We start from the raw sequence: 117,746 nt of genomic DNA, 5'->3' as shown, positions 1-117,746 counted from the left end.
TTCTCTCCTTTTCCTGTCCATGCCCTAGATACGCGACCATTGGCATCTGGCACAATTACGCTTATCACCGCACCACTCACCCTCACTGTGGGACCCATACACCAGGAAACCTCACCTTCATCACCACCTCACCTTATCATCACACAAGGTAATCCTCCAACTTCTGTGGCTCCAGCGTCACAACCCCACCATATCATGGTCGAGCATGAAAAATAGAGTACCAGTCCCCACACACCAACACAGTCGTGAAAAAGGTACGACAATGCCTTAGGAGGCTGAAAATATTTGGCTGCACCATTGAGAGCATCTTGACTGACTGCATCAATGGTTAGAATACGTGGACAACTACAAATACCTAGGTGTCTGGTTAGACTGTAAACTCTCCTTCCAGACTCACATCAAACATCTCCAATCCAAAGTTAAATCTAGAATTGGCTTCCTATTTCGCAACAAAGCATCCTTCACTCATGCTGCCAAACATACCCTTGTAAAACTGACCATCCTACCATACCTCGACTTCGGCGATGTCATTTACAAAATATCCTCCAATACCCTACTCAACAAATTGGATGCCGTCTATCACAGTGCCATCCCTTTTGTCACCAAAGCCCCATATACTACCCACCATTGCGACCTGTGTGCTCTCGTTGGCTGGCCCTCGCCAAACCCACTGGCTCCAGGTCATCTACAAGACCCTGCTAGGTAAAGTCCCCCCTTATCTCAGCTCGCTGGTCACCATAGCATCACCCACCTGTAGCACGCGCTCCAGCAGGTATATCTCTGGTCACCCCCAAAACAAATTCTTTCCAGATTCTCCTTCCAGATCTCTGCTGCCAATGACTGGAACAAACTACACAAATCTCTGAAACTGGAAACACTTATCTCCCTCACTAGCTTTAAGCACCAGCTGTCAGAGCAGCTCACAGATTACTGCACCTGTACATAGCCCATCTATAATTTAGCCCAAACAACTACCTCTTTCCCTACTGTATTTATTTAATTTTTCATTTTTTTATTTAGTTCCTTTGCACCCCATTATTTTTATTTCTACTTTGCACATTCTTCCACTGCAAATCTACCATTCCAGTGTTTTACTTGCTATATTGTATTTACTTTGCCACCATGGCCTTTTTTTTGCCTTTACCTCCCTTATCTCACCTCATTTGCTCACATCGTATATAGACTTGTTTCTACTGTATTATTGACTGTATGTTTGTTTTACTCCATGTGTAACTCTGTGTCGTTGTATGTGTCACACTGCTTTGCTTTATCTTGGCCAGGTCGCAATTGTAAATGAGAACTTGTTCTCAACTTGCCTACCTGTTTATATAAAGGTGAAATAAATGAATAAATCTGACCACAAGACGCTACAGAGGGTAGTGCGTATGGCCCAGTACATCACTGGAGCCGAGCTCCCTGCCATCCAAGACCTCTATACCAGGCGGTGTAAAATAACAATTGTCTAAAGACACCAGCCACCCAAGTCATAGACTGTTCTCTCTGCTGTTGATTGGCAAGCAGTACCGATATACCAAGTCTGAAACCAACAGGACCTTTAACAGCTTCTACCTCCAAGCCATAAGACTGCTAAATAGTTAACCAAATAACTACCCAGACTATCTGCATTGACCCTTTTTGCTCATTACATACACTGCTACTGTTTATTATCTATCATGTTGCCTAGTCACTTTACCCCAACCTAAATGTACATATCTACCTAAATGACCTATCACCCCTGCACATCGACTCGACACTGCTACCCTGTGTATATAGCCATGGGACCGTTACTCATTGTGTGTTTATTCCTCATGTTATTATTTTTCAATCATTTTTCTATTTTTCTCTCTGCGTTTTTGGGAAGAGCATGTAAGTAAGCATTTCACTGTTAGTCTACACCTGTTGTTTATAAAGCATGTGACAAATACAATGTAATTGATTGATTGATAGAATAATACTGTGAACTTGTGAAAATGATGATAATGCCCTTTTAGTGTAAGAGCTGTTTGAAAAGACCGCCTGAAATTTCAGCCTGTATGATGGAGTTTTTTGGCCTGCCTGGTGACATCACCAGGTGGTAAATGAATGAATAGACCAATAAGTTTTCCCCGCCCAACTCCAACCAATTCTTGCTTGAGAAATGAATCTTTGCTAAGAAGCGGTTTTTGTTTATTTTTGGCCATATTAATTGAAAACAATCACAGTAAGAAAAAAACAGCTGCATTAGACCTTTTAATGTTACTTCTGAATCACTATGATAAATACTAGTTTTTCTTGAGTGTATTTTTTACAAAACTGAGATTTACTTTGAAGTCAAAGTGTAGGAATACAGGTGAAATCAGTCATTTACATATACATGGTGGTGTAGCAGGAAGAATTATGTAATTCTGTGAACCAAGAGGTTGTGAGTTCAAATCCCAGGTTGAATAATAATTACTGTATAAATGAACATCTTGATATTGTACACATGAGGCTACAAAGCCATTACATCAGTACCCCTGAAAGTGAACACATAAGCACCTGAATATGTGTAAGGTAATATTCTCTTTTAAGGTCAGTTTGTATTGTTTTTCCTCATGGGAAACTGTGGATTGATAAAGACCGAACAAAACCCCTTTTCTGAATGCTTGTCCTCTATGGCCTCAATGAAGGTTTCATTCCTTTATATCGTCCAGCCCAATTCCCAGCATGCACAACCATTGTGACTCTTTCAACTGGATCTCTCCATTGACTGGCTCATTGTCCAGGCAGGCTTTTGTGTGGCACTATCACTGGAGTGCAATCTTTCACCTGAACACTATAGGAAAATTGCAGTGATATGGCCAGGTATAACATCTGAGGCAACCACATCTGAGAGGAATAAAGCAATGGTAGAGACAAAATATCTAGAACAACAGGTGCTGTGTCAGTAGTAAATTAAATAGTCAGTTCATAAACATTGAATAGATATATTCAATGTTACCTTCTTATTTGTGTAATGAAGAGGTGGTATTTTAAAATATAACAATATGTGAGCTGTTAAGATTTCTCTCCTTTGACAGATAACCACTACTGAGGAAAGTCTTGATAAGAGTAGCAACATACTGTATGGATGTGGTGAGCCTTGGCCTCCTTTGATTGCATGACCTCTTGACCCCAGCCTGTGTTGGAGAGTGTGGGTGTCTGACAGGCCCTGGTTATAGGGCGTTATTGACTCAGGATTTATAAATATTGAATGCACACATTAAGAGCATGGTGGAGGGCGGCCAGGCCATTAGAGTTCTCCAATAAAGAGGCTCTCACTGTGATTGAGTGTTGTGGCTATGGACTGGCTTTTGGTACAGAGAGAGCCTGGTTTGATTTCCAAGCATTAGTATATTCCTGCCTGGCATTACTGGGCATGCACCAAAATGTTTGTTATCCTACTATTAAAGGACTCAGATGCACATTAAATCATTGTTCATTGATAGACATAGATAAGGGATGGGCAACTGGCAGCCTGCGACCCCCCTTTTGTAGGCCAGTCGGGGTCTCAACTTACTGTTGAGAGTTAGAATAATAGAATACATAAAGTGCAATTTCAACCCATGAGCCACTGCGGCCCCTACGATGATTTCCGTTTTTTTGAGGCCCCACCCCCATCAAAGTTGCCCATCCCAGACATACTGTAAATATAACACTTAATGTATGCTAGGACAAGAAATGATAACAACTGTTTATATGGAATAGATGGATGGAGTTCTTCCTTTTAACTAGGTTTTCACATTTTTGAAGAGAGAAAAGGCCAGAAACAAATAATACTACATCAGGAAGCAGATATGTGACTATTGTTATCAGACACGTCAGATTAACAAGGGAATCTTTTGACGCACACAGCGATCGCAGTGGAAATAGCAGTATCATTCTCTGGTGTATCTGACCTCACACTATCAGCATCACCTGCATTATCTTATGTGCCATGACATCTATGCATTCCGCTGGCATAATAAACTGGGATTTGCTGATTCCTGCTCAACTTGCATTCACTTAAACGTGATTATAGGGTGAGATGGTCATGGACACTGTTGCCTTGATGAGAAATTGACATTTTGTGACCTGGTCTCCAGGACCACTCAGAAATCCAGATAAGATGTTTAGTTGTTTTACAGGAGAGGTGCTATTCTTCCCCGTCGCTTCTCTATCTCTGTTTGACCCACTTGATGAGTATAGATTTCACAGGGCCCCCTTTCAGAGTTCAAACTATGAGTTTCAAAACAATACCAACCCCTTATAGACAAAGGATAACCTTGCTCTTTCAATGTATTGATTCTTTATTAACTAGGCGGCCTAATGCAATGAAATGAGGGATTTTAATGGAGCCTCTTTAGGGTGCTTTGAATAAAAAGCTCACGCCATTTATGAAAGGCTACAATGCATTTAACAGGCTATTTTAAAGCATGGCAGTAGAGAGCCATGCCGATATAAAGATCAAAAGGAATGTGCCTCAAAGTCAAATTGCTGTGTCAATAGAGTAAAACAGAACCCCACAGAGATTTGTTGTTGACTATTTAGGGAAGATTAGAAATACGTTTTAAGTTTCTTTTAAAACGTATTTCTAATCTTCCCCAAAAATTGTCAAAAGAAATCTGTGTGCAGTTCTGTTCTATTAACCTGTTTCTGAATCTAAAGGCTAGAAACTACCATGGAGAGAGTGGACATCCCTGGTTCTTACAGGGGCAATCCAAGGTTTCATGTACGAAAGTGTTCTCTGTATTTTATCATTGTCTTTTGCTGTTGTATTTCAGGTAAAGGAAACAACTGAAGAAATCCACAGGCAGTAGCAAGTTTTTTTGTTGTTTTTTTTTACTGAAAATTTTAATAAAACATGACTTGTTCATTTCTGTTTCCATTCCAAATTTTGACATTTTGAATTTTTGTTCCCTGTAAACACATTTAAGCTATGTGGCAGAGTCATAAGTGGTGAGTAAAAGTGACTTGTATACATTCTACAAAACAGAAAGAAAATACTACCACAAATGGAGTCCCTTCCTCCAAGGTTGTCCCTCATGCACATTGTTTCTATTGTATCTTAACAACTATCATATGGGTCACAAACTATTTATTTGACAATACAACCAACAAAGTTTTCTCCAAAAATGGTCTGTATAGATAATTTAAAATCAATATAAAAATAAACAATGAAGTTTGACTTCCCTTTTAAAAAATGGACAGAGAGTCTTGACAGAGTAACAAAACTCTGAAGATACATGTGAAATATATGGACATCGCATTTTATCAAATACAAAAAAAAACATGAAGGCAACAGTTCTTGGCTGAAATTCTGTGCTGCATCACTATTAAGGGCATGACAATTAATACATACATAATGAAAAGCAATATACAAAATATCAGAGATAAATACAATATTTATAGTTGATATGTTACAAAATTTCCCTCAAGTGAGCGCAAGTGTGTATTGGAACGGAAATATGACAATGAACTACTTTCCATTTTAGATGGAGTTAATTTTGCTTTAAATGTTGTTGATCTAAAATAACATGGGGAAAAAAAGACAGATGCATAAATATTTAGCACAATTTTGGCAATCTCACAATATTCTACAAGTTTATAACCACATATAAAACACATAAGGGGATTTGGAGCTAGAAGGAAGAGGATGGCCCTCTTCAACAAGAAACAGACTTCACAGTAGCCTAGGAATGCATTAATATACAGTGCTAGCAAAAAAGTCAAAATAAACGTGGCAAAACACACTTGCTTAAAAGGAAGCTCTAGCCAGGCGTTCTATGTACGCCAGTGTACTTATTGAATCCAAGATCATTTTCACTTTCGAAGATGAATTTCTAGCTACAATAAATTACTCATTTAATTTAAGATGTATGAATGAAACATGACACAATCTTACCCACCCACCCAGCCCCACCCATTTACTTGCATTTGCTGTATTTTATGATTGATTTCTACATTATATATCTCATATATTTTCCAGTTGAAAATCTTAAACCTTCTTGGCCCCACTGTATTTTCTCACACATAAAAATACAAAAAAGTCACATTATAAAGACACACAATTGTGAATCTATTGAAAGAGAGTTAAAACAAAAAAAAACATTTTCTGAGGCAAACAAGTTCATAGGTAAATGTACATCAGTGTTTACATTAAAACCAAATGATGAGTCCACAGACTTTCTTCCAGTATATGGTTCACTGGACAAAGCCCAAGTTCAACCCGATAGGTATGCAAAACGTTCACTCCATCGTCCTTTGTCTTCTTCCAGGTTGATCAAATGGAGAGAAAAAAATGAGGGAAAAAAGCTACAATTGTTGAGTTCCTAATGAAATGTTTAGTCCAAATGTCCAAATTTTAACTCTTGAAATAGTCTTTTAAAAGAAAATCATGTTTTGAATCTTCATTAAAAACAGAATAAGATGTTGACTATATCCTCAGTATTTTAGATTACGCCAGTGTCTTTGCTGTGTGATAAAGGGGTGTCCTGTATCGTGGTGAGAAGATTGGTGCTTGAGAAGATGAAAGTGCATTTACATTGGAGGTACAACCAGACCGGACATAGCTGGAAAAGAGAGAGAGAGAAATTGTATTCAGCAAATTCACCCTTTCCAATGTATTCAATTGGATAAGCAAAACATTTAGCTATTTACATTTTGGAACTTTAAAACAGATGTTAAGTTATGATGTTGTATGTGAGACTGTGTGTATGTGTGCATGTGCGTCTGTGTGATGCGTGCGTGTGTATGTGTGGTGTGTCTGTGCATGTCTGAGTGCAAACCTCTCTAACAGGATCGTTTTAAAAGCCTCCCTCTTGCTCTGACATTTCAGGCCCCAGCAGGCCAGCGTGGCTACGTGTGATATTCCTCCTGGTGTTGAGGTAATGGCAAACAGTGACTCCTAGGAGAGACGGCCCTGCCGACCATGGAACAACAACATGCCACTACCCACAATGCTGTGCTTTTCGTCACTTAAGGACTCAACTGACTCCCCTCAGGCTGATCTCACTCCCCTCAGACTCAGCTGACTCCCCTCAGGCTGATCAGACTCAGCTGACTCCCCTCAGACTCAACTGACCCATCAAATTCAGCTGACTCCCCTCAAATTCAGCTGACTCCCCAAAGACTCAGCTGACTCCTTCAGACTCAGCTGACTCCCCTCAGACTCAGCTGACTCCCCTGACTGATCTGACTCCCCTCAGACTGATCTGACTCCCCTCAGACTCAGCTGACTCCCCTCAGACTCAGCTGACTCCCCTCAGACTGATCTGACTCCCCTCAGACTCAGCTGACTCCCCTCAGACTCAGCTGACTCCCCTGACTGATCTGACTCCCCTCAGACTCAGCTGACTCACCTCAGACTCAGCTGACTCCCCTCAGACTCAGCTGACTCCCCTCAGACTCAGCTGACTCCCCTCAGACTGATCTGACTCCCCTCAGACTCATCTGACTCCCCTCAGACTCAGCTGACTCCCCTCAGACTGATCTGACTCCCCTCAGACTCAACCATTCTCCATACTGAAGATGGAGCCACTGCATTTCACTCTTATTTCCACAGTCACTACACTACTCCAATTTCAAAATCATTATCCACAAGCTTAGACAGAGATCAAAGGTAGTTTCCATTCTTTTACCCAGACCATCTGCTAGGATATCATTAGCAACTCTAGCTTATACAGAGAGTTAATATACTCAGTATTTCACACATTTTGAACAATTAGGTGGCTAGTAAAGTGCCAGGATGAAAAATCATTGAGTATTTGTAGTGTCATGGTTGGAATGCTTTTAAGTTTGCCAGCACAGATGATGGCAAGGCATTGCTCATTAATTTCTGCACAACATGTATTAATAAGTATGATCGTGTAGCAAGATGAACTTTAATTTCCCACTTCATTAAGCTCAATGTTATTAATCTTGGGGCGCACACTACGGCTAAGCTTGTTTTCAAAGCAATCATGTTGGTCATGACACACACAAAACCTAATAAACATAATTACTAAAACAAGTCTGGGAAGGTGTTGTCCTTAGACCTTGGAATATATAATTTGCTATACTGGATGGGTTGTGTGTGTGGTGTGTTTGCATGTCTGCTTATGTTGGTGTGTTTGTGTGTGTGTGTGTGTGTGTGTGTGTGTGTGTACATGTGTGTGTGTCTACATGTGTGTGCCCTCATGCTTGCTTGTGTATTTGAATGTAACCTCAAAGGTGTAAATAATAAATTGCAGACTGTTAAAATGCATATTTGTAATGATTAGTCCCTCACCAAACCGGACAGAGGCATGAGCCGCGGTATCTGCCCAGTAGTCCGAAGGGAAGGGATGAGGGGGTGAGGGGGGCTCACCTTGCAGTCCGTTGCCATTTGCGCTGGTGCAGGAAGGGGGTGGGGAGGCCTGGGGTCGGACCACAGGGGCGAAGGCGCTCTTTTGTTTAACTGCACACAAGATATGGGGGGGCAGGGTTTGGGGTGGGGGGGTAAGAACATGCTATCGGACTAAACTGGGCTGTATTCAGTGAGGTGAAACGTTCAGAACATTGCCTATAGAAATGTAAAGAATAGAGTCTAACATGATTCTGATTCGCTACCTGACAGACAAGTCTAACACAATACATTTCCATCTGAACATTGTGTAACTTTGCTCCCTCCTGAACAGGTCTGAGATGGCAGCTCTACTCACTTCCATATGGAGAGTTGGCAGAGGATCCGTTGAGGAACCCAGGGGAGCTGGAAACTCCCAGGTTGGACATGCCAGAGTTCCCGTAGCCATTCATACTGTTACTGACAGAGTTGTAGCTGGACTGCTGTGGGGTGCTGCTGGTGATATACCCTCGTGGAGACACACTGCTGGTGTTCCGGCTGTAGCCTACCAACAAAGAAGAAGAGGAGGATGGGGTGGTTCAAGGATTAATTTATTATTTAATTCATGACTTACTTAGCTGACTGTGAATGATTCTTGACCACTAAGCATAAGTTCCACTTACCCTGGTCGTTTCCCTGGGACTCAGACACGTTGACTGCTAGCTGGCTGCTGAAGGAGTTGACTCCCATCATGCCGTGGGAAGCTGTGTTGGCGAGAGAGGGGATCTGGTTGTGGTTACGGGGAACGCTGTACAGGGCCTCCGCTATGTCCGCTGCCCTCTTCAGAATGATCTCCTGTGAAACATGGAGGGAGAAGTTAAGAGTTATTGAGCTGCTCTCCCTCAGTCATCCATTATGGTAGCTTCGTTTGTCTGTAAGACGTGTGTGTCTGTCAGTCTGCATACCTGGTTATTGTGGGGCATCCCATACAAGGCTTCAACAAGGTCAGCTGCTCTCTTCAGCAATACCTCCTGATTTAAAAAATAGGAAAGACAGACATTATTGAAATGTTGATGGCAGACTATGTTCAATGACACTGTTCAACAAACACCATGACATGGGATGTAACAATTAGAGTCTTTTTTATTTTTTTACACATATATGTACAATAAGAGGTATTTGTTAGGTGGTTAAATAAAAGTGACCCTGTATTGAGAGGCACCAACACTGCATTAGGCCACCAACTCTTCCTAGAACCACTGGGAACAATGAATAATGTCCCATCTCTTAATTAAACCAGCGTAGGCCTTAAAAACAACACCTCACCCTCTAATTCAGGGCTCGCGTTTGCACAAGAGTTCAGCACTGGAGTCTCCTTTCTTCAGAACAATAAAGTGAATTAGCTTGGGTTAATCTAGTTCTGCCGTAATGACATTAAGACATTTTTCAATTAACCTCTTTGACTGGCTGTTGTAAAGGACTTCACAAATGACTTCCCATCCAGCGAGAGTCTGGGTGCTTGTGCCTCGGGGACATGGATGCATGAGATGTGTTCTTATCCATGTCTGCATGCTTGTCCCTGCTTCACCAATAAGGATTAGCCATGTTGCTTTGGTGCTTAACACTGAGAAGGAGTTGGCCCTGGATCCTGTTCCCTGCTCTACTTCAGAATAGAGCGTGTTAGTGTGCTTTTATCTGCTCTTTGAATTGAGCACTTAATGAAATCATTCATGGAGCACAGCACTGCTTTGTTTAGTGTGATGCTCCAAGCAATATGTTAGGAAAAGCATCTCCTCCACTTAGGAGCATTTATTCTCACAAAGACACGCTTGAGCTATTGCTGTGGTGTTTTATTTGAATGCTTCTTTACTGTCACCTGCTGTATTGCAGCAGTATGTTGACTTTCCGTCAGAACCCCGGTTAAAAGCGATGCAAATCTGTCACTAGAAACATCTCAGATGGCGCTTGTTTTCTTCCCACATTGCGTGTTTTCCTTCGCGGGCCTCAGTAATTTGTGTGAAGTGTTCCATCACTTGGCAATAGCAATCTGGGATTAAGACGGCAGCTGCCGTAAATGAATGTAAACACAGCCATCGCGCCTTCAAACAGCGGCCTCCAAGACTTGGCCTGCGTTTCTAAGGCAGCGCGTATGGAGCGTGTATGGAGTGTGTATGGGCCTCCTTTCATCCCGAAGAGCCATATCTTCCTAAAATCCTTGATTTATCAAGATGAAACGCTGTAGAAGCCACTTCTAGCATGTGCCATGCTCTTATAGAAACATAGAGCTTAATCCACCAAGTTACCGGATGGGTGGCTCTCTTTAAAATGAGCATTTACCTCTGAAATTGGTGTGTATGCGCAACGTTGCATGCATCTAGTTTGCATACAAATAAAGAATTATGGTTGTCATGAAGCAGGTTCACTAAATGAGAGGACCAGCTGTCTTGCTGTGTTCTCATCAGGCAGAACAGATTCCTCTCTTGCTCGATGAGTGAGACAAAGTGTTTTTTCTTTCCTTTTTCCTGCAGTTAATAATTACCAATAATCTATTCTATCATATTTGAAGATCTTCTACATGCCTCTCAATTTCAAACAACAATTAAAGCAATTAAGACTGTCACGTTCGCAAGCCATGTTTCATTCTCTGAAAACCTCCTCTCCATCCTTGTCCATATGGTACTTTGCAGCAGCAACATAAGGACAGCTTGGAAAAAAAGAGAGAAAACGATATTGCCTCTCATCCTTAATCTGTCGTTTACCGCGTGGCGTCTTAACTAACCAAGCTCACTCGCAGGGCTATGCTTAAGTGGTAGCCTAGTCATATCCGAGGATGATGGGAAGTGTGATACCCAATCAACCAAGGAGTTTGTTTTGTTTCCGACGAGACACTTTCACGCGTATCGGCTCACGCTGTGAATACGATTAGCACCGAATGGCGTTCTGAGGGCATTTCCATGTAAATCTGGATACTGCTTCAGCATAAAATGTAATTGGCTTTCTTGTCATGGAGACAGACATATCAGAACCCCATGTTAAATTGAAAACAATTAAAGCCGTAGATGATCTCTTGTTTTGTGACAAAGGCATGACAGCTTTTCTGGTATTCCTTGTTCTACACGTTTTACACATGCTCAACAACTGATCACAGGTCAGCCAAGATCTAGACACCATTAAAACCATCAAATGAACTGTTGTTACCTGACAAAGGCTTGAGAAATGTTGAGGTATTGCATGTTTTACACGGTAGCCTAAAACCCTTCTAAATGTGATTCTCCACATGGTAGATTAGCTAGGATTGTGTATTTATGTTATCACAGTTAATAAAAGCGGGCCCAGGTTATGTAGCTTGGAGTGGTAATGCCATTATAAAACTGTAAGGCAATTACTGTGTTAGCTCTAGCCTGAGGTAATGAATACATTCAGAAGGATAGGGCCATTAGATGTAGGTACTTCAAAGAGCACAAGAATAGACATTCATTTAAATACATGGATAATTGCTTGACATGAACACATTTGTAATATTTATTTTCTCGGAAAAGAATAGGTTTGTGTTCATTTTGGGGGAAAAAGAGAGAAGCGAATGCAATCAATGTAATAATAAAACAATATTGAGTTTCTGCTTTTAATTTTGTAATGAATCTAATTTGTTACAGAAGAAAGGAGAAATTGAGTGTGTTACAATGTGATATCTAGTCTATTTGTCCATTACTGCCACAGGGCACAAAATGGTATTATAAATTGTATTTTTTTTTATGGGAGGAATCTCAAATTGTTTTATAACAAGATCTTAAAAAGGAGGGTGAATTCCTAAGTCTCTGTTCACTTAACGCCATGCCCACAAACAAATCTCCTTTCGCATCACTTGACTGTTCACACTTGTTACTTTCATATTCACTCTGGACTCTGCATTGGATTTTTATATCGCTGCTTGTCCCTTAGGGTCAGTCTGTCATCTGCAATGTTGTCTTAAAATTACAAGGTAAACTTCAATCAGAGCACACTTCCCCCCTTTTTCTCAGTGTAGCAACAATATTAGCGTGCATCCCTTGCAATCCATGAGCACGCCCATATTGGCTTTCTGTCTCCTCACAATTACCACGTGTCTTACTGGTCCTGGGGAAAAGGCTGGTGGAAATCAATAGCGCCGTAATATTATCAACTGGAGGGTGAAGTCATTGAGGGAGGGGGGGCCGGTGTCGATTTGCCTTTCAGCTAATGCATACTTCACCTCCTCCAGCTTTATCTCCTTTTTATAGAGTCTCTTCGCTTCACCTGCAGCCCATAATGTCTCTTCTCTTCACGCAGTATCTCTTCTCGTTCACAATGTACATGCTAGCTAGCCTGAGGCTCTTATATTGAACATTTGCTGTTGAACCCGAGAGGCGACCCTCCGATGGCAAGCTTAACAATGATGAATCACTCTGTAGGATCATTTACTTGGCCCCCTGAACCCCATATTTGGGTCCATTAGAGAGCAAATCAAATATGTATATTGTTTATTAGAAGTGCAGGGTTTCATTTCACTCTGAGCTTGGGCCATGTGAGGGCTGGGGGGAGACCCTGCTATGTTAAGTAAGTAAGCACACTGAGGAAACTCATCTCAGATTCTGAGTGAAAGATTGTTTTATCGCCAAAAGGCATTTTGTTCTCCAAGAAGAAAAAATGGATGCTGTAAAACAAGTATGCATCACTGTATTCCTTGTCATATTCAAATTGTAGATTTGACTTTTTTTGTAGATGTACTGACTAAATTGAGTGTGCAGACAGATAGATACCCAGGGCAGGGAGACTTGGAGAGAAACTCACAGCCATAAAAACTAAGTGAACCTTTCCTTTGGGTTACAAAATGTTCTGTTGAAATTAGAGTAACATTTCATGTCCAGGTGTTGTTTTTCCACGGGGACTAAAGTCTAATTGAAACACTTCATATTGTGCACCAGAGACTGCTGGCTGCGATGTCGTATATCTTCCCATTGACTTAGCCCAGTGTCCATACTACACCACACAGCCTGGTCTTTATTAAATTGTCCGTTGGACGTTAATGATATTGCAGTGTTGCATGCTGGGCTTTAATAGATAAGGTCTTAAAAGGCTTTATGGTCATATTAAAACTCTGAGGTGGTCACCACTTTACTACATGCCAAGGGAGTCTGTGCAAACTAATCAGTCATAATATTACACTTGACGCAACTGGAATGCCAGTTATACCCAATGGGAATTAGCAGGGTCGCAATCAGATGAGCCCAGTAATAGATTTTATCAGAGTCAATCGAAATACTAAGGAATCAAAGAGTGGCTGAAATATGTAGTTTGGTTTTCATGTTGAAATATGCCAAAAAAGTGTCACAAGCATTTGGAAATAAATAGTCTTTCAATACCTTTACTGAGTTCTAAGGAAAGCAGTGAGACCTAACGCATTATAATGTGTCCCTGGCCTTATTAGCCACACTAAAATGGGGGGGGGGGGGGGTTACGAGCGTAGTCATGTAAACAACAGATTAAACCAAATGGAGCTGTGTAGAATGAAAGGAAAACATGAGTGGGGTAATGATGGCCCAGACGACCAGTAGATTATCATCTCCACAGACTACTGGAGAGGAAAGATGTCTGATTGAGCTATTTTACCACATGCATGCCTCCCTCTCTCGCTTCTCACTAAACCAATACAATCCCAAATCAATGCTAGATGGAGGCACCAGAGTGTTTGTATATTGTATTTCTATTTGGTTAAAAGGTTTGAACTTCTTTTGATGTTGTTTTGTTTCTTGGTCTTTGAGGATGTTGTTGGGTTAGCAGCTTTGGTGTGTGTATGGTGTGGTTTGTTGTGTCTGTGGTGTTGTTTTGTCTGTTTTTTGTGAAGATGAGATGTAACACTGACCTTTGGTAACCTCTCAGGGTCACCCGGGTGCCTGGGGATGACCTTCTGCAGCCTCTGGAATCCATAGTCGATGGTTGGCTCATTGAGGGCTAAAAAAATACAAATAAATATCCAATGGTTAGACAATGTGTAGTGAAGTAAATAACTACTCCATAAACCAATGTCTGCAATGCACAGCAACTAGTGGGAATACTCTGTCACAAGTGTCACAAATCCCCTGGTTCCAGGTACATTTTAATTGAGCAAAATAGCCATGATGACATGATGCAGTACATCAGTCTAGAGCAGGTCGCATATCTCTCACAGGGCGCTCTTCTTTTTATCTTCCAGGGAATATTGAGTGCAAATGACATAGTGGGGTGTGTTAATCAAACCAAGCTTTAATAATCTGTGAAAGGCCTGTCCACAAATTGATCTAGCGTGAGTTGCTGTCACTCCAACGCTGCACCTACTGTACCACCCCGCTGCTCTACTGAAATACTACAGCAGATCACACAGAGCGATCAATCTCACCCACCCCTCAAATAGTAATCTGGAGCAGCGAGCCGTATTGGGCTATGAATCAGAGGCACAAAGTAAATGAATCATAAGCCAGACTTTGGTAAGACTAAGGCGTTTTATGTCTGACAGTCATAATGGGTAATTTAAGGCTTCCTTACAGCGCTCACTGATTCTAAACAATCATGTACACCCGTAGGCCAGGGGGGAGGAAGGAGAGAGGAGGGAGAGAGGGAAGGGGGAGGAGGGGGAACGGGGGAAGGAACGACTTAATAGAGAACATCACTTCTCAATGTAGATATAATTTTCAGCAGAGTAACTCAGACGAGTGCGGCGGTGCGTCATAAATCAATGGCTTTCTGTGGAGACTAATAAGAGCTGCCTGCCTCTATTCATTGTTCAGCCTGTAATTTGGCCCATCACTCATTACTCAGCATGTAATTTCAGCATTAACGGAATAAGGCTCGCAGAACCTGCTGAACACGAGAGGACATAAACGCAAACGCCAAACGTACAGCCAGAGCCACTGACATACAGACCAGGGAGCCACAGACACGCACACACAACCTACCAAATCGTTGCTAGACAGGTACAGGGCTGTTGACCACATAAAGTGAGCTTCCAACAACCAAACACACCACACACCGCCCGTCACAACATACACTCCTGGAAATCTGATTTGACATCTCATCATGCATCCCGGAACGACAAAGGTCCGCTTTAGAGCGTGAGGGAACGCCATTTTCTCCATGATAAAGGATTGATCCGTGGTATTGATCTCACATGACAAGGCCCTAGCTGGGATTTTGCCCTCTTTCTTTTGTTATTTCTGTACACACCGCAAGGCGCATGCATGTGTGTGTGTGTGTGTGTGTGTGTGTGTGTGTGTGTGTGTGTGTGTGTGTGTGTGTGTGTGTGTGTGTGTGTGTGTGTGTGTGTGTGTGTGTGTGTGTGTGTGTGTGTGTGTGTGTGTGTGTGTTGTAGCCCTGCCAGACCCCGCTGCCCAGTGTGATGTAAATTGTGTATCTGTAAAAAACACTCCATAATCAGGCCATCAATCATCCCCGGCTGTCAGTAGGCTCTCACTGGGTGATGCATCATGCTCTCCTGTCCTCTGCCTCAGCTGGGGCCTACACTGCACAACACACTACACTCAACACTGCAGCCGGGCATGCTGGGTACAGATACAGTAGCTAGCTACACCACAAAACCAGGGTAATAAAGGAGAAGTATGCATATTTTGGAAGTATTTACAATTACAGTAATCCTGAAGTATGTAGTTTGAAAAACCTTTTTGAGCATCTTGATATGTCAAACACATTTAAACATAGTTGACGTTTAATTCTCTATCATTTCTGTTTGAAAACACTAAATTACTTGAACTACTATGGCGTCTAGGAGGAAAGGGGGCCTAGAACATGAGCATCACATACCACAGATAGTAAACAAGATGTCTCTTATCTCTTGCACTTTAAGATATGGATTAAAGCATGTCTCAAGGTTCTGTGATTGGGGTGCAACTCTGGGCCATGAGCAGTGCATGTCGACGTGTCGCAATCTCATCTATCATGGAGATGATCTTTGTAACAACCCCGCGTAATGAAATTGGTGACACAGACCTCCATCTGCTATCGATTTCATGCAAATGACGTTGACAGCTGATGGAGACTTGCATTAGCGCTAAACGGTGCTGTCAGTTGATGAGTTGACAGTTCTGTAGTCGACCATGTACACACAGAGACAAAAACTGTCAATAATCCTATAAGGACTGATGACGACATATACTGAGCACTTGTATTATTTCTGTACATTAAATATATGATTACATTGTATTATAGTATGTATCATATTTGAGTTGAATAAATTCCATCTAATTTAGGTTGATTTCTTAACAATCAAACTTGAGTTCCGTTTTACGATACATACACCACTATACTCTCTCAAACACCCCCAACGTACCTACCTCCCAACACCTTCTTCTAACCCTTTAGTATATTGTAGCTCTGTACTCTAGGATGCCCTTGGACCGCCAGCATGCATGCTAGCATGAGCTTCATCTCCATCATTCTACCAGCCCAGTGCAGTGTTGTGAGAGGTAAGCTAAGGAGGAGAGGAGAGCTGGAGTAGACTAGGGAGGGGAGCTGGCCCCCCTGCGAGGGTTCTCAGCCACGGTGAGGAAACATGAAACCCTCCACACACATCCCATAAATCCTGCTCTGGGTGGAAGTCTGGCTGGAGAGTGTGTGGTGGTGTGTGTGGGGGGGGGCTGGCACGTTCCAGTCACGACCGCTTCCCGGCCCGCGGCCAATCAATACCACTTTCCTGTTTTAGAGGCGGGTAATTATGAGGTGGAGAGATTGTCTGACCTCTCACCCCTGCTGCATTACTCGGCTGATATTAAGATAAATTGCCTGATTTTGGGTAAACATATGCTGCAATTCAAACTGTCAGCACTGGTTTGCTCAGGGATAATTTGTATTGATCTCCTGGCTTCTTCCCCATTTTGCCTACTGACCTCACGGATAATTAGAGAGAAAGAGACACAGCGAGGTAAGGCAAGGGCTGCATTTCAATACTTTGCCAGTTATAAAGAGCGAGAATAAAGAAAGAGTGTGGAAAAAAAGTGAATGAAATAGACCAATAAAAATGTTCTCGTCTTCTGAACCTGCAATTCAGCTTGAAACACCTTGTTTAGCTCAACTTAGCATTTTCCTCATCACTTATGAGAAGCTGTAATTGTTTTGTGTTCATAATAGAATGTTTAGCACTTAACAATAAAGTCATGCCAATCATTATAGCGTTTTATTTGATGTATAGTTTACAGCTAAAGAAGCAAAATTACTGTCACTTTTGAATAGGATGCACATGATTAAAAAATGGAAATGCCCAGCAGAGTTCATTCTTTGGATGCAAAAGCTGAGTGGAAACTTTATGAATGTTTCAGTAATTTCCTCACTCTAGTGAGTGAATGGTCATGTTTCAGAATTTAAAAAAAATTGAATGCATGAGTTGGTGTGCAGCTGTGACCATATCAAATCTAATTTCAAGCACTACACACACACACACACACACACACACACACACACACAATCTATGGCAGGATTTCAATGGAATTCCTCTCCCTGGCATGTGTACTTCCCGATCGTATTTTGATCTAATGCCCTTAATCTACTCTGTCATCCGTTCATGCTCCTAACACATTCACTCCAGAAGGCTCCGAGCCCAGTGTCTTTGCTTAAAATGCAGAATGGATGGCCAAACATGCATCTGAGCACGGTCTACTGCTCCTTCTCCATGTACTCTAGAAATAGGACATGAGTAACCGCTCTAGAGGAGCAATGTAACATGGCCGCCGTTGGCAGATGAAAATGCTTATATGGCAATACGCCTGCATGCTCTCAGTATGTGGCAGTGTACTGAAGTCATGTACTGTATTGGCTTGCAGTAACAGTCAGTAACAGGGGAAAATGTTTGAGCTAAGCAGTACATTTAAGGGAAATGGTTCCTTGTTAAGTCTGTGGTCTTGGAATGGAAGTTTGCAAAGAGCACTAGCATTCTTGCCAGCCATTATTGGTTATTACGACAACTCTATCTTTCCTGGAGATAAATACTAGCCTTGTTGCCATTTGCCAGCTATTACTAATTATCCTTAACTGCTTGGAGCCTATCTCCACTCGTCCTACACGTCTTTATTTTCTTTCCCTCTACCACAGATTATACTGAGGTGTAGAGGGAGTTGGAAGGGGAGCAGATAAACAGAACGAGGCGAACTAAGTTTTAGTGAGTTTGTAACTTGTGATAGTGTCCACCTGAAGCCTCATGGGCACCTGAGATCATCTTAAAGCTGCAACACAGATATGGGTCACAGATAGTATCACAATCACAACAGGAAATTACATAATTTTACTGAGATGAATAGGATCAAACAGGGATGAAAAAGGCCAATATCACTCTGTGTTATTGAAGGTAAATAGGTGGAGACTTAAACAGGTGATACAGCTGCAGGGATAATATGAGGCATTTAGAGGTCTCACTGTTCAGTAATATACTGTAGATTTCCACTGTGGAGAGAGATCTAAAAGAAGCATACAGTCAGAACCCAACTTCAAACCAAACCAACCAATCTTAACTCACGGCAAACCCAAGCAAACCAAACCAGTGCATTTAACACTGACCATTATGCTCTCCATCCAAGCCAAGCTAACTGGGAGTTATTCCATCTCCAGGAGTCTCAGGTTGAGCAGGAAATTAACATTTCAAAGATCTGCCGGTAAGATGAATCAATAGAGAGAAATCAATGTTCATTGAAATTTCATGAACTTTGAGCTGATACATACAGCGAGATAAAGCGACAGTTACAATTCCACCAGATATTGCTTCTGCAACAGATCAAATCTAATTAACACAGGTTAAATGGAAGGGATGTACTGTATCAGTTCACAATTCCATACTCTCAAAATTCCCTTTTTTCTCTGTATTGGAAATTAGTGGAGACACCTGTTCGCTCCCCTGCGATGACATCTAAAGTGAGTGGTACCCGCCTCAAAGGACATAGAGGGGGACTTTCACACATTCCCGTCCAACAGAAATCAAATGGCCTCCCTTCACAGCTGATTGCAGCCGCAAATTAATATTGTAAAATGAAGATCAATACATGGACGGGGCCAAATCGATGATGGCTAAATTACCGCTGCGTTTTCCCCCTCATTCAAGATGAGTTGTGTTATCCTCTCAAAGTCAATACGGTGCAGCATCTCTCATTCATTTCTCAATAAACTTGAGATGAATTTCAATCAAAGGCAGTGGTGGAAGTGGGTGTGTGGGGATGGGGAATAGGGGGATGGGGATGGAGTTCTTTTAAAGCCCGTTGGGTGTGGAACATAGTGAAAATGGGGCACAGAGGGGAGGGAGGAGAGAAACCTCATCTATCTTGCTGCACAGGACTAATACTGTGCCTTAGTGAGGAATATCAAAATGGAGAACAGTTACCAAACAGACATCATCTAAGATTAAGATCACTTTATTCGTCAATTGTACACAAGGTCCAACTGGTATTTGACTTCTGCTTTTATTCCAACCCCATCTACATATACAGGCTGGAGCAGAGGGTGGTCACACTGGGCACCCGTGGAGTAGTTGTTCTGTGAAGTTAAGAGCCTTGCTCAAGGGCACGCAATAGCATCTAGGATTTGATACCAGCTCACTTCCCACCAGTTTTCTCCCGTCAGACCCAGGATTGGAACTAGTAACCCTCCAGTTGCTGGCTCGCCTCTCTGATCGCTAGTCTACCTGCCACCCCTGTATCTAACAATGCAGTACAATTTATAGAGGTGCCAATTAAATCCAAATCAATGAATAGGCATATCATCCTTACAGAGAAACACCCCTGTACTGATACTATCCTTTAAACTGTAAAGCCACTCCTTGCAGTACATTCTACAGAGGGATGCAATGCGGTAAAACACATGCTCATCTGCCGCCACTTATTTCGATACATTTTCCAGCGCAGGATTTCCCAGGACTGTTAATGATTCCACTGTGTGAAATAATGTCACAGTGTGCTCCTCAAAGTCTACCTGACAAACTGCTTGAAAACGAAGGAGTGGGAAAGCGTGTGTCAAGTCAGCCCTCTAATTGGACGAAAGGACCTTCCTCTCCTGAAACATTGCACATGTTCACAAAGGCTCTCTGGCTGAGACTGTGTAACTAGGTGACGAGTGTCTCAGTCACTCATGAGGAGCTACAGCTAAATACCAGGCTTGTAAATGAGACAGACAGGGGAACTGAGTAACAGTGATGGCAACATCAGCTATCTATACATTGCTCATATTACTACACTACACTCTTAGGTTAAAATAGATGCCATTGGAAGCCCCTCTTATACAGATCTGTTTACATTGTTTACATACCTCTGTGAATGCCTTTGATTACAGTGAATCTTACAGTGTGTCTAGGCCACACCCCATCCCTGACTAGCTGCTACCAAACCCTGCCCTGCAGGGGAGGAAACCGTGAGGAGGCTCTGTATCTGATCTGCTCCAAATCCGGGACTTCAAAGAGAGTCTGGGCTGAAGGGCGGAGGGGAGCTGTAAGGTTAGACCCGATACACAGACTGAACAGCACAAGGCCCGGACTGATGTGCTTTGATAAAGGAGTCCATGTTTACTGAACTGCAGTTTTTTTGTCAAAAGCCAACCATTTCTGCTTGGAGTGCGGCAAAGGGCTTCATTTTAGATTTGAAGACTATATCACTTTGGATCTCTGTTCAACTGAGTGAGGATAAAGAGGTCAGTCAAGGTACACATCAATATTCATTGCATTACATGTAAAATGCATAGCATCTTGATCTGCATTGCTTGCTGTTTGGGGTTTTAGGCTGGGTTTCTGTACAGCACTTTGTGACATTGGCTGATGTAAAAAGGGCTTTATAAATACATTTGATTGATTGATTGATTGATTGACAAGCATTACAGTAAACATCAACACTCAACATAAATGTTCATAATTGTGAGCTTTGCAGTGTAGGATAGCATTACTTTTAACAATATACAGTGCCTTCAGAAAGTACTCACACCCCTTGACTTTTTCCACATATTGTTGTGTTACAGCCTGGATTTAACATGGATTACATTTTTTTGGTCAGTGGCCTACACACAACACCCCATAATGTAAAAGTGGAATAATGTTTTTAGAAATGTTTACAAATTAATAAAACATGATAAGCTGAAAGGTCTTGAGTCAATAAGTATTCAACCCTATTTTTATGGCAAGCCTAAATAAGTTCAGGAGTAAAACTTGTTTAACAAGTAACATAATAAGTTTCATGGACTCACTCTGTGCTCAATAATAGTGTTTAACATAATTTTTTTATGACTACCTCATCTTTGTACCCCACACATACAATTACCTGTAAGGTAAACGCAGATTCAACCACAAAGACCATATCCCTTTGAGCATAGTGAAGTTATTAATTACACTTTGGATGGTGTGTCAATACACCCAGTCACTACAACGATACAGGCGTCCTTCCTAACTCAGTTGCCGAAATGGAAGGAAACTCAGGGACTTCACCATGAGCCAATGGTGACTTTTAAACAGTTACAGAGTTTAATGGCTGTGATAGGAGAAAACTGAGGATGGAGCAACAACACTGTGGTTACTCCACAAAACCTAATTGACAGAGTGAAAAAGAAAGAAGCCTTTACAGAATAACAATATTCCAAAACATGCACTAAAGTAATACTGCAAATAATGTGGCAAAGCAATTAACTATTTGTCCTGAATACAAAGTGTTATGTTTGGGACAAATCCAATACAACACATTACTGAGTACCATGCTCCATATTTCCAAGCATAGTGGTGGCTGCATCATGTTATGGATATGCTTGAAATCATTAAGGACTGGGGAGTTTTTCAGGATAAAAAAATAAACGTAATGGAGCTAAGCACAGGCAAAATTCTAGAGGAAAACCTGGTTCAGTCGGCTTTCCACCAGACACTGGGAGATTAATTCACCTTTCAGCAGGACAATAACCTAAAGCACAAGGCCCTACACTGGAGTTGGTCACCAAGAAAACAATGAATGTTCCTGAGTGGCTGAGTTACAGATCTACTTGGAAATCTATGGCAAGACCTGAAAATAGTTGTCTAGCAATGATCAACCAATCAACCAATTTGACAGAGCTTGAAGAATTTTGAAAAGAATAACGGGCAAATATTGTACAATCCAGACGTGGAAAGCTCTTAGAGACGTACCCAGAAAGACTCAGCCGTAATTGCTGCCAAAGGTGCTTCTGCAAAGTATTGACTCCGGAGTGTGAATACTTATGTAAATTAGATATTTCTGTATTTCATTTTCAATAAATTCACATTGTCATGATGGGGTATTACAGTGGCAAGAACAAGTATTTGAACCCTTTTCAATTACCTGGATTTATGCATTCATTTGACATAACATTTGATTTGACCTTCATCTAAGTCACAACAATAAACAAACACAGTGTGCATAAACTAATAACACACAAATGTTCTTTTTTTATATTGAACACACACTTTTTCCAACCTACATTGTGAATGTTTAAATTATGTGAACCCCTAGGCTGATGACTTCTCCAAAAGCTAATTGGAGTCAGGAGTCAACTAACCTGGAGTCGAATCAATGAGACGAGATTGGAGATTTTGGTTAGAGCTGCCCTGCCCCATAAAAAACACTCACAAAATTTGAGTTTGCTATTCACAAGACGCATTGCCTAATGCGAACCATGTCTCGAACAAAAGAGATCTCAGAAAGACCTAAGATTAAGAATTGTTACCATGCATTAAGCTGGAAAGGGTTACAAAAGTATCTCTAAAAGTCAGTCCACGTTAAGACAAATTGTCTATAAATGTAGAAATTTCAGCACTGTTGCTACTCTCCCTAGGAGTGGCCATCCTGCAAAGATGACTGCAAGAGCACAGCACAGAATGCTCAATGAGGTTAAGAAGAAACCTGTGTCAGCTAAAGATGCTAACATCTCTGTCGACGAGTCTACAATACATAAAACACTCAACAAGAATGGTGTTCATGGGAGGACATCATGGAAGAAGCCACTGCTGCCCAAAAAAACATTGCTGCACTGGAGTTCTCTAAAAAAGCACCTGGATGTTCCATAGCGCTACTGGCAAAATATTCTGTGGACAGATTAAACTACAGCTGAGTTGTTTGGAAGGAACATACAACACTATGTGTGGAGAAAAAAAGGCACAGCACACCAACATCAAAACCTCTGCCCAACTGTAAAGTATGGTGGAGGGAGCATCTTGGTTTGGAGCTGCTTTGTTGCCTCCGGGCCTGGACAGCGTGCTATCATTGACGGAAAAATGAATTCCCAAGTTTATCAAGACATTTTGCAGGAGAATGTAAGGCTATCTGTCCACCAATTGAAGCTCAACAGAAGTTAGGTGATGCAACAGGACAACAACCCAAAAGACAGAAGTAAATCAACAACAGAATGGCCCAGCCAGTCCTGACCTCAACATGATTGAGATGCTGTGGCATGACCTCAAGAGACCGGTTCACACCAGACATCCCAAGAATACTGTGGAACTGAAACTGTTTTGTATAGAGGAATGGTCCAAAATTCCTCCTGACCGTTGTGCAGGTTTGATCCGCAACTACAGAAAACGTTTGGTTGAGGTTATTGCTGCCAAAGGAGGGTCAACTTGTTATTAAATACAAGGGTTCACATACTTTTCCCACCCTGCACTGTGAAGGTTTACACGGTGTGTTCAATAAAGACATGAAAAATTATAATTGTTTGTGTGTTATTAGTGTAAGCAGACTGTGTTTCTCTATTGTTGTGACCTCGACGAAGATCAGATTCTTCCCACTGTATGTGTAGTTGGTGAGAATTATATATGTTTTTATTAATTTTGTCTTCAGGCTGTAACACAACAAAATGTGGAAAAAGTCAAGGGGTATGAATACTTTCTGAAGGTACATACAGTATTAACGACCTTATTTTCCATCCCCTACCAGACTGACATGTCTTGATCTCCAACAGTATTCAGTGAATCACCCATGACCCCTTTGTCCTTATGTTGATGAATGACTGCCGTATAGCCATTTTGTCAGATTCTGGTGCAGTGGAGTCGATACTGTCACCTTGACAAGAAAACTTTGTGATTCATCAGCCTTCAAGGCTGTCTAGCCTCAACTCATACCTGGCAAGAGATGCTCACTGTATGGGGCATCATCAGCATCATCCAAAACCCTTCACCCAGACCCAGTGTGTTACATAGCAGCCCTCTGTGAGATCAGATAAATGGCACTCGTTACAGTCAGCCTTATAGGGAGAAGAAAAAAAAAACACTTGACTTTTGCTAATAACACAGAAACCAAACTGCTCACCAAAGGTCTGAAAACGAAGCAATCTGTCATTTCCCAGCTTGGGAAATTAGCAAATAATGTTCCTTTCCCGCTGACAAATGTATGACAGCTACCCTTCATCTATCATTCTCTCCTAACGTTATGATGCATGTCCTGGATCCCCAATAGAGGATACAGGCGACGTTTACTGACCCTCAATTTACCCATGACAAATGGGGTCCCGGTTAATGTGCTATTTCTGGGGCGAGCTAGGGGTTCATTTGAACACAATTCCCGGGTATAGGGATGTCACTGATTAGGATAAATAGTAGCTGAGTGTGTTAGCAGCAGTGCCAGCACTTCATATTACTAAGGGTCTCCATAGGGAGTGGTCCTGGGAGGGTAGCTCTTATAGAAATCAAGTCTAGCTTGAAACCAAAAGCTCTCATGCAATTAGGGTTTCAAAGTCAATGTTTTTACTGATAGTTTACTCTTTTGCACTGGCGTCAGCCTATAGTAACTTTATGGTAAAAGGCAATCACATACGTTTTACCCAATTGAAGTCACATGCGGCCCTTTGTAAAAGCCCTTTAAGAGCAAACACAGATCCTCTATGCAGTAGTTAATAAAGTGTGAAGTATTGACTAGAGGACAGCTGGACCTGTCCCTTTTTGATTTGCTAACCTTGCTAACTTAGTTTGATCCTCCAGTCCCCCTGACCAATTGATAACCAATACATGGATCAGATACAGGACAAGCCACAACAACCCACTGGGAACAGATGTCACTTCAACGTCTAGTTTTGATTTACATTTGGTTGAGTTGTCAACTAATGTGAATTCAAAGTGAAATCAACAGAAACTGTCACCATGTCATTGGATTTAGGTTAAAGGTTGGGTGGAAAGAAAATACGAAATGCTATTATGTTGATGACTTTTTGCAAATCCAATCAGTTTTCCACGTTGGTTCAACCTCATCACATAGATTTTTGGGGGTTGAAATTATGTGGAAACAACATTGATTAAACCAATTTCTGGGATACACTATGTCCTTTCCCTAAAGTAGAACAATTCGGTAAACATTGATACAGTAAGCATGTGTGGATTATGAAGCAATTGTTGTATTACTGATAATAGGCCTGTGGCCACAGTGAAATATACATTGCTAACTACAATAAATAATAAATAAAGCATTCTCTCAAGTTTTGCAGCATTATGTGTCTCTGTAGCTGGTGTTCCCATGATTGAACATACTCAACGCATACAGGATTATTGATGTACATTACAGGGTGCTCACATCCTCTGACTGAATTGTTAGTTTTGGAGGTGGTCCAGAATACTAATCCAACAAGACACCACTCTCTGCCGTTAGAATTGACTGCAATGTACTCTATGTTGACTCTTGGTAATTTGTGATAATTTATTACATTGAGCGAGTTAAATCTCCACAATTAGGGCCTGTCGGGCGAGAAGAGTCAACATGAAAAGGTCTAAAAGCGATTCTCTCAACGACATGACGCAAAGTCACGCTTGAAGGGTAGCTTTGATAAACGGACCTTTGATTTCCACACGTTGCCTGGCCACTGAAATGACAAGAGAATGGCCTCTTTTTGTTGCCAGTCCACGTTGTACTTAACTGTCCGAGAGGTAATGTCCCCCTATCAACTCGCAATTACTGTACATCTGGAGTCCATGTTAATTCTGTCGTTAAGTTCCCGGAGCTCGTTAACAGTTTCATGTCGACCCTGGTACAATCAGGGTGATCCAATCTGGGAATAGCAGTAGGCTGAGGAGCTAGACTTGTCTTATTGGTGGCTCTCCCTTTTAATTCACCACACTAATCAATTGTACTTCCATTGCCTCCCAGGTTAATTGTATCTTTCGACTAACTGGAACAGAGCAGGAACCAGAGAAGGAAAAAGGAACGAAATCAACATAGATCCAGAAGGGGACAGGTTCCCCCAGTAAAACCTGATGGTAATCATCCCAATCCGCTTAGCCCGTGTGACTAATGGGGTCTGTTCTTAAGAGACCTGGCACATTTACCGGGGTGCTATAGAAGCCAATAATGTATCTTAACTTATACACCTTCCCAGGCTTCACACATATGCACATATGCTCACACACTCAGCACACTGCACTCTTGTTTCATTATCCCAGTGCCTTGTTGGCCTCTGCTCTGCTTCTGCTGGGGAGGTTAAACGCAGGAGTGCTAGGCCAGACTGCACGGTTGGAGGGGAAGGGAACGGGTGGCTTGGGGAGGGGGGGGCTTGATGAGAAACAGCTGCCCAGGATGGAAGGGGTCTGGGGGGGGTTTAAGGGGGTCCACCCCCCCTCTTCACCCACACTCCTCCACTTTTTTGAGGGAGAGTGCTTTGACGCGCCTCGTCTCATTCTAGCCATCGGTGTTAGAACAGACGGAGGCTTCCAGGTCAGACAGCCCCTGACCCTCATGACCTCTGCCTCCTCACCGATGATGACAGATAAGACCACCACATCCCTCTGTTAGCCAAGATAATCCACCTATACTTATGGTGTGACACTCTCACACAAGACTCATACACACACACGCTCACGAATATCCTTAACTGCATCCTTCTATTTCTCTCTAGTTCAGTCACTACTTTCATTATAATTACAATATATTGAAAAAATCTACAAATTAGTAGATGCATATCTGACAAGTGAGGAGAGAAATATAATTGGCAGAGTGAATTATCCTGACAGATTGAATTTAACAGAGCTTGGCAGCGCTGACTTCTAATGGCAGTTCAGGGAGAGATCAAGTTGCACTCATAGAAGTCCTTCCACCAAACACCTTTAGCTAGCGGTGCAGTTCTCACACATTGAACATTCCAGACCCAGAAAGCAGGGGCCTGGTTAGTCCATCATTACTGCCTTGACACGGGGACCCTGTTCCTATACTGTGAAAATGCATCCTGACTTCCAGCCTAACCATAGATGCAAAATGACTGGATGTGGTAAAAGTTATGTGTTTCAGCGAACCCTTGTTTTCTTTATCCAAATGTATCAGATCAGTGACTACTTTAAGGAATTTGAACAGAGTTTGTGTTTCATCCAGAGAGGATGCATAGTCAGGGCACTAAACCCAGGGAGGAGAGACTGAAAGAAGCATTAAGCATCCTGACTCACCGGTGTAGACAAATCTTCCAGGAGCCCCTTTGCAGAACTGCTTGGACTTGTAGGACAGCGTGACCTCCACCACACCAGGGATGTGCCTGGGAGGGGTCTGGACGCGGATGGCGTGGGGGGTGATGAGCTGGATGACAGGGCACAGGAACCATTGAGTCTGACCATACCTACTAAGGTCTCGTACAAACATACAAAAGAATGGCTATTGTTACTAGTTTTTATAGTAAAGGCTTCAGTTTCTAATAGGATATGTTTAGTAAAAACAGTAAGATACTTAAAACCTAGGCTGAAATTCAATGAAATCAATGGTGTGACAAAAAATACTGTACCTCACTCCAGACAAGCATGGTCCCGAAGACGACCTGCAGGCCGTCAAAGAAGTTGTCCCCAATGATGATGACAGTGGCCCCTCCTGTGGTCCATCCCTCACTGGGGCTGATGGCCTTGATGCAAGGGGTGGCTGCTTAACACAGAGGAAAGAAGAGCCTATTCAGTACCTACACTTTGAAATAGCCTGATGTCTTTATCCCAGTAGAAAGACATATCATGGAAATAAGCCTGGAGAGAGAAAGAATGATGGATTTGTCCTTTTAGGCACGAGAATAAAAATCATTCATCAGCATGTTGGAGTGATGTAAGCAGACCCTTCAAACGGTCCGCTTCACAAAGGCTAAGCGCTGGGCTCGTGAGGGGAAATGATTTGGTGTAGCAAATTATGTGTCAGTGCAAATGTAGCTATCAAAATTGATTAGGCGTAGCCCTGCACGTACAGTAGAATTTGAAAGTTAAACACATCTCATATGAGTCCAGAATAAAGCTGTAGAATGTAAATGACAAGCCAAAGCAATGTTGTTGGTTTCATGTCATTCCACTGTCTTTGTTCCCTCCGTTCTAGCGTGTTGTTTAGAATGCAGTTTCACAACATGAATAAATTCATGAATTATTCAAGCTCAGTTTTGCCTTTTGTGATCGATTCAATCCATTTCACATTGTTTATTACAATGCTTTTCATCTGCCATGACTTTTGCCACATAGCTTTGCCGTTCATCAGAGGGCTGTGAGTTATTATAATCTAATCAAACTCTTCCTGTCATCTGATGCATTACCTTAATATGGTGCTCACCCTGACACCACGTTTACATCAGGCATAGCATGAAAGCTAACCATAAAACAGCAATATTACATGCAATCTTTTTACATCTATATTTTGTGAATACAATGTGAACTGCACACTTTTAACGTGTTCTACTATTTATATGAGCACATTGCTGAACTCCTATTATCACACCAGTTCAGTAAGTAAATCCCCATCTGCCTTTGTTATATGGATCACTACAGACAAGACATCTCCCTTTGTTTGCTTTGCTGTTGGGGCTGTGCAGGTTATGTTTGCTTTCTCCCCATGAAGCGCACATGCACACACGCATAAGCGCACAAGCGTGCATACACACACACGCATATGCGCACAAGCGCGCACACACACACACACACACACACACAAACACTGCGGGAAATCGGACTTTAACAGGCGCTGTTGACTTCATGCTAATCACCCCTTACAGAATTTCATCTCTGAGGTCTGGACGAGTGACATTTGCTTTGCTTAATTGCTAAGCAGAGCATCTGAAAGAAGACCATCTCTCTGTGGGATCGCCGTTTCCCCTCAAAGGAGGTGACCTTCATCAGTGCTGCCGATTACGGCAAATAATTCCCCCTTCAAAATGACTGTACACAAATTGACTTTGGACCCGGGAGAGAGGGAGAGAGCGAGAGAATGAGAGAGAGACAGAAAGAGACGGAGAGAGAGAGAGAGAGAGAGAGAGAGAGAGAGAGAGAGAGAGAGAGGGGATTGTTGATGGTGGTTGTTGGGGGGCAGCTGCAGCCAGAAACCTACACACATACACACATACACACACACACACACACACACACACACACACCACCTCGGAAATCCCAACGCCCCCCTCCCACACACAGAAAGGACCCATGGAGAGGGAGCGACCGGGGCCCTAAGCCGTCCACCCTTCTGCCTGAAAATTTGCATATGTCTCAATGCACAGACAGAGAGGGGAGCATGTGCTGAATGGGAACCGTGGCCAAGTGGATTACACAGGCAGCGCAGGCGATCTGATGATAGACACTCACAATTCCCCGCAGCAGATGATAGACATTGCAGGGAGGGAATGAGGATGGCTAAAACAAGGCCTGTCTGTGCATTACTAAACTTTGTACTTTTAAAGCTGCAATATGTAACTTTTTGGGTGACCTGACCACATTCACATAGAAATGTGTGTTATAGATCTGTCATTGTCATTGAAAGCAAGTCTAAGAAGCGGTAGATCTGTTCTATGTGCACTCAATACTTTCGATACTTCCCGTTCTTAAGTCAAATTTTTGCTTATTTTACTTTCGGTTTATTACACCATTTTCAAACAGCTAAAAATATATTATTTTTGGTTATGGAAAATATATTTCACAGCGGTTTATGTGGTACAATAATTTTCTACACTATACTTTCTTGTTTTGTCACATAAACTGAAATTAGGCAAACTATTAGAACTTTAGCAATCAGGAAATGGCGGCGCGATTTCTACATAATGCATCTTTAAGTAGTTTAAAACAATATTGGTTTATCTGTGCGCATTCTCTTAAATAATGTTACTGTTGTCAAATGGCTCTAAGTGCAGATTCAACATACATTTTGGTTCCTTTACTTCCTAATGGTTCAAGTTAGCATTAAAGTACAGAAAACTGATCTTAGATCTGAGCTAAAAGCCAACTTCCGTCTGAAGCTCTAGTAGGCCTACTGAGGCACTCAAACAGGTCTGATGTGTCCGTCGATGTTGCGTCCTTTGTTCTGCCTGCTGAAATGTGTTGTAATTGTGCTGTGGGATGTCCAGATGGTCGGATGATAGTGCAGCTGATGGGATTATACCTTTTAACTCTCCCTGGGCCATCTGTTACCCCTCTCTCTCTATCTCCCCCCCTACTCTTCTCTCTCTCTCTCTCTCTCTCTCTCTCTCTCTCTCTCTCTCTCTCTCTCTCTCTCTCTCTCTCTCTCTCTCTCTCTCTCTCTCTCTCTCTCTCTCTCTCTCTTTTTCACACTCACTCTCTCCCTCGCAATCTTTCAGATGGAGCAGACTGGATTCACTTGTCTTTATTGCATAAACCATAACAGCATTACAGCCACTTACTGCATGCAAATGACTGGGGCGTTGCAGGCTCTATGTTGAGTCTTCCATATTCTCCAAGTCTCTATGGTGGAACGTGGCTAAGGAACAGGTGGAGTGAGTGTGTATGAGGGGGTGTGTGTGAGTCTGCAAGTGTGTATGTATTATTGAAGGATTTTTTTATATTCATGTTTGACTGTTCAAACATGCACGGTTCAGTCGTGTCAGTAAAATAAATTCCCATTCAGCACCAATAGGGGGCAGCACCTGTTGAGCAGCCTGACACTGTCACCCCAGCGTTGAGACAATAAACTGAGAGTATGCCTTGCTTTCTCAGACACAGACAGACAGTCAAGCCATGTCTGAGGCTCTCACCCAGTGAACACTTATTGAAGAATGTGTTGCTAATTTAAAGGGTGCTGTCTGTCTGCCTGCCTGGTGTCAGAACTCTATGGAAGACATGGATGCGGTTACGTTTTACGACCGAGTATCCTGTTCTCATGTGTCACGTGTATGAGTGTCGGGGGTAGGGGAGGCAAACAAGCAACATTTTAGCTAAAGAGCTACGGTACATTGCTAATACACACAAAGTGTTTGTTTTTTACACTCAAGTATATTATGTTCGGATGAAAAATAGATTGAGATATATTGGAAAGTTAAATTTTCTGTATTATAGTTAAGTGCCATTTTCTCAAACTCCATAAATTAAAGTTATCTGGTGATTTGGGCACTCAAAAGATACTAAGACAGACTGCTCTTGCGCTTTGAAGAATGAGTAGGAGAGGAAAGGGGTGGGCAGGGGAAATCTGTGTGGAACCCTCATAACACACTCACACACACACACACACAGACACGCACACGCACACGCACACACACACACACACACACACACACTATCCCGTGGGATGGGGGGAACATGGAGGAGAGGGCTCAACCTCTTTAATTGCTCTCCTCATTAAGACGCAGGTTGCTAGGCGATCCACACCTACCGTGTCATAAACGTGAGACACAGACACCAACACAACAGAACGTCACTGAGCATAATGACTTCGATGCTTGAGGCAGGACTTTAATTATTTGATTTTGTCCTCTAGTAGAGGAGTCATTAATAAAGACTAAAACAAATAGATTAGCTTATCCCCCACTAGGACTGGACTACATAAGATATATTAATTGTCTTGTCAGTTTTTTTTAGAACTGTTGTTGTGTTAAACGTTACATTTGCTTTTGGTGATAGGACCATTAATGGTTATTAAAGTGGAGGGAAGGCCGTTTCAGGCAGTGGTGTGTGTGTATATAGACTGTTTGCCTAGCCATAATTGCCTCTTGAAATCTGAAGATAAGCAATTTGCACAATTGGTCTGCTCTGTTTTTTCCATAATCTCTGAGCTGTGTGTGCTCTCATCTGCGAGAGGAGGCCAGGAGGGGTCACAAGGTTATGTTCAGTGCATTTTACTTTTTGGATTTCCCATGGTTTGGAGGTCCTGCTTGCCTCTCTTTTGGCCGAGCAGGCAATCAGTCTATCATATGGAATCAGTTGGAAGAAAAACAGTAAGTTCCTTTTTTCTCCTAGTCCCCCCCCCCCCCCCTCCTCCCTCCACCTGCCCTCTTCTTCATCCCCTCATTTCTCCACTCAGCTGAAACTGCAGTGCCCAGCAACAGGAAATCGACCTCACTGTGACTTTGCCAATTTTACCCAGTTTCGCGTAGGTTAAAAACTTGTATGTGCAATTTAACACTTGGACAAGATTGGAAATAGTATATGGTTTTATAATCATTCAAATGACCAGAATTACTAGCATTCTTAGAATGATTATTGTATACAATTTCCAATCCACTTCAAATAGTATGCATGAGGGAGGCAAATAGTGACTTACAGCACAGACTTAGAAGGGTGTATGAACAGAGGGCAAATGGAAGGAATGACAAAGAACAGGATGTAAAATGTGCCTACCATTCTCCAGATAAGGAGGCGTACCTTCTGAAGGGTCGAGTCTGCGAGCCCTTCGCCCATGCTTGGAGTTGTTGTGGACAAACATGTTGTCTGAGACAGCCAAGACATGGCCATCCACATTGACGGTCGTCGAGACAACAACCTGCAACAAGAGTGAAGGTAGAGCGTGTCATTTAGCAATCTGTATGAAAGCGGCACAATCACGTACAAAACATCAGTGTAATCACACTTGGCTATTTTCAGATTTCCACATGAACATTTAGCACTCTCTGTAATCACTTTTGTTGACTCCACTCTGACGATTGTTGTCTTGACTTCATCGATTCACAGAACACATTGATCGACTCATCTATCTAGTTCCGTATGGTGGACAAACTAGACGAACTCACAAACAACAAGAACGAACCTCTTCTTTGTTCAACAAACATTTCCCCTGGATCAAAGTCTAACTCAGGCTGAGATTCAATCCGATTGTGGGTTGAAGGCATTGCGGCTCTTAAAGCCTCAATATATCATAGCGCTTGTTTTTGTTGTTCTGCTTTCTCTTGACCACATCTCCAAACAGTGGACTAGGCCATGAATGGAGAAAGTGTTTCCGAGCAGGAAATAGAGAGCCCCTCTCAGGTTCTCTTTGCCGGTGAGTGACCTCGGTGTAGCTGTGGAATTTGGGGGGTGCTTTTTTGGTTCGTTTTGGGGGGAAAGAGGGGGAGTTGGGAAAGAGGTAGGGGGGCAGAGTAGGGAGGTGAAAGAGCTCCATTCTTGCTCACAGGTTCAGAGCTGGGCCAAGCTGCACATGATGGATGTGGCCCTCTCTGGCCTCAAGCTGGTTTCGGGAGGGGGGGGGGGTAATAAGAGTGAAAGGCAGAATACACAACCTTGGCTTGAGAAACACCTACAGTGGAGCATCTGGTAAATCTATCTGGGAAAAACGGCATTCTGGCCACCAGAACGGAGACCAGAAAAGATAGCCAAAATATTGTAAGCCTTGGCCTACAATACCCCTCTCCCATCCCAAAATACTCCAACAATAATTGCCAGTTGATTCCCTATAAATACAGTAAATCTAGATTTGTTTAAAGATACAAATGGGGTAAAAGTTTTATACAACACTAACTCATACACCTCCTGGAACATATGCCTTGGGGAGATGGTTTTTAAAGATAGCTCAGTAGCTGTCATAGCTGGGGCAGTATGTCCCAGTCTCTTGTGAATCTAGGAGTAATGCAATGGTAGAGTGAACACCTGAGCTGTTTGTGAAGACATTGACTCTGTTAGGTCCAGTTACCCCCCTGAGGGAAAAGGAGAACAGGGAGGTCTAGTGGTGACATCAGAAACAGCCTGTCTGTTTCATGTCTGGGGGTTGCTGGAGGAAGCTAGGTTGGTGTGTCTGTCATGGCCCATGATTGGCAGTGACTGATGGCCCCTGGAGTTTGTGGCAAGGCAGATAGGATACCTCCACTTTATTCAGGCCTGACCTCCTTCCTGAGGTATATGGGTCTGTGGTTGGTGGATATGTCGATCACCAACTTCAATGGCACTCCTCCACATTTAATAGAGCATGTATTTTAGCTTTAGTAGCCTCTTAGACATGGGAGTATTCCAGACCTCCAGATAGACGTTTCATTGCTCATACTGGCCGCAGTGTAATGGAAAACACCTCTCAGATGGTTCTCGTTGGCTGCACAGTGAATAATCGTGGTATCGTGACAACCCTAGTGTGTGTGTGTGTGTGTGTGTGTGTGTGCATGTGTGTGTGTGGGCTAACCCTGAGTTAACAGTGTTGTTACATGTGGTGGGATCATCCTCCCTTCTGTGCTGTGGTTCAGAAAGCTGTCAGGACCACAATTGATAGCACCTCTGAAATCCCATATCCTTATTTGTGTCAGATGGTGTTCTCCAATAAATATTCCTTACATGTGTTCAGCTGCACACTGACACCCTCTGCAAGGGTGTGTGAGTGTAAACCTGTGTGCATGAAACCCGTGAGTGTGTGTGTGTGCGCGTGTGTCATTTTGTGTAAATTTCAGTTACCTGGAACCTGCGCATGTCTCTTGGATTCCCTGCATTCTTCAGACAGTTCTGATTGCACTTCAGGAAGAACTTCAGGAAAAATCTGAAAAAGACCACAAAATAAAAATACAATTGAAGTACACAGTACTAGAATGGAACGGAATAGAATTAAACAGAATAGAACGGAACAGAAGTATTGCTAGTCTTGCATGGGGGACAGTCCAATCAGTCAGTCAGTACAGTCAATCAGTCAGTGTAGTCAGTCAGTCAGTACAGTCAGTCAGTCACTACAGTCAGTCAGTTAGTCAGTCAGTCAGTGTAGTCAGTACAGTCAGTCAGTCAGTGTAGTCAGTCAGTCAGCCAGTCAGTACGTCAGTCAGTGTAGTCAGTCAGTCAGTCAGTCAGTCAGTGGAGTCAGTCAGTCAGTCAGTCAGTCAGTAGTCAGTCAGTCAGTCAATATAGTCAGTCAGTCAGTGTAGTCAGTACAGTTAGTCAGTCAGTCAGTCAGTCAGTCAGTCAGTCAGTCAGTTAGTCAGTACAGTACAGTACATTCAACACCATAGACAGAAAAGGAGGAAAGAAAAAGGAAGATTTAGAGGAAGTGAGCAGGAGAGATGTAACGACAAATGACAAGCGGAGGTAGAAAGGTGTGATTTTGTGTTTTACAAAATAGTAAAACACATAATAATACTTGAAGCATAGAGCCAGTCAAGAATTCATACGGAATGAAAATCCAAAAAAGTCAACACAAGTCCATGCCATTCAACCTGTTAACTACAAATCTATTACACCAGTATCAAACCCAGATATTACTCATTTGTTTAAAATAATGTTGATATCTTCTGTTGCTTCTAATATCCCTTAGCAGCAACCCTTTGTCATACCATCATCTCACCTGAGTTCACAGCCTGCTCCTACTCCCATCTGCTACTAGAATACAGGAAGTCACTTGATATTCCACCCACCTATTTAATCCCAGAACACCCCCTGTGCAATTAAAGTTGTGCTGTTCAATAGGGAGGCAAATGAGGCCCACCTGTGACCAGGTCTTGTTTGATGAGCATCAGGGATAAAGGACCTAACAAGGTGAGAGCGTGCCACAAAACTTATAGTCCTGTCAGACAATTAGGCGGCCACTCCTGGGACCTTCGCTTCACGCCACACACACAAGCACACACACACATGCACACATGCACACATGGGTGGGTGAGGCAATTATGCCACAAATTACAACCTGGCTAATTGTCTCCGAACAAATGTCATGTGTGAGAGAGAGAGATCTAGGGTTGTTTAGTCTTTGAGTCTCTGTCTCTCTCTCTCTCTTTCTCTGTCTGTCTCTCTCTCGCTCTCGCTCTCTCTCTCGCTGCGCTTCAGCTGCCAAGTGTTTGCCTGTGAACGTCAAATGAACGTCAGGTCCCTGTGATTTTATTGAAAAAGCCTCCTATCGTGAGCTCTCCTTTTAAACATAACCTTTCCGTGTTCCAGTAGATAACATGACAAAGGAGACAGGTGGAGGACGCTTAACGGTCCCTGACTTGGTTTACTGTCTCCTACTACAAATGTCTTCCCTATTACCACTGCAAGTGATGACAACAACATGTTCTAAACCTGACAGTGGGATCAATGCTTATGTCAGCAGAATGTACTGCAACACACCTTAATTGACTTCCTTATCATGTACAGTATATACATAATCATACAGATTCCTGCTACTGGGCTCCCGCCAAGTTTGATGTTAACAGTAATGCTAATATGTCACCACCATTTATTGGTTTTATGTACAATTTCATGGTTTCCATTGAAATGCAAAATTGGCACTTTTGCCAGTTATTTCATTATCATGTATTGAATGCTTCGTGTAAAGCTTGCTGCTTAAGAGGGTCCTTTCTCAACACTTAGCCTCCTCCTTCTCACTCCACAGTGGGATCTGGGCCAATGCAATAAATCAGTGGCTTGAAACGACCCCCTAACCCTGGTCACATTAATACATGCACTGGTCATTTAGAAGCGTTCTCCAATAGACTCCAATAACTCTCAGCACCACTGCCAGCCCAAAAGAACATGAGAGGTGAGAAAATATTTTCACTCGCCATCCAAGGCGCTTTGGCCCCGACATCAATAAAAAAAAAATGTTTTAAGCCACGCCAAAATGCTGATTGCCTGTTGGTGTGCGGCGAGACCATAAAAAACCTGACTTGTCGTTAGTGCATTTTGCCTGATTGTGTTCAGTGTGTTTTTGGTTGCATCTGTTGGCCAATCATCAAAATGACCATTATCTACTCTAATTCCCTGACCCTGTTTTTATTTCCCCAAAGAGTCGTAATGTAGAGCAGTAGACATCTGCGGAAAGCAGACCTGAAATACGACTTTTATTTGTCTGTCGCCTCTCATATAGATTGGGTTAGACTAGTGAGTGTGTGTGTGGGTAAGCACCTGTGTGTGTGTGTGTGTGTGTGTGTGTGTGTGTGTGTGTGTGTGTGTGTGTGTGTGTGTGTGTGTGTGTGTGTGTGTGTGTGTGTGCGTGTGCGTGCGTGTGTGTGTGTGTGTCCAAGATTGATGTGCTTTAAATGTTTAGCACCTTTGTGCAAAAAAAATAAATATATAAATATACATTTTCTTGCCAAAACGTAGACATTATTGAAGCCACATGTTATTTTTAACATGGGGCTTTCCTGTACTTTCTTCTGTTGTGTTGTCGTACAATTACAAACTGTAAAACTGCAGTAAAACAAAAAGTAAGCAATAAACAGAAAAGGACAACTTGGGAATAGATGTCAGCCGTACTATCGTGAACTACGTCTTTTATGTTTACTGTTATGAAGACGATTAACCACAATTTCCCAGCTAACAGATCAGCTTCATTTTAACAGTAGTCCATGTTAGTGGCAACAGTAAAGCATCATTACATTAGAGTTGGTTAACATTCTACATGAGCACACTGTAAATTGGTCCTTGGTGAAAAGGCAAGCAATTAAGATCAGCCTCTCTCTTTTACTTCTTAAATATCTACAGAACTTTGTGCTGGTGTTTTGGCACGCTCAGAGACCAAAACGAGGTTGTTTAATTGTTTTTTAATGGGAAATCAAGGCGACGACGCCATTAGATGTTGGCAACGGAGGGCAAAGGGGGGATCGAGAGAAAGAATGAACTGCAATTAGGTTTGATTAAAGCTATCCTTCTCAATAATCAGAGCTAGAGACAGGACAGGAGGACCCTGGTGGCCGTGGAGATGGAGGAAGGTGTAGAGTGATATTAAGGCCAATGAAGGGGATATTAACGTGGCTAATTAAAGCAACTCCTCCAAAGCCAGGAGACGAGCGAGGCTCTCAGCGGACCGCCATGGAGGAAATCATCGGCCCAGCCAGCTATCAGTTGGAGGAGGGAGAGAGAGAGAAAAGGGCTGTAGTTCATCAGAGAGAGGGTGAGAGAGAAAAGGACTGTAGTTCATCAGAGAGAGGGTGAGAGAGAAAAGAGAGAAAGTGGTGGAGGGAGAGGGAGAGGGAGAGAAAGGGGCTGTAGTTCATCAGAGAGAGGGTGAGAGAGAAAAGAGCTGTAGTTCATCAGAGAGAGGGTGAGAGAAAAAAGGGCTGTAGTTCATCAGAGAGAGGGTGAGAGAGAAAAGGGCTGTAGTTCATCAGAGAGAGGGTGAGAGAGAAAAGGACTGTAGTTCATCAGAGAGAGGGTGAGAGAGAAAAGAGAGAAAGTGGTGGAGGGAGAGGGAGAGGGAGAGAAAGGGGCTGTAGTTCATCAGAGAGAGGGTGAGAGAGAAAAGGGCTGTAGTTCATCAGAGAGAGGTTGAGAGAGAAAGGGGCTGTAGTTCATCAGAGAGAGGGTGAGAGAGAAAAGAGAGAGAGTGGTGCAGGGAGAGGGAGAGAAAAGGGCTGTAGTTCATCAGGGAGAGGGTGAGAGAGAAAAGAGAGAGAGTGGTGGAGGGAGAGGGAGGGAGAGAAAAGGGCTGTAGTTCATCAGGGAGAGGGTGAGAGAGAAAAGAGAGAGAGTGGAGGAGGGAGAGGGAGAGAAAAGGGCTGTAGTTCATCAGAGAGAGGGTGAGAGAGAAAAGAGAGGCAGTGGTGGTTGGAGAGGGAGAGAAAAGAGTAGGAGAGAGGAAGGGAGGAGAAAACTATGAAGTGGGAAGAAAGTCTAAAGAGATAGACTGGAGAGAAATGCTCATTTTGACACAACCCTCTCCCTTTCGGAATTCTACCAGAATAACCACGACCTGACATCAGCTTTAATCTTCCAACACCCCGAGTTACAAGCCCACAAATCAACGTTAAAACAATCCCCTTCTAACAGAGACTAAGGCAATTAATAGTATTCTTCTGTAGCCTGTACCTCCATGCTCGCCATTCTGCCGAGGCTAGCTACTAATCATGCCATAATGGCTTCTCTCCCTCTGGTCAAAGAGGAAATAGATTGTCTCTTTAGTAATGCAGCGGGCTCGGCGGTTTCCACTCCGTGTGCTTCACATGCCTGGTAATTGAAGAGAAAAGGGCAGACTTTGTTACTTTGACTGATTTATCTCTACTGTGATCATTTTAGGATGACACTCAAAGGGAGACCTAATTCGGCCTAATTCTCGCTCGACCCTCTCCCACCATCACGCTTCCTGATTTAAGGAGCTAAGCTAATTGGGAGGGGGGAGATGTCACCCACTCCTTGACACCTCTGCCTTTGATTCAGGGAAAAATGGGAAGTATTGACTCCATTTTATTATTATTTCAGCACTTTTACAACATTAACAAGGTATCATACAGCATTTATTTCATAGTGTTTGATACGCCACCCATTTCAGAAGTTCACCACTGACAGATAGACTGAAACATCCATGAGTGTCTGGCATTGACAGTCCGTAGATCCTGATTGGCACCCCAGCAATAATGACTACCAAAGGAGTGTCCACAGCCGGCAGCAATGACAGTGAAGTCATCGTTGCAGGGCGGTGCGTATCGACCACCACCCAGCCACAGCCAATCAGACCCCAGTATGAGCCTAGCGATGGGCCTCAGTGAGGATGGAGGAGACCTGGAACCAGCGTCTCACAATGCCCCACAACGATCTGCTGACAGCAGATCTCCTCACTGAGATGGTAGTACACAGGTCAATAACGTATTGGCTTTCCAAAACGCCAGGGTCTTAATGTCAAGCCTTCTGCATCCCTTCCAGCTCCAGTATGTAAGGCACTCTACTATGAAGTGTACTCACTCAAGCCCCTGTTCTGACAGGCCGGGCTCCATTACACTGGCTTGTTATTATACAAATATTCCTGTATAAAAAGGGAGAAAGTTTGTTGGTCTACCTGTGGGTTGTTCTGTACTGACACATCTTAATTTACCATGCCGATGAGAGAGACTCAAATTCCAGAGTGATTTTGAGTAATCTGTACATTGCTGTCGTACGCTGATTGCTTGCTGTCTTCTCTCATCAGCTACAGCTGTTTTTCCTCCCCTTCCCCACATTAACAATATTTGCCCTACCCCTGTACAACAATAAGTGCCCAGGGACCAGCCCCACATATCCTATCACTTCTTTATCATGGAACAAGTTCCTTACGATCTAATGTTATTGGGTTGGCGAAAATGAACCCTTTCCACTCTCTGGGCTGTTGCTCTGAGACTGCTATTGTTGAAACATTTCACTATCATTGTTTTCCTGTTCAACATATACAATTCCCTATAACTGGGTGAGGTGGGCTGTTGAGACACACAAACAATAAAACCACCCCATTCATCCCTTTATCATCTATACCCTTTCCTCCACCCCTGTTCTCTAATGGCCAGAGTGGCATTGACAATATTTTACTTGAGGATCCCCAGATCTGTCAATCCCTCTTCATTTAGTTCATGGCTGCAGGACTCATTACAGAAGAGAACTCTTTCTCTTTCTCTCGCTCTCCCTCTTCTTTCCTACCTCCCCGTCTATCCCTCTCTGAACTCTGTCAGTTTCTTGTTCGAGCAAAGAGAAATGCTTGTCTCACAAATGGTTCATATCAAACACACCCCTAACCATCTTCAGCTGATTCCCTTCAGGTTCCAGTCCGGGTCTACTGTAGCAAGTTAGATAGAGATTCAGTGGCCCTGCGAACTATCCATCACTGGCTATTCTTTAGGTCTAACTCAGCACATACTACATGATTAGCCCAAAGCTCTCTGCCGTCACCACACAACAAGCTATTGAAACGGTATAGTGGGGCTGCTACTCTTTGTTTTACAGTGAATCTGCGAAATCTGTATAAATTGATTTTTTTAAAGTACAAATAATAATTTCTGTCAAGTGTGGCTTTACTTTCAAAATGAATCAACAGCTAGTTTCAGTGATAAAACCAGTACTATTTCTACACTTACTGGAATTTCGATACATTCCAGTTCTATTGATCTATATGTATAACTGTTATGAATAGATTATTGTTACTTACACCTTATCCACAATACAGGTGAGGAGGGTGCTGACATTATAAAATATCATCAACAATAGAGTTTATATTTATCCTAAATGTGTAAACTGCTAGCCAGCTGGTCTAGCAGCGTGAAAAGGGGTATTTCTAGGGGGAATATTGTGCTTTGATTACTGCTTAGCATTCTGGGCTTGGGGCCTGAGGAAATACCAGTCAACACCTCTCTGCACTGGTGAGATGGAAGATAAGCAGATGCTGGAGTGAATAGCAGTATTTAGGGTGTTGGACGTACTGTTGGGGTGCCTGGAAGGGCCTGGAAGGCTCCCCCTGCCCTCTCCTCCACAGGCACCTTGGAGTGATCAGGCTGCAGAAAGACGCAGTAGAACCCAGAAGCTGTACAGAGGAGCCAAGCGTGGGCAGCTTTGACCGTTCACTGACAACGGAGCTGCATAGTGACTGTGGAGTTGTGTATTTGTGTGTGTGTGTGTGTGTGTGTGTGTGTGTGTGTGTGTGTGTGTGTGTGTGTGTGTGTGTGTGTGTGTGTGTGTGTGTGTGTGTGTGTGTGTGTGTGTGTGTGTGTGTGTGTGTGTGTGTGTGTGTGTGTGTGTGCGTGCGTGCGTGTGTGTGTGTGTGTGTGTGCCTTTGAGTCTTCGTGCACGCATTGCCTTTGTTCTGTGCGTATGCATATTTGTGTGTGTATACTTCTACATGGTATTATTACTAATGTATAATACATGTATCTAAAGTGACTGTCAGGACTGGTCAGTCATCATAAAGCATGAGGCAGACACTCTGCTACTGCTGCCACATTAAGTCTGTCTCAAAACACAGCCACAGTGGACTGTCATGTAGGCAAGGCACAGAGAGAGAGAGAGAGAGAGAGAGAGAGAGAGAGAGAGAGAGGATAGAGAGGTGGAGGAAGAGAGAGAGAGATGGAGGAAGAGAGAGAGTGATAGAAAGATGGAGGAAGAGAGAGAGTGATAGAGAGATGGAGGAAGAGAGAGTGATAGAGAGAGTAAGAGAGAGAGAGAGAGAGAGACAGAGAGAGAGGTGGAGGAAGAGAGAGAGAGAGAGAGAGAGAGAGAGAGAGAGGGAGAGAGAGAGAGAAAGAGAGAGAGAGGTGGAGGAAGAGAGAGATGGAGGAAGAGAGAGAGTGATAGAGAGATGGAGGAAGAGAGAGAGTGATGAGAGATGGAGGAAGATAGAGAGTGATAGAGAGAGAGAGAGAGAGAGAGACAGAGAGAGAGAGGTGGAGGAAGAGAGAGAGAGAGAGAGAGATGGAGGAAGAGAGAGAGAGAGAGAGAGAGAGAGAGAGAGAGAGAGAGAGAGAGGGAAAGGGAGGTGGAGGAAGAGAGAGAGTGATAGAGAGAGAGAGAGGGATGGAGGAAGAGAGAGGGAGAGAGAGAGGGAGAGAGAGGTGGAGGAAGAGAGGGAGCAGGTTGGTGTGCTTAAAGCTAACAGGTAACCTTTCTGTGCTCCGAGGAAAAAATCAGGGGGGAAAGAAAATGTCAAATTAAGACGGGCCAGGCTGAGAGACGTAGCTGCCATATTTGTGTGCAAGCCTAGTGCTGTTGGCAGCAGAGATGACTGCTTTCTGATTCATCTGGGGCCGTATGGCAAAGCTTTGTCAGTCTGTGCGAGGTATAAATAATTCAGGGTGAGAGATGGCAATTACAGGGCCCTGCACAACCAAAATGAATATTTTATAAGGACTAAAACCGCCCTGGAATGAATCACACACATGGAGTCACACACACACACAGTTAGTACATAGGAACACTTCACACAGCTGTTGTACTGTTGACAATATGACTATAAACCCAGAAAATAATCAAGGGAAAATATTTGCTCCTACTTACATGTGTGATTTATAATATTCTTTGGTTGAATCTGGAATCCTTAATGGTGAAACAGCCACGTCCGTTTGCGATATTACAACAACAAAGCAGTCACTGAAAACAACCAACACAGTTTTTCCCCCTCGGACATCATGGCACGCGCGATAGAAAAGCACAATATGTACTGCAACTTTGTCACCATGCAGCTCATCATCTCAACAACAAAAGCAATATCAACGGTGGTGGGGCGGCCAGTGGCGCTGTTTCCCCCTCCTGCGGATTACATAATTAAGGGTGTTTCAGGTCATGCTTGAAATATGCTCGTTTTCTACCATTCTGCACAATAGAAGCTTCTTTAGAACAACATTAAAAGTACTATAGGCATTTGTGATGGTCCTCTTTTCACATCTCCCAGTGTACATTTCATAGTATAAAATCTGGATATTGAGGAGTCAACTATGGGAAATATTGACTCTTGAATAAGAAATAAAATAATTAGCCTCTATACTAATTCACATAGTCAATGGCTCCTGACACACAAAGCATTTACTTTGAACCAAAGTCTTTACCTTTGAACATGTATTATGGTCTTTGTGTCCAAGAGAAAGAAGCTAATGCTAATGGAACAAGATTAAACCCCACAAGCCGCCCGAAGCATTTACCTCTAAAGGTTTTTTTTGCCTGTCGGGTTTCCTGCAAAACCCTGTCTTTATAATTCTGAGACAAATAATAACATTGTTCAGGGGTCCTGAGGAGTGCAGTGAGCTGCTTGAATGGCCATTGTATGGAGCAAGCTAATGATACCTTAACCTTTGTGAGAGAGAGGCCAGCTAGCTCTGCGACGTCAGCGCTACACAAGTGCTTCTCTGTCAGGATGTTTAGGAGAGTATTTTGTCCGTGGTGGGAAAATAGTATAGAGGATAAACAAACCTTTTTCATGTATTTATTTTTTACATCCATCTGTCCTCAGTGCATGGTGAGAGGGATAATCATAAAATGTGGATTCCTTTCATGGATGTTTCTGCATGATTCATTTAGCTCCCATTTGGAGTATGATTTCTTGGCGGAGTTTATGTCGTTGTAAGATTCTGATTCCTTCAGTCCAAAGGGGGGGGATGAGAAGTCTCTGAGGGGGGAGAGATGCCTCCCAGAGCAGTAGGCTTGCTGAGCCCAGCATGAACAAGACGCATCGTGTGTGTTGGGGAAAGTGACAGCGAGGCAAATGCTAAGAGAAAGCTGCTTCCTACTGAACCGCACACGGTTAGCGATCACTAGCTGTTGTGAAGGCAGCTGACAAACTCCTAGCGTTCCATGTCTAACCCGTTTGTGTGAGTTTCAAAAGAGTGTGATTTGCAAATAACATGAAGCTGGGCATAGAGTGGGCATGTAAGTGTGCAGAAGCCCCCCTCCCACCTTCTCCACAGAGGGAAACCCTGACTTGTCAGCTCAGTTCTTTGTCAGGAACACTGACAGATAAACAGATCACGTTTTGCCTCTCACTCTTCCTGGCTTGTGTACTAGTCTGCTTCCCTATACAGGTTGACTTGCTTAAGGGGAGGAATCGGTTGAAAGACACCCTGCTGCTTCTAGGGGCAATGACTGAAAACATCTCAGGGCGCTTCAGACAGCCGAGACAACCAACAATGGGGGTTGATGTGGAACTGAAACACTGTTCTGGCCTCCATCTAGAAGCACCAATACAGGCCTTATTTCTCATGCAAATTACTACTAATGAGCTTCCTGAAACCTGACTAATTATATCGAAGTGATTTCTTTAATTAGTTTGGAATAATGTATCATATAAACATCATAGTTAACAGATTAAGCCATATAGAAATGTCAATTTGTCACACTTTAGAAGAGACGTTGAGAGGGTTTGAGTTAATATTGCTTACACTGAGTGTCCGGGCAAGTATTGACTAAACAACTAAATATGTATTTAGAAGCTGTTTAGTAGCATTTAGAGAGAGAGAGTCATGCATGACTAGAAATGATGTCAAGTCCAAATGCCTATTTGAGAAATAACAGACGCCTTTAGAAGCGATAAGAAATTACACTTATCTGTCACATGGCACTTCTAGCTATGTCAAGACATTCCAGAAGCCCCTAAAGAGCTGAAATGTCCAACAAATATCTAATGTACCAGCAGTCCCTGGAAAACTCACAGCAGCTACGCACCAGTCTGTTGAGATCCTCAATCTGCCTTGAGATGGATTAAACATTCAATTTGTTACTTGCTAGACCACCACAAGGTTCACCACTTACCATGCAAATGGAAAATGCCAGTAATCTATTAGGATGCTTGATCTGACTCTGTGTTATGTTGTATTTGTATTATATTTACTTCAGGGAAATTACGATTCAAGTCATATTTATCTTCATGAGGAAATGTGCGTCTAAATGGAAATCACCTTTAGAACGCGGGTGGATGTACTGTAGTGCCATACTAATGTGCTCCCTGAACCGTGAGATTTAGTCACCCTGTATGGATGCACAATGGGCTGCCTCTACACATCAAACATGCTTTCCCACTGTTAAGCCCATACTCTGAGCCCCCGATGCTGTTTGATAATTATTACGCCTACATTACAGTACAAGTCTCTGCCTGCGGAGCTGACACACACACACACACACACACACACCTCCTTATATAGCAGACAGCGTCCCAGTGAGCTGGTTGCACTTCAGTGGCCACTCGAGGAAATAAAACAAGGAGGAAATTGGGAGGTTTTGGGTAAATATGGCTGTTTTACACCAGGAACCCATTCTTTTTTCAAACATAATGCTTCTCCCGCTTTGAGCATTTCAACTAAAGCTGTAAATAATGGACAAAGGAAGAAACTTTGAGATAGTGGTATATTATTTAAATCAAGGTTACATGGTAGGTTGCATTACTTATAATCCCCATGTTTTAATTCTACAAACCATTTTAAATGTGCCAATAAACCCAGATGAAACCAGGTAAGATTATTTATTTATACAGCACACTTCAATTATGCTATTAGATGAATTTATAGTGATACAGCCGTTGACTAATCCCAAGATTCAATTAATCTCTCTCAGTGCCATTTACATCCAGATGTTTAGAGTTTGGGGTAATCAATAAAGAGGGAATAAAGATTGGCATTCACAATAATCCCCTTGACAAGCTCCAGCCCAATGTTTGTCAAGCAAATTAAACACACTTAGACTTTTCACCTGCTCCTACAACGACACCACATATGGCCGTGAAGTTAAAAATAAGAAACTGTGCATACATTACCATACATAATGCACTACTCCCTCCATTTAATATGCTAATTTTGTAAAATATTACTGAATACCTTCTGTTCGGAATGAATAAATTTGAATTGCAATTAGAATAATCTTGTATAATTAATGAAAACTGTCAATTTTGGTTCCGAAGTAATTTGATTAGCATGTTGACAGGACACTTATCAAATTCAGTAAACTGTTAGATTAGGAAGATGAAAAAGGAAAAAATAAAAGAGTCTAAGAATATTTTTTCAACATCTCTGACATTTTCCCTTGGCATTGTAAACAAAGACACTTGCTGGCAAACTTCCTGAATAGAGGGGTGAGAGAGAGAGGGAAGAGAAAAGGAGAGAAAGACGACAGAGATAGAGGGGTGAGAGAGGGAGGGAAGAGAAAGGGAGAGAGAGAGGACAGAGATAGAGAGCCTCTTGAGATTCTCTGTGAATTCCAGTCGACAGATGAAAAGAAGTGTATCGTCCAAGCTCTTGAGTGAGCCACTCAACTCTGCTCTGTGCACTTCAACTAAGCCAGAGTTTAAGGACCTTATTTCTCAAAGCGTTTGTAGCTTTAAGATCACATGGCCATAATGATCTAACAACGATCTAGCTGTAGCTCTTTCAACTGATCAGGTTCAAGAAACCACTGTTGTTTGTGTCAGTGTTGAAAATATATTTAGAATTAATCTATTTCATTGTTGCATTGTATGAAAAAGTACCATCTGTACAATCTACAGATGAACAGAGCCTGTGACCTCCTTTTCCCCTCTCTTTCTCTGCTCATTAGCTACCCTGAACCTTCCCTTCTCCCCTTCTCAGTTTTGAAACCCCCAAACGAGACCTAAATTGCTTGTGATACAGGTTAGCTTGGGGGGGGCAAACATCTGTCGCACTAGGTACCCACACTCATCCCCGGGTATCTCCTGCAAGGAACTTTTGGATGTTTAATTCAAAAACGCTATCATCCATGTAAACCTCCTGATTTCATAATGACAAACTCTTGGTACTTTAATTAATGTAATAATGCCTTTCAGAAGCCATAAATGAAAGGGGCTCTGGAGTGGTGCATTAATTAGCTTAACGCCGATGCTACCACTGTCAGGCTGCTGGTGGCTGTCAGACTCAGGGCATCGAGGAGGATGGACACAGCTGAGAGGGGTCAAAGGTCACGCCAATCATGCTCGTCCCCACATGTAACGAGTCCTAATTTGTCTCTGGTATACACGTTCTAGGGTCATCCTGCGGTCATGTAGAGATTCTATGTGATTCTCTACTTGCTAGATTGTACGAGGCAGGTGGTTGATCGGTAGGCAATTTGTTTCACTATTGTTTTCATGTTGAAACTCTTATCTGATTTTGGCAGTTTCCTGTCAAATGTGCTTTACCCACCCAACCCAAATCACTCTACCAGTTAGATAGATTATATTCCCAAATCACTGCATCTCTTCCAGAAGATGTTTTCCTTTCCATGTTGAGTAAACATGAACTAGGGGAGGCTTGTGTCTGTGTCTGTCCATTTATTACCATCAAATCAGCTGACTGAAGTTTCTCAGTATCTGTGGAAGCAATTATCTGTTTTGAGAGAATGCGTAATATGGGACTTTGTAATGGTATCATTTGGAGTCAAGGCACAGATGCGCCGTGCGGAGCCATACTGTAATTAGAGAGAAACGCTGTACAGGTTTTCCACTAATTAGCAAATTATGCTGAAAATAGCATCAAGCTAATTAACAGTTATTATGGCATTTTTGAAAGTATGACTTTAATTAGCAAAGTCCTGACGCAGGCAATTTCCAACTCGTCTCCAAGAAGATGGGGGATAAAAGAATAGAAAATACCGGGCATGATCAAGAAGATACCCAGATTATTATGATGCTGTCAAAACTGAAAGAGAAAAAGAAACTGAGGGAGACAGGGAGTGAGGGGTGCACGGGGCAACGGGGGGGATGGAGCAAAGCTTTTGTGTGCTGTGCGTCTGAATCTTCATCCAAATGAGGGGACATGTGTGCTGTGCCACGTTGCCAAGAGGAGCCCTGAGCGGGGTGCCCAGTGTCAGGTGGCAGCAGTTCGCCCCACTGCGACCAGGCAGAGAGGAGGCTGAGCTCAGCTGGTGCCCACAACCACTCACTTATTCTAGTCCGCTGCACATTAAAGTAGTCTGTGAGTGGAGCCAAGCAGCGGCAGCCAACCTGACAACACTGTGCCTCCTTGAACAAGTCCACCCCCTGCCAGCCTGCCTGCCTCTCTGCCTGCCTGTGCTCACTGAGAATATGCCCTATAGGGGATAGCAGACCAAGCTGAAGAGTTCAGCTCCTTAGTGATTGACAGAATTATATGGGGGGGGAGACTAGGATATGCTATGGGGGTTGGGGGTTGTGGAAAGGAGAGTAGTGATCGTCAATACCCCCACACATCATCGTGGCAATACCATGTAGGTGTTTGTGTGTATTTGAAAATAGGTGTGTGTTCAAGGAACCAACATGGGATCTTTGGGGTGCATCACCTGAGGATGTGGAGAGAGAGGAGAGGAGAGGAGAGGAGAGGAGAGGAGAGGAGAGGAGAGGAGAAGAGAGGAGAGGAGAGGAGAGGAGAGGAGAGGAGAGGAGAGGAGAGGAGAAGAGGAGAGGAGAGGAGAGGAGAGGAGAGGAGAGGAGAGGAGAGGAGAGGAGAGGAGAGGAGAGGAGAGGAGAGGAGAGGAGAGGAGAGGAGAGGAGAGGAGAAATAGACTTGGGGTGTTTGAAGGCCTGATGTGTTGTGGGAGAGAGAACAGAAGTGTGCCTCGCCCCAGGCAGCCTACAGCTCAGGCCCATTAGCTGGGCTGACCTTGCCTGCGCCTTTGTCTTTGTGCTCTCCTCCCGCTGCTTCCCCCTTCTCAAGCATTCTCTTTTTGTTGTCTCTGAGCCAGACTGGGAAGGAGGCCATGGCTTTCGGCTCTCTCCACTTCTCCACCACCAACCCCACTCCCCCCTCTAGCCTGCAGCTCGCACCCCAGAGGGGATGTCCAGTGACAGTGACACCCCCAGCCAGTTTCCACCTCTGGCCCTTACTGGAACTTGGCCGGACAGTACAGCAGCCATTAGGCCTCCAGAGAAAGGCCCCAGAGAGGGGGCCCACATCACGGCGCTGCCGGCCCACATACGTGCAGCGTCCCTGGGCAGCCTGCCTCTTTATTGCCAGCCTCTCATTTGGGAGGATGGAGCCTGGCTGCCAAGTTTTGACTCTACCACATATGGCCTCCTCCATCAATCGGACTAATCAAGCATCAAGGGGAGGCAGGGCCTGCTTAATTGCCAGCCAGATATAGCTGCTCTCACTTGACACGCCACCTGAAATATATACAGGTCTGAAATAGATACAGGTCTGAAATAGATACAGATTGGAAATAGATACAGGTCTGAAATAGATACAGATCTGAAATAGATACAGATCTGAAATAGATACCCGTCTGAAATAGATACAAATCTGAAATAGATACAGGTCTGAAAGAGATACAGGTCTGAAAGAGATACAGGTCTGAAATAGATACAGGTATGAAATAGATACAGGTCTGAAATAGATACAGGTCTGAAATAGATACAAATCTGAACTAGATACAGGTCGGAAATAGATACAGGTCTGAATTAGATACAGGTATGAAATAGATACAGGTATGAAAGAGATACAGGTCTGAAAGAGATACAGGTCTGAAAGAGATACAGGTATGAAAGAGATACAGGTCTGATAGAGATACAGGTCTGAAAGATACAGAGATCTGAAATAGACACAGGTCTGAAATAGATACAGGTCTGAAAGAGATACAGGTCTGAAAGAGATACAGGTCTGAAAGAGATACAGGTCTGGAAGAGATACAGGTCTGATAGAGATACAGGTCTGAAAGAGACAGAGATCTGAAATAGACACAGGTCTGAAATAGATACAGGTCTGAAAGAGATACAGGTCTGAAAGAGATACAGGTCTGAAAAAGATACAGGTCTGAAATAGATACAGGTCTGAAAGAGATACAGGTCTGAAAGAGATACAGGTCTGAAAAAGATACAGGTCTGAAATAGATACAGGTCTGAAAGAGATACAGGTCTGAAAGAGATACAGGTCTGAAAGAGATACAGGTCTGAAAGAGATACAGGTCTGAGGAGCGCTGACAGAAGATACATGACTATGGCCACTCCTCTGACATTGATATCAAAATACACTGTTATACAACCACCGCTACTGTGTAACTCTTATCCGTACTATTGCTGCCGTTGCTATACTACTAAACAACTACAGAGAATCATAATTACTGGCAATCACTTTTAATGTTGCCATCCACTCATTTGCATGATATTACTTCACTCTGCTACATACAGTCAGAAGTTATGTATAGGCAAGGACAAGCCCAAATTCTCTGTGCATACTATAGTGTTCATATGGAGTCTATCAGGGGCTGTCTGCTGCCTGGATAGCACTTCCTGATCCCCTGCACCCCACTGGGGCAGCAGCTAAGGAATAACTTAACACACAGGATGAGGACTGGAGATCAACCCCAGTTATCCATTCATCTCTGGTTTCTGCTGTCACTCTCTCTTCCGTTTGTAAACACCTGAGACGTTGTGGTCTGAATGGGCTGGTGTCCAGTGTGTTTTTCAGCGGCCGACTCACATTCACTTCAAACACAACAACTGACAGATGTCTGTCTGCCTTCTCTGTGTTCTTAAATACTAAGGCTACGTGATAGCATCTGTGCTGAATGTCAAAGTGGGGATATTCACCCCCCATTTGACCACAAATGCACTCAACATAGAGAGAGATAAGACAGAAAGAAAAAGAGACAGAATGTTAATTCAATTTCCCTTTACTCATTTCTTCTCCTACAGATACATCTCAGATCTCCTGGTGAGCTCCAACTCTGCGTGCATCAAACCTGCCACAGTAGGAGTCCATAATTAACCAGTCATGTTTCAAAGACCTAACAACAACAACAAAAAGAGGACAATGTCAACAGGATTGGGATTCTCATTCATGATTTAAAGTTTTTCGTCGAGGGAGGTCTGTTCCAGTAGGAGACTGTTAGTTCTGCCCTGAAACAATAATCTGTTTCATTACCTTAAGGATGGGGAACTAAGGCTGGGTTAAGGATGGGGAACTAAGGCTGGGTTAAGGATGGGGAACTAAGGCTGGGTTAAGGATGGGGAACTAAGGCTGGGTTAAGGATGGGGAACTAAGGCTGGGTTAAGGATGGGGAACTAAGGCTGGGTTAAGGATGGGGAACTAAGGCTGGGTTAAGGATGGGGAACTAAGGCTGGGTTAAGGATGGAGAACTAAGGCTGGGTTAAGTATGGGGAACTAAGGCTGGGTTAAGGATGGAGAACTAAGGCTGGGTTAAGGATGGGGAACTAAGGCTGGGTTAAGGATGGGGAACTAAGGCTGGGTTAAGGATGGGGAACTAAGGCTGGGTTAAGGATGGGGAACTAAGGCTGGGTTAAGGATGGGGAACTAAGGCTGGGTTAAAGATGGGGAACTAAGGCTGGGTTAAGGATGGAGAACTAAGGCTGGGTTAAGTATGGGGAACTAAGGCTGGGTTAAGGATGGAGAACTAAGGCTGGGTTAAGGATGGGGAACTAAGGCTGGGTTAAGGATGGGGAACTAAGGCTGGGTTAAGGATGGAGAACTAAGGCTGGGTTAAGGATGGGGAACTAAGGCTGGGTTAAGGATGGGGAACTAAGGCTGGGTTAAGGATGGGGAACTAAGGCTGGGTTAAGGATGGGGAACTAAGGCTGGGTTAAGGATGGGGAACTAAGGCTGGGTTAAGGATGGGGAACTAAGGCTGGGTTAAGGATGGAGAACTAAGGCTGGGTTAAGGATGGAGAACTAAGGCTGGGTTAAGGATGGAGAACTAAGGCTGGGTTAAAGATGGAGAACTAAGGCTGGGTTAAGGATTGGGAACTAAGGCTGGGTTAAGGATGGGGAACTAAGGCTGGGTTAAGGATGGGGAACTAAGGCTGGGTTAAGGATGGAGAACTAAGGCTGGGTTAAGGATGGAGAACTAAGGCTGGGTTAAGGATGGAGAACTAAGGCTGGGTTAAAGATGGAGAACTAAGGCTGGGTTAAGGATTGGGAACTAAGGCTGGGTTAAGGATGGGGAACTAAGGCTGGGTTAAGGATGGGGAACTAAGGCTGGGTTAAGGATGGAGAACTAAGGCTGGGTTAAGGATGGGGAACTAAGGCTGGGTTAAGGATGGGGAACTAAGGCTGGGTTAAGGATGGGGAACTAAGGCTGGGTTAACTAAAAAAGCCTTTAGGCCAAGTCCAATGGCTTCATCTTAAAGGCATAGGGAGAGGAGACAGTTTAAAATGGTGGCGTTTTCAGAGTGTACCGTAATTCCAGTGTGGTGTAATGTTTATTTAACTGTCTCTGTCCCTGCCTGCTTTCGCTGTTTACATGTTTAATTGATAAGTGCGCTGCCGGTTTCTTCTGCCCATCTGCCAAGTCGTTCCCTTCCTCTTATCCTACTCATTCCTCAAACTGACAGCTCTCTCCCTCTCTCTCTCTCTCTCTCTGAGACACTGCTCTCACTCCTCTCTATCCCTCTTCGTCTCCTCCTCATCTTGCTCATACTACAATGTACAGCACAGTAGGTACATATGACAAGCATTTTTTTGTTTGAGCCCAGAGTTTAATGCCCAAATATATATCTGTAGAATCTACATATACACGTATCTTAGTTGATACTATGGCGATGCTATGCTATTGCGTTAAATGGGGGCTCGTAGAGAAACTGTGTTCCCAGCCCAGCTATTCCCCCACGTCTAAATCACCGGCTGTCAGATGCAACATGTGTGTCATTGTATTCCCATCACCCCATCGTCTTTCATTGTAACCGCCATCACCTCTGAAGAGCTGCCTCTTATCAGTAGAGTGTCAGAAATCCCCCCCACCCCCCAGCCCCCCTCCTCTCTCCCTGTTAAATGCTTTTCTATTAAGAGCAGTGTTGTGTTCCTCTGATAGTGGCTGGCCCTGCACTTCATCATTCATAAATCCCTATGGGCATCAATGGACCTGCCTCTCCAGCGCAACCAAAGGCTCTGTCATTCACCGCCACTGAAAACATCCTAAACGAGAATGTTAATCTGAGGAGGCATTCATTCAAAGGAACTAGGAAGTGGTCTATTGGGCGAAAGCACTCTCCTCCAGAACGGTCCACTGGAAGGCAGTAGCCAAGACACCTGCAGATGGTTTGGTTATAAGGTTTTAGGGGCTTATAGATTTCAGGGTTTCTGCCCTACAGCAAGCTGAACAAATACAATAAGCTGCTGTGTATCAGGAAATCTCCAGCTATCTCAGGAGGATTGTCAAATTGGGTTTTCATTTTCCACAAGCAGCATATGTAAGATGGTGGAAGTGAAACACATTTCCTCCTCTGTTTTTCCTTGTAAACATCCTCTCATATGTTGCATACTGTTGGAAGGTGTCAGAATAATTCCCCTGAGGTATACAAGCACCTTGTCTGTACTCCATGCCTTGTAGGGTACATAGGATAAACAGAGAAAAAACAAACCTCTCTTCCATGTGATGGTTACTGTGGAAGCTAAACTGTCAGTAGCCGAAAAAGTCCAAAACGGAGTTCCCTCCCCAGAGTGGTGAGATCCCGCTGTGGGCCTCGGTGTGATCAGCAGCATCCTCACCACGTCTCCTCTTTATTCAGTAAATAGGTCTGGGCATGTCCTCAGTAAACAAAGCACTGACTGACAGTTGAGGGAGAGAGGGAAGTGGGAGTCAGCCTCGTTCCCAATTAGAGTCGCCTCAGGCCAAACTTTAAAGAGGAGATCAATCCAACACATCGCTAAACTGATCCTGTCACAGTGCTGGGGATATTTAAACCGCCGTGAAGAGTGAGGCAGGGCAGTTCCCAGTACAGTTTGGCAGCGCTGGCTAATGACTGGCGCTTGGCTATCTCACCAGGATACACACCCCACAGCGAGGCTGCAGTGATTGACGGCTGAAACCAGACCTCAGCTGCTGCTCCCTGCACACTAGGGGCCAGATGGAGAAATAGTACTCAGTGTGTTTTAGTATGCAGCTCCTTCTCTGGCGGAAATGCACTAATTGTCTTTCTCTTGCTCACCTGTGAGGCTGTTTTCAATCACGGATGCAAGAGTACATTTTAAATTAGCCCAGGATGTGTTTTTCTTCTTTAACCGAAACTTCTGAAGCTAGCAGACTGACTAAAACATGCGGGTGAATCTCATCCCTGTCCACTTGAGGTAAAAAGTTAGCTCTTACTAATGCTGAGCCAAAAGGATTAAGAAGTAACTATAATGGCATTGTCAATTTATGACATCCTGCAACTCCAGCAGATATCTTTGTCTACAAGTGAGTAACATACTCTTCCAAACACGCAGAGGTAAAGAGTCATGATAAACTACTACAAAAACAGAGGAACTGAACATTTAAATGAGCGTGTGATGCATTATGTATATCAAAGAGGTTCCTGTGTAGGAATTAATTATGAGCATAAAAGACCAAACTGGATTTGTTGCTAAAATGCCATTATCTAATGCAAAGCCAATTCCTTTTCCATGCTCTGGAAGACAACGAAAATCTGTAAAAGGTTTGGTTTTGCTTGTCTGTGTCTCTTATTGAGAGTCTTTCACTTTCAACTTTATTTGGGGATTATTGTCAATCCCCGGTACAAATCATATCATGGAATCATGTAGCTGGGACATTGGATGTGTTCTGCTAATGCTCAAGGAAGATCCCCTGAGGGAACCATTGAGTGGAGAGAGAGAGCGAGAGAGCACGAAAGAGAGAGATAGTGAGGGAGTGGGAGAGAGATACGGGCGGAGAGAGGGAGCGAGACAGAGTGGAGGAGGGGTGGAAGAGAGACAGAGAGGGAGGGTGGCAGCAGTCAAGCTGCACTTCATCCTGACAGATCTCCTTTACACACTAAGTTCCTTGTTAAAGAAGAGAAAATGGCACTCAATCTGGAGAAATCCTTTTCTCCTGCTGCAGGCCTGTCAGCTAGTGGATGAGTTGATACAAGCAGAGCTCTGTCTCTCCCAGCTCTGCCTGGCACACAGCTACACTGCTGAACACAAACCTCTCTATCTTCAATTAACACACCGTACTTGACACATACTGTAAAATGAATCATACCATGGCATGCTGATTTCACTATCTGTCACTTACAATGTGCATTTATCTGGTCGTTGAACATTTAATATGATATCAGTTGAATTTGATCATGGCATCTCCATCACTGATATGACGCAAATGGTAAACACACTGTGACACAACCGTTTCATGTTCTGTTGTTGTTGTTGTTATTGTTGTTGTGTATGAACAATTCCAATGATGGAGGGCATGGCTTCCTTCTGTCTAACAGCAAGCAAGGGTTAAACTTGACACCTTATTAGCAATGCTGTTGATATACTCTATATGTATATCCTGTAGTACAACACATTAATCAATGAAATGTGCAATCCTACAAAGTGCATTAAGTTAGATCTGAAAGGCGAGAAGAAAAGCCCTTTTATTTGAAGTCTGAAGTGTTAGCTGTTCAGTCTGCATGTTCTCATCTCCCAAGATTACCATTTGCACGGTGTGTGTCAAGACTACTTTTCAGAAATCTCAGTAACAATTCAGATTCAATCGATAAGGAGTGACAGTTTATTTTAAAGGCTTAAGACAGGCCAAGAAAGGAACGACTCAAGCATCAAGTGGAGAGGAATGAATTTGTTTTGTATTTGATTTTTCCATTAAATTTATCACCACTTTAACCAACCCCTTCCCTCTCTCTGTCTCTCTCTCGCTCTTGCTCTCGCTCTTGCTCTCGCTCTTGCTCTCGCTCTCTCTCTCGCTCTCTCTCCCACTCTCTCTCTCACTCTCTCGATCACTCTCTCTCTCTCTCTCTCTGTCGCTTGAATCAACAACAAGGCTGTAAACTAGCTGTCGATTTCTCCTCGCTGCTTTCCATGTCATCACTTTCATCCATTTTGGATCGTTTCACACCCTATACCCACAGTGCTTTTAGTGCTCATATGTGACCTCATGAAACAATGGGGTAAAGGTGTCAAGAGACAAAGTCCTGGTGCCCTTTAAAACACTTCCTCATATTTGGAGATTGTTGCGAAACATCCTCTTACGAAATCATTCAATATGTTTAGTTCAAAATCAGATGGTTAAACCATTACCACATTGTCAGGGGAAACCACCAGAGGTTCCCAGCAGTTGTGCACTTAACACACTACTAGAGAACTACACTGAGACTACCGACCTATCTCTCTTATTACAACAGATCTCAGAATCCTCCCCTTCTTAAATCCTGGGGTCACTGAGGCAGCCAGTCAGCAGGACAGACCAGTCAGAGAGCCAGTGGCATGAACGGGACAGAAACCAGCTGATGAAATTCATCCATACTTCTCACTTATGATGACATGATTGATTTTCCTTCAGAGTGCTCAAATGTAGGATTGTCTTCCAGCCCTGTGTCCTCCATCCCACCTCAATCTGTCCAGTCGTCCGCCCTGCTACCGTCTAATGGATAAAGCCTCTGTCTGTCTCAGACACGGAGGAGAGAGTTGATGTGTGGAAGAACAACTGCAGCGAATGAAGGGTGAAATTTGAAAGAGCAATTTTTCTTCTGTCAATCTGCCGTCAAGAGAGCAACTTGACCACCAATCAGTGGAGTCGATTCAGGGTTCATAGTTCTTGAGGGAGTTTGGAGAGACAGCGCCATATCATGGCATTAAACAGCCAAAAGGGGTGTTTGAAGCGGGTGAGATAATAGTTTTTTTTTTCTTATGATTTTTAGGCAATGACATACCTTCTCTGCCTTACTGAATAAATAAATTCACACACTAATGCATAACATATCATCGTCTATAATTAATGATTCTGAATATGGAAAGTGCTATCATCTAGGTGCTTCAAAATACAACCAATTAAACTTGACTTAATTATTAAAGGTAGAAAGTGAGGGAATGAAACATGCTTTAAAAACTCCTGCTTCCAGTCAATTATGATAAAACTTTAATGAGCCTGGATAGAGAGCCATAAAAACTGATAGCCCCTCTGTCATGAATTATATATCCACATCGATTTTTTTGTTTCTTTGCCATACGAATCGCAGGTAATCGTATGTTACCACATGTAAAGTGCACTTCCCTAGCGAGGATAAATATTAACTATCAAATATATATGAGGTGTATGTGCATTTACGACCGGGCTCCCGTGGAAAATGAAGCAGAAGATATGTGGAGGCGAGGCCCTTGGGAAATGGAATAGAGGGTACCATATCAGACAGAGAGAGACCATTAGCAGCAGCACCCGCTTGATATGTTGCCTAGTTAGCGTCACATATAGAGGAATAAATATGTATTTTATTATTTGTGGTTGCCATCATGTCTCTCCTAATAGACAGGCGACGTGGAGTTTAAACCACATTATCCTCCAGGAGACCATCGCAATTACTCATGAGAGAAAGGGCTGATGTGTGTACAAGGCAGGTCACTGCTGTCTAAATGAACACAAGCAATGTGGAATGGAGGAAGGAATAGTGGGGGAGGATGGGACGTAGTTGCGGGGGGGGGGGGGGGGGGGGGGATTGTTGATGGAGAAACCCCTGAGTTGTGTGTTATGGATGTACACTGTGCTGTGTGCTGATTCTGTAGATGAACAACCACATAGGCACTTTTTTACATCTCCTTTCATGATCCTCTTTCCGATTCAGTCAACACCCTTTCTCTTCTATCTGACAACAATGCCCACCGATCCTGTTTAGTGGACCTCCCGCTGAAAGCTTGTGTGTCCCGCTGTCGCTGTCAAAGTCGCTGTCTCGTTGGACACTTGCTGGAGGTGAAAGGGGCACCAACCTGACCACTGTGACGCCTGGTAAACCCCCCCCCCCCCCCCCCCCCCCCCCCCCCCCCTACACAAGTGGCTCACCTCTGGGTGAATTGATAAACTGCTGCTCCACTTCATTAGGCCGACAGAGCAGGCTTAACGAACAACACAGAGTGACTGTCACTCTGAATACATTACTCACGCCTGGGCATGAAGGACCACCGCAGCATTCCTCGCTGTTTCTGCCTCCTAGCCTACCTTATCACACGTCCAACCACTACACCACAGTAAAACTACACCTAAAACTCGTTCTCTTTGTATCAACGTCTAGAGGATGGAGAGACAGAGTGGTCTTGGGTGTTATTGAATATAAATATATCATGACAAGTGTAAAGAAAATCCACCATTTGGCCTATTCACAAAGGCAGGGTTGTAATGCAGCGCTAGGTGAGCGCTGTCCTTGACGTACACACTGGAGGTGGAGGTGTCAGGGGAGAGCTCACTGGAGCGAGAGGAGATTTTTATTGTTGCCCAGCCCTTCCGCTTAAGTGCACATGACTGGGAGGAAGCGGGGACCTGCAGATCTGACCCCTGCCCATGTATATTTAATAGGCCATCGGTTGGCCAAGGTAGCGCTCTGATCAGGATTCAGGAAGGAGCTTTGAACCCCGCTGTGTATACCTGAGCGTAGAGCCTCAAGCTGCTCTCCCCAGCTGTGTCAATCCCACAGCACTGTTAATACAGGCTTACAGACAAACCAACGGGCTACTACACTACTACCGTCTAATGACTACTGAAAAAAACACAACAATAACAGATGGTCCAAGGTGAACTGTCTATGACCATGCAATGAGTGAAACAAGAAAAATAAAATGATACATACTGTAACCCTTGCTTTGTGAAGTAAAATCACACCCACCTAATTGTACCCTAGGTTTTCTGTATGAATTACAAAAAAGCCATCTCACGGTCACTGGACTGTGCACAGCTACAAAAATTGTAGGAATAAAAACAAGGTGTCAAACAGAAGAGTATCTCTTGTCCTCTAACAAGGTGCGCTTAGAGTCAAAGTGTGTGTGGGCAGCTTCGGGGATGGTTAATTTAACAGGCAATTAGTTTGCGGAGGTGCTATTGACAGGCTGGACTGATGTTTGTTCAACAGCTCTGGGTGAGTTCCACGCTACTCTGCTACGTGACAAAGCACCGCTGACAGGAACGGAGCTCCTGATCTCTGTGGAAGAGCGCTCTGTTAGGGGGTGAATGTGTGACAGCCTTGTGGAGAGAGGAAAGGGAGAGAAAGAGATATGGAAGACAAAGGGATCTATAAGGCCGTCGTTATCAGACAATGTTGTTACCCCCAGTTTTGTATGCCTTCATTTGAATAGTTTGAGGAAGATGTCGCTGTTTGATTGTGGGAAGAGGTGTGTAATCTTATGAGACACACACATTTCACGTACACATATATGAACAGATAGAGAGAGGTCTTCTATACAGACTAGTTTGACTACTCGGAAATGCACACATACTCCGATAACACCTAACTATATTATTACTGTATCAACAAGTAATCCTTCCTTTGTGGAAGCCATTGCCAAAACCAACCCAATCCATATCATTATTTTCAAGTGTCTTCACGGAGTTAATGGAGTACTGAGGCGGTAAACGTTTACCCTCTCCCTGTCAGCAGAGCACTGGTCCGTGTTGCAGCCCAGACGACTGAACATGCCCCCCCCCCCCACACACACACTGTGGACACACTGTATGAAAGGTGGCATGCAGGTAGATGGACAGGCATTGTCTCAACCTGCCAGCCATGGTCCTAGCCTTAACATTGGCCATTCAGATTCAGATCCAGAAATTCAGATTCCGTGTTGATTAGTCACATGTACAGGGTTGCAGGAGTGATTGCAGGGTACAGTGAAATAAATAATTAAAATTATATAGTTTCATTTTTTTTAATATATATATATATATATTTTTTTTTTTAAATCAATGGAGTCATTACAAAGTCGAATAGGATGTGTTTGCTACCAAAGCAACAAAGATACAAAAATTATTATTCACGTAGCCAACTTTGGATTGTACTGCATCTATCAGAGTTTCCATGGGGCTTTAGGAAATAAGCACTAATCTATGACTGGCAATGTGGAAGCATATTCTCCGGTATAGCAGCATATGCTAAATATCTCTTCAGCCACACAGATGCCTAGCTGTAAAATAGCTCCTCTGTCTGGGTATCTGCACCACCCAGATGGGTCCCAAGCTGTGCCAAACCGCTCCTCGTCAACAGCTATGAACTATAGTGTCACATGGCCAACGGAGAGAGATACTGGGTCCTTTTCTGTATCGCCTTCGCACAATGGAGCCTCGCTGCCCCATGCATTATCTGAACCTAGTCTGCCTCATCTGCTCCCAGTGTTGAGACTTCCATTCAGCCAAGGGAATACTGAACAAGATTTTTCTCTGGTTTAGTTTGAAAAGCTCTAATCTGAGAGAGCTGATTTGGACGTGCATGTGGGTGTGACTGAGTGAGGCAGACTTCATAGGACAAATGGTCATGATTCATTGAGTTATTGGTTTCCACCCTGTTTTAATCGCTCCGGGCCCGAGCCAAAAAAATCGTGGAGGTTTCCCGAAAAAACTATTTTCCACCACCGTTCAGCAGATTGGAATTTGTGTGTGAGTGCCTCTCGTCATTCGAGGTGTCCTTCACAGCTTCAGGGGCCCTAATTCAAACCACATGGAGGGCAGCGTCCGGTTACGGACCTCTGCAGGGGGGCCACGCTCCCATTGGCTGAAGCAGGATGGGAAATGGTGTGTCTCGATAGAGGAGACAACAAACAGATCTAAGCAGGAGTCACAACATGGCCTGCACACACACTCATTCACATGAAGATAAATATACATACATATGTACACATTCAAATATATTATGCACATACACACACACACACACAAACTGCTACACAAGTTTACACTATGGGCCTGCAATGGCTGATTACTTGACATGATGGAAGAGGAAGTGTTAGTCTCTTTAATATTGCTCCTATTCTTCATTGACAAGCATATATATATATTTTGCTTTTCCCTACTGACTTCAGAGTGCTGAACTCCATTTATGAATGATCTGACATATTTTTTGCCATTTTTATGACAGGAGTACTCAGAGGAAATTTCAAGGCACCTTTCTCCTGACAAGTAGAAATATCAATATTTGAATAAATTGCAGATTTGGATCTCTTCACATGGATGCACTCAAGCAAGTGTGTGTGTGTGTGTGTGTGTGTGTGTGTGTGTGTGTGTGTGTGTGTGTGTGTGTGTGTGTGTGTGTGTGTGTGTGTGTGTGTGTGTGTGTGTGTGTGTGTGTGTGTGTGTGTGTGTGTGTGTGTGTGTGTGTGTGCGTGCGTGCGTGTGTGCGTGCGTGTGTGAGTGCGAATGTGGAAAGGGGCTCTTTTCATTCTGTTTCCACGGTCTTATCCCCCTGAGCCCGCAGGCAAAAATCTGTATGCAGCATTTCATTAGGGGAAAGCTCCACTGAGTGACATGAGAAGCACACCTCAGTGTCGACCTGATGAAGTTTACTTCCCTCAAACGACAAAAAACCACTTTGTAAACAGGAAGAGAGGGTGATGGCAGAGCAACGATAAAACATCAGGAATGTTGTTTCACAAAGTGGCAGGCCAATCTGTACACAAATAAACTATCTTTGAGAAAAATGCAGCTTTAGAGACATTGGGGGACTACGTTATGTTTGGTAGAACTGACACGAGAAAAATAATAGCCAATTGTTATGTATGACAAGAAGAAAACACTTTGGTTAGGAAAAAGCATTTTCATTGGATGATTATACAGTTGTTCTACATACTCTTTATTTGTATGAGAGGTCAACGTTCAACAACCACTGTACTCAGTCTTTCTGACTCCTTCTGTTCCTGGTGTTTTGCATCTTAACTGAGAAAGTCCTGCCAATCTGTCTTACGCTGATTAGCTGCAGTAGCTGCCATCCTATCTGTGTTTCTGCTGCTGATGATAGATCACTAGGGAACCTACCATTCAACCAAACACACACACACACAAACACACACACACACACACACACATATATTTCAACCCCGTTTTAGAGGAGCCTGAGAAAAGGCTAAACCATATGAGGTTGCTCAGGTACCAAAGAGGTTGCGACCTCTTAACCCCAACACTGACCTTCCTGAACTGCATGTCATACTTTCACCTTTCCCAACAGAAAACAAAAACAAATCTTGTCATGCACCTCTGTGACTGAAAAAAATAGCCTTTTTTGCAAGGCTGTTCTTTGACTATTGTAGACCACATGACCTGAGACTTTCCTGATAGTGTCTATTTGGCACTTGCACAAGAGAGGTGAAGCCATGTGGGTTGTCCATTTCACTCCACATAATCTCCTCTACCCCTATCTCTCTCTCTCTCTCTCTCTCTCTCTCTCTCTCTCTCTCTCTCTCTCTCTCTCTCTCTGCTCATTCCTCGTTGTTTGCACAACTTAATAGGCGAGCCTGGGTAGATTCCTATTATGGAATCTCTGGGAAAGGGTTGTTATCCTGGATCTCCATCTGGAGGAGCCACTCACTCTGTCCCCCTCCTTCAATCTCACTGTGTGTTCTGGTGAAGCTACACTACTGCTATGTCTTTCACTCTCCACCGGTTACAATGAGATTGTATTGTCAGGCCAGGTTGACCCTATTCGAATCGACAAGCCATTTCAATACCAAAACACAACAGTGGCATTTGAATAAAACCTTCTCGGTAGCAGACGTGGCACAACAGGTCTCAGAGTGGTGCGGAGGGAAAACAATACAGAGACCAGTAGTTTTTCCTGATCTGGTAACCTAACCAGGTCAAACTTTGTAGCTAATACAGTATTACGTGATTCCTCTGTTGTAAAAAAAAAAGTTATAACATGGGCTGTGATGGGACCAGAGTTTTTGTAATCATGGTCACATCCTTTGAAAAAAAATATTGGAAAAACTTGTGAACTTGGGTAGGATGGAAAAACCTGTCAAACTGCAGCAAACTTGTACTTGTTCTTATGAATTATATTTGAATAAAGAAGGATTAGGGGGTTTCCTATACACAGACACAGAGAAGGCAACATGATTGGACAATAAAACTCACTGGGCTGAGCTTGCTTTATCCAGGTTTACATTGTGTTGTCCTTCCCTATGCAACTGTAGGCCTAATAAAACATTTCCTCACAGTCTGTCAGCTATTGTGTTTATTGATTAATTCCAGTTAATCATTTGGGATTGAAAAAGTCTAGGTTTCCTAGTCAGCCCAAGTTTGAATATAAACCAAATTCTCACAAACAAATGGGCTATAATGACACAATGTTACCACTTTGTTTACCCTGGCTAGAGGGACAGGGCGCAGAGTAGGCTAGACTATGCAGCTGCTGTTGATAGTAGCCTACAGTTGATCAGAATGAAAAATATGTCTCATTTCCATGCAATACAGCATGGCAGATCTCTAATGTTTAGATGTATAGGCTGCTACATTTATGGAAGAGTTTTTGCTTGTGTCTTTTGGGAGTGATGTGTTATCCCGCTTGCTAAATAAATACTGGAGGAAAGTGGAGAGCGGGGTGCCCGGCCTGCATGATCTGTGATTTCCGTTAATCTGATTGGTCAAGACATGCAAAGAGCCTGCAGCAGCACTCCGATGTGAAGGACAGAGAAAGTGTGTGTGAGTTGACAAATCATGAGGCAAATTGGTCTAAAAAACAGCACTATGCCCCTCTTTTTAAAGCTTTGTCTCGATATATTTTATTTTGTGTCGATATATGCTATTAAACTAAATCAAAAGTGGTTGAAAAGTGCTGTGGCTAATGCCGTCTCGCCACACGTTTTCCGGCAGCCCCGTTCGGTAGTCTGAAACAATAGGGAGGTCTCAAGAACACTTGTTCTTATATTGAAACGGTTTAGATCTTACAAGTATCCTCTGAAAATGGTCAGGTTTCCTCTATCTGTCAAGGGTCTATCAGTTCACGTATGAAGCCGCCAAAAGCAGAGGATATGGTCATTTAGACTGATAAAGATTACACTCAGGTCAGCCAGTCAGTAATCCCCACAATGATTTGTGAAGACAAAGCCCACAGGTCAATAGCATATACCTCATCCCATCAGAGTGATCTGCACGTGCATAAGGGTCGAACATAATACGATGTGACTTAAACCATACAATGAGCAGAGAAAATAAATATGCTAAGAGCACGACGGTGGACTGGCAAGGCCTCTCGGACTATGTCATCACTCTCTCCTGTCTGTGCAACGCTCCCCATCCAAAGGAAGGGCCAGTGATTATGAGGGCTCAGCTTCCCTCTAAGAAAGCAAACCGGAGCTGCAGTCCAAACAAGGCCAGCCGTGAGGGAGCAGAGCAATGCCAGGCAGCTCAAGTTTAGCGTCGCCTCCAACCTGGCTGGCCCGGTCCCTGCATTAACCCTCAGTCAGCCTCTCCAGGACAAACAAACAACCAGTACATACACAGGGACAACCAGGCGAGAGACGGTGCCACAATCACTGAGGAGGGAACTCTGTTGAATTTGCTTTATCACACAATGTAATGAGTTCCAGACTGGCTGGACCAGGGCTGGTAAAATGTGCCGTGCTGTCCTGTTGGTCCGGCCTGAGTTTAGAACCAAACAGATGGGGAGGTATCCCAAAAATGTGCGCTCCCTCCAGGGACATGTGGTTTTCCCCATCATTATAAAACTGTAAACTCCTGGATGTCAGAGATTGGGGATAATATATTTCAGATGTCCATGGGCCTGCGCCGGGACTCGGACCGGCTGGATGGGAACAGTTATTTTACAGAGGGTCGGGGGGGAGGACTAAGACATGATCAGGAGCTACTAAGGCTGCTCTATACTCAACACTGGGCTCTAATAGTGAGGGTGTGGGAGGGAGAGAGCATGTCTGTGTATGAGGGTGGGATAACGAGAGGCCAATTCATATCAAGCCACAGGAAGTCTTGTCATTGTATAACATGTAGAAATCAATCTGAAGTGCACATGGCTGAACCCACATTTAAAGTCTAAAGCCTTCCATTTAAATTTCAGACAGATTTGACATGACAGTTATACTTCCCCACTGCAATAGAGATGTATGCTAATTCAGAAACAGGGCAGGACTTCTTCAATACATGACTCATAATAGAAATGTTGTCCCATTAAACAATTGTTATTGGTTTGTTTCACATGACTAGAGTGGATCGTCGTTTCACATGACAGGAATGGATCGTCGTTTCACATGACTGGAGTGGAACATTGTTTCTGTTGTAGCACTTGATGGTGTACACTAACCATGTTGTCATGGTTTCAAACCAAGAATACATTTTCCTTTCCTCACATATTTATATTGCTCTGGCCCCTGCATGGTAAAGGCACAATGCTGTTTTTTCTTCCACCGCATCGAATGTGGTGCTGAACAAGCATAGGAGTGTTTTTTATTGTAAATCAATAGTGATTGATTGGCAGCTTGGGTGTTGAATATGGATCAATATTACACCGGGCTGTAGAGGAGATCTGATTTCAATTGGCAAGAGGAGCCAGCAGCAGGTTTCCATCAAGCGGTAATTCAAGACATGGGGACATAAGACAGATGGATTGATATAGACTAGCCAGGACCTTTCTTGCCACTGAACCAGCACAAGGAAATTTCTGTCATATATCATTAACGCAGTTGGGGCCGGCTGTAAAGGGGGAGGGGGAGGAGGTCAAAAGGACCACACCACTCCACAGGGGAAAGGAGGCTCATTGTAGAATACAATAATATCGTTTAAGAAAATCTAATATTACCCTTTACAGTAATATAAGAATGATGAGAATCTGACTACGCCACCAAAATAGATGTTGAAGTGGATTGTTTTAAATGCAACAAGATGGTTTTCATTTACAAAGACAAACGTTTTACAACAAATTTTTTAACGCATATTGAAATATTTTCATAGCTGTTAACTAAGTAACTAGGTCCTTAAACAGAATACAAATGTTCCCAGACTGAATGGAAGATGTGTATATGTAAAAAAGGGGGGGTCATCCTTACAGTTATCATATCTACGTGATTTGTGGACAGAGGGCAAAAAAGAAAAAGGAGCTATACTTAGAAATAACTTGTCACTTTTAATAAATGACACTGGTTCAGGACTTTCTCTGGGGCTTTCCCTCGGATCTATCCCAGGCACCCCTGGGGGCCATCGGAGCGACCAGAAGACCCGCTCGTTTCCTCGAGGTAACTGATGACCCCATCCCACAATTCCCCATCTTTGTCATGTGACCCCACGCCATGGGAGCAGGACCATGTCCAATGCAATCCTCCTCCGACTGCATCCCATCCTAATCTCAGCCATGTCACACTACAAATTGCTACATTCAGAAAATGGAAATAGATTGAGGTGGAGATGGAGGGAGGGATCGAGAGAGAGAGAGAGAGATGGATGGGAGGGGTGGGTGGAGTGAGTGTGCATCGACAACCGGTCCCATAAGAAAAGTAGTGGAGGAAAGAACGACTCGGGAGATCCCGGCGAGGAATCACATCACGGCAAACATATTGATCTGATTTACAAAACCTCCAGCCTAATGCGAAACAAATGGCGTGGGCGTGAACTGGTACTTAACCATAAAACCCCAGCATTACTCCATCTCCGATGGAATACCACATATATCCCTCACCAGGGCCTAATGTGCTGTTTTACGGCCAGATACGACTGAGGTTGACCCAACAGTTAGTTTGACAATTAGGGGGAACCTAATAAGGATTTAATGGGAGTGAGAACATGCCAAAAGAAAGAAAGGAAATATTTTTTCAAATGGATAAAAGCATGTAAAAACAGTACGACGGGTGACCTAAATTTGATTCATAGGAGCCGAGGATGTTTGAAAAAGCATTTGTACCATTAACGCATTAAGAAACCAAACAAAGACTAAACAGCTACAGAGTCTAATTATAAAGGACGGCTGTTAAACATTGGAGCTAGAGCGACATTTTATTTAGGTTTGATTTCATTTTCAAGTACAATTTTCATTGTGTACTGTATTACACTTATAAATTACATTTCTACAGCATCACAATATATAGTCATTTCCAAATATTATGCTTGATTGTAATCGTCTTTTAGAGCAACTTAATGTACAGTGTTACCATGGTACTCCACAGAGTTATTGGATGTAATAGGAGACAGTGAAACCGAAGCTGGAAAATATAAACTATCAAAATTATTACAAAGAAATATCACTTGTTTTATAAATCAAAAATATGTGTGTGTGTGCACAGGGGTGCAAATGTACACATGCATGTGTGTGTGTGTGTGTGAGTGAGGTCCAGTGTTGCTCTTTGCCCATGCCTTCATCCCATCGCCCCAGACCAGGCCTTTTTCTGTCAATGCAGTGAACCAAGGGAGTAAAATGGGGGAAAAGAGGGGGAGAGAAGGAGAGGGGGAGAGGGGTTGTCTCCATGGACAGATGGACTGCTCTTTCTCAACACATGTGGAGCCATGTTTCGTCTTTCAGTGCAGTCAAGCTGGAGCCGAATCCCTCACTTTGTTGGTCCAGACTTATTTCTTGTACAGCACACCTCTCTCTCTCTCTCTCTTTAATAAACACACACATCTCCTGCTCTCTCTGCACACATGTTAAAGTCATCACCCCGGCTCAGCACTAGTAAAACACAACACCCCCATCTTCTGTGCTGTTGTCAAGTCTTGCCATTAGCTGATGCCCATGGGTAATCCTACACAAGTGAGGTGGGTCTCCCCCGTGTACACCAGGCACCATGTTACCTTCAGACGCCACTCATGTGAACCCAAACATGAGAGCGTCATTTGGAAAATATAATTTATACTGTGCGTCTTTGTACATGTCTTGACATTTACAAACTGTGATAAAACCGACATGAGGGAGGAGGGAATAAAAAACAGAACAGAATAATTTGAGGTCATGTTTTGCTTAGTGAACAGTATTACCCAATCCTGGATGTTGGAACAGTGGGAAGGAGTTTCTGGCTCCAAGGCTGCAAAGAGGGTCTGGGTTTCATTTTTCGGCAAGTGCAAGCCAACAGAGAGCTGCCAAGTACAGGTTTCACTCTCAACACTTCCTGCTATTCCTAATCTGGCTCAAAAGGAGACACTTTCACTCAAACATCACTCCAGTCCAGGGTGCAGTGGCCAGTTTCCTCTCTCCTTTCTCACAGGGTGTCAAAAAACTCACGTCTGTCAAATAGGTTACACTGAAAACAGACGTAAATAAAACACGGAGATGGAAATATTGTTGAGGCATGAACATGAAAAGTTTGAGTGAGTGAGTGAGTGAGTGAGTGAGTGAGTGAGTGAGTGTGTGTGTGTGTGTGTGTGTGTGTGTGTGTGTGTGTGTGTGTGTGTGTGTGTGTGTGTTTTTCCCCAAAGGCAGCTACTTTAATTGACTGCATGTTCACCATCCCCGAACCAAGTCCAAATCCTCTACTGAATGATACAAAGAGTCCATGAGAAACACCTCCAGTATTGAACACAACAACACAACCTGTGCATTGCTCTGCACCTCTGCATTGCATAATTATCACTTGTGGATGGATGGTGAATTAACACTACATACAGTTTATAGTGCAATGGAAGATGCAGTGGAAACATGTAATTTACTTTAGGTGGTTCATCAATCAATCATAAACAGACCTCTCTTTACAGGTTATCAAAACACTGCCTCTTATGAGAACACCCCCCATTTTTTCATGTGTAATTAAAATGGTCTCTGAAATCCTCTTTGACAGTCCAGGGCTTAGCCAAAAATGTAAATGACATTAAAGGAGACAATGAATTTAATTTTGCTTAATGTCCCCTTTCGCTGATTCTCATTTACATAGCATTTCCAACGCAAAAAGCTGACCTTATAAATACTGGCATTTGTTCAGCTTGGGAGTTAATCACGGTTTTGCAAAACCCAGATGGGAACACACCACCACACCAATTTTCGTATTTGTTGGTAGAGAGAAGAGAAACCACATATGAGATGGTCCGACCCGGGAGTCTTTTGTTGCTGACAAACAACTCAACAACAAGTGCACTGCACTCTGGGATATGACCTCGTAGGTGTTCCACAAATAAACAATAACGCACAGTAATTTAGAAAATACAGCGCACTAATGAGCGACATAGTGCAAAATTTGCATTAGGCCAAAAAAGTAATTGCATTAACATGTGAACAGGTGTGGAGGCCTTTATAAATGAGCTAAATTAATAAAACCCTTCCACAGCACAACCATGTGTGCTGATGACTGAAAAAATAAAAAATAATAAGTCAATGTCATGAATTATTCAGTGGCTGAGCGGCCTCCAGAGGTCAGCGCTCTTTGACCTTTGTGACAGGAAGTGAAAGGGAGTGCGGTTGAAGCTGGAATAAGCGGAGCTGACATGATTTGGTCTGGTCCACAGTCCTCCTTTCTGGATGGGAGCGTAAATTGACACGGATGTTAAGCTGTGTGAACATACATTCAATTCAAAATTCATGTATGGGCAGCCAGAGCTCTGAAAACACACTCCCTCCTCTGCTATCCTCACCTAATCTGCTGCATCTCCTCTGCGATATACACAACCTTTGAACTTTGACAGAGAGAATGAGTCATTTTCTCTCTTTTTTTCCAACAGCATGTTCCTCTTTCTCATTACAAAATCCATGCGTAAGCCTGGACCATGTATATAATCTTTCACACAGGAGAAGACAAAGTCAATATGCAGGAGAGTGAAGACCGATAGCAGTGCAGGAGAGTCATCACAAATTGAGTTATGTTTGGCACACACAGCTCTACACATACTTTAAATGGGGAAACCAGCTAATCAGATATTGGGCACCTCATCACTATAACTCTCGATACTCAAATTACTGCCTGGATGAGCCCACGCCCTCACTCACTTTAAGGCGCCACTAGCTTATAGATGTGACATCCGTTGCACCACTGACTTCCTAACGGGAAGATATGATTATAACCAACTGCGAAGTACTGTAGTCATAGCAATAGTGATACAATTATTGACCAAATTCAGTAGGCGTCTTTTTGTTTCTGCAAGGGCCAACATAGTTTCCAACATTCTCATTTCCTGATTAGAAGAGGAAAAATGATGCATGCAAAGACACACAGAACACAATAGACTTTAAATGTACAGTCAATGCAGAAAACAACCAGCCTTTACCCAGCAGTTTATAGTTTCCCTTAACACACACAATAGTTACTTTCTTTCCCTATAAAACAAATATGAATAATGTAATGACATCAAAAGTCATATGAAATATTGAAAGATGCAATATGCAGAATTCGCTCTGCCATTTCCTGGTTGCAAAAAATCCAAAAGTTTGCCTAATTTCAGTTTATGTGACAAAACAAGCAAGTATAGTGTAGAGAATTATTGTACCATCTACACTGCTGTGAAATATATTTTCCATAACCAAAAATATTATATTTTTAGCTGTTTGAAAATGGTGTACAAAACCGAAAACAAAAAAGTGGAAAGCATTGAAATAGCGCACATAGAACCGATCTACTGCTCCTTAGACTTGCTTTCAATGAAAATGACAGATCTATATCACACATTTCTATGTGAATTTGGTCAGGTCGCCCAAAAAGTTACATATTGCAGCTTTAAAGATCCACCAGCATTGATACTCTGTGACAGCTGTTAGGCTTAAATCTAACAAACTTTTTTAAAGAATTCTTTCCTTTCAAAAAAATTACTGAAAATCTGCATCGAACTGGGAGAGAAAATGGGGTAAACAGATGTCTGGCTTGACCACAGGAAAATAGGACACATTTGGAATGATAAGTTTCCCAAACTCAGTCGGATATGCCAGATCCATGGGAACGCCAGTTAATATCTTGCTACATGCCAGCTAGCTGTGTGCGCTTTCCCCTCTTACCATCTGGGAAAATGTAACAGCGAGGCAACACCGTCCATGATTCACTCCAAATCTGTTTCTTAACAGTTGGGCAATGCTACTGTTTCTCTAGGAAATGTGGCAGAGCTGAACTAGATGTTTTATACTGTAATGTAGGCAGATACCTAAGACATTACTGATTTAAAATCAGACCTCTCTCCTGTTTTTCACATCCTAAACTCTCAGGTCTCTTCAATTGAAAGTAATCACTTTTAGCCAGAAGCAACTGCAGCACAGGTGCTACTCACAATTTGCATGAGAAACTGAGAGATGTAGCAAGAGAGTTTAACACAATGAGGCGTCATAAAATCTCACTTATATGTTCACTGAAAATTACTATATCGGGATGGTAAACTGGGTGACATGTGCATGCACTACAGTACACTTCAGTGATTTTGTGTAAACCCTAAAACTCCAGAACACCCCCCCTTTAGTCAGTGTGAAGTCAATGGGAAGTAGTGTGGGTCCGGGAGGGTGAACTGATCTGCTCATAGTTATGGAATGGAGACAATGGGAGGGTCTAATGAGGAACATATGCTTTTGTGATTCAACAGACTGGCTCATTGTGTGAGGAAAAGGATACTCTACTCCCATTCACTCCTGTCACAATGAAAATCTGAGCCTTTTTTCTGAGCCGGTTGAGTTTACAATATCCATCCGCTTCTCCTTTTTGCCTCTTTGACGGTAATTCTCCATGCTTTCATTTTGGCTATTGTACTTATGTTACATGTTTTAGTGCACAGAATTAAGAATAATAGAGTGTGAAACTCAACGCAATGAAAGTGGCGAGCAGGGTTGGGAAGGGTTTCTTTCTAAATGTAATCTGTTACAGGTACTAGTTACTTGTCCAAAATGTTAATGAGTAACATAACTTTTGGATTAGCCAAACTCAGTAACGTAATCTGATTACTTTCAGTTACTTTTGGATTACATTCTCCTTAAAAGGCATTAGAAGAAGACAAAAAGGATCCATCAGACACATTTGGTGTGTCATCATAGTGGTCTCTGACTTGTGGTCAGACTCAATCAGGTAGAACAAACTTAAACTTGTACCTTGCTTGTTTCAATGCTAAATTGAATGTCGTTAAAAAAACAAAAAGTTGTTTTAATGTATTTTGTTCTGCAAACATCCTTTCTGAATTTAAAATGAATCCTAAAAGTAATCATCTAGTTTTTCAAAAGTACCTGTAATCTGATTACAATATTTTTTTGATGTAACGTAACTGATTACAGTTACATTTTTTTTGTAATCAGACTACATGTAACTGGTTTCATCTAATCAGTTACTCCCCAACCCTGGCGACAAGGCAGTACTACAAAGCAAACTTTAAAGAAGTGGAAATAAGTGAGATGTTTATCTGTCATACTTTAGGTTTTTGTGTGAACATTTCATCCAATAAATACTAATAGATTGGACAATCAGCTTCATAAAGGACATGATGAGAGCCCTTTATATATTTATTTGAATTATAAGTGTTGCCTTGAGCTGCTCAATATAAATCACATACATAATGGCCGGAACGTAATGTTACATCCAGTCCTACATAATAGAGGAACACCAGCTCTCCTAGTAGAGAGAGAGAGAGGTGTCTAGAGAAGCAGTAGCTGTGGTAATCCAGCCAGGCAGGCATCCTGGGCAGCTCCTACTTCCTGATACATGAGAAGCTTCTGGAGTGGCGGCAACAACTGCTCAGCCCTATTTGATTACTAATAAGAGAGTTGTCCCCTCTGTCAGATACCAGGCATTCTCCGCTAAACAAACAGTGATTCCGGCTAGTCAAACATTAGCATTGCTGTCTCTCCGTACTCCATGGTGAGAGTTACATGGGCTCAATACTGAGGACAGTCCCTCCTACAGACACGGGGGCACGCACATACGCACACATAGTCCTTTTTCAACCGTGAGATAGAGGAGTCTGAATAACAGAAATACTTGATGGAAGGAATGTAAGTAGCCAATATGCCGTTTATGTTCACTGAATATGTTATCTGAATATCCAAAAACTGTAATATATTTTTACATACTGTAAACCTAAAGGTTACGATAAAAATCACTGCCACAAAGTCTTATTATATCACAACAGAGCCCTAACCACCTTTACTCACAACCGTAGCACTGGATAATGACTACTTAAATAGACAACAAAATTGATGAGATACAAAAATCATGATAAACCCCTCGCTAATTAGAAGAATACCCCGCGTGATGCACCTGTGATTGACCGCCCCTCTCCAGGTGGTGACCGCCCCTCTGAGCGCAAAGGAAAGACCTCCCTCACCTGCTCACAGAGCAATCAGCCACAGTTCCCGTAGAGTTGACCAGAAGGTTGGAGTCAACCCACCTGGGCACCAAAACACTGGGGAGTGCTCACTAACTTCCCAACAGAGCTGTATCTAACACAGATCACAATCACAGCAGTATGAAGGAGACATGGAGCAGGGCCTACCTGTCGATGATCACAGGGTCTGACGGAGTCTCGTTCCTGTTGCCACAGCTCTTCTTATCACAACACCGGCTAGGGGAAGAAAGAGTGTGTTTGAGATCACCACAGTGGCTGTTACTGTTTATAAGACCATAGAGTAAATATTAGATCCTTCTAAATGTGTGCTGCCTTCTAAGGCAACACGTCATTGTGTTAAATTCAAACACAAAAAATAATAGAGAAATAGAGTACACTAAATCTATCCTGTCATGGATTCTGATGGATAATTAAAATGGCAAAAAACACATTTTGTGGTACAGCGTTTGCCTTAGCGCTGGAAAAGAGGGGAAGGAAAGTAGAAGGGGGATTGGGCCAGGAGGCAGGGGAGTCACTTTTCACAGCTTCAGCTTTTGTTTACCTCTAATTGCCAAGCTGCTATTTCTGGGGGAGATGCAAGATGCCACCCTCAACCAATATTTCTGCGGGGCATTTATCAATTATGGACTCAAAAGCACTAATCTATCCTCCACCACATGTTTCCACCATCTTTTCTCTAAACCTATAGTATACCTCCAGTTCTTTGATTGGAGATTTAATTAAACCTGAAATCAAACACAAATATACTGCTGCTTCCCATTTGAAATGAAAATGTACACTTGTATAATGGCCACAGGTCTAAATGAGATTGATTAAAGCCATATGGCAAGGGAAGAAAGATAATGCATTTTAAAAGCTACTGTGAGTCCATTCTATCATTCAAATTACATGATGTGTATTTTCCACAACATGTAGACAGGGATAGGTTGAGTGTATTTTACTCTAATACTGCATATTAGTGCAACAATGTACTTAATGTTTTACCAGAGCAAAAAAGATCAGAAGAATACTCTCATGGAGCAGGCCTATAGGCTACTTATAACCTCATGGCCTCTTTAATGATGATAGCCTTCAGTAAGTCTTATTACATTTTACAGACACACTTATGCAGAGCGAATTTCAGGAGCAATTAGGGTTAAGTGCCTTGCTCAAGGGCACATCCACAGATGTTTCACCTAGTCGTCTCTGGGATACGAACCAGCGACCTTTAGGTTATTGCTATAGGCTACCTGCCTCCCACTACAGAATACACTTTCTCTTTGACACTGACAGTAAGATTATATCTAGAGCGCACCAAATTCCACGCCTCGCAAATAAGTGATAGATGCATGTATAAAATGTTGTATGAGTGACGAGTTTAAAAAAAAATGTTTTAAGGCTAATCATTCTCAGTTCTCGGTCGGTGCACTTGCTCTCAAAAACTTTAACAATGCGCCGGTGCAACAAAAGAAAGGTTAACCGAGAGTATCCGAATTCAGTAACAGCTCACAAAGCTCACGCTGAGCTCAACAATAACAACAAAATACGTTTTTCCTTTTAGTATCAATGACCGTTGAATAGCAGAGGAACATGACACATGAGACCTTGAGATTTGCGTGGTTAAATGACGCTTAATAAGCACGCTGGTCACTGATGATATGTGGGATCAACCAAGACTTGACTCCATGTTTTGAAGCGCAGACTCGCTGGCATCAGACTAATAGATTCACTAAGAGGCCCTGTAGGCTACAACTAGCCGGGTACCAGTCTGTTTGTATTCCACTCCTTGTAGGCCTATTCCGTGTCATATGCCAATACAATAAACAAGTATGGGGAGAAAATGTATAACTGTATACTTCTTCAACAGCTTTGAGTTCGTGGAGGGAAAAAAGCAACACTTACCTGCACATAATTTCGTGTGTAAGAAGACATCTGCACATTTCAGGGTTTTTGTCTTGACCCTCATATATAATCGCCTTTGGAAAAAATAAAGACACAAATGTGTAGTCTACATTAAATATCTGAATACATGAGCCACTGTATATAATCAACTTTATAGTAGCCTAAATATAAAGGGCATTATGTTTAATAAAACCGAATAATCAAAAACAATTGAGTCCAAAAAACAAATAGGCTATATTGTTATTGGTGGAAAAAAACAACAAGTGTAATGTTGCAAAAGCACGAAAATGATAACATGTTACAATGTCTGTCAAATTATAATAGCAGATAATAATATGTATTATTATTGTAAGTATTAGTATTATTATATATTTTTGTAATAACACATTGCCTATGTGAATAAGCTTTATATGGGAAGTTTCAATGAAGTGTCATCAATATGGTTATAATCTGTGGATATTTGGGGGAAAGTGTTAATGGGCAATCTGTTGTTTATTTTGAGCTGCTAACAATGATCTTTCCGTGGATAAAAAGCGGTGTCTGGCAGTACGGTTGAGTAATTTTTAAGCATTGGCTGAAACAGATGGTGTGCAGCTATCAGTTGTGCCGCTCTCGCTCCCTCGGTTCCTCCCTCCCTCTATTTTGAAGAGAGGCACTTTGCTCCCCTTTAGTGAACTAGGCTACCTGGCATATTATACGGCACTGTAACTTGCCATATTTTCAGTATAGCACTTACTTATTAAATTAAGACATTTTGAATTAAAAGTGGGGCCTCTATGATTAGGAGGAAAAAATACACAATTACACTCTGAAATGTTGACGTCATATTCTTACTGGGATTGAACCCCACTTTACTTTTTTGATGGCTCTGTTTTTATTTGTTGAGCACTGTGCGATTATCTATATTGATTTGATTTATGTCGCTATTTGCAGCTGCAGAAACATAGAAATCCATAAACTGCTTGTTCTGCGTCATTGATTCGGATCATTCGCAGAGGAATTTTCCCTCTGAGTGGTGGAAGCTTTAACGGCTCTATTCAGATGATCTGCTGTAACCCTCGGTAAATTAGTAGTAATAACAACCACCATGGTTGAAAAATATCAGATAAGGCCTCTTACAGATGTGTAGTTACCTTAATGTAAGGGGATTAGGGGTGTAATTTCGAGAATTCTTATAAGAATGGAAATGCTTTAACTACAGGAGCTATTTCAGAATCTCCTTCCAAACATTAGGCCTAGTTATGTTTAGCCTAATATGGGTCAAGCCTAGCAACATGCCTAAAAGTCACAGATTAGAATAAGGGACTCAACAAGTAAACATGACTTGGGCCTACTTGTAACTCCAAAACAATAAAATAGCCTACTTTATTACACAATAGCCTATGATATCTCATGTGTAAACAAAAAACGTTTATGTATTATCCTATTGATACACTTTATCCGTATCGGCAGAAAGCACCAGCATTACAAACCATCAATTTATATTGTATAGGCACACAATTGCAGACTAAGCTTATGGTAACTTAGTGCTTGATTAATTCTTACTTAAGAGTTGCGCAAAAACATGCTATATGTCTACACGCTGTCTATAATGCAATTTCAGTCAATGCATATAGGCCTAGCCTATAGTATGCATGCGTGAAGAATCCAGGTGAAGTTTAGAAGCAATGTCTCTAGCGTAAGCAAGCTGTATGAATATATGAGTAACAGTAGCTTATACCTGCTTCGTCATGGAATCGATTAACCGTATGAAAATATCCTGTTCTGTTCTGACGCCTGGGGGAACAAATATGCCAAGTTAAAACAGAGGTAGGGCTGTAAAGGCTATGAGATGTACATTTGATGACCCCAAAAAATATTTGTTTGTTTTTAACCGAGATCATTTCTAAAACTATAATAATACATAATTCATAATACATAATTTTACCTGTAAATATAAATAATTATTTAGCAAATAAATTGATTGTAAATTATTATTATCCTTATTATTATTTATAGCCTTTATCTTTTGGGTTATACTGAATTGATGAAAATAATTGTTTCACTCACCATTGCTGTACAACAACTGTACTTTGTAAATGATCCCATTGTTCGTTTTTTCACCGTTTGGTTCCTGAAAACAATCAACAATGAGATGATGGTGAGTTGAAAATAAAATATCTATCTATATATCTAACTGTCTGATATTTCATCATTTAAAATGTATAATTTGTCAAAAATAAGATTTAGCTCTGACAACCACTCTCCTGTCATCGACGAATGGGGTTAAAAACGTCGATATTGCACGTGACCTGCCTTACTGACCCACACACATCTCTAAATACATCAAGTTAATTTCAAAGTACAGATTATGAAATTCAATAAATTATATTCTCATGCAGCGCTTACTTTATCTTTCTCCACAAAGTCCACATAAGCTGTCCTTTCAATCTCAACGGGTTGACCCTGTCTGTCGTACAGTGCCAGGACGAAATGGAAAAAATTGGATTTTCTGAGGTTGGAAGGCGGCTGCTTTTCATAGTGTGCCCGCGCCAAGCCAACACCGCTGCGGGGAGAAAACAAGAGACCATATCGGTTAAGTATCAGACACGGGGGATAGATGGTGGAGCTGATGAAAACAGTGAAGACGTGGAAGCACGTTAGAGTACGAGAGATTTCTTGATTTGTTACAATAGGGGTAATATGATGTAATGAAAGAGAGGAGAGTCGAATGGGGTGCATTGGGAGACCGTAATTGATACAGGGTATTGAGGGTCGATATGAAAAATGCGTGAGAAAATCAGATGATTTGGCATGCGTACCTTTGGGCGGCTGTGTTCGCGTCAACCACCCCAGCTGTGTGCATCCATGAGCGGACTGAATTCAGCCCACCCAGCGGTTCCTCCTTCATCGTTGTCCCACCCCGTGATATAGTTTCCTGAATCCCGAACATTTAGAACAATTTACGTGCAATGAGCCTCCTGTGAAATTGGGTAAATAAACGTCCAAAAGTGTTATCCTTGAGGGTTTACGGGATGTCGTAAGTGCGGTATCAGCCTTGCAAGGTGAAAAAAACCCGGTCCTCAGGTCTCGCCTCCCTCTTCAGTCCGTCCTGGGTTGCAGCGATGTGAACAATTCTCAAAGTACTCTACTTAGTTGGTGTGGTATCCACAGACCGGAAAAGTGACTTGTTCAACAGACTATGATTTTTTTAGGCTATTGTTCCTTCTTTTTGTTATGCTTATTGACAACAAAAAAAATCGATGGTTGTTGTTTGTGTGTGGATGATGCTCTCAAAGTAGCGACATCCTTGAAGCACCACATCCAAAACCTTCAGGACACTGTTGAATAAACCACTCCTGAAATGGAAAGGTGCTGCTTCACCAAAAGACAAACACACGCAGTAGCTGATCACCGTGGAGGTGTTCCCGGTACGCAGGAGAGGTGGATAAGGGGCCTTTCGCGTCGTGCAGGATGGATGGGAACATGCAAAACTAAGCCCTCTTTCCCCGAGGACTGAAATCTTTCCCGGGAGCCAAAACTCTAAACCCACGGGAGAGGCTCTGTCAGAATATGACGCTCATGGGGCGTAGCTTTTACCATATATGGAGCTCTGACTGTTCCTGTCATGCTTTGGCGCTATACTATACGAGTATAGCCTAGAAGCAACCTGAGAACACTCGCTCTACTTTCCTCTTGCAATGTGGTGAGTTGATTTTTTTTCAATGATATGAATCCAACGAGGTGTGACCGTCACACAACATCCATTCACTATATTAAAAAGCTATTCCTGTAATGGTCATTTGTCTATTGTGAACGCTTGCTTAAATTATGGTACATTATATTTTTCAGAAGATTTGTAATTAAGCATTTTCATGTTTTAATTAGGTTATTTAATTGGGAGTATTATGACACATACGATTGACATGGCCGGCAGAGAATTCACTAATGTGTGCTAAGCTAACGAAAATATTTAATAGGCCCATATGTTAGGCCTACATAAATCATGTTTTAGATTAAAATATTGAAATTCGTGTCATATCTTTGTTTAATCTCAAATGTAGCCTATATTTAATCGAAAACGACATCGACTAAGAATCTCGAATAAGGCCGAGTAGGTAAACTGACTGTGTTTTAATTAATCTACTGCGACGCAGATATTAAAAGTTTTTATCAAACAAAATGATAAGAATAATGAAAGTGGATAATGAGTTTGGGAAATTACCACCACTCATTTAGGGTATGTTCCAAATTATATTATGAATCAGGAAAACATATCAGGAAAACAAACAGTGCAATTTCATTCAATTTATATTCCCTGACCTCTAATGTAAACAAGATCCGGATCGCCTTGTATTAAACATTATCGGGGACAATAAGGTATCGTGTCATATTTTCATCTCGTGACAGTAGGAGTCATAAGTAGTATAATGTTTTGATGAATTGGAGGAGAGCCAATGTCCGAGCCATAGCTTCAGAAAACCCTTCACCTTATTGAGGGTGAATATGTGAAGGAGGGGGAGGGAATGGGGGGAGGAGAGAGGAAGAGATGTATCCTCAGCAATCTATCTGGTGTTGAGGGTTAATAGCTGCTGCCAAAGATAAGTGAATAATAAGCTGTTGCTTTCACCTCTTTCAAGATCTATTGCCTTATTGCCTCTCCGCATAATAAGATATATATCCTTATACATGCGTTAAAATTAAATGTTTTAAAATGTATGGACAGTACATATTTTGATCAGACAAGCAAGTAAATGCCCATTTACCAGTTCATTTTTAATTTTTTACTGTCATTCTTCTATGAACACAAATATAAAACAGGCTGGGGAGCAGAACGGAGCAAATTTGTCTGTTCATTTGAGATTGCCAACCTATCTTTCTTTACAGAACTTTGGCCTAGCCATACTGGGTTTTTTTGTAACATGGCTTCAGTCGTTTATTAGAACTTAACCCCTAATTACACGCACCAATTCGATTGAAATCTGATTATCAAATTAGGAGACGTTGAGACAAATCCTCTTAGATCTGATACTGTTGACTTGAGAGGGAAAATGGATCTCCACACCCGTCACGTAGGTAACGATGCTGTCCTGAAAGGAGGCTTTAAACCGTATTTGACAACAAATGCAGCTGCCCCGCTATTTCAGAAGATATTAGAGGAAAATGAATGCAAATCTGTGTTCAGAAGCCATCTGGACGTGGCGAGAGGCAGTCAGCTGCTCCACACACAGGCGAGGAGCCTGAATCCGTCTCGGCTCATTCTCCGGGATCATCTGCATGGTGGGCATACAGCGTGGAAAATGCGCTCGCCATCATTAGGAGAATATTACAATCACACGTTCCAAATAAAATTATGTTGTTTGTTGATCTCCCATTTGATAACACTACACGTTTACGGATGAAGAATCTGATATCTATTATTGATCTATTATTTATATCAATCAATTGGTCTTAATCAACTTGCCACATAGGCCACAACTATTTCTGCATCGAAAAAAGTTAATTGTAGCATATATGGGCCAGCCACATTGAACGTAAGTGAAAACAAGATTCCTGGAAGTGCATCAGTTGTTTGCTCCCAAGCATATTCATCATGGCCTATATTTTTGATCATATTGCAATTCTCATTAAAAAATATATATTATTAGATTACCAAAAAGCTAACATGGTGATGAGGCTGGATGTCTTCAGATCATTGGCGCGTGGCTCTTTTGTGCCTTGTGACTAAGACCTCCCGTCTCGAAGGAACGAGTCTCCACAGTTGATGGTGACGTCTTCTTTTTTGTACGAATATACGGGGCCAGGCCCTCATGATCTCCGTAAATTTGCATGTAAATGGCGACATCAGCCGATGCGCATGCCACAGGCCAGAGGGCCTCCCAGATGTCAAGGCAAAGTCAATCAGACGCCCGCTGCCCAGCTGTCCTGAAGACTATGGACGAAAACGAAAACTATTATAATCACATTCACTGATTAGCCATCATGTTTTAACTTGATTGATTCACGGATAAGCCACTTTTGTGAACTTTCAGCGTTTTTATTATAAAAAATGAATGTAGGCCTAATGCACATTTACAAAAGCCATGCACAATTCACTATTTTGTGATCAAAAAGCCTAGTGTCAAATATAGTAAACAACCCAGGTATGAATTTGATTCGAAAGATAAATATAGTCTATGCATGATACGCATTTATTTTACTACAAATGTGTTTCTTTATCAACTGGTTTCTGAATGTGAAATAGAAAATTCATTTCAGAGTTGCAAGGAGTTCACACATCGGCCTGTTCTTTATTGCTGTATTGGCTAAATAGGTCATACGAATCAAACTCCTTACAGAAATGTCACTTGTAACATCATTATTTGCCTTAGATTGTGTAGACTTCATGTAGCCTCTGTTTAAAAGTCAATCTGATATGACACAAATGAGTAACATAGGCAGATATAATAAAAACACAAGTACAATATTATGAAAGACAAGAAAAAATGTACTCATAAAAAATACACTGAATGGCATAACGAAAAACGCATTGGGTCTACATCTAGGCATACATTTCAGACATTTGAAAACCACATTCTGAGCCGTTTCCCCAAATGTTTTAAATACTTAGTTTAGCATAAAAACAACAAGTATTGGCTATGCAGCATTTTACAGAGAAATTAGAGGAACATAGACTGAGTGTACAACAAATTAGGAACATCTTCCTAATATTGAGTTGCACCCAATGTTGCCCTCAGAACAGCCTCAATTCGTCAGGGCATGGACTCTACAAGGTTCCACATGGATGCTGGCCCATGTTGACTCCAATGCTTCGCACAGTTTTCGCAAGTTTGCTGGATGTCCTTTGGGTGCTGGACTATTGTTGATACACACGGGAAACTGTTGAGCGTGAAAAACCCAGCAGCGTTGCAGTTCTTGACACACTCAAATCAGTGCGCCTGACACCTCTGAATCAAATCAAATCAAATCCTAATACCATACCCCTTTTAAAGGCACTTCAATATTGTTGTCTTGCTCATTGGCCCTCTGCATGGCACACACAATCAATGTCTCAATTGTCTGATGGCTTAAAAAACGTATTTAATCTGTTTCCTCTGCTTCATATACACCGAATGAAGTGGATTTAACAAGTGACCTCAATAAATGATCATAGCTTTCACCTGGATTCACTTGGTCAGTCATTGTCATGTTCCTAATGTTTTGTACACTCAGTGTATCTGAAGTCACATGTGGAGACGCAAAAGGAGTTGATAGACAGCGCCCCTCGTTGGTTAAAATAGAGACATTCTGTCGATTGAGGGCATCTGTTCTCCTCAGTGATGAAATTAATCGAATATTATTTTTTTCACGCCAACAGAATGAGAAGAGTTTGAACCAATGCAATTGTATGCAAAAGAAGATGGATTCGATTACAGGCCTAATAGTCTTTCCTTGAGTAGCCTACAAACTATTGCCCGTACCTGTTTCCTACTGAAAATGGAGGCATCTATAAGGGGAGTTTATTTCAACACACCAAAATATTTGACAATTTTATTTTACAACGTGAAAACATGGGCTTTATGAGCGTAAAATGTGCACTGCAAGTTTGATTTAATCTAAAATCTGAGCAATTTATTGAGACGATTTAAGTGTAAAATGTATTATTTTTATTATTATTATATAGCATTTTACAGTGATACCACGAGTTCACATTTTCGTCACCAACTTGAGTGAGAGTTGTCTTGTTAATTGTATGCAATGGTGAGTTCTGTCAAGGGCATTGGCCGCGCACACAATTTGCATTTCCATTCTGCTGGAAATGATGAGTTGCTGCGCGGTTAGAGCCTCGCGGCGCAGACTGCGGGCAATTCACATTTTAAAACGGCAAGATAAATTAAATAAGAAACCGAGACCACTTCAGGGCTATTAACATCTAAAATATCCCCTGGAAATTGAGGCCAAAAAAAACAGCATGACCATTCCACATTTACACCGTTCTAAAATCCATTGTAAAATTCCCATCACTAGAAGTATATGCCTAGACCCTACATCTGAAAGTGTCACACAACAAAGTTGTCCTTTCAGTTATTTCGATTTCTTTATAAAGAGTAATGAATATGATATAGGTACCAGCCTACTTCAAATCCGTTTTTAATCATCTGCAATAAACAATGAAAAACTCAGACTTAACCATTTTACATGGCAATTGTAACTGCCATTGCCAATCGAGAACATGGAAATAAATGCATGCCAGCAAATAATTGACAGTCCTCACGCCAAAGATATGCTGCCATGTTCCCTCTGAATCTAGAGATCTTTGTTTCGCTCATTGAGCCACTTGATTGACTAGTTGTTCGACGGTGATATTGCCCCACCTACAGGAGTCTGCGAAATTGTCAAGGATTTTAGGAAGGAATTGAGAGTTTTCAGGGAAGATTCTTACGGCACTCTATGAACGCTCATAATAGGAGTCTATTCGGGTACTCTGTTTATCACCAGACCAGGGCCTCCTTTCCTAGTTGCGATGTATCTTAAACATTACGATGATTGTACTAGTTGCATCGTTATTTACGAGACAACTTTTTAAGTGTTTCCCAAACGTTCGCTATGTGCGTTGTTAGACCATGTACCAATACTGATAGGATCTAAAGAAAAGCAACGCTGCTCTCGGATCAGCCTCTACTCAAATTTACCTTAATAACATCATAATTATTTCACAACACTGACGATGGATCAGCTCCTAGAGAGATATTACCACATATGGCTGGAAATATTCAGGCGGCTTATTATAACGCTTACCCAATGAATGCACTAAATCACCGATTTGGCACATCATTGAGCACGTTAGGCTACACATCATTAAGTATATTGAGACAAATTACAGACAGTAGCCTACAAGAAGCAAAATAGAACTCCATTGATTGAACATGAGATTGAAATTGGCCAATATGATTGAAATTGGCCAATAGCCTAGGCCTGCTGTTTATATTTTAATGCAGCCATCTCGGTTTTTATTTTTACAAGTCGCTTGTTTGTTTTGATTGCAAAGACATCGGCAACTATGTATATTTGTAGTCAACTTTGTTCTGAAGTTATCAGCAGTCACATTGAGATGGATAAACCATTTGTTTCTGTGTATAAAGTGACGCGGGAGGGTAAAAAGTGTCTAACAACGCCCATGGCTGTTCTACAAGTGGTATGAGGCAGGCGTTAGGAGCATTTTCAAGACCAACGTTAAATTCAAAGGTTTTGGGGAACAGCTCAGAGATTTAAAGATGCTGCTATGAAGGTTTTAACGATTAATTTTGCCTTAAGATGCTTTTGGGGAACCATACCCTATAGACTAGACTTAAGATAGTAGTTTAAAGTAAATCTCGGACACTCAAATTAGTATATGTCACATAAAATAGGTTACTTAACCCATTTAACCTAACTCCTAACCTTAATCTTAACCCCTAGCCTAGCTAACGTTAGCCACTTAGATAACGTTCGCATTAGCCACCTAGCTAAGGCTAGCCGCAACACATTGGAATTCATAACATATCATGTTTTGCAAATTTGTAACATATTTTGTACGAATTGCAATTCGTAACATATCATACGAAATGGATGATGGAATCCACAAATTAATACATACCATACAAAGCGTAACAAATACTAATTTACATTCACTATGTTACCTCTACCCCTGAGTCCAGGATGCTATTCCATGCTTGTTTGGGAAACACTCTTAAAAAGTTACCACATAAATAAAGATATAACTGGTACAATCATCAAAATGCTTAAGTTAAATTGCAATTGGGAAACGAGACCCTGGATCACTCATTAATGTTCAAATGTTTTTAAGAGCAACGTTACTAACTAAGGCTCTGGGAAACAGATCGGATACTAAAGATACATCTTAAAATTGTTCGAGTGATGATCTTAACGATACGATGGCTGTGAGAAACAAGGCCATGTTGATACTGATAAGAAGAAAGAAAAGCAGCGCTGCTCTCAGATCAGCTTCCTCCATTCAAATCTCACCTTAACATTATAAATACTCCACAATACTGACAATGAATCAGCTCCTAGAGAGATATTACCACCTATGGCTGCAAATGGGCTATTGACTCGGCTTATTATACTTACCCAATGATAATGCACTAACTCACAGATGGGGAACATCATTGTGTGTGTGTGTGTGTGTGTGTGGGGGGGGGGGGGTTCCAGGCGAGGGGAATCCTCCCCCGTAAAAAAAAATACAATTTCAATTTCAACAGCTAAGTACATCAATCTGGTGCACTTTATGAAGAAATATGAGAGATTAGATCTACTAAGAATTTTGTAAAATTAAAAGATACATTGATTCATGTGGGCGAACTATCCCTTTAAAACAAGGCTTGATGAAAATCATGGGCGGGGGGGGGGGGGGGGGGGTATTCTTCTCAAGTGCAGGGGGTTTGAAAATGTTCATGCTATGACTATTCGTTTCTCCAAGTCACAAGAAAAATATAAAGGTGGTTGAGTCTGACTAGTGGCAGATACTTGTCATCTTACAATACATAGGCAATATCTTTTCTGTTTATGAGCTATTGAGAGTTCCCTTGCCATTTCTGCCTAGCAGCTTGTGCCCACTACTAAAATTAGAAAATAATTGAGTTAATATGCATTTCAATATAGCCTATTCTCCTTTTTTTATACTTACAATCAACATGTCCTTGACATACATAGCCTACCTAGTGAATGCCGACAAAAATGCATAGCCTCTCGTAAGTAGTCATATTAGATTTCAAATAAGTAGTTACGCCAGCAAAATTGGGTTGAAGAGGAATAATAAAAGTATGAGGAATAACAGTACTGTTCTTGCTGACAAGCACACTGATTTTCCTATAGCCTAATATGATAGCCCATCATAAGGAATAGGAACTGTTCCACTGACTTACATCAGCTAATGTGAAAGACATAAATTAAACAGAATATCTCCTGAAGACAACATGGCATAACCTAAATCTACCAGGACTACAGACTACCCAAATTAAGTCTATTTATTTTTTCCCACTTCCCCCACTAGGATAAAACATTTGGGTTCACAATTTCTTTCTCCATGTGCCATCTTAAACCACATTTGTGCTTGTCCAGTTACCAGATTGTTACCTATTAAGGTAACATGGCTGAACACGTTTGTTTGTTCGCTAGTAGCCTAGTTTTAAAATGGCCCTGGACATGGTTTATTTATCAAATGTTTCCCGCAAATTCGCGATAGAAAGAAACATCATAACTCGGTCAAATGTATCATATCTTTTGAACAGTTTGGGCTAGAGACACACAGTTTTCAGTAAAGTAATGCTGAAACCACGACAGTCACAAAGTGGTGGGTTTTTCTCTATGGCATACCGCCTAGCATGTAAGTGATAGGCTGTGATCGGACGTTATATAATATATCTTATCATATTATCATATCATATACAGCCTGCAATTTCAAAATTCGACCATCAAAAGGTTCAAGGCTGAACCAAAACAATTCTGGACTGTAGCCCCGGAAGACCAGGCCTAATTAAGCCACTGGTAGCCTAGTCATAAAATAGAACTCAATTCAATTAACATGAAATTGATTTCAATATGTATGCATGTATCTTTTAATGCAGTCATCTCAGTTTTCATTTGAAGCATAATTTTTCCTTCACTTGTTTGTAACAATTGCAAATACTTTGGCAACTTTGTATTTGTAGTCAACTTCTTTCTGAAGTTTTTAGCAGTCACAGTCAGACAGATAGCCTAAACATCTTGATTCTATGTTTAGTGATATCTTCTGTGAATAAAGTGACGCGGAGGGGCAAAAAAGCGGCTAACGACACACTTTGTCTGTTCTACGAGTGGTCTGGATCACTCATAGATGTGCAAAGCTTTTTAAGATCCAGTTACTAAGGAAGGCTCTGGGAAACATTTTGGCTACTAAAGATTCATAGTAAGAAGGTTCTAATGATGATCTTAAAACCCTTTGCTGCAGTCAATGACCATATGCGCCCTCTTTGGCATCATGTGGGGAATATTATTAATATCTTCCATAATTTCATAATTAATAAAGATTTTTTTTTTTTTTTTTTTATGTTTCTATGTCAAGGCAATTTCAGTCTTCTGTGATGTATATAAAGTGTAATATTGGGATGCAAACTCAAAATTGAATACATTCCAACTCTATATCTGAAATGGTATAGGTGTCTTCTTTTTTTAAGCCCTTAACAATGTGTGTGAGGTGTATACTTTTGTTTATCATCAGTCTAAGTGTAATTTCGACCTCAAAGTGTGGAAATATCACCAAAAACAAAACAGGAAAATCACGTTTTTAACTGCACTGGCCCTTTATCGCTATGAAGGCTCTGGGAAAAGAGGCTACGATTACCATGTGACATACACAGGTCCAGTGGCGACCCATCATTCAGGGCAGCTGTTTTAAGCCCCAGCTGTTTAGCCAAATATATATATATATATACAGTACCAGTCAAAGGTTTGTACACATCATCCATTTCCAGCAGATCTAAAAAGTATGATGGAACAGAATGGGGAGAGGGGTGCAGGTTAAAGTTTTACGAATCTTCCCTCTAATAAGATGGGAACGTTTCAACATTTGTTGTTTTTTGAATGATCTTCAAAGCGCAGAATGCACGAAAACAAAAACACAATCGTAAAACTTAACAAAAGGCATAAAGTAAAAGTAGATTCATCTAAAAATACTGTGCATACAGTACCAGTCAAAATTTTGGATACACCTACTCATTCCAGGGATTCATTATCTTTACTGTTTTCTACATTGTTGAAAAAATAGTGAAGACTTCAATACTATGAAATAACACAATAATCATGTAGTAACCAAAAAAGTGTTAAACAAATCAAAATGTATGTCATATTTGAGATTCTTCAAAGTAGCCACCCTTTGCCTTGATGACAACTTTGCACACTCTTGGCATTCTCTCAACCAGCTTCATGGGGTAGTCACCTGGATTGCATTTCAATTATCAGGTGTGCCTTGTTAAATGTTAATTTGTGGAATTTCTTTCTTCTTAATGCGTTTGAGCCAATCAATTGTGTTATGACAAGGTAGGGGTGGTACACAGAGAATAGCCCTATTTGGTAAAAGACCACGTCCATATTATGGCAAGAACAGGTCAAATAAGCAAAGAGAAACGACAGTCCATCATTACTTTAAGACATTGTCTTCAAGTGTTGTCGCAAAAACCATCAAGCGCTATGATGAAACTGGCTCTTATGTGGACCGCCGGGTGCTCCCAGTGGCACAGTGGTCTAAGGCACTGCATCTCAGTGTTAGATGTGTCACGACAGACCCTGATTCGATTTCAGGCTGTATCACAACTGGCCGTGATTGGGAGTCCCATAGGGTGGCGCACAATTGGCCCAGTGTCATCCGGATTAGTGTTTGGCAAGGGTAGGCCATCATTGTAAATAAGAATTTGTTCTTAACTAACTTGCCTGGTTATATAAACATTTAAAAAAGGAATGTAAGACCCAGAGTTACCTCTACTGCAGAGGATAAGTTCCTTAGAGTTACCAGCCTCAGAAATTGCAGCCCAAATAAATGCCTCACAGAGTTCAAGTAACACACACATCTCAACATCAACTGTTCAGAGAAGACTGCTTAATCAGGCCTTCATGGTCAAATTGCTGCAAAGAAACCCTTACTAAAGGACACCAAACATAAGAATAGACTTTCTTGCGCCAAGAAACACAAGAAATGGACATTAGACCGGTGGAAATCTGTCCTTTGGTCTGATGAGTACAAATTTGAGATTTTGGGTTCCAACCGCTGTGTCTTTGTGAGTCTCAGAGTAGGTAAACGGATGATCTCCGCATGTGTGGTTCCCACCGTAAAGCTTGGAGGAGGAGGTGTGATAGTGTGGGGGTGCTTTGCTGGTGACACTCTCAGTTATTTATTTAGAATTCAAGGCACACTTAACCAGCATGGTACCAAGCATTCTGCAGTGATACACCATCCCATCTGGTTTGTGCTTAGTGGGACTACCATTTGTTTTTCAACAGGACAGTGACCCAAAACACACCTCCAGGATGTGTAAGGGCTATTTGACCAAGAAGGAGAGTGATGGAGTGCTGCATCAGATGACCTGGCCTCCACAAGTGCTCAGCATATATGGGAACTCCTTCAAGACAGTTGGAAAAGCATTCCAGGTTAAGCTGGTTGAGAGAATGACAAGAGTGTGCAAAGCTGTCATCAAGGCAAGGGTACTTTGAAGAATCTGATGATACTTTGAAGAATCTCAAATATAAAACATTTTTTTATTTGTTTAACACTTATTTGTTACTACATTATTCCATATGTGGTATTTCATAGTTTTGATGTCTTCACTATTATTCTACAATGTAGAAAATAGTGAAAAAAAATTAAGGAAAACCCTGGAATGAGTAGGTATGTCCAAACTTTCGACTGGTACTGTATATATTTGTTATTTTTTGTTGCCTGTTTTGCATGGTACTTTTGCATTAATACGTGTCTCACATACCAGTTTGCAAACAATGTAAAAAAGATTGTATTGAGTTAATAAATAATAAATAATAATAAAGCTGCATACAAACATGGTCTCTTTTTTTCTTTGTTGAGTAAGTCTATCTGAGCTGAAGGGGCACCAGCGGAAAATACAGAGCATAGGGGTTGGTAACCTTCTCTAGTTGTGCTGTGATTGGCTCAGTGTTCTGTTACTCATGGGGACACTATATTACTGCAACATCTAGAGGGAAAGCTAGAAAGTTCAAACCCCCTTGGGTGCTTTACATTAGAAGTGCCCATCCAAGAAAGATCAAGGTCATTGACCACAGATAAAATGACATCAAATCAATTTATATCTACAGCTTTGATTGGACTGATCATATCAACATCATACTTTCAAAATCTTAGCTAGCAATCTACACAAGCAGTCATCATAAATCAAGTTCACAATCTACTGGCAAATCCTTTTCAATCCTTGTTATATGAAGATAAATGATAGATAAAAAGTACAGTATCTGTGCTTATCGGCCATTGGACATAAACATTACACGACAAGTTGGAAATTGCAAATTCAATAATGAATGGTTTGGAAGGAATTAGTGGCTAACTGCAAGCGTTGAAAAGCAATCACTATTTTGCTTCCCCTGCCTGCTATTCGGTGGAGAGGGTGGTCCAAGGGCTTAAGGGTCTCTTTTCCAAGCTTAAAAGGATAAACATTCTATGGGCCAGAAAAGGTTGAATACATTGGCCATGCTGTCAATCCAGCATAACTTCAGACACGTTCGAAACAATTGGAAACTCGGAACTGGGTAATCTCCGATGTCAGTGAGTTCAAGGCAACTGGGAACTCCGAAAAAAATTAGCTCCGACTAGGACAATATGTTTTGAAAGATCATCCAACTCAGAATTCCAAGTTGGGAATTAGGGCCTCTTTCTAGAGCCCCAACCTGAAGATCATTGACGTCATGATTCAATGTTGTTTTTTCAGAGTTCCCAGTTGCCTTGAAAGCACCATAAATCTAGAGAATGCTAGTCTTTGATGATAAAGTTTCATGACAAAATTTGCCCACAAGAGGGACCGCCAGGCTACTTTCCTGTTCAAGGGAGCACAGCACAAAGTTGAGTTAAAAAATGTATCGTATGCTGCTGCATAAATTATTTAATAGGCCAGTGAGTTATGTATTCTGTAGCTAAGAAAGTAATGCTAAGTGTATGTTGTGTAGTAAGCTGTTAGTAGTCCATGTACCTCACTCTAATAATTAAGTCCCTTTCCCCCTCATAACTTAGCCTACTATTCTGACTTTGTGGTGCACATGTAGCCTGTAGCCTGTTTTATAGACATGTCATCATCAAATTCTGTAAGAGCTTTCATTTTCTGCTTTTATGCCCCCTTAATTTATCCTATGGTTCTGACTTGGTGTACATGGAGAATACTGTAAGAATGGCCCATGTTCTGAGTTCTAGCGCTGTACATTTAAAAAATGCTGAACAAATAGTTATATTGACTACGTCTGTCTTAGCTCGCACATTAATGTCTTAATCAAAATTACGGATTGCCTCTTATCCGCTCATCATTCCCTTATGCCATAGTTTGTACATCTTAATTGTCAGTAGAAACCACATTTGTCACTTGTTTCAGAAAACTAGGCATACTGTATGTCACATGTAACTACTTCACAGGAGAGCCATTTGAACGTAAACGTTTTTTTTTTTTAATCAAAATGCATTTTTTTGGCAGAAATGCCTTCTGAAACATGTGAATTTCATGTGACTTAATAACAAACTTGCATGCCATTTGTAAATACAAATAAAATGGTTAAATTACGGGCCTAGTTGGTTTAGCCACGGAAAAGACAGAAACCTTACCATGATTGGCTGAGACAATGGTGGGCCGGACATGCCGAGAGACGAGTTCCGATCGGTCTGCCATGTAGCACGCTTCTGCCTATAACATGAGCTTTCTAATGCGGCTTCTTTGAAAGATATCACATAGTAGAACTGCAAAAGTGTTGATCTCCACTTTCTGGAGGACCGAGTTCTGAAATCAGTGGAATTTGAGTATGATAGCTGAGGAGATGGAGAAATTTTCTGGTGTTTGATTGCAAATATGCAGAGCGAGTCGGAAAGAGAACACACAGAAGGCTGTTGTTGTATAAAACACCAGTCTCCAGATTACATCTTCAAACTATGGGCAACCATGGCATCTGTGACAAAGGGGGAAAAGCATCCATCCACGGGTAAGATAGTCCAGCTAGCTACATTTTCAGATATTGCACGTTTCTAATTTTGTCAGGAAGTCACGTTCATTTCAATTTAAAGCTAGCTAGCTGACGTTACCTGGCTGGCTCGCTAGCTAACATTACGTGTATGATCTGTGTAGTAATATTAATAGCAAGCTAGCTAACATTGAACCTGGTTGGTTAGTTACCTGCAGATTCATGCAGGGTAGTAATGTTATGAGTTTGTTTAGCTAGCTAACTACATGTCTAAACAAGAGACTCCACTATGCAAGTAACTATTTCAATGGAATGTTCAAGATGTCACTGCGACAACTGTTGATAGACGTAGCTGGTAAATTCGCTCTGGCTATCTACTCCGATTTCATCTGAGTGTGCCAGAGCACAGAATAACTGACAAATTTAAGAATGCTCAACACACGTTGAATATGGCTGGTGTCAGTAAAAGTTGGCAAAAAAAGCAGAATTAAATTGTTGCCAGCAGCACAGTCAGTCACCAACGCTCAGGATAACATAAAAACAGCCTAACCAGCTCTGCTAGGGTGAGTAAAACGGTCAGAGTGAGCTGTTCTCTCATTTGTGTCTGGAAATAGCTAGCAAGCTAGCCAATGTTAGCCAGTTAGCTTGGGTGCTTGACTGCTGTTGATAGGTTAGAATTATTGACAAGACGGTCGGTCACATATGTGATTGGAACAGTAGCAACAGAACGTATGATGCAACAAACAAGTCTAAACAGCATTGTTGTCTGAAAAGCTTCTGATGGGAAATAAAGGTCTTCACAATTTTATCCTCAATTTCACCTTCTATAGCAAACTTCATCATTCAAGCATCACACGGAACATATCCATAGCCAAACTCATTCCATAAACCATTTTAAAGAACAGGTTGCGCTGACAAAACACAAAACGTAAGTTAGCGACCTAACGTTTAGAGTTGTTTACAATGTATCACATCTTGGTGAGCATAAGGGAGAAATGTAACATTGTTTAGAAAAGAGATGCGTGTCAGTTAAGGTAACAACAGTTCAATTCTTTATTATGTCAGCCGTCTTTGTTTATGTTTGACAAGCGAAATTCCCTAATCCCAGAATACCATTAATTAAAAAGGCATATAAACAAAGTCAAATTCAAAGATGGCTGCGCCCATTGCCCGAAAAATATGAACTTAGTTTGGCTACTTTTCAGCATTTTATAAATCATCTATAAACTTGTTACAGTGTATACAAGAACCGGAGCATATGACTTGACAAGTCGTTTACAGTTTTTGACAAATCACAAAGCAAAGAAAATGTTATCACCCCACAGATCATTACCCCAAATACAAGCCTACTGCCTAGCCTAACCATAGCGTGAACGCTAAAAAGGGTTGCCAGATTTAGACAAAAACATTTTAGGGGGGTTTGAAGCTTAACTGGGCGATAATGCCACTAACATACTTAGGTAGCCCTTTTTCCCACTGAAAGGGGGTTAGTTTCATTTGTGGGTGATTTCAAGTCCATGGGGGGTAGAATGGGGGAAGGTATTGTGGGGGGGATATGATGCAGGAAATATTACTATGATGGGGGATTTATCAATAAATGGGGGGCAAACACAGGAGTAGTTTACGAGTTAAAAAAAATGTAATTCCTGTGAAGGGGGGTCTGAGCTGGCAATCCTGAGTAACGAAAGTCAAGTGAACCATCCCTTCACATCGTTTTGTTATGATATCTTTGGTCTGACAGACATTTACGTGACAACCAGAATGCATTGTATGATGTCAATAAACAGGCACCACACATAGCTGGCATTTAGCTTAGCATTAGCTCATCATAATCAATACAACATTCCAAAAAGTATTTTACACGCATCATATTTTTTTTATTTTTTATTTTACCTTTATTTAACCAGGCAAGTCAGTTAAGAACAAATTCTTATTTTCAATGACGGCCTGGGAACCTGTTCAGGGGCAGAACGACAGATTTGTACCTTGTCAGCTCGGGGGTTTGAACTCGCAACCTTCCGGTTACTAGTCCAACGCTCTAACCACTAGGCTACCCTGCCGCCCCATATGTCTCAATTACAATCTATACAAGAATGAGAATGCATGATTTGTCACCTGTACTTCAAAATGTGAATAAAACAGTAAATACATTATGCTCCATACATACATACATACAGTAGAAATGACACAATATACAGAAACTATAATAATAACATAATAAGGTATTTACTTTGTTAAGGTCACGCCCTGACCTTAGAGAGCCATTTTATTTCTCTATTTGGTTAGGTCAAGGTGTGATGTGGGGTGGGGTGGGCATTCTATGCTTTGTTTTATATCTTTGTTTTATTTTATTTCTATGTTTTGGCCGGGTATGGTTCTCAATCAGGGACAGCTGTCTATTGTTGTCTCTGATTGGGAATCGTACTTAGGTAGCCCTTTTTCCCTCCTTTCAGTGGGAAAAAGTATACCTAAGTATGTTAGTGGCATTATCGCCCAGTTAAGCTTCACGGTCGTTTCTTTGTTTTGTTGTTTTGTTGGTGACATTCATTCAAATAAAATAAATATGTACACTCACCACGCTGCACTTTGGTCCACTTCTTACGACGCCCGTGACAAAGGCACACATGTCCAAAGTTATTATTAGTATGGAAAACAACAATGAAGGCAAAGCAGGTGCCAGCCGAAAAATGTGCCAGAGGAAAAAAGTTTGTGCAAGTTCTGTTCTGACTGGAGATGCGCAAATGTCTGCATACTTGATCTGGGGAAACACTGGGAAAGTGCTTAGACTCTCGTCGAAGAGAGAAGTTTGACCGACTCAGTAAAGCAGTAAAGCCTCAAACATAAATTGTGACTGACTGGCTCGATTCGGACTTATGTAGCAAAATTTTAAATTGTGTTTTTTACATTGGATAAAAGTAGAGACTCAGAGCTAGAAAATAGCATATCACACATTACATTTGAAGACCTGAATAAAAGCCTATTTTGTATTGGATCATCCATGCTCAGTACCTATTGTCCAACCTCTTCCTTTCCCTTGCTATTGGAAGTGGTTCAAATTGTATAATGCTTCTCTTTGTTCTACAGAGTCAAGTCACATGAATAGCCGTCCTGAGCACACACACAAAAAAACACACTGACTAACTGATCATCTTAAAAAAGTAATGCCCTGGTGCTCACTTGGTCTACTTTCGACGGCAACAGTAGTAGAAGAGGGATATGGGAAGAGGAGGAATAGCATTCAGGAGAGCATGCTCTACACTGCCCTACTAAGCAAAAGAGCAGTAACTTCACATTTAGTGAACAATTAGTTAATTATATTTTTGATTTTTGATACATGCTTTATCATGTGGACAAATATCCTGCCTCCATTGTGGAGAAAATGGGAGGTCATGTTTGCAGTGACTGCAAAAAGTTACAGTGAAACCAAGGAATAAAGCAGTAACTGCCATTCCTCACGTCAGTTACTGCCTTTTACCTTGGTTTCACTAAGCTTTGGGCTGCAATGTCTATGGTTTACCTTAGTATTATTTATGTTTAGGGTTACGGTTGCAATTAGGGTTACAATTAAGGTTAGGGTTAGGGATTACGGTTAGGGTTAGGAGTTAGGGTAAATTATAGTTTAGAGTTTACGTATAGTTTTAGGGTTAGGGAATTGGGGTTAAGGTTAGGTTTAGGGTTAAGGCTAAGGTTATGGTTAGGTTAAGTTTAGGGTTAGGGTTAGATTTAGGGTTAGGGATTAGGGAAAATAGGATTTGGGATGGGAATCAATTCTTTGGTCCCCACAAGGATAGCAATACAAGTGTGTGTGTGTGTAAGTGAGTGAATGTTGGACATGTTCGCTCAATCAGAGTCACAGTTGTGACAGTGTTATGATAGTTCTGGGGTACAGGTTGGGTGGGCCAATAATGTCCATTCCCAGTATTGTATCCAGACTTCCTTAGGCTTGTTACAACTAACCCGGACCCTTGTAGCCATTAGCTAGCTTCAATTTTAGCTACATATTACAACTTTAGCATTGCTAACTTGCATCAAATACACTGTATTTACACAGACTGGTTATAAACCTGATATAAGTTTGGTGAATCTAACTGCAAAGCAGGTGATGCCGTCACAAAAACAAAATTGATCAAAAAAACAACTTTCTCACCTTAAAATCGGATTTTGTCAATAAAATCTGCAGTCTATCACAAGGTCTTGCTTCTTCGCATGAGGGTTGAGGACTAAACTGAGCATGTGTACAGTCGTGGCCAAAAGGTTTGAGAATTACACAAACACGAATTTTCACAAAGTCTGCTGCCTCAGTTTGTATGATGGCAATTTGCATATACTCCAGAATGTTATGAAGAGTGATCAGATTAATTGCAATGAATTGCCAAGTCCCACTTTGCTATGCAAATGAACTGAATCCCCCCCCAAAAATGTCCACTGCATTTCAGCCCTGCCACAAAAGGACCAGCTGACATCATGTCAGTGATTCTCTCGTTAACACAGGTGCGAGTGTTGACGAGGAAAAGGCTGGAGATCACTCTGTCAAGCTGATTGAGTTTGAATAACAGACTGGAAGCTTCAAAAGGAGGGTGGTGCTTGGAATCATTGTTCTTCCTCTGTCAGCCATGGTTACCTGCAAGGAAACACATGCTGTCATCATTGCTTTGCACAAAAGGCTTTACACAAAAAGGCTTTACAGGCAAGGATATTGCTGCCAGTAAGATTGCACCTAAATCAAACATTTATCGGATCATCAAGAACTTCAAGGAGAGCGGTTCAATTGTTGTGAAGAAGGCTTCAAGGTGCCCAAGAAAGTCCAGCAAGCGCCAGGACCATCTCCTAAAGTTGATTCAGCTGCGGGATCGGGGCACCACCAGTACAGAGTTTGCTCAAGAATGGCAGCAGGCAGGTGTGAGTGCATCTGCATGCACAGTAAGGCGAAGACTTTTGGAGGATGGCCTGGTGTCAAGAAGGGCAGCAAAGAAGCCACTTCTCTCCAGGAAAAACATCAGGGACAGACTGATATTCTGCAAAAGGTACAGGGATTGGACTGCTGAGGACTGGGGTAAAGTCATTTTCTCTGATGAATCCCCTTTCCGATTGTTTGGGGCATCCGGAAAAAAAGCTTGTCCGAGGGAGACGAGGTGAGCGCTATCGTGCCAACAGTAAAGCATCCTGAGACCATTCATGTGAGTGGGCTCATTCATAATATTGCCTAAGAGCACAGCCATGAATAAAGAATGGTACCAACACATTCTCCGAGAGCAACTTCTCCCAACCATCCAGGAACAGTTTGGCGACGAACAATGCCTTTTCCAGCATGATGGAGCACCTTGCCATATGGCAAAAGTGATAACTAAGTGGCTCAGGGAAAAAACATCGATATTTTGGGTCCATGGCCAGGATACCTCCCAGACCTTAATCCCATTGAGAACTTGTGGTCAATCCTCAAGAGGAGGGTGAACAAACAAAAACCCACAAATTCTGACAAACTCCAAGCATTGATTATAAAAGAATGGGCTGCCATCAGTCAGGATGTGACCCATAAGTTAATTGACAGCATGCCAGGGCGGATTGCAGAGGTCTTGAAAAAGAAGGGTCAACACTGCAAATGTTGACTCTTTGCATCAACTTCATGCAATTGTCAATAAAAGCCTTTGACACTTATGAAATGCTTGTAATTATACTTCAGTATTCCATGGTAACATCTGACAAAAGTATCTAAAGACATTGAAGCAGCAAATTTTGTGGAAATTAATATTTTTGACATTCTCAAAACTTTTGGCTACGACTGTACATTGACTCACATGATTCTAGCTTGTTCCTGATTGGAGATATAGAGTACCACAGTATGAGTCATTCATAATACTCATAAAACCTAGTGGTCAAACAAGGAAATGGTTCCAATTGTTTTTCCACAATTTATTTTTCCAATAGGGGATTTTAGAAACATTTCAAATTAGGGCTGTGTTTTGCGTAGGCTTACCCTGGCGTGATGTTTTGATAACCGTGTAAATCTCTTTAGGACAAGGTTGAATTTTATCAATATATTTGCCTGTATAAAAAATCTATGACTAAGAAAAAGCCATATAGTACTAGTCAATAAAAAGAAAAGATTAAGATGGCAAAAAGAACACAGACAATGGTCAGAGGAAGTCTGCCTAGAAGGCAAACCCACAAATGCTGATGCTCCAGATACTCAACTAGTCTAAAGAAGGCCAGTTTTATTTATTCTTTAATCAGTAAAAAGGTTTTCAGCTCTGCTAGCATAATTGCAAAAGGGTTTTCTAATGATCAATTAGCCTTTTAAAATTATAAACTTGGATTAGCTAACACAACAGCCCATTCCTCTTGACAGAGCTGGTGTAACTGAGTTAGGTTTGTATGCCTCCTTGCTCACACACGCTTGTTCAGTTCTGCACACAAATCTTATATAGGATTGAGGTTAGGGCTTTGTGATGGCTGACCCAATACCTTGACTTTGTTGTCCTTAAGCCATTTTGTCACAACTTTGGAAGTATGCTTGGGGTCATTGTCCATTTGGAAGACTCATTTGTGACCAAGCTATAACTGATGTCTTGAGATGTTGCTTCAATATATCCACATCATTTTCCTTCTGCATGATGCCATCTATTTTGTGAAGTGCACCTGTCTCTCCTGCAGCAAATCACCCCCACAACATGATGCTGCCACCCCCGTGCTTCACAGTTGGAATGGTGTTCTTCTGCTTGCAAGCATCCTCCTTTTTCCTCCAAACATAAGATGGTCATTAAGGCCAAACAGTTATATTTTTGTTTCATCAGACCAGACGACATTTCTCCAAAAAGTACGATTTTTGTCCCCATGTGCAGTTGCAAACCGTAGTATGGCTTTTTTATGGCGGTTTTGGAGCAGTGGCTTCTTCCTTGCTGAGCGGCCTTTCAGGTTATGTCGATATAGGACTCGTTTTACTGTGGATATAGATACATTTGTACCTGTTTCCTCCAGCATCTTCACAAGGTCCTTTGCTGTTGTTCTGGGATTGATTTGCACTTTTCGCACCAAAGTACGTTCATCTCTAGGACACAGAACGCGTCTCCTTCCTGAGTGGTATGATGGCTGCATGGTCCCATGGTGTTTATACTTGCGTACTATTGTTTGTACAGATTAACGTGGTACCTTCAGGCATTTGGAAATTGCTCCCAATGATGAACCAGACTTGTGGAGGTCTACAATTTTTTTCTGAGGTCTTGGCTGATTTCTTTGGATTTTCCCAAGATGTCAAGCAAAGAGGCACTGAGTTTGAAGGTTGGCCTTGAAATACATCCACAGGTACACCTCCAATTGTCTCAAATTATGTCAATTAGCGTATCAGAAGCTTCTAAAGCCCTGACATAATTTCTGTAATTTTCCAAGCTGTTTAAAGGCACAGTCAACTTAGTGTATGTAAACTTCTGACCCACAGGAATTGTGATACAGTGAATTATAAGTGAAATAATGTGTCTGTAAACAATTGTTGGAAAAATGACTTGTGTCATGCGCAAAGTAGATGTCCTAACCGACTTGCCAAAACTATAGTTTGTTAACAAGAAATTTGTGAAGTGGCTCGTCAGGAAGTCCAGGATCCAGTTGCAGAGGGAGGTGTTTAGTCCCAGGATCCTTAGCTTAGTGATGAGCTTTGAAGGTAATATGGTGTTGAACACTGAGCTGTAGTCAATGAATAGCATTCTCACGTAGGTGTTCCTTTTGTCCAGGTGGGAAAGGACAGTGTGGAGTGCACTAGAGATTGCATCATCTGTGGATCTCTTTGGGTGGAATTCAAATTGGAGTGGGTCTGTGGTTTCTGGGATAATGGTGTTGATGTGAGCCATTGCCAGCCTTTCAAAGCACTTCATGGCTACGGACGTGAGTGCTACAGGTCTGTAGTCATTTAGGCAGGTTGCCTTAGTGTTCTTGGGCACAGAGACGGTGGTGGTCTTGAAACATGTTGGTATTACAGACTCAATCAGGGACATGTTGAAAATGTCAGTGAATACACCTGCCCGGAGCACACGTCCTGGTAATCCATCTGGCCCCACGGACTTGTGAATGTTGACCACTTTCAAAAGTCTTACTCACATTGGCTACGGAGAGCATGATCACACAGTCATCGACAAGAGCTGATGCTCTCATGCATGCCTCAGTGTTGCTTGCCTCGAAGCGAGCAAAGAAGTGATTTAGCTCATCTGGTAGGCTCGTGTCACCGGGCAGCTCGTGGCTGTACTTCCCTTTGTAGTCTGTAATAGTTTGCAAGCCCTGCCATATAAGGCGAGTGTCGGGGCCGGTGTAGTACGATTCAATCTTAGCCCTGTATTGGCGCTTTGCCTGTTTGATGGTTCATCGGAGGGCATAGCAGAATTTCTTATCAGCTTCCGGGTTAGAGACCCGCACCTTGATAGCGGCAGCTCTACCCTTTCGCTCATTGTGAATGTTGCCTGTAATCCATGGCTTCTGGTTGGAGTATGTACGTACAGTCACTGTGGGGATGACGTCCTCGATACACTTATTGATAAAGTCAGTGACTGATGTGGTGTACTACTCAATGCCATCGGAAGAATCACGGAACATGTTCCAGTCCGTGATAGCAAAACAGTCCTGTAGTTCAGCATCTGCTTCATCTGACCACTTTTTTATAGACTTGCTGCTTCCTGCTTTAGTTATTGCTTGTAAGCAGGAATAGCGAGGATAGAATTGTGGTCAGTTTACGTCAGATTTACCAAATGGAGGGCGAGGGAGAGCTTTGTACACATCTCTGTGTGTGAAGTACAGGTGATCTAGAATTGTTTTCCCTCTGGTTGCGCATTTGACATGTTGATAGAAATGAGGTAAAGCTGATTTAAGTTTCCCTGCATTAAAGTCTCCGGGCTCTAGGAGAGTCGCCTCTGGGTGAGCGGTTTCCTGTTTGCTTATTTCCTTATACAGCTGACTGAGTGCAGTCTTAGTTCCCCCGCCCCCCACGTCTTACCGGAGTGTGCAGTTCTATCTAGCCGGTGCAGCATATATCCTTATAGGTGAATATCCATGTCATCATTCAGCCACAATTACGTGAAACATAAGATGTTACAGTTTTTAATGTCCCGTTGGTAGGATATTCATGATCGTACCTTGTCTAATTTATTGTCCAATGATTGTACGTTGGCGAGTAACATTTACAGTAACGGCAGCTTTCCCACTCGCCTTCTGCGGATCCTTACGATGCCGTAACATACGGTGGCAGAAACATTATGTACAAAAAAGTTACAAATAATGCAAACCCCCCCCACAGAATAGCACAATTGGTCAAGCGCCCCTAAAACTTCTGCCATTTCTTCTGGTGCCATTTTCCTCATTAATAACCATAAAGGGGTAGATTGGGGGCCAGTTGCCTCCAACACACTCATCCAATATATTACTACTTTACAAACAATTATCTCAATTTATCTCTCTAAACAAGTGGATTATTTATCTTAAGGCTTTCCTATTTGTATAATTAAACAATATATTATTATAAATCTAACTTCATTTGAATATATATCACTTTTTCAAAATTTCAAAGAATTTGATCAACTTACCACAAAATCGTTTTGTTGAAATATCTCCAAAAGTTGTGATGACACGGGACATTTTTTGTTGAGTAAGAGCTGTGGCAGCCATGAAAAGTTTTGAAGAAATTATTTGGTGACATCCTGTGGTCTTAATCTGAATTACAGGAGGGGCTAGTTACCCCCTAGTACCTTGTACTACAAAATGTTCCAAATGTTTGCTGGATATTTCAACTCTGTATGGCAAGCGTGAATGTCTGACTGAAAACCTTTATGAGGCTGCTTCGAGCCGCAGCTCGTTCTAGCTAGGTTAACAATATAATCATATCATCACATCATTGTTTCCGCGAGACAGCGCGTTATCAATAATCGTCACGATCAACTGAAGAATCGTTGTGTGCGCACCACTACGTTGACAAGACAAAAACTACAGGAAAGACGGTGCCCATTTCAAGCGTATCTTTCTAAAACATGTAAAGTTATTTCAGAATATTTAGGAAAGTTAGCGGGCTAACATATTAGTCCGGCTTTGTGCGCCTCATGTCTGTGTGTTTTATCTCAAAGCACGCGCACGCGCACGCACACTTTTTTGTAAAGTAGTAATCACAGGTTGTTTTGGATTACTATTTTTCAATTATAATATTCATAGTGTATGAACTACTTCTCAGGCTGCTGTATCTGTTTCATGTCACAATACAAATAATGCGAATGCTGTATCTGGTGCTGTGACATTACATATTGGATTAAATGGACAGATCTATGTAACATGTTAGGAGAAAGAAACGGTTTCATCACCCAGATCATAACATGTTGTCGTGAGTAGTCTTTTGTCCTGCACCATAGGAGAGTTCTGCCGCTAAAGGGAAGGATAAGAGCACAAGGCGCCACGGGTATAAGGTTCCCCTGAGCAACGATGAAAGTTTCAACCTGCGGCACATGGGTGTAACTTTAACTGGAATCATGTGGATCAGAGACTGACAAACAAAGTGGGTGGAAATGCTGGAGTAGTGTCTGTGTTCGAGTAAAGGACGTTCACCAGAGAGGGACAGCGTTTATGAAACGCAGACAGAGAAACTGTAATTAATTACTGAGATAGTGTGTTTGTGCTCCTGAAGCTACTGAATTAAATTATCAACATTATTAACACTGTATAACATCTGTGACATATTTACATTGGTGTTATTTACATTATTTATTTATTTAAGTAAGTCGGTGGCAAATTAACAGTGCAACTTATTGTACTTTATAGAAAATATTCAAGTTCGAACTCCTGCAGCCTCAGATTTATCAAAGTTGCATTTATTCAGTAAACAACTATTCAAAATAAGTGTTTGTTCCCTGAAATCCTGTCAGAAATGTGGTCTTGAAATCTGTGGCATACATGAACTCATCAGAGGGTTGTGGAAGTGTAACCTTTACACTGCAATTGAACTTCCACATACACATGTTATGAAAGGTCCCAGTGGCCCCCTGATCTTCTGACATCGATTTGAAGACTTGCTACTTTATTACGTACTAAGCCCTTTAAACGTGTCCTATACTGTGGCATGTTATGAGCCAATGCTTCATTGTCCAGCTTTATTGAGAGTCGGTGTACGCACAGTCTCCACCATTTCCCCAGAGTGAGGTCATGGTTGTAGGAAGAAGAGAAGATCCAAGTGCAATTTTGTCTCTCTTATCTGTTGTTATAACAGAAGGATTCCAATAAGCCAGGGAATGGCCTATTCAGGTGTTATTCATAAAAAATGTAAGCAAAGATATATTTGTTTTATCTTCACTTCATATATATTAATTTTGATTGTGAAACAAAAAATAAGTAACTATCCTATTGAATAATTGTTAACATGCCACAAGTTTGCATTTTCCCTGTAAAAAAAAATGCATTGGAAGTAAGTGAGATGAAACCAAATGTATAGGTTGCTCAATTGCATGTGTGTAATCTGTTCATCTGAACATTTCATAGAAATAATGGGTTTGTAAAGATTAAAGAGTGTCTTGATGGGTCCTTGCTGTTTTTGCAAAGTTCCTCAATGAGTCAATACAATGTCAGGTGCACAAGCAGTTGATGCTTAGAATACATACTGACCCAGTCACATGTGAATTAAGACAGTAAGTTGTTCACATTGTTTTAGACTGATCTTTCAAAATGGCCTGTATGCTATAGGAGAGCTGCTATGGCTATAAGGACTATGAATAGAGCTCGCCAACTTGTAGTCCTAAAATCCAGAAATAACTTACCTCTGGTTTGTTCAGCCACCTCTATGGTAAAAATTAATGGGGAAATAAACGCCCAAAATAAGGTATGAGGTTTAGGAGATCTATGAGATAATAGCAGTCAGCATGACCTTTATGAAGTATGAAGCCTTAATGTGATATTTTTCATAACATAAATTCATCAAAATTCCCAAAAATGTACGTTAGTTGATGAATAATATCGCATAGAACAAAACGTATAAGGTCTCCTAAGCCTGTGTCTATCACATACCTCATTTCGGCGTTTTTCCAAAGCTTTGTCCAATGAACCATGGCAGAATTATTGCCTACCTATAGACGCCATTACTATTTCTCTCTATAGTCAGTGACATAACGCCATCTAGTGGAATTCAATATATCCTAAAGACAATGACATTCCTTTGTATCTTGTTGAATCTACAGAGCATGAATCAGTGCGGTAAGGTACTCAAGTAAAAATACTTTAAAGTACTACTTAAGTAGTATTTTGTGGTATCTGTACTTTACTTTACTATTCATATTTTTGAAAACTTTTACCCCATGACATTCCAAAAGAAAATAATGTAATTTTTACTCCATACATTTTACCTGACACCCAGAAGTACTCTTTACATTTTGAATGCTTAGCAGGACAGGAAAATTGTTCAATTCACACACTTATCAAGACAACACATGGTCATCCATTCTGCCTCTGATCTGGGGGAGTCACTAATCACAAACGCATCTTTTGTAAATGATATCTGAGTGTTGGGAGTGTGCCCCTGGCTATCCATACATTTTAAAAACAAGAAAATGGTTCTGCCTGCATTGCATGATTTATACTTTCACTTTTGATTATTAAGTATATTTTAGCAATCATGTTTACTCTTGATACTTAAGTATATTTAGAACAAAATACTTTTAGACTTTTACTCAAGTAGTATTTTACTGGGTGACTTTCACTTTTACATGAGAAACTTTCTTTTAAGGTATTTTTACTTTTAAGGTACATTTTACTCAAGTATGACAATTGGGTACTTTTTCCACCACTGATGACTATACAGTACCATTATAGAGCTTTACAAATGCCCTGTGTGTTATTTAAGAAAGCAAAAGAAGAGTAAATAAAGTAGCCACAAGTGCAGGTAATTATATACCCTACACATAATCTATGTAGCACTTGTGCAACTTTACTAATGAACCATGTTAGGTATTGTTATATAATAAAGAAACAAAAAAAAACAGAATATTATCTTATGAGCTGTTATATAGACCCATAGGGCGCTTTAGTAGGTCTGCAGTGAGACAGTTTTGAAGGCCAGTTTTATTAACAAGCCAGACCAAGACCAAACCCTCAGGCCTCATATATCTCTCAGTTTCTCCTCTCTACTTGCAAGAGTAGAGGAGAAAAAACAACAACAGAGAAATAATGAGAAAAGCACAGAAGCCAAGCAAGAGTCAGTACTGAATAATTGATTGTGTTTGTCTTTTTCTGTTGTGTGTGAAGACTGAGGGTTGGGCAGAGCTCATGCCCCTGAGCTGACCAGATAGGTCCAGTGGATTGTGTCTGAGACTGACCAGGGGAGAGGGGGAGGGGTGAGTGGAATGGAGGAATGGGGCGACAGCGAATCCAGAAGGTTTCATTTATCTCTGTGATACCGTATTGTGTGTTATATACGTGAGTTTGAGTGTAGCTGCTCAAGTGACAAGATGCTTCTTTACTGGGGCAAAACACGCTGAATATCGTATACAGTAGCCTCCTCAAGTATACCGTTAGCCTCTCTCCACAGACATTCATACACACAATATCTAGCTTGAGATTTTGGTGGCTCATCAAAATAGTATACCATAGGTCAATGTGGCTTAAAATGATGGCTAAACTATGCATGATACTGATATCACATGCTATTTTCTGATTGCACAACTGTATGGTTTGGTCAAAAAACAAAAGCATGCAATGATGCATGGTTGCATTAACAGATATTATAAACTGGGTGGTTCGAGCCCTGAATGCTGATTGGCTGACAGCTGTGATATATCAGACCGTATACCACGGGTATGACAAAACATTTATTTTTACCGCTGATCTAATTACAATGGTAACCAGTTTATAATAGCAATAAGGCACCTCGGGGGGTTGTGGTACATGGCCAATATAAGAGCTGTATCCAGGCACTCCGTGTTGCATCGTGCATAAGAAAGTTGTGGTATATTGGCCATATACCACACCCCCTCGTGCCTTATTGCTTAAATATGAACACCTAAGTGGATCTTATCTTTATGTAGTCATATAATATGAAAAGATACTCACTGACGACTTTTATGAGTGAGACAAGGTTGTTGCTGAGGGGCCTAAGTGAGCCTACACAGTACACTGTGTTCTAAGAGAGAAGCAATGTCAATCACAGGAGGTTGGTGGTACCTTAATTGGGGAGGGCAGGCTCGTGGTAATGGCTGGAGCGGAATAGTATTAAATACATGTGTTTGATGACATTCCATTCGCTCTGTTCCAGCCATTGTTATGACCTGTCCTCCCCTCAGCAGCCTCCTGTGATGTCAGCATACCTTTATTGTGAGTGTGCCAGTAATGAGGCATATTTTTCTGGGGGAAATGGCAACTTCTCCTGAGGCACCATGTCTACTGAATGTGATCCTTGATAAAACAGGAGGCTCACCAATCAATCTCTCTATGTGGCCCACAGCCAAAGAAAGCCACTGCACCAAATGTTTGCCTTGCGTCATAGTGACAAGTTAACATACAGGCAGCAGAGTAACCATCCACAAGCAGCCTCTAGCTGTCTTATAATGAATTCCCAAAGGGATGGGGAACTATCGAAGTCAGTGTTGTTACTGGAGGCTCGGAATAAAGTCAACAGATCTCCTTTAACCCACTGTTCCCCGGGCGCCGATGACGTTGATGTCGATTACGGCAGCCCCCCGCACCTCTCTGATTCAGAGGGGTTGGGTTAAATGCGGAAGACACATTTCAGTTGAATGCATTCAGTTGTGCAACTGACTAGGTATCCCCCTTTCCCTTTCCTTTCCCTTATACCTTACAGAGGTGAAGGAACCCCATTTGCACATACACCCCATGCACACACTCACCCCATGTGCACACACACACACACACACACACACACACACACACACACACGCACACACACGCACACACACACACACACACACACACACACACACACACACACACACACACACACACACACACACACACACACGCGCACACACAATAAAGGCTTAGGAAGGAGAAAACATGAAAAATACAATGCACACTGATTATGTACACCAATTCAATAGAAAAATCACACCAACTATTTTAGAAAAATCACAGTAAACATAATTTCTATGATGGTGTGAAATTGGGGCTTTTCAGTTAAGTAACTTAAAATTTGTGACAGAGGAATTTAAATTCTAAGAACTTAGAATAATGTATCCAAATGTCGACTAGATGTCCCTTGTGCACCATCTATCACAGTAGGCAACACAGTGCTTTCAGAAAGTATTTACACCCCTTGACCTTATCCACATTTTGTTGTGTTACAGCCTGAATTTAAAATTGATTAAATTGAGATTTTGTGTCATTGGCCTACACACTTCCCCATAATAAACGACCCCACACTACCCCATAATGTCAATGTGGAATTATGTTTTAAAAATGTGTACAAATTAATTAAATATGAAAAGCTGAAATGGCTTGAGTCAGTAAGTATTCAACCTCTGTTATGGCAAGCCTAAATAGGAACAGGAGTACAAATGTGCTTAACAATTCACATAATAAGTTACATGGACTCACTTTGTGTGCAATAATAGTACTTAACATGATATTTGAATGACTACCTCATCTCTGTACAGAGGAGATTGGTGTCACCTTAATTGGGGAGAACGGGCTCATGTTAATGACTGGAGTGGGATCAGTGGAATGGTATCAAATACATCATACACATGATTTCCAGATGTTTGATGCCATTCCATTTGTGCCGTTCCAGCCATTATTACGAGCGATTCTCCCCTCAGCAGTCTCCACTGTGTCATGACGTTGGCCTGGGGGTAGGTTTATGACCGTCATAAATACCTCTCCCCCCTTTTTCCTCTCTCTACCCTACTGATGTTACATTTGAAAACCCCTTAGTTTACATAGAGATTCTGGGAACATCCGAAGGTGGGGGGAAATGAACTATATTCTGGTAATCCGACCAATTGAACATATGCAGTGGTACTTCATGAATATGATGTCAGTTCGGGTGTCATCTGATACATTCTCATCAATGATAAGATGACATAAACTCTACAGTGTAAAGTCTACACATCAGAGTTATCGGATTCACATGGAATTGTTGTTCAATTTAAATGTTTGAATATTACATTATTCTTGATGGGATGAAATGTGATTATAGCTTCTAAAATGTGAGAATTGGGTTTTCATGAGTGAATAAGGCCCGACTCAGTGGCCCGCCCACGTGAAGAGACATAGGTTGTAAACTATGAAACACACCCCTTTTCTCCCTTCCAATATAAAGCCTTGACGACAATATAACCTCCTGTTCCGAGGATGTGAGGACGACGGTCCGATGTCAAAATGGTTCAGATAATAACTACAGAATGAAGCCAACATCAGCGTGAGCTTTGGTTGCGAATGGTATGAACTTTGAACTCTTATTCACTACAGAAGTGATACCTCCTAGCCATTGAGTTAGCAACAGCAGCTGCAAACAAGGGTTAGGAAGGAACAGACAGAGTATCCCGTCTATCACACAACGACGTTACTACAACGTATTCAATTGACCACCAGAGACATTCTTCAAAGGACAAAGGACTCGGTTTGGCAACACGGCCTTCCGTCTACCACCAACCTACCGAAGCACAGCTCAGAGTAAATATTTATTGCATTTTCCTTCTCCAAATGGGTGGTAATTTGGAATGCATAAGATACTGTGTTTACGATAGCACCACTTCTTCCTTTGTCCCTCAGTCTTCCCGCTTTTTCACTCAAACCCAGCCCTTTTCTTTTGTGTAACCAGCGGTCACATCTGTTCCGCCCGCTAGGGGCGTTTTCAGTTATGACGTAATTTGTAATCAAGGTATAATTAATTATTTGTATATGTAATTCTGTGTGAGTAGTTAGGTATTTAGTAAATAAATATTTCAACCCAATTTTGTATTGCTGATTCAACTTGTTAGCCAGGGTTCGTGAAGATAACCAAGAATTTACAACTTTCAGATGAGACTGATTTAAGGTGACGATTGATATTGACTGCTATTGATGTAAAATATTACTAGGTCTTTAAGAGTTTATTCGGAAGATAACAGCTCTATAAATATTATTTTGTGGTGCCCCGACTCTCTAGTTAATTACATTTACATGATTAGCTCAATCAGGTAATATTAATTACGGAAAAATTATTCTATAGAATAGCATGTCATATCACTTAATCCGGCATAGCCAAAGACAGGACAACTGTCTCTGTACCCCACACATGCAATTACAATATCTGTAAGGTCCCTCAGTCGAGCAGTGAATTTCAAGCACAGATTTAACCACAAAGACCAGGGAGGTTTTCCAATGCTTCACAAAGAAGGGCACGTATTGACGGGTAAAAATAAAAAAGCAGGCATTGAATATACTTTGGAGCATGCTGAAGTTATTCCTTACACTTTGGATGGTGTATCAATACACCCAGTCACTACAAAGATACAGGCATCCTTCCTAACTCTGTTGCCGGAGAGGAAGGAAACCGCTCAGGGATTTCACCATGAGGCCAATGGTGACTTTAAAACAGTTACGGATTTTAATGGCTGTGATAGGAGAAAACTGAGGATGGATCAACACCATTCTAGTTACTCCACAATGCTAACCCAATTGACAGAGTGAAAAGAAGGAAGTCTGTACAGAATAAAAATATTCAAAAAAAATGCACCCTGTTTGCAATAAGGCACTAAAGTAAAACTGCAAAAAATGTGGCAAAGAAATTAAATGTATGTCCTGAATACAAAGCGTTATGATTGGGGCAAATCCAACACTACACATCACTGAGTACCACTCTTCATATTTTTAAGCATGGTGGTTGCTTCATCATGTTATGGGTATACTTGTCATCAGCAAAGGTTTTTTTTTAGGATAAAAAGAAATGAAATAGAGCTAAGCACAGGCAAAATCCTAGAGGAAAACTTGATTCAGTCTGCTTTCCAACAGACACTGGGAGACAACTTTACCTTTCAGCAGGACAATAACCTAAAACACAAGGCCAAATATATACTGGAGTTGCTTACCAAGACGACATTGAATGTTCCTGAGTGGCCTCGTTACAGTTTTGACTTACATCAGCTTGAAAATCTATTACAAGACTTGAAAATGTCTAGCAATGATCAACAACCAACTTGATAGAACTTGAATTATTTAAAATAATAATGTGCAAAAATTGTGCAATCTAGGTGTGCAAAGCTCATAGAGACAGAAAGACTCACAGCTGTAATAACTGCTAAATGTGATTCAAACATGTATTGACTCAGGGGGTTGAATACTTACAGTACCAGTCAAAAGTTTGGACACCCCTATTAATTCTAGGGTTTTCCTTTAAGTTTGGGGGGTATTTTCTACATTCTAGAATAATATTGAAGACATCACAACTATGAAATAACACATATGGAATCATATAGTAACCAAAATTGTTAAACAAATCCAAATATATTTTAGATTCTTCAAAGGAGATACTGTACCCTTTGCCTTGATGACAGCTTTGCACACTCTGTATGTAATCAAGATATATTAGTGTTTATTTTTCATTCTTTAAATTTAAAAAAAATGTTTAAATCATTTTTAATTCCACTTTGTAAGACAACATTTTCAAAAAGTCAAGGGATGTGAATACTTTCTGAAGGTCCTGTATCTCTTCAAAGTGTGACTCAAGTTACTAAAATGATCTGTTTTTTTAGGCTTAAAGTACACTATATATATACAAAAGTATGTGGACACCACTTCAAATAGTGGTCTCGGGTATTTCAGCCACACCCATCGCTAACAAGTGTATAAAATCAAGCACACCGCCATGCAATCTCCATAGACAAACACTGGCAGTAGAATGGCATTACAGAAGAGCTCAGTGACTTTCAACGTGGCACCATCAAAGGATGCCACCTTTCTAATAAGTCAGTTCGTAAAATGTCTGCCCTGCTAGAGCTGACCAGGTCAACTGTAAGTGCTGTTATTGTGAAGTGGAAATGTCTAGGAGAAACTACGTCTCAGCCATGAAGTGGTAGGCCACACAAGCTCACAGAACAGAACCATAGAGTGCTGAAGCAGGTAGCGCGAAAAAATGGTTTGTCCTAAGTTGTAAAACTCTCTGTCGAGTTCCAAACTGTCTCTGGAAGCAACGTCAGCACAATAACTGTTCGGCGGGAGCTTCATGAAATGGGTTTCCATGGCCGAGAAGCTGCACACAAGCCTAAGATCACCAAGCGCAATGCCAAGCGTTGGCTGGAATGGTGTAAAGCTCGCCGCCAATGGACTCTGGAGCAGTGGAAAAGTGTTCTCTGGAGTGATGAATCAAGCATCGCCGTCTGATGGCCGAATCTGGGTTTGGCGGATGCCAGGAGCACAATTGCATAGTGCCAACTGTAAAGTTTGGTGGGGGAGGAATAATGGTCTGTTTCTCATGGTTCGGGCTAGGCCCATTAGTTCCAGTGAAGGGAAATCTTAACACTACAACATACAATTACATTCTAGAAGATTCGGTGCTTCCAACTTTGTGGGAACAGTTTGGGGAAGGCCCTTTCCTGTTTCAGCATGACAATGCCCCTGTGCACAAAGTGAGGTCCTGACAGAAATGGTTTGTCGAGATCAATGTGGAAGAACTTGACTGGCCTGCACAGAGCCCTGACTTAAACTCCATCAAACACCTTTGGGATGAATTGGAACGCTGACTGTGAACCAGGACTATTTGCCCAACATTAGTGCCTGAACTCACTAATGCTCTTGTGGCTGAAAGGAAGGAAGTCCCCGCAGCAATGTTCCAACATCTAGTGGAAAGCCTTCCCAGAAGAGTGGAGGCTGTTATAGCAGCAATGTTCCAACATCTAGTGGAAAGCCTTCCCAGAAGAGTGGAGGCTGTTATAGCATCAAAGGGGGGACCATCTCCATATTAATGTCCATGATTTTAGAATTAGACGTTCGAAGCGCAGGTGTCCACATACTTTTGGCCAGTGAAAATCTCATGTTTAAAAACTGATAATCTAGTAACTCATACCCAAATAATGTTGTTCACTCATCCGATATTTTAATTTTCGGCCAGAGCATAAGTTAGATTTGGAAAAAATTCTAAAACCTGACCTCAAACTTGTGTCTGAAACAGACTGGGCGAGTTTGTTTTGCATGGCCTGGTTCCCCTGGTGGGTGGAGATTTCACTTAAGGACCAGGCAATGGAATGGTCTAAAATGTACAAACTCCACACATCCGGGGCACCGGTTCATGCAAAACAAACTTGCCCAGTGTTTAAAAAATGCTAGCTATTTCCTCATAGAAGATGTTGCCATGTTTTTGGCCGAGACATCTCATTGGCTCATTGGCTGAGCTGGCAAATAAGCGGTTTACTTTCATGAATATTTTTATTGACCAGTGTTATGATACTGATGTATAGTTCATTGTTCACTGCTCGGCGACACAAAACACAATTACATTACTGATTGCTTTTCGCAACATTTGATTTATTTACACAGCAGGTTGTGGATTAATGTGGCAGGTTAGGTGAATTAGTGTGGCAGGTTAGGAGAACTAAGGCAGCATGTTAGGTGTATTAGCATAGAAGGTTAGGAGAATGAGGTTAAGGTTAGGAAAATGGTTAGGCTTAGCTATAATGCTACGACGCGAAGGTTAGGCTTAGCTATAATGCCACTAGACGAAGCTTTAGGCCTACTCCATCTAGCCACAAAGGTAAAACTTAAACAAACCATCTGTGGCAACAAACCATCAGAATGATAATACCCCTTCAAAGTAGGATTATACATATGCAAATAAATTATGACTGGTCATTGGTCAGAATAATCCAAATCATATTGTGATGTCATGCTGTGGGCCAAAAACTCCATCCCACCAGAACAGGCTATTATTACAGGTGTATTTTTTTTTTTTTAAAAAGCTCTTACACTAAAGGGGCATTATCATACTTTTTTGGTACAATTTCAGTGTTATTTCAACCTCAATAGGATTGAAATATATGTTTTTTAAACGGAAAATCTAGTTTTTGACATGGTGCCATGTTGACACTGCCGGTGCAATACAGGTAACCACCAGGTGTCACATTAAACAAATAAAAAGTTGTTTCTTATAAACATTTGTATTTTTCCCGTAAATAATATATGGTACATTTCATACACATTTCTTATATTTCATAATATTATTTCAACACACATTATTGTTCCTCAAATTGGCTCTAACAGTAGTAGCCAGTCACTTTAATTGCTTTACAGACTCTTTGAACAGGTAGGCTTCTTAGGTTACATTTACAATGCTTTAACTTGAAGTTCAGTGATCAACATGAGGGGTGAGGAGCCATTTTAATTTGTCCAGTTTTTCTGTTGTCTCAATTAAGTTTTAAGGAGTAGGGCCAACTGACTCAAACACAGATGGATGATAGATAACAAAGATGCTTGGAAGCGTGTCGAAATGACGTCATTGTGTTATGCAATGTGCGCCATTTTGGATGGAAAAAATCACGGACGATTTCCGTGATCCCTGACTCCTCACTTTGCCTGTGAATGTTGACTATTTTTTACCTCACGCAAGTTGCATTGGTTGAATAAACAGTGCAATCCGTGTTCAGTAATAGCTAACTCTGCTAAATGAAACAATGGCAGGTAAGCTACTTATGTAGCCGGGAAAGGGTCCCAATACCACTTACTGCTGTGTGGCCTGAATGCAAGTTTTAAATTACACAGCATTTGACTCTAAATGGGTTGGTGAACTGACGCTAGCGAAGTAATGATTCCAATATTATTGTTATGCAGGAGTTGCCGGTGTAAATGATTTTCAGTGGTGTTTCTCACAAGTGAAAGGGGCGATAGATGAAGATGTTGCAGAAGGTGAGTACAGTAACGTTAGGTTAACGAATGAGTTAGCATTTGAGCTCAAATGTGATCAAAGATGTGATGCTGTTATCTTATTATTTCGCAAACTACGCCTTTGACTTACTGTCTTTCACGAACAAAGGCATGACACTGTTCATGTATACGAGTACCACTGCTGGGCAATGCTGAGTTTGTTTTTCTTACTAGCTAACGTTAGCATGTTAGCTAGCTCCTCTTGCTTGCAAATCAAGTTGCCTAGCATTATTAGCAAGCTAACAACTGTAACTTATGTCCCGCACATGTATGTAACATATATAATAATAACTATGCAGTCAGAGTACGTCTTATTAATGTAATGTAGTAAGACACACGCACTGTCGTAAACTAGCGCGTCATCTTGCTAAGTACTCTAGCTAGTTATTTGTGGGAGATTTTGTCAGTGACGTTGAAGGTCTGCGTCGGCAATACGACAATTGAAAGTTCTGATACAGTAAGGAGGAAGTCGGTGTGTTTGATTCATTCAAAGTCATAGTCATTTTTCTTGGGTTGACGGATAAATAAATTATTTTCAGGGAGGTAGAAATCCACACGCTGCTCTGTCGGCTACTATGCATAGTGTATGCACCCATGAAAGTTGCACCAGGATTGTTTTTTAATATTGGTTTTGATGTTATTATTTACTAGGTGCTGTTCTTTTGCTGATGTGTATATTTTTGATTATAACAGCCCTTATACATTACACACAATACAATTCTAGAATCCAGCTTTAATGGGACATGTCTTCCTTTCAGCTGATATCATCTCAACGGTTGAATTCAACCATTCTGGAGAGTTGCTAGCAACTGGAGACAAGGGAGGCAGAGTTGTCATATTTCAACATGAACAGGAGGTGCATTTTATAATTACCAGCGAAATGTATTTTCATGAACAATGACATTTTTGGAGTTAGATATGATAGGTTGTTATGGAAAGAAAGGCACTGGATTAAATTCTAAACATAATACATGCTTAATATCCAATTTTGTCACACAGTGCATATCTGCTTTTCTCTTTCAGTGTAAAAATCGACCAAACCTGCGAGGGGAATACAATGTTTATAGCACTTTTCAGAGTCACGAACCTGAATTTGACTACTTGAAAAGTTTAGAAATTGAGGAAAAAATTAACAAAATAAGATGGTTACCCCAACAAAACTCAGCTCACTTTCTACTCTCAACAAATGGTAAGAACATTTTGCTTTAACCTACTAACCTTTTTGTTAAGTTCTCTTCACCCTCAACATATATATTTTTTGTACAGATAAAACTATCAAATTGTGGAAAATCGGTGAACGGGACAAGCGGGCTGAGGGTTACAACTTGAAAGACGAAGACGGACGTCTCAGGGATCCCTTTAGAATTACTTCCCTACGGGTTGGTTTAAAGTTGCTTTACCTTTTTAAGATTTCAACCGACACTGCAAGAAAAAACACAGTCTATGCATGCTTATAGCTTCCTCCCCTAAATAAATCTGTCCTGTGGTTACAGGTACCAGTGCTGATGCCCATGGATCTCATGGTAGAAGCAAGTCCTCGTAGGGTGTTTGCCAACGCTCACACATATCATATTAATTCAATTTCTGTAAATAGCGATCATCAAACATACCTCTCCGCTGATGATCTAAGAATTAATCTATGGCACTTGGAAATCACAGACCGAAGTTTTAGTATCCTCTTCTGAAAACGTATCAGTCCTCATCCTCATGACTTTTAGATGCAAATGTTTGCTTCATCCAAACTGTCCTCTATTAGCGTATATAGTGCTCAATTTCAGTTTAGATTTTTTTCTTATTGGTCCTGTGCAGTTGTAAGTCAAACAAATACATGTGTGAACATGTTTGACCACATCGGTATGAGCCTTTAGACCTATTTCAGTTAATTTCCTTAACAGTGTCTTCTCAGACATTGTAGACATCAAGCCTGCCAACATGGAGGAACTGACAGAGGTGATCACAGCGGCTGAGTGCCATCCAAACCAATGCAATGTATTTGTGTACAGCAGTAGCAAAGGCACCATACGCCTCTGTGACATGCGAACAGCTGCACTCTGCGATAGCCACACCAAGTGTGAGTACTCATAGAGCCTAGTTCTCTGCATTCTAAATTATGTTCATTCACAGATAAATTTGTTTTAAATTAATCTATTTTCAGGGGTTTTGTCTGTCATTTTGAATATCTCTCCATGTTTGTGATTGTAGTCTTTGAGGAGCCTGAGGATCCAAGCAGCAGGTCATTTTTCTCTGAGATCATCTCGTCCATCTCTGACGTGAAGTTCAGTCACAGCGGGCGCTACATGATGACACGGGACTACCTCTCCGTCAAGGTGTGGGACCTCAACATGGAGAACAGGCCAGTCGAGACATATCAGGTGCCTAGTGATAACACTACCAACAATGGCATAATTTTCAGTATGGTCCACAATTGTCCAGTTAGGTGTATGGAAATAGTTGGATAGATGCAATTATTTTCCCAAATACACTAATCAACATTCTCCCGCTCAGGTTCATGAATACCTTCGCAGCAAGCTTTGCTCGTTATATGAAAATGATTGCATCTTCGACAAGTTTGAGTGCTGCTGGAACGGTAGCGACAGGTAAGAAACTCTAGCACTTTCTCTGTTTAAGGCAATCTGCACCTACAATGTTCTCTGGACAACTTATCTGCCAATATGTAAGTTTAAGGAGTATCTTTGGAGAATTATAAATTACCCACTGTTTCCTTCCTTTCTCAGTGCCATCATGACCGGCTCCTACAACAACTTTTTCCGTATGTTTGACCGCAACACCAGGAAGGACATCACACTGGAGGCCTCTAGGGAGAGCAGCAAACCGCGGGCTACACTCAAACCCCGCAAAGTCTCCACCGGTGGCAAGAGGAAGAAAGACGAAATTAGCGTGGACAGCCTGGACTTCAACAAGAAGATCCTGCACACCGCCTGGCACCCCAAAGAAAACGTCATCGCTGTGGCGGCCACCAACAACCTGTACATTTTCCAGGACAAGATCAACTAAAAAAATAATTGGGCTCCATCCTGAGGACAAGGCTTTACTGTTCCTGCATAGTTAAGCCTAGTGGTTTATCTGTAACAGAAACAAACAGCCCTCTCGTCCTCCTGGTGAAGTTTAAAGCACTTGTCTCCTTTTTTTGTGGCAGGAGGTTGATTGGTCGTCCTGTTTTCTTTGGAGTCTGAGGTTGATTTAGCCTTGGGTAAATCAGTGCCAGGGCCAAGATCGGACCCTGAGAGCCCACCTTGTGTTGAATCAATAGAACGGCACTCATAAGAGGTCAAACTCTTGAACATTGGTGTTTGTGTTGATATTTTCAGCCTTCATTTCATAATCTTAACAACCAAACTATGGAAAGCCCTGAAGATGACCTCTTGTCATTTTTGTAACACCCTCATTAAGATTTTTTGGCCTTTCTGAAACATGGATATTTCATGGGTTATAGGCCTACCTGTTAACATTCCCCATTGACCATGCATTCAGGCTAAAGCACTTGCAACATGTTGTGAATTTGGAAAGTGGATTTCTTCTGTTCTCCACCCACACCCTCCTATCCAAAATGTATCCCCCCAGACATGGTAACGTTATATCACAGACTGTATCTATTCAAATACACCTTTACGGTGTCATCCACTTAATAAAAGTAAATAGAACTACATATGTGTTTTAGAATTTAAATCATGTTTATAGTTGCTTTGCATGTTTTTATGTTGTAGTTAGGTGGAAAAAATGTAAAGTCGTACCAGTCTTTTGAGTAGTTCTTTCAAGCTATCTCTAAAATAACTACTCTTAAGTTTCAGAATCACCATTTGAGACTGACCATGTGCAAGTGTCAATATATGTATGTATGTGTTGCCCTCATTTAAGAAACAGGCTGGAAACTTAATGTGAAGAGACGCAAGACAAAGGGAATCTGCAGCCTTAATACCTACGTCTATCAATGACAGCTACCGGTTATGTCCCCAAATGTTTTACAAACCTTATGTGCATTATTTTTTTATTCTATTTTAT

The 117,746-nt window shown here is 41.7% G+C and overlaps 2 protein-coding genes across 11 annotated transcripts in view; one reads left to right on the top strand and one right to left on the bottom strand.

Annotated features, from left to right (window-relative positions):
* Nucleotides 1–4,800: 4,800 nt before the first annotated feature.
* On the bottom strand, nucleotides 4,801–78,716 carry ebf3a (EBF transcription factor 3a). Of its 10 annotated transcripts, none has more exons than XM_036985186.1 (16): nucleotides 78,011–78,716; nucleotides 77,598–77,754; nucleotides 77,259–77,322; nucleotides 76,930–76,985; nucleotides 75,210–75,283; nucleotides 73,476–73,544; nucleotides 34,809–34,890; nucleotides 32,778–32,922; nucleotides 27,983–28,116; nucleotides 27,654–27,780; nucleotides 14,157–14,245; nucleotides 9,244–9,309; nucleotides 8,962–9,133; nucleotides 8,658–8,843; nucleotides 8,246–8,413; nucleotides 4,801–6,548 (listed from the first exon to the last, which is right to left on the bottom strand). In XM_036985186.1, exons 1-16 carry the CDS (start codon nucleotides 78,139–78,141, stop codon nucleotides 6,517–6,519), a joined length of 1,752 nt encoding a protein of 583 aa, XP_036841081.1. In that variant the 5' UTR covers nucleotides 78,142–78,716; the 3' UTR covers nucleotides 4,801–6,516. The 10 variants fall into 10 exon arrangements, with proteins under 10 accessions (XP_036841081.1, XP_036841108.1, XP_036841087.1 ...); XM_036985213.1 differs by having other exon boundaries at nucleotides 8,324–8,413; XM_036985192.1 differs by having other exon boundaries at nucleotides 32,802–32,922.
* Nucleotides 78,717–113,278: 34,562 nt separating this feature from the next.
* Nucleotides 113,279–117,746, top strand: part of LOC110529206 (serine/threonine-protein phosphatase 2A 55 kDa regulatory subunit B delta isoform) — a 4,870-nt gene continuing 402 nt past the window's right edge. Inside the window, exons 1-10 of the mRNA XM_021611333.2 lie at nucleotides 113,279–113,483; nucleotides 113,634–113,708; nucleotides 114,485–114,582; nucleotides 114,750–114,915; nucleotides 114,993–115,105; nucleotides 115,220–115,397; nucleotides 115,633–115,797; nucleotides 115,929–116,098; nucleotides 116,232–116,323; nucleotides 116,462–117,746. The exon at nucleotides 116,462–117,746 is cut by the window's right edge and continues 402 nt beyond it. Coding sequence (XP_021467008.2) covers nucleotides 113,477–113,483; nucleotides 113,634–113,708; nucleotides 114,485–114,582; nucleotides 114,750–114,915; nucleotides 114,993–115,105; nucleotides 115,220–115,397; nucleotides 115,633–115,797; nucleotides 115,929–116,098; nucleotides 116,232–116,323; nucleotides 116,462–116,741 — 1,344 coding nt within the window. The 5' untranslated portion in view covers nucleotides 113,279–113,476 and the 3' untranslated portion in view covers nucleotides 116,742–117,746. The remainder of the gene's footprint in view (nucleotides 113,484–113,633; nucleotides 113,709–114,484; nucleotides 114,583–114,749; nucleotides 114,916–114,992; nucleotides 115,106–115,219; nucleotides 115,398–115,632; nucleotides 115,798–115,928; nucleotides 116,099–116,231; nucleotides 116,324–116,461) is intronic.

The sequence above is a fragment of the Oncorhynchus mykiss genome, chromosome 1 (assembly GCF_013265735.2).
Source record: "Oncorhynchus mykiss isolate Arlee chromosome 1, USDA_OmykA_1.1, whole genome shotgun sequence".
NCBI lineage: Eukaryota > Metazoa > Chordata > Actinopteri > Salmoniformes > Salmonidae > Oncorhynchus > Oncorhynchus mykiss.
Note: the sequence above shows the minus strand (reverse complement) of the source record. Positions and strands in the feature narration are given on the sequence as shown.

Coding starts and splice junctions, on each gene's coding strand:
- ebf3a (XM_036985186.1), bottom strand. CDS start 78,141: ATGTTCGGGATTCAGGAAACTATATCACGGGGTGGGACAACGATGAAG. Junction 75,284..76,929: donor TCGATTCCATGACGAAGCAG/GTATAAGCTACT, acceptor TTTTTTCCAAAG/GCGATTATATATGAGGGTCA. Junction 8,844..8,961: donor GTCCCAGGGAAACGACCAGG/GTAAGTGGAACT, acceptor CTTTGTTGGTAG/GCTACAGCCGGAACACCAGC.